General features: G+C 33.7%; 8 protein-coding genes, 2 long non-coding RNA genes and 1 pseudogene across 14 annotated transcripts; 8 read left to right on the top strand and 3 right to left on the bottom strand.

The window, feature by feature from the left end:
• The first annotated feature begins 849 nt into the window (after nt 1-849).
• Nucleotides 850-4,327, top strand: LOC124827086 (uncharacterized). Of its 3 annotated transcripts, XR_015783112.1 has the most exons (7): nt 850-1,139; nt 1,364-1,485; nt 1,595-1,641; nt 2,935-3,033; nt 3,506-3,649; nt 3,894-3,983; nt 4,281-4,327. It is a non-coding gene; the product is annotated as an uncharacterized LOC124827086 (long non-coding RNA). The 3 variants fall into 3 exon arrangements; XR_007027924.2 differs by lacking the exon at nt 3,506-3,649 and having other exon boundaries at nt 860-1,139; XR_015783111.1 differs by lacking the exons at nt 2,935-3,033; nt 3,506-3,649 and having other exon boundaries at nt 864-1,139.
• A 28-nt stretch (nt 4,328-4,355) lies between these two features.
• Nucleotides 4,356-5,579, top strand: LOC148190759 (uncharacterized). Its single transcript, XR_015783113.1, has 2 exons — nt 4,356-4,475; nt 5,115-5,579. It is a non-coding gene; the product is annotated as an uncharacterized LOC148190759 (long non-coding RNA).
• A 4,945-nt stretch (nt 5,580-10,524) lies between these two features.
• LOC148190760 (uncharacterized) lies at nt 10,525-11,545 on the top strand. Its single transcript, XM_088102604.1, has one exon. It carries the CDS (start codon nt 10,892-10,894, stop codon nt 11,288-11,290), a length of 399 nt encoding a protein of 132 aa, XP_087958730.1. The 5' UTR covers nt 10,525-10,891; the 3' UTR covers nt 11,291-11,545.
• A 25,665-nt stretch (nt 11,546-37,210) lies between these two features.
• LOC124840601 (uncharacterized) lies at nt 37,211-41,641 on the top strand. Of its 2 annotated transcripts, none has more exons than XM_088101526.1 (3): nt 37,211-37,348; nt 38,476-41,144; nt 41,228-41,641. In XM_088101526.1, the coding sequence occupies exons 2-3, from the start codon at nt 38,616-38,618 to the stop codon at nt 41,501-41,503; spliced, it is 2,805 nt and encodes a 934-aa protein (XP_087957652.1). In that variant the 5' UTR covers nt 37,211-37,348; nt 38,476-38,615; the 3' UTR covers nt 41,504-41,641. The 2 variants fall into 2 exon arrangements, with proteins under 2 accessions (XP_087957652.1, XP_047172636.2); XM_047316680.2 differs by having other exon boundaries at nt 37,224-37,473.
• Nucleotides 41,642-45,944: 4,303 nt separating this feature from the next.
• LOC124840594 (uncharacterized) lies at nt 45,945-48,798 on the top strand. 2 transcript variants are annotated; one of them, XM_047316669.2, is made up of 6 exons: nt 45,945-46,264; nt 46,661-46,733; nt 47,182-47,354; nt 47,894-47,948; nt 48,041-48,089; nt 48,520-48,798. In XM_047316669.2, exons 1-5 carry the CDS (start codon nt 46,121-46,123, stop codon nt 48,055-48,057), a joined length of 462 nt encoding a protein of 153 aa, XP_047172625.1. In that variant the 5' UTR covers nt 45,945-46,120; the 3' UTR covers nt 48,058-48,089; nt 48,520-48,798. The 2 variants fall into 2 exon arrangements, with proteins under 2 accessions (XP_047172625.1, XP_047172624.1); XM_047316668.2 differs by having other exon boundaries at nt 45,953-46,264; nt 47,885-47,948.
• A 1,858-nt stretch (nt 48,799-50,656) lies between these two features.
• On the bottom strand, nt 50,657-51,883 carry LOC124840595 (uncharacterized). The gene is made up of 2 exons (XM_047316673.2): nt 51,506-51,883; nt 50,657-50,875 (listed from the first exon to the last, which is right to left on the bottom strand). The coding sequence occupies exons 1-2, from the start codon at nt 51,846-51,848 to the stop codon at nt 50,859-50,861; spliced, it is 360 nt and encodes a 119-aa protein (XP_047172629.1). The 5' UTR covers nt 51,849-51,883; the 3' UTR covers nt 50,657-50,858.
• Nucleotides 51,884-54,050: 2,167 nt separating this feature from the next.
• Nucleotides 54,051-54,647, bottom strand: LOC124840600 (DEAD-box ATP-dependent RNA helicase 15 pseudogene; annotated as a pseudogene).
• A 2,159-nt stretch (nt 54,648-56,806) lies between these two features.
• LOC124840593 (rop guanine nucleotide exchange factor 7-like) lies at nt 56,807-62,393 on the bottom strand. The gene is made up of 7 exons (XM_047316667.2): nt 61,736-62,393; nt 61,009-61,131; nt 60,734-60,888; nt 58,638-58,712; nt 58,268-58,558; nt 57,605-57,961; nt 56,807-57,404 (listed from the first exon to the last, which is right to left on the bottom strand). Exons 1-7 carry the CDS (start codon nt 62,067-62,069, stop codon nt 56,904-56,906), a joined length of 1,836 nt encoding a protein of 611 aa, XP_047172623.2. The 5' UTR covers nt 62,070-62,393; the 3' UTR covers nt 56,807-56,903.
• A 12,891-nt stretch (nt 62,394-75,284) lies between these two features.
• Nucleotides 75,285-77,082, top strand: LOC124840599 (uncharacterized). Its single transcript, XM_047316677.2, has 4 exons — nt 75,285-75,613; nt 75,695-75,838; nt 76,069-76,212; nt 76,650-77,082. The coding sequence occupies exons 1-4, from the start codon at nt 75,285-75,287 to the stop codon at nt 77,080-77,082; spliced, it is 1,050 nt and encodes a 349-aa protein (XP_047172633.2).
• A 1,805-nt stretch (nt 77,083-78,887) lies between these two features.
• Nucleotides 78,888-82,951, top strand: LOC124840598 (serine/threonine-protein kinase BSK6-like). The gene is made up of 10 exons (XM_047316676.2): nt 78,888-79,169; nt 79,265-79,485; nt 79,956-80,091; nt 80,216-80,349; nt 80,442-80,547; nt 80,963-81,048; nt 81,382-81,570; nt 81,871-82,035; nt 82,181-82,294; nt 82,474-82,951. Exons 1-10 carry the CDS (start codon nt 79,088-79,090, stop codon nt 82,714-82,716), a joined length of 1,476 nt encoding a protein of 491 aa, XP_047172632.2. The 5' UTR covers nt 78,888-79,087; the 3' UTR covers nt 82,717-82,951.
• Nucleotides 82,952-105,597: 22,646 nt separating this feature from the next.
• On the top strand, nt 105,598-108,810 carry LOC148190761 (transcription factor MYB115-like). Its single transcript, XM_088101530.1, has 3 exons — nt 105,598-106,175; nt 106,523-106,649; nt 108,364-108,810. Exons 1-3 carry the CDS (start codon nt 105,598-105,600, stop codon nt 108,796-108,798), a joined length of 1,140 nt encoding a protein of 379 aa, XP_087957656.1. The 3' UTR covers nt 108,799-108,810.
• Nucleotides 108,811-114,784: the final 5,974 nt, after the last annotated feature.

Raw genomic sequence — 114,784 nt, forward strand, 5'->3', positions numbered from 1 at the left:
TATGACTTCCATAAGTCATAAATCATTTATGCAATGCATAAGTATATCATAGTTTCATGTATACAAGAGCAAATGCAAAAGCAACATCATAGAAAATGAAATAATATGATTAGAATCAGAGTGGATGATATGATGAATTTGTATCAGAGTAGATGATTATAAAAATTATTTCCAAAATAGATGTTCAATGTTTTGAAAAAGTAATAAGGGTGTACTCTCCCTAGCTCCCTCTGATTTGGATATATTATCAGTGTTTAGCATATTTATTTTCTCCCAATTATTTGATAAAAATGAGAAAGGGTATTGAAAGAACATCATAGCCTAGATGAAGGTGGTGGTGGTAGTGGTAGGGTGGTTGGTAGCAAGTTTTGCATTAGTATTGGCAGAGTGTTGAGCCATAAGATTATGCATGTGTTGTACTAGGGCAAAAGAAGCTGGGTCATATGGTAGTTCAGGATTTGGGGGTAGAATGGTTAAGGGTTGGGGAATGAATGTGATTGTTTGAAGAGATTGGTTGGATAAGGTACTTGTGGTGATTTGTTGGGTTGGTTTGCAAGTGTGGGGAGGAGACTGAGGTGGAATGGGGGTGGTGTGGGCAGATGTTGGATGATGTCTTCAATGATTTTTTGAAGAAGATATTCGTCAATTTTAGACTGTTATTTTCATGATAACTTATTATGACAAATGAAATTTACCATGATATATTGACCTGTGATCATTTTATAACAAAACTAAAATATATTGTGACCTACTTTAAGAAATTTATCATAATAAATATAACAGTAAAAGTTTCATAAATAAAAGTTATTATTATGGAAAAACCAGCTATCATAATACCTATCATAATAAATGAAATTGCGGTGAAAAATGAAAACATATTATAGCAGGTTGAAGAATTCATATTCTACTATGATGGTTGTTTACTTACCTGTCATAAGTTCATTTTCTCTTCGTTTCATTCCAAGCTTAGACTTCATTTTCGAATCATCCCTGTCATCTTCATTTTCACGCACAATCTTACGAGCAAACGCCTGATGCCGTCGACGTGCGCCATCGCCTCCACGCCATCGACTCCATCTCCTCCACGCCGTTGATGCCATCGTCTCCCACACACCGTGAACGAAAGACACTGTTCTAAGGTAATGTCTACTGAACTCCACGATATTTTCTATTTCTCCCTTTTAATCATAACAACAGTTTGATTAGGCACACAGTTTTCCTTTGGTCCACCAAAGGGGTTTTAAGAAACAGTAGATACCGTTTCTATTACTGCAATTTGTGGGTTATTCCATCTAGAGTTTGAGGTTATGGCTTGAAAACGGTAAAGACATATAATTTCATTGCATGGTTTGTCATGTCATAGGTGGCACTTCTTGCTGCGTGTGTACACAGGGGTTTCAAGGTTCTATCCGCCGCAGGGGCTGGTGCTAAAACAACGTTATTGCTTACAAGTTGAAACTTTCTGATAATTGAGTGTCGTAATAGGTGATGAGTTGGTTGGATCAAGTTGTTTGACTTTAGGGTAATTGAGCAAAGGGATGCTTTTTTTTACTGTACTTTGGATGCTACTGAATGTTTGTTGTGATGTTTGCAGAAGAGGTGTATCGCAGTGCAATAAGAATGTTACGGCTGATTTCAATGGTAAGTGACCTGAAAGAATGGATTTTAACAGTGAAGTGAATGGTTGTTGACCAATTTGTCTCCACTTCTTTTTTTATGATGACTCTATTTATTCTTGCTTCTGAATGATTCGCTTTCGTATTTGCCTATTTAAAATCTTTGATTGTAGAAATTGCACATTCACTTGCATACTTATCACTTATCAATAGAGGAGAGTTGAAGTTGCAATTAGGCACACACATGTCGATGCTTAGTTTCTTGTCCTATGTTTGTTTCAGCAGAAATAGAGAGGAAGGAAACGGAGATATGGGGAGATAGAATTTAAATACCAAGTTTTATAGTTTGTTTAGTAGGTAATGGGTTTTGCATTTTTTTTCTTTACTTTATAATTAGCAAAAGGGAAAAAAAACTGCATTCATAAGATAGTTCCTTAAATCTTAGTTACTGTAGAACTGGAAGTAAATGTATTAGTTTGAGGTCATCTAAGTTTCAATGTTTTTCTGGCCAAAAGTACCTTGATATTGTATTTTAGGTTTTCTAGATAGAGCATTTAGAGTTGAGTGTCTTTGCTCAGGGTGGAGGTGCTTTTTATAGACTTTGGCTAGTTTGTTCTGTTACCCATGTATCCTAAATGTTATTATCTATCCTTTAAAGCTCTTATTAACTGACCAAATTCAAGTACTACAAGTAGTTATTCCCGTGTTTTTTTTCTAAGATTTCAGGTAGTTTTATTGAATTCCTATGTTAATTATTAATAGACTATATAATTGACTCGTTAGATCATTTATATTCTCTTTTATAGGAAGTCAGGCTAACTACCGATACAAATGCACACTGTATAAACCTGTTAGAAACAAGTTTCAATGCGACTAATGCTCCTATCTGCTTAATCCTACTTTCACACCGGGAAATTAATAAGATTGCTTCTCTAAGTGTCCTTATAAGTGATAGACTTTGTGTTAGGTTCCTGAGTTAGAAACCTAACTAAGACAACCCAATCACACACACAAACAAGAATCAACACTGTAAAAAGAATGGGTATCTGTATTGATATTCAAAGAAAGTACACAGATAGCGCTAATGGAGGCCTAATCCCCCTCTTAGCCCTAGCGGAGGCCTAATCCCCCTCACAAGGCTCAAGACCTGTCTATACTCAGAAAAATGACTCCCTCCCAAGAATTACCAAAAGGCTTATTTATACTCTCTCTCTCCCCCTAACAGCCTAACAAACTTTCCCGCTCTTTACTTCTATCCTAAACCCATTATCCATTATACCCTGCCACCCCATATCTTAACACTTTGTGTATCATACAGGTGTTGAGGGATGCTCTATTTCTAGAAAGAAAAATGATAGGGTGGTTAACGAAGATCTTCTGAAAGATGAGATTGTTTGAGAACAGCTAACTTGGTATTGTAAGTGGTTGCCAATAAATTTAATTTAGCATTTTCTCTGAACTTTTTCCTGACTGTAACTCTGTTCTACATTGTTGAGTTAATTGGTAAAACATGATCTAAGAAGCACCTGCAATATTGTTTCAATTATCAACTATTATAGTTTACTTAAGAAACTGGAGTTTAGATTGGAAAAAAGATTTGGGTTACTTGGTTCTTTGCTTATTAGCTATCATGAATGGTATTTTAGTAGTTACTCTACTCACGTTAAATGTCAATCTATACGAGCCTTTATTGTTAATTACTTTAGTGCATGGCTGAAGAATCTCCGCTAAAATCCTGTGAACAATATTATTGAGCTGTATTTGGTAAAATAGAGTAAAAAAAGATAAAGTAGTTCTATCTTTTGCTGTCATATTTTCCCAACTCAAGATTTTTATTAAGCCTGTGCCTTCCATACAGTTTTGTACTTATTTATTTGTTAAATGAGAAGGTTTCTCTTTCATCACTAAATCGACATGCTGTTGCGACAAGAGCAGATGTTGGCATCTCGAGAGCTCAGTGCCTTAAGGAGTAGAAGAAATCTTACACTTTATTTAAAGACAAATTTTACAGTAGAAGAAATTACAGAAATTTGGTAAAGAAATAACTGGAATGCTAAGAAAATTTTTATACTTCTTCACACTTTCTTTTTTTAAAACTGTTGTCAATAATCTCTCAGTAAAGGGAATCAATTCATGTGTGTCTACAAATACTAGCTAGATGGCAGTTATCTCAGAGCTGATTGATTTCATCTTTCAACTATGACTTTCTCTGTCGTCACTCAGTTTCTCCTTTCTAATACTAGCTACATAACTCACAGTGGAATCATATCTATGCAGGTATTGAATCTATACATATTGGAATCATATTTATGTTGGAGAAACTGTTCTGGCTATTGAATCTATACATAAACACAATTATATACACAGGTATGAATATACTTGTTCATTTACTTCGAGAGAAGTCCGATTTCCTTTGTTATTCCACATTTAACTTTTTTATGCAGGGTTATCTTTTAATTGATTCTGGTATAACTGAGTTAATTTCCAGAATATACTGTTACAAATGCGAGACTTACATATTTGCTACTAATTTAAAAAGGATCTAATTGTAAAAACTGTTGATGTATGAAGCCACATGTATTTGTTTGTGTTTATGTTTGAAACTAAAGCAAACTTAATCATTTATATAGTATAAGTCTGTCTCTTCAATATTTTGTGCTACAGGGATATCAAGCCAGGCAATTTGTTACTTGAAAGATACGGTTACATGAAATTGTCAGATTTTTTACTTTGTAAACCATTAGATCGCAATACACTTGAAGAAAAGGATTTTTCTGTGGGTCAGAATGTGAATGGAACTCCACAAAACGAAGAGTGGACAACTCCTAAACGTTCACGACAAGAACAACTTCAACATTGGTAATTATGTATTTTAATTTAACCTGTAATTAGTGTGATAAGATTTATATTTAAATCCGTTTTATTTTTAATTCTTGTGAGATTTTAATTTTTTTAAGAATATTTTTTTATCTTAATTATTGGATTTAAAATGTTTAAAATTGCACAAAAACGGCCTTGAATTCCTGTAGAAAAAAAATGTCACGGAACTGATAAAACAACTGCATGGATAAAAAACATTCAGAATAAGAAATCATTATTTCCTAATCTTTGAAAAGAAGAGACTTCTGGTAACACATAGATATGTTAGGACTCAATGAAAAGAAAAAAAATAAATATCAAATATAAGGCAAACAGATCTCCATTATGAATTAATAAAAAACATGATTGACGAGACTATAAAAGTAATTTTTATAACACTAATAAACCTAACAAAATTATAATTAAATAACATTATAAAAATAATTAACTTTGTAATATATATAATTAGATAAAAAAAACCTTTTTTATTTCAATAAAATGCCATTTGAATCAATTAGAATTTTCAAAGTAATAGATAAATGATTTAAAATATAATTCAATTGACGTATGTATCTTTCTTTGTCAATTCTTGAACGTGATATGTATTTCAGAGTCATTATAATCTATCAAACTTAACAGGTGTTCATAGTTCTCATTTGTATTTAACTATTGTTGAGAGCATTCGAGATTTTTATGAGAGGAAATTGAACCTAGGACTTTGTTCATTCCTTAAGGGAAGGTAATTAATTTTTGTGCTAACTTTCTAGCAAAAACTAGCCCTGGAGTTTCTCAGTTGGAATATCCACCAGGTAATTAATCCTTTTGATTTGCTATTTTTTCTCTACAATTACTAAAATATTCTAAGTCAAAATAGATAAGCACAATGAAAAAATGAAAATAAATGGCTACACCAGATTATATTGCTCCAAAAGTTCTTTTGAAGAAAGGTTATGGGATGGAATGTGATTGGTGAGTTTTATGGGTGTGAATGTCGGCATGTTAAGTATTCATTTCTTTATGCTATAATGTATCTGTATCATAACAATTGACATTCAAATTTCTTACTTCGGGATGCAATATGGGACACTTCCTTTTTTTTTATTATTTCCTTTTCAAATGTTCTAAAAGCATGTTAGATTCCGTTTCATTTATGTAGAATTTGTGAACATAAGTTTTAGGTTACATATTTTATATTGATTCAATGATGGAGGTGTTTCAAAGTGATTTGTGTGGTTGGCAGTGTTAGTATTAGGCTAGTTCTAGGTAGCACTAGTAAATAAACAACTTTTTAATTCGCATATTACGCTTTGGTTTCAAACAAACAGAAACGTATAAAAACGTGGTAGCAATTTCGTAATTCTAGCAATACTATATGTCTCGGTTTAATGCGAACCAATGTCTAAAGGTGTATACTACCTCGGTTCTCTGATCAACCAAGACAAAAGAACCCTGTTGACCCATTGCAAATCAGACTTTTCACCTGACAACTTTTTCAAAATAAACCTACTGTCTCGGTTCTCTGACCAACTGAGGCAAAAAAACCCTGAGAACTTTTTTGAAATAGGCATAATGTCTCGGTTCTCTGACCAACCAAGGTAAAACACCCTGACAACTTTTTCGAAATAGGCCTACTGTCTCAGTTCTCTAACCAACCGAGACAGTATGTCTTGCTAGAAACTAACAACCTCTGATTTTGAACGTTCCAAATCCATTTTGTCAACCTCTACTATCTCGGTTCCATTTTAGCCGATGTCATAGGCCCTTTATTCCTCGATTTAACCACGAACCGAGGCCTTTAGTTAGTAGATATTTTCAAATTTTTCATTTACAATTTTATTTTGAATTTTTTCTGGAACGTTTACACATCAATTTTGTTTATAACCGAGGTAATAGCCTCTTCGATAGTTATATTCCAGAACTGTAAAACATTAAGCACATTTTTACTCTTCTTTTTCTGCCAAAGAGCAAACGCAAACTGCTTCCCATCTCGCGTGAACATCTTTTCCTTGCCGCTCCGTCACTGGTGCCTTCAACACTGGTTGTCGTCGCTGCCTCCACCATAGGCCGTCGTCGTAAGAAATTTTAACCTAATGTTCCTTCTTCTTCCCTGTGCAACCATTCTCTCTCTTAGGTGAAGTTGTTTGTTCATCATGGCCTCCATTTCTCCCGTGTTGGTGTGGTCTCCATCTTCGTTGGCTCCATTTCTTGCATAATCCCTCTATACCCGGAAAAAGAGCTTCACAATCACAACTATTGCATTGGTCACAAGAACAACGTAGAGTGGCCTAAAGCTTATCACAGTACGAGAATGGAACAACAGAGTCGGGTAACCTTCGAGGAATTGATTGCACAAGTTATATCATTCAGGGTGACGAAATGTTTCAGTTCTTTGGTGTATGGTGGCGACGACGATGGTGGCGGTGGTTGTAATTGGACTTGTTCAGGTTGGATTTCAGAAGTTGGAATAGTCAAAGTGTCTCTTTCAAGCTGGTTTTTGGTAGGTGTTTGGATTGCGGTGTTGGGAGTGTTGTCGCCGCCGTAAGGTTGAAGATTGTGCGAAATGGAATCTGAGTGATGAACTGGAAGTAAAGAAAGAAAATTAGAATCGGAGTTTCAGAAAGGGGAACTGGAATTAAAGGAGAAAAACAAAGGAACGTAGCAGAAGCGGAAATGGTGGTGTTTGGAGGGGGGATTGGGTAGATGAAGCGGCGTAATCGGGAAGCGTGGGAGGGAATTTGACTTCTTCAACATAGGTTCCAAAACAAACTCTTCTTCTCCCTTTCCCTCTCTTTGGTCCCCACATCGCTCAGTCACGGCCCCTGCTTCCCCTTCAACTTTGTCCCCGTCCAAACCCAAATAGCGAAAATCGAGAACCAGAGATCACAAAGAAGAACCTTAATATCAAAGTGAATAACCCTCACATTTGCGATTTCTAACTCTACACATGGCATGAAACGTGGCACACCGTTAGCCAAATCATTCAAAAATTAACGTCGTTGGTTTTCGAAGACTAAATATTATAGTTTCATTAAGTAGAAGGATGAAAATGAAGCAAACTTTGAAAGAGAGACTAAACCCAAAAACGCTTTATAGTTGAGGGACTAAAAACATATTTAACCCAAAAAATAAAAAAGGCATCTACCGCCTCTGTTTGAAACCAACCGAGGCAAAAGACCCCCACATATTGTCTCGGTTCAGAATCGAGGCAAAAAGGCTACCGCCTTTTGCCTCACCTGTATATACCTCGATTCATGAATTGTTGCGTATAAACAAAAATAACTGATGTCGTTTTCCTTTACTGCACTAGTGTAGGGAAGTATGGCTAAGCTCTATTGTTTAAAGTCTGTTAGATTGATAGGATCTGATATAGAATTCGAAGTTTCTTTCAGTGTTGGATCTTAATACATTGGGTATTTCTTCTATATGAGTTAGAGCATTGCAATATTGTTTTAATTATTCATTACAATATTGTTTTAATTGTTCATTACAATATTGTTTTAATTGTTCATTACAATATTGTTTTAACTCCATTATTTTATTTGTAGATCTTTAATGATTCATTCCTAAAGAAGCTTCAGATATTGAAAACATTAAAACCAAGTGAGCTTCTTTTATTTTAAGTGTTCGTAGAAACTTGACTACAATTTAGTAGTGTATGTACATTAATGTAATATTTGGGTATAATATGTAGTTTGATGTATAAATAATGTATTAAATATTATTAGACAATTTAATGTTTGAAATGAATTCCATTTTATGAGTTTTAGGCTATATTGATTATAAGTTGATTGAATAAGATGATATTACAGGAAATTGATTGGATGTCAAATCTAATAATGAGTTTTAAAAAAAACAATTTTTTATGACGTACATAAAAATCTATGTCATAATAGGTTGGTTTTGAAAATCATATATTAGGACAGGTGAAAAATTATTTGTTATAATACATTCGATATATTATGATTGGTAAAAATATCTATGTAATAAAACAACACATGTTATAACAGGTAAATCGAGATACATCATAATATATTCGTGGTATTATGATTGATAAATGAAAATTTGTTATAATATACTAGACGTATTATGTCAGGTGACATAAAGTACGTCATAATATGATTAACTTATTATGATATACTTGTCTGCTACGTCATAAAATGCACAAAACTATTATGATGTCCAGAACTATGATGGTAGTCCACCCATCATAATAGATCATTTTTACCTGTCATAAAATGTAATTTATGTATTAGTGATAAAAAATTTATTTAAATTTAACATGAAATTGTTTTACAAATTTTAAATCGACAAGCCCTTAGGATCTTTTCTATAATAAATTTCTCTAAATTTCAAAAATTTCTCTAAATTTCAAATATTAGAGTAACTAATTATTTACTAAAAAAGTTACCACTAAAACCTGTAAGAAAATAAACAGAAAAGCAAATTTCTTGCAACTTTTTATTAAAAATTTATAAAATTTGAACAAATATAACCATGAGTACCTGATTATTTAATTGAAATCTAAATTTAGTATATTGATCTTTATTATTGTACAGTTTTTCATTAAGTTCAAAATAGATAAATAAAATGTATCCAAGAGACGTGGCACAATCTGAAGCATCAGTTTAAATGAACGACTTGTGATAAATAAAAGGTCCACTGCATTTTTTCCAAACCCACCGAATTCATTACCAACTTTCTCCATTTTCCACTATTCATTTATTAGTAGTTTCGCCTCATTTACACGACATTTAATTAACACAACAAACTCAAAGCCTCGTTCAAAAGAAAAGGAATCAAAATCTCGTTCTTGACGGCAAAAACAATCAGAGGGAGAAAGGAATTTGGATACTTTCCTTACCTTTATGACAATAATGTTACTATAGAAAAAAAAAATCTACATTTGATATTCCTTAATTATGAAGTCGCATTAATCTCGTCTCAATGAAATGTTTAAATATATTTAACTTCTTCAACTGAAACTAAAAGAATTTGTCAACCAAATTTAAAATTATTTTATTAACTATGCAATTTGAAAAAAAAAAGTTTATTTTTTTTTGTTCTAAACACTATTAAAAACTGTACTTAAATAAATTTTAATTATAAATCCATTTGATGATTATCGAATTTGATTTTACAATTTTCTTAAACATTCTATTATATGTTTTATTTTTTCTTTCAGAATATTCATTTCATTGATATCTAAGCAGAATTTTTTTGATAAAAAAATAAAAAAAAACTTAAAAAGTTATAGGAATTAAAATATTCATTTTTAAAATAATATTTAAGTATTAATAAAATATAAAATTGAAACTGTGGGAACTATAATGGGACAAATTTAGCTCACATGAATGTCTCAAGCTGTGTGAAAAAACATAAAGAACCGATGAATAACCACTGTTTTTTACACTTTCTCCACGGTCAAACATGGCAGATTCCTCTCCCCCTCTTTCTCTTCTAGCAGATAATATTGGGCCCTTATATCTAGATTTCAGATTTCAGAAACAGAAGCAAAGAGGCAGTAAAAAGCATGTAGACCCTGCCATATATGCACCCTCAAAAGCAACGCTGATTAGAAGAGTATCCATCGCTTCCCTCTTCTTTATATCCATTACCACCTTTTTTTAACTTCTAACTGTTTCATTCTTGTCTCCCCTTCGTTCTTCGTTTCTCCACTACTTTTTCTTTTGACCAAAACCTCCCCTTTTTTCTTCTTGATCTCAGAGAAAAGGACACTCGATACTTTTCTCTCTTCTCATAGTTTCTTTTATAATTTCATAGTATTTTTATGATTAATATGTTTTAGTATACTCATTAACTAAATTCTTGTTTTTAGTTATATAATATTCATGATTGATTCAATACATATCCAGAGGTAAACCCAACACTCCAAATTTTAAATCAAAGACAACATAGCCTATAAAAGCAACACCTACAGATATCGTTCAATCATTGTACCCCTACCACCCACAATAAATGTGGTAATGTGTTGCTTCCCTAATAGGCCCATGTGTCATGTGTGCATGTCTCATGCACGTATATCACACATGAATGATTTCAGATGCACTTAACCTCTGGTATAAGATTGTTTGCTCTCGGGACCAACTTGAAGCTAAGAGTTTGAAACATCCCTATCTATGTCTTTAATTATATGTTCCTGAAACATCACTCTCTCTAGCCTTTATCTTTAGCTAGCTACTATGCGTTGTTTCCTTAAATTAGATTATCTATATATATATATACACTCCCATGCCATTCTTGTGTCTTACTGTCTTACATTGTCCCCTTTTACTGCTATTCCCTCTCTGTCTCTTTTCTGTTTTTCTGTCTTACATAACAAATAGGTACGAAATATTCAATTTTTTTATTGTTTTTTTTGGCAACAGTGAAGTTTCTTTTCGTTAGTATATTAGCTCATGATGTTGAGAACAACCGAAAAGGTGTGTTTTACCCCTGATTTCAATGAGAAACCGAGCATGTTTCTCAAGCAAACTGGTGATGGTAGTAGTGGAAGAGTCTTAGGAAACAAGAAGAGGGTCACCGGCAGTTGGACTTTCAGATTTGCAAGAGAATCTAAATTTTCGCCTGTGAGATTCTTGCAGCAAATAAGAGCAAAAATGGTAAGTGCGATAAGAATTGTTTCTATTAGAAGGAGATCCTCTAGGAAGGTTTCTTCATCCTCTTTGGCCAGATCACGTTCGGTGTCAGACCCCACTGATTCACACCGTGCCAAAGCTGTGGAAGATTGCATTGAGTTCTTACATTCTTCTTCGTCTAGAGAGAGACCAAGCTCAGTTTCTGAATGTTCTGTCTAGGAATGCATGCTTTTGATATTTGTTCTTCTTTGCAAAAGATGTATATTGGGGAAGATGGTATGCTTTATTGGTTTCCATTGACATGTTCCTTTGTAGGAAACAGAAGTTAGTCATTTGTACACAGTGCCACTTTGGTAATGGAGTTTGACTAGAAATTGAGATTCTGCATTGGTTTAAATTATGTTTTGTATTGTGAACCTTAATTGTTGATTCATAAGAACATTGTACGTATATTCAACTTCGTCGTGTTTCTGATATTGTTTTCAGTGTTCATCTATTTCTTACAGTTCATTGCCCGAATTTGATTAATTTGAAACATATATATCTATATATATACTTCAAGATAATCATTAATCTGAACAGCACAAATTTAAATCTGAGTTTTATTCCTTAAAAAGGAAAAAACACCCATAGAGTTTAACCACTTAATTGATCTACCTAACTTGATTTCGAATGTCCAGAATAACTTTAAGATGTCGGTGGTGCACAAAAGAAACTATTCACATACAATCTAATAATTCTTCTGAACTAAAGCAACAGCATTTGGATCTATGCAATTTCATAATGAAATGAGAATCCCTCCAGCTATAGTTCTTAGATAAGGAATTTTATTTCAGAGAATCTTGCTATAGGTGAAGGAAAACATCCTGGTCCCTTTATATATATCTAATTTATTGAAAGCAAATTGAAACACATAATTTTCAAACATCTGGATTGGCTACTTCCTTTTTGAATTCTTTTTCGCAGCCATAATTTTTTCCAAAAACTGAAATGAACTCTCCACCGGATTTACCATCTCCTCCACAAAAAATCTTGTGACTTATTAAAGTCTCCGTGAGTTTTCCTTTTATTTATGTCCTCTGATAAATTGTTTGCTATTGTGGAGTATACATGTCCAACTATAATCATTGTTGCTACATCACTTTCTTTATAGGTCGAAAATTTATTATGTAGTGTGCTTCTCTCACCATCGCGAAGGAAGAAAAATGAAACATTAAAATACAAAGGGAAGACATCCTTTTATAGCATTAAGAAAAATAACTCCCTAAATGGGATGCGGGACTCCATTTTAAACCACCAACAAGGCTTAGCTATTCTATTCCATATTAATCTTATTTTGCAAACCAAACAAGTTTTGCTTTCTACATATTAACCCGAAACTTTGCTAAAGTGTGTTTATTTTGGAATTAATTTCTTCTACATTATCAATTCAGTTTCTAAGAGTTCTCATTGTCTTCATTGTTGAGACCCTCAAGTGTTTATTCCATATAGCTCATCTAGATAGTCTAATCCCAATAAACCATTTATTGTAGTGGTAACAAACACTAAATGTGACTTGTTTAAATTTGAATTTATTATCTGAACATGTGTATTTTATCCAAGTTGAAAGATCTTTAGGCCATCCAATAGTTTTAGTCTAATGTGTATTTTTTTTTTGCAAGTTGAAAGATTTCTAGACCATCTAATAGTATTAGTTTGAATTTATCTAATAGTATTAGTTTGAATTAAAATATTAAATCAAATCTTAAAATAATATTCTTCTAAATATAGAGAAAATTGTTTTTCACCAGTTAACAAAGTGTAATAACGTAATAGATTTAATGTTTGACCATGAAGCTCTTAACATAAAAAATAAGAATGGTATTTTTGTAATTAGATACAATTATGTTTATGTTGGACGTCTTAATATCCATAGTAAAATATTATAAGAAAAAATCAATAATCTATAGAAAAAATTTGTAGGTAACTCAAATATCCGTAAGTAATATTACTTACGGATAAAAATTTGTAGGAAAAGTGGTCCTAGTGTATAACAAGAGTTCTCATGAGCATCTAGGACATTTGCAAATTGTTCTCTCCATTGAGAAACAATTATCTTTTTGCAAACAAAGAAAAATATATATTGTGTGAAGATAGTGTGGTCTTTTTAGGATTCATAATGAACAAGCAAGGTGTGCATGTTGATCCCACCAAAGCCTAAGCCATTCAAGATTGGTCAACTCCCCAAAATGTATGAGAAGTTAGGAATTTTGATGGTTTAACATCCTTCTATATAGGATATTTGTTTCAAACGTCTCAAGTACAATTAACTTCACACTCTCAATGAGTTGGTGAAAAAGGATGTGAAGTTTGTGTGGGAAGAGAGACAAGAGTTGGCTTTCAAGGAACTCAAAGCCAAACTCATCAATGCACTCATTCTAGCTCTTTCAAACTTTTCAAAAAATTTTGAGATAGAATGTGTCACAATTGAAATCGTGATGGGACGACAAATCCAAAGAAGAACGAGTTTAAGAAATAGGCTTTTGATTTCCCACTATAGTTTATTCTAAAAAAACTATGAAAAACTATAAAAATAAGACATATGGTCTACAAAAACTGAAATTTGGGTTCGAGATCAGTTAAGTGTATGCTTGCTTGAAGGAAGTATTTAATTAAATGTATAAAATTGATGTGGTTTTCAAAATGTTGATTTTCTTTGAAAATAACACTCTAAATAAACAAAAATATTTTTTGGTTTTATGAACCTAACAACTATTGACTTTACTTCCACGCATTTCATTTAAAATGAGAAATCAGGATTACATAGCTTTTTATAAAAATATTTGTTTCAAATTGTTTTTTTTTTAATTTTATATTTTTGTATATTTTTTTGAATTATTTGAAAATTGTGTCACTCGACACGGACAGGTGGACAAGCGCCAAAAGAAAAAAGAAAGAGAATATTTTTATTTTTTAAAATTTTTTTATCTTTTGTATTTTTTAATATTTTTATTATTTATTATTTTTAAAAGTAATGCATGAGTAGAATAACAAAGTTTATTTATAATGAAGGTAATATGGAATAAAAAGTGTGAGAGGCGAATGGATAATGCATGGAGTACTAATGAAAAACAAATCCAATGAATAATGAAGCACTACATAGTACAACAAGGATAAAAACATATATACACATTGAATGGAATAAAAATACATCACAAATATGATATTCAATCAACTCTAATGTATTTCCTTCAACCATGTTATTTCTAGATAAAGCAAGAACCAAGAAAAGCATACTTGGAAGCAAATATATATGTTTATTTACTCTAGAAAAACACTTCTAAGTTTTTCAATTCCTCTTCTTCTTAGCTTAGTGTGCATGTCTCTTAGCTTAGTGTGCATGTCTCTTGGTTTGGTTGGTTGAGCTAAACATAGGAGCTAAGTGTTATAAGCATTTAACAAATAGTAAACAATTTTAAATTAATTCTAAAATCAATTTCAAAATTGTTTTTGGTGCCTAAATTTGTCTTGGCCATGAGATTCTAAAAACCTCTAGGTACAAATATATTTCTTGGCCAATATCTTTATAACACTACTTGAAAAAAAATATAAATTTTCAAAACGACATGTTGCTTTGATTCTAGAGTTAAACCATTTAAGTTACATTGATGAATATGGAAAATTAGTTCCACCATTGTAGAATCCTAATCACCTTGGTAGGGGCATATTGGTTAGATTTTATTGCATGTTTAAGTGTTTCCATAGAGTCTTTTTAAAGTTTTTCTTGTGTTAGTCTTCTTGTTAGTTTTGTCACATAATTATTTCTTTCTTTACATCTTAACCTTTTGTTTTGGTACTTTTCTTGCTTGTCACTAGATTCCTTAGTTTTGTTATTTGGGGTTTTCTTTCCTTGTTTTCTTACGTGGTTTGTCGTTTTCTTTTGTGTTTGTGTTGCTAGTCTCAAAGGTTTTAAGACCTAAACGAATTTATAATCTTGGTAGAGCTTTAGTGGTAATCCCCAAACACCTTGAGAGGCTTGTGTAATGAATTAAGTGTCTTGGTTTTTTACTAACTTTTCTTGTTTCTTGTTATTTTTTTTTCAATTTTTGAGTTATTTTGGTGTAAGAATCACTGCAAGATTATTAAACACACTTACTCCAAGCAAAGGCAAGACATTGGTGACACAAACCAATCAAGAATTCTTCGTAGTGCAACTTTTTATGGATATGGAGGTGTCAAGAAGGGAAAAGATCAAGGAGATCTTACAGTCTAATAAAGAAAATGAAAGACAACTAAAGGACACCATCCAAAGACTTGAAGTACAAAGACAACAAAGAAATGCTAGAGACCACAAGCTAAAGAAGAAGTTAGGAGAAGAAGGAGAAAATTTCATAGCTCCTAAGGAGAATTAAGCTACCATATGGAGGAAGAAGGAATCTTAGACGCAACATATCACCAATGAAGCAAGATCCAAGGATTCCCAACTTATATGGAGATAGTGACCCTAAAGTCTACCTTGATTGGGAAGCAAAAGTGAAACAAATTTTTAATATAAATCATGTAGAGGATCAAGAACAAGTTGATCTAGTAGTGGTAGGATTTAAGGATTGTGCCATGACTTTGTAGCATTAAGTTTGTATGGACAATTACCAAGGACAACTCATGGCTTCTTGGATGGACATTAAGGTTTTAATGTGTGTCATTTTCTCCTTCCTACTATAAGAGGTGTCACAATCGAAATCACGACGACACAACAAACCAAAAAGAAAGAATTTAAACGTAGAATTTGAAGTCACCACCATAAGTTATTTTAAAAAACTATAAGAACCATAAAAGAAAAAGCATGATCTGCGAAACCAAATTTAGGGTCCAAAAATCGTTACAAGTAAAAAAGGTGTTAACACCCCTATAAAGCCCGCACGAGTACGATTCCTTTAATTAAATGTATGAAATGAATATGGCTTTTGAAAATATTTATTTTGTCGCTAAAAGTAATAACTATTTAGAAAATGACTTTGAAAACTTTTTTATTGTTTTGAAAGTGAACTTAACAAGGACTAACATTTGTTTTACGTATCTCCATTTACAATGAAAAATCAGGAATCATGTAGTTTATAAAAAAACTATTTCGAAATTATTTGAGCATAAACCCAATAAGGATTGACTTTGTTTCTATGTATCTCTATTCATAATGAAGAATCAAAGATCACATAGTTCTTATAAACATTTTTTTTTAATTTTGAAACTTTTCTTTTTACATATTTTATATTTTAAAAATGAGTGTCATGAGACGTGAGCTATTGAACCCACACCAAAAAGCTTTCACTATTTTTTTATATTTTTGAAAATTGGTAACATGCTACGCAAGCGATTGGACAAAAAAAAAACTCTCTTTTTACATTTTTTGATATTTTTTTTAAACTAAGTATCATACTAAAGAAACAACAAGAGAAACACCAAAAGAAAATCTATTCTTTAATTTTTTTAAGGCTTAAACCCTTACTTGGTCCCCATGTTAAGAGGTGAATTTCTGTTTAGTACCCGGTTTTAAAAATGAAGACATTGGGTTCACATGTTATAAAAATTGTATGACTTTAGTCCTATTCCTTTAACGACGTTAAAATTGAAAACGTTGAACTGACTATGGATATGAAGTGTGCAAGAAATGTGGTCGTGGCAATAAGTTGGGCTACATTAGTTGACGTGGCAGCCAAAAGAATACATTAAGTATTTTTAAATTGGGGAAATTAAATACCCTTCATCGGAAATCTTCATCAGCTTCGCCTGTTGCCGCATCGTTCCTTGCAAGCCCTCTCTCACAAGCATGACCCTCTCATCTTGTTACAGTTGGGGCATTAGGGTTATATGTGCTTAATGTGAAAATGACTGGGTATTTGTATGACAAAGAAGCAAAGAAGCAACTGGCAGCGTTGGGGCTTGAGAGAAAGGAAGGCAAGCAATTGAACTGTATCGGTGGCTAGAACAAGAAAGTTTTATAGTGGTGACATATACAAGAGATTCCAGGATGCAGCCAAGGTGTCAGAAACTGAAATGGCAGGGTTAGAGAACACCAGCAAACCAAAGAAAGATGCCAAAAATATGGTTACACCTCATCATTATACCCCTCTCAAGAAAGCTTGGGTGGATATTTATACTCACATTTTTTAACAGATGAAACAAAATCATTAGGGTTTTTAAATGCGGAAACCCTTTTTCATTTCTTCCCCTCTTTCCCCATGTCCTTCACTCCCAGATTGGGGTTCCCTTTTATCTTTTTTTTATTTTCCTTTTCGGTTTCCGAGATATTGAAATGGTGGTGGCTTAGCACTGCTCTGTCCAGCGTTAAACAACACGAGGTTGTCATTCTTGAGGAGGGAGAGCGAGGAGCATTTCCCGTTCACCGGAACATCACGGTTGGCCATCCACACCACTGTGCTTCTCTACCTGCGAGAATGCCGAAGCAGTATGCGTTCTCCCCACGCTCCTGAACTACACGTCTTCGTCTGGTCTCTCCACAGAGAGGGGAAGCGTCGTCGAAGAGTGGAAGGATATGACACATGTGGGTGATTACGACCTTCGTTGGTTGCCACGTCTACATTTCTTACAATGGTCACACCCATAGTAACTTCAACGTTATTAATTTTAACACCGTTAAACGGATATGATTGATTTGATACAATTTTAATAACATAGGAACCCAATCCATACACTTTTAAAACCAAGTATTAAACAGAAATTCACCTTTTAACATGGGGACCAAGTAAGGGTTTAAGTCTTTTTTTAATTTTATATATTTTTAGAGAAAATGGTGTGTGAAATGTGAATTTTAATTAGGAAAAAGGGTAAAACCAAATTAGAAAATATAGGGGGTATGAGTACGTGTATGGGTGCAGCAAGTAATAACGTGAAAACAAAATAAATTATTCATGGAATGTGGGGATATTGAAAGTGTTCTGTTACTGAGAAAATTGTGTGAAGTATGTGCAACAATGGTGTGGGGTGCAGCGAGTAACATATAAACATGCCCAAAATACAAAATCAAAACACAAAGGGTATGCCGTTAGTACATGTGGGAGTGCATGAAAGTAAGAATAACCCAAGCCCAGAACATAAAACACAGGTGTATGAAGTAAAAATCAAGGTGCACGAAAACATAATGGTGGATTCAGGACGGAAGTGGGAACCCCTCTTCTTCTCCTTCTGCGAGGGTCCCGTTTTCATTCCTCCAGCCTCCAAACTGAGACCATGGAGGCCGGCAAACTTCAGCCACCATCCGCCACTGCCAATCGAATCCGATATCATGGCCAGCGCAGCCGCCGGAGGTTTCATTGCCAATGCCGTTGTCTTCCCTGCCCAACTCCGATCTTCCATCTCCGTCGAACAATACACGCTACCACAGCGACAACGAGCTTCGTCGGCGCTGCCACCATCTTCCTCTCTACTGGAACGTGTGGGGCTTCCTCTTCTCCCAGCTTCATTGGCGCCTTCCACCATTTTTTTTCTGTGCAAAAATCGCCAGTCCAGCGCCGTTCAGCCACCGTCCACGCCGCTGCCAGAGGTTCTGCCAGCGCCTCCATCGTCGTTCCTCTCTTCTCCACGCGAGTCTAACCATCTTCTACGAATGCGAGACCAAACCTTTGCTTGGGTTTTTCTCTTTGCAGTGTCGCTGCCATTGGCGCCCCTAGTCACCACCCATAGCCACCACCGGGCTTGCAATTGGAAACATCACTAGGAACCACCATTGACAAAGCCGCTGAGTTTATTGTTTCATGTCCCCTTTCAATCTTGGTTTTCTTATTGGCTGTTCTTCACTGGTTTGAATTTGGTTTTGTATGGTATTGGTTGACGGATCGGTGCATGGGAGAAAGGTGGTGATGGTATGTTCCTCCTTTACTCGTTCTCTGTTTTGTTTCTTATTCTTAAAATTGTGCGTGTGTGAACGGGGGATGATGGAGGACGAGTGGTCAGGTGTTTGGGAAGAAGAGTGGTTGCTTTGATTGGGTGAAGAGGGTAGTCTGAGCCTATGTTACGGTGTTGAGCAGAAAATTAAGAAGAAAGGGGTGAAGATGTGGGGTTCTTCTGTGTAATGGTTTTCGAAGAAAAAAGATGAATAAAATGGAGGTTAAAGATGAAGTCAGCGGATGATGTTGATGCAGATGAATTTGAATGGGTGATTCTTGATGAAAACGTGATGGACGGTGATTCTGGAGGTTGAATCTGGTTTGATGAAGAATTATAAAGGCTGATGATGAAGACGCTGTGTGAAAAGAACGGAGGTGCAGCCCAAGATTATGGAGGCCTCGGATGAAGATGGTGGGTGTAGGAGGCAATGGAGAATGACTGCCTTTGGAAGGGAGAAGTTTTACCACAAAACTGTTCCTACCAAATTTTGTCAAAATCGTTTTTTTAATTTTTAAATTTGAATTAATTAATTAATAAAAAACAAGAAGAATACAACTTCTAATTAATAATAAGTTATTTTATTTTATTTTTTTATTTTTTGATTATTAATCTAAAAACATTTTTTCATTTAATTTAATTTTTTTAAAATACAAAAACAAAAAGAAACTTTGTTAATTAATTTTTAAAATCCTTTCTTAAATTATTACTACTTAAAACAAAATATTATTTTGACCAATTTTTATTTAATACTTTAATTTTGGATGTTCTTTATAACAATTTGAAATCCTGAATCAAATTGATTGTTGACCACAAATTCTCTTGACTTAATTTTTATTATATTTTCATATTGTGAAAGTAAAAGTATAAAGACTAATTTCGTCTCGATTTTAAAAAAGAAACAAAAATAGAATAGGGAAATGAATAAATCGATTAGTTTACGCAGATACAATGAACAATTCCATGAAGAAGGTTTTATTCGAAAAGAAAGATGCAAATTATTGACCATTGTCACGGAGAGAGTTCTAATGTAAAGTAAAATAAATCAATCAATTGTCTAAGAGAATTTTATCATCATTATCTAATAGAGGGTCTCAATCTAAAAGAAAAATTAAAATTTGATTACTTTTGCAAAACAAATTCAAGCGTTACCAAGTAAAAGGTCTCGATCCAAAAGAAAATTTGAACTTTGATTAATTTTGCAGGATTTACCATTCTTTCAAAGAGGGTCTCTTTATTTAAGAGGATTCAATGACCATGTCCTGATCAAAAAAGAAAAAAAAGGAGACATGGTCAATCCCAGAGAGAGAGAGAGGAACTCAATGTTGAAGAGAAACAGTAGAAACGGGTTCCGGGTGGAATAATGTTTTAAACTCTTTCATAAATCAACACTTAATAATTATTCCAGGGATCAGAAGGTCTATAATAGTTATTATTCTAGGGGTCAGAAGGTCTATAATAGTTATTATTCTAGGGGTTAGAAGGTCTATATTAGACGTATATGTTTTTAATAAAATATTTTAAACTAAAGAATAAAAAACATAAATAGTTTTATATTGGTTCGCTCAACCTAAGTTATGTTTAGTCTTCATAAGATCTTTTAAGGGGTTATACTAATATTTAAATATATTACAAACAAGTACAACCACTAACACAAAATAACTTTTAACGTATGTTATTTTAGGTTTTTGACGTCTCTTAAATGTCTAACGTTATAGCAGGAGACGTCGTCTGTTTTCTTTGAATAAACGTCAATTAACGTCTATTGCATTTATAACAGACGATAATTAACGTTTGTTGTAAGAACAACATACGTTTTATGGGTTTTTTTTAAAAAAAATTGTCAATATTTTCTTCCACTAAAACCATGAAAAATTAATACACAACACAAGAATTCACTACAAAAAATTTCAGAATTTTAGTAGTAACAACAATGAAAAGTGCAACAACCAATGAAAATGCAACAACTAATATACATAAAAAACCAAAAATCAAACTAACCGTGAAAGTGAGGGAGTAGACAAGTGCCACTGTGAAGGTGAGGAGAAAAACGTGCACAATAACGGTCCGAAAATCACCGCCGCAATTGTCCTAGAACGCACTCAAGAACTGCACCGAAAGCCAATGAAAACGAATTTTAATCGGTGCAAATGAAAGATAATGATTCCAAACATAATATAATCGGTGCTAAATGATTTTAAACAGTGCAAAGTAGAAGAAAACTTACCTGAACGTTAATGGTGAGCGAGAGAAAGTGAAGGAAGAAATTGAACGCAACGAGAGAGAAAACACGTAACTGGTGCTCGTATTCTAGAGTGGGTGAAAATGCAAGGTATTTGACGTCGGCCCCCTTCTCAGTCGATGTCTAAGTGCTCTAAGACTTCGGCTCCCCTTCCCAGCCGACGTCTAAGTGGTAAAAAAAATTAATATTGGCGCTTAAAATGAGATAATTTCACACCTTTTTGACATCTGTGAGGAGGGGGGCCGACGTTTAAGTGTAAAAAAAATAATATTGGCATCCAAATGAGGTAATTTCGCACCGTTTTGACGTCTGTGGGGAATGAGCCAACGTCTAAGTCGTAAACAAATTAATATTGACGCTTAAAATGGGATATGTTTGAACATTTTTTATGTCCGTGGAGGGGGAAGCCGACGTCTAATTACAATATTTATATCTTTCAACACATGTTTTTGGAACAATGTTTATATCTTTCAGCGTGTTTACCAAAAACATTGTTTTATACCTTATAGTAAGAACTCGTCTAGCATTGTTTAGCAAAGTATAGCAGGAGTACGTTTATCAAGACTCTCATATAGCACATTGATGCATTTTGTGATGAAATTGTTTAATTGTGCGCCTACTCATGTATTAGTGTGTGCACTAAAGCTTTTCTTAAAACATTTAGATTTAATAAAGCTTTTTCTCAAAACGCTTATCTTTCAACTATATTATTTTTCAAAGATAACACTTTGTCATATGCTCATTTTGTTTATTGTTATTTGTTAAATTTTAAAACATATGGAGACGTTTAGACAATTCAATCTTATAAAAGATTTTGTCTTAATATCTTGTGTCGTTTGTGTTTGATTGCGATGATCGTATCTTTATATGGGAGCAGATGCTAGTGCAAATGCCAATGAAGACATACAATTGTGAGGAGACATATCAAATATTTTATTGGGAATTATTTTAATGGGAGCGTTGGATAATAATGTCATGGATTGTAACATGGTAAACATTTGGATTTTATAATGGTTATATTTGGTGAAAATTTTGAGATTAAGTTTGAGAAATAAAAGGTTAGATTAAGTTCAACTTTATGCAATGTTATCATGGTAACGTTTTGGATTTTGTTTTACCATTTTGATAACATTAAGTGACATCCTTGATGAGATGTTACAACCATCAAGACGAAAGCTTAAAGTAGCCACCAGCTCGATTACCCTCACATTAGTAACGAACTCAAAGGCATAGGAGGCCATCTTGTCCAGAATCCAAGTATACTTAGAATATTCTTTTATGGAGGAAATAGGTTGTGCCTTTTGGCCGCTGGTGTAGGTGGCTCAACTTGCGTCATAGGTGGCACAACCTTCTTCCCTTTGGCTACCTTTTTCTTCTTCTTCGAAGCCACAACAGTGACTCTAAAAGAAGTTACTATCGGAGGGACAATAGAGCAATGTTCTAGTTTAGAAACCCCAATGTTAAATGAAGAAAGAGATTTTTTTAGATGAACCCTCACCTATAGGGGTAACTTCTCTCTGCAACATGGATTGACCATGACCAACATGAGAAGAGAAATCATAAGACATAGCAAAGAAGGAAGAAAGAGAGAAGTGTGAAGCGCCAACGAATAAAAGGAATTCAAAGAGGCAAAACACTCCATCAAGTGACGTTTCCCTCTAGAAACAATCACAACCCTTGGTGTTTCATCTTCTGAGCTCGAAGCACTTAGATACGGCGACGTCAGCTACAACTTGGTGCGTTTAATGTGCAAAAACGTTTCATGTGCAAGGCGATCATGATAATGCTCCAACATGCCACTAAAAGAAAAACCCCTCCTTAATGTTCCATAAAGTATCTCCTAGCTCGGCAAGATGAGCATTAAGCCTGCAACTCGAGGTCAAAGACGATCACTCACAGCCCGACCAAACAACTAGGAACTCCTTAATGGTCTAAGACAAACATATATAGTTCGACCACTTAATCAATCCATTTGCAGAACATGAAGTTGTCGACTACTTCACGGGTCAGTTATAGCCGTAACCAACATTCATCATACACTAATCAAACTTTTGAGTGGAGAGACTTTTGTACCTACCTGACTTAACAAATATACTAATTAACGTGATTAAATAACCTTTTAGTTACCTTAAAAGGTAAAAAAATATTCTAAATTAATTTTATTTATTAATATTATTTGATATTTTATTTATATTATCTATTTTTATAATATAAATCATAACAATCCAACAACCCTATTGTCGCAACCGGAATCGCGACGGGACGACGATCCAAAAAGAAATCGGTTTTGAAAAGAGATTTTGGAGTCGCCACCATAGTTTATTCTGGAAAACTACGAAAAAACCATAAAACGATAAAGCACGGTCCACGAAAACCAAAGATTTGGGTTCGGGAGTCGGTTACGCGTGGGGAAGGTGTTAGCACCCCACAACGCCTGCCCTAAGGCAGTACCTTTAACTAAATGCACGAATATGATGTGATTTTCAAAATGTTTAACTATCCCCTAAAATAAAATTCTAAAATAAACAAAACATATTTTTTAGTTTTTTGGGCCCGACAAGGATTGACCTTGCTCCTACGTATTCTCATTCAAAATGAGAAATCAGGGTTACGTAGTTCTTTTAGAAAACTGCTTGAAAATTTGTTTGAAAATTGTTTAGAAAATTTTGTTTGGAAAATGATTATGCATAAATTTGGATTTTTGGGAAAGTGAACCTGACAAGGGCTAGCCTTGCTCCTACGTATCTCCACTTTTGATGGAGAATCAAGGATCACGTAGTTCTGGCTGAGAGATTACTTGTAGCTGGGAATATTTTAGTATTTTTAATAAAGAAGGAAAAGGTTTTCTAGCACAAGGGCTACGCGAGCGGTCGCACGTGTGCTTAAACCTTTTCAAATATTTTTATTTGATTTTTAACTTTTGTAAAAGAAAAGGAAAAAGTTTTTTAGCACAAGGCCTACGCGAGCGGTCGCACGTGTGCTTAAAACCTTTTCAAAATATTTTTATTTGATTTTTAACTTTTGTAAAAGAAAAGGAAATGGTTTTTTAGCACAAGGCCTACGCGAGCGGTAGCACGTGTGCTTAAAACCTTTTCAAAATATTTTTATTTGATTTTAAACTTTTGTAAAAGAAAAGGAAAAGGTTTTTTAGCACAAGGCCTACGCGAGCGGTCGCACGTGTGCTTAAAACCTTTTCAAAATATTTTTATTTGATTTTAAACTTTTGTAAAAGAAAAGGAAAAGGTTTTTTAGCACAAGGCCTACGCGAGCGGTCGCACGTGTGCTTAAAACCTTTTCAAAATATTTTTTGTAATTTTTATGGAGAATGAAACAAACAAGTCTAACCGATATAAATAAAACAAAAGCGTGTGGACTATCATAAAGGGGTTACATGCAATAAAAAACTAACTAATAAAAAGAAAACAAAAGCATAAAAGTAAAGCAAGAGAAAAGCCCAACATGAATAGGGGTACAGAAATAAAAACCAGAGGTGTGTAGTGAAATTGAGGCTCTTTAATTTGGACCAAAACCCTTTTCTCCAACTTTGTATTTGGGTGTAAGGACGAAATTTGGGGGTGCCATTGGGTATTTGCTTGTCTGGCCCAAAGCCTCTTTTCGTTCCCACATCAGAAATCCTAAGACCTAAAGTCTCTCTCCCAAACGAGCCAGCCAAAGGAGGGACGTGCCTCGTCCTCCAACGCACATGCGCCGCCGCCTCCATAGAAATCGGCCACCGCGCCACCACCTCTTCCAGTCTTGGCGTCGGCGGCAACCCCAAACGCCACCGGAACCGTTTCCAACCGCAGCGCCACTGCCTTTCTCTCTCGTCTCTCTTCGAAAATGGCAACCCGAGAATAGAAGCAACAATTGAAAAACTTAATGCACTGGAATCATATTTTAATGCAAGAAAAATGCTTGAACCAATTAAATGCAGGGGAGGAATCAATTGCAATTATCCTATTAAAACATGCAACTATTAAACTAGAGAAATAAAGTGGGTATTGTGGTCTGGAAGCACCAATGCACATCCATCACCATGCGCTCTCCAAAACAAAAATGCTTTCTCTTCTTCCAACGTGCAGCTGCCCCTTTCTCCATCATCAATCACCGTCCTCTCCTTCTAGCAAAATGAGGCAAACCTTTTTCTCTTTCAATCCATCACCGTGCTCTCCGCACACGCTTCACTCAAGTTTCATGAAGCAAATGAAATAAAAATAAATCGGCAATGAGTAATCAGCAATATAAAACTAAAGTAGAGCTTTTCCTAACACCGTAACATCATTCACATCTTTTTCTTCAAAAATAAAAACGTTCCAGCAGGCCAAGACACCACTCAAAATGACTCATCCCCTTGTGCTCTCCGCTCCAGCTCTATGTGCGGCTGGAGTCCCCTCTCTAAAAGCTACCTTGGCAGCTTCTAAATCCAAAATATTGGAATATGCGTGACCCATTTCATGCTGAATGAAAGCAAAATATTGGAATGTGCTACAGGTGGCGGCACGGTCATCCTCCACGTCTCTCCTTCCAAAGTCCAGGACCTACTTCCATTTCCACATGCTGCTGCTGCTTCCAGCCAAAATCAAATGTGCATTCTCTCTTCAACCGTAGCCTTCCATATCTCCCTCTCCGTTCTTCCTTTTTTTCTTTCTCTACCTTACATCACTCTAAAAACCTCTTGGTTCTCTTCATTCAAAACAGCGTTTCAGCCAAAGAAAAGTTCAAAAACCAAAAGCCTAAAAACCAAAGACCGAGAGAGTGATGGGAGATGTTACAGGGATGGGTGATGAAGGTGTCCCCTTGGGTGCTCCCCCTTTTAATTCAATGCTCAATCCCTTATATATGGTGGCTGCCCCCCCACGAGACCACATCATGTGCCCTACTTAAATTCAAGAAATGAATGCCCTCTGCCTCATTTTCGGTGATCGCTGGACCTACCTCCCAAGCTGCTGGACTTGTGTGGGACTCTGGACACTCACCAAAATCCTTGTTGTTGGACCGTGTGAAGGCTGGACTTGTTTTCAAGCATCTTGCTGTATGTAGCAAGTATATGTTGCCCATGGGCTGTAACATGCTGCTGGAAGTAACTCTTTAATTTGTTGGACGTGGCAGCTTTCTCTTTGCTATTACTGGGTCGTGGGCTTCTCATTCTCTGGCTTCAAAGACATGGCAGTCACTCTTTTAAAAGCCCATAAATTCCTTCAACTCGTGACACCATGTGCTTTTTATTCCCCACGCAAAAATATCCTAATCCTACATCATGAAGCACTCTCACAGTCGTAACCTAGTGTGCCTTTAATTTCTCATGTACCATTTTTCCAAGAAATAAAATCCAATCCATCACCGTGCAGCACCTCTCCAATTTAAACACCATACTTTTTTCTTTCCCCTTTTTTTTTTACCCCCCCTTTTTTTTTGTTTTTTTTTTCATTTTTTTCTTTCTTTCTTCTTTCTTCTTTTTATTTTGCTTTTCTTCTTTTCTTCTCTTTTATATATTTTTTTTTAGAAAAGACTAAATAAAATACAGTGAAATAAACTAATATAATAATATAAAACGAAATAATGTATATAGTAAAATAAAATTAAACTAAAGAAATAAAATAATAAAATAACATAAAATAAAAATAAAAGAAAATAAAATAAGGCAAAATAAAAAGAGACTCATTATTTAGTCAATCCGGACGAAATTGGGTGTTGACAGCTGCCCCTCTTTACTTAGCTATTACTGGATAATATGAAAAGTTGATATTTTTGTATTATCAGAGTAAAAGCTAAGTAAAGAAAGAAACACTAATTTCGTCTGGATTTCCAAAAGAGAAAGATGGAAGAATAAAAAACTTATCCAAGCAGATACGATAATTGAATTCAAAGAAAAGTGTCAAAATCAGAGGGCCAAAATCAGAGAACAGAAACCTGGATTTGACCATTGCCTCGCAGAGGGCCAAACTCACAGAACAGAAATTTAAATCCGACCATTGCCATGCAGAGGGCCGATAACAGCAAACTAAAACCTGGATTTGACCATTGCCTCGCAGAGGGCCAAACTCACAGAACAAAAATTTAAATCCGACCATTGCCATGCAGAGGGCCGATAACAGCAAACTAAAACCTGGATTTGACCATTGCCTCGCAGAGGGCCAAACTCACAGAACAAAAATTTAAAACCGACCATTGCCACGCAGAGGGCCGATAACAGAAAACTAAAACCTGGATTTGATCATTGCCTCGCAGAGGGCCAAACTCACAGAACAGAAATTTAAAATCTGACCATTGCCATGCAGAGGGCCGATAACAGAAAATTAAAACCTGGATTTGACCATTGCCTCGCAGAGGGCCAAACTCACAGAACGAAAATTTAAATCCGACCATTGCCACGCAGAGGGCCGATAACAGAAAACTAAAACCTGGATTTGACCATTGCCTCGCAGAGGGCCAAACTCACAGAACAGAAATTTAAAATCTGACCATTGCCATGCAGAGGGCCGATAACAGAAAATTAAAACCTGGATTTGACCATTGCCTCGCAGAGGGCCAAACTCACAGAACGAAAATTTAAATCCGACCATTGCCACGCAGAGGGCCGATAACAGAAAACTAAAACCTGGATTTGACCATTGCCTCGCAGAGGGCCAAACTCACAGAACGAAAATTTAAATCCGACCATTGCCACGCAGAGGGCCGATAATCACAGAAAAACTAGAGGCGCCAGACAAGACTGGGCTTGAAACGCTGAACCAAAACCGTGCTTGAGGGGAACGAGGTGTACACACCTCGTGGAGGGTGTACAAACCCTGAACAAATGATGTGAGGTGTGCTAACCTCGTGGAGGGTGTACAAACCCTATGGATGAATGATATGAGGCGTACTAACCCTATGGATGAATGATATGAGGTGTACTAACCTCGTGGAGGGTGTACAAACCTTGTGGATGAATGATGTGAGGTGTACTAACCTCGTGGAGGGTGTACAAACCCTATGGATGAATGATATGAGGTGTACTAACCTCGTGGAGGGTGTACAAACCTTGTGGATGAATGATGTGAGGTGTACTAACCTCGTGGAGGGTGTACAAACCCTATGGATAAGTGAATGAGGTGTATCATTGGGTTCGACCATTGTCTTACAGAGGGCTGAAATGCAAAAAGAAAAACTCTAGGTTAGGGTGCCAGACAAAACTGGGCTTAGGGTGCTAGGCGAAACTAGGTTTGGTGGGCCGGTATGGAAATTGGGCTTGGGGCCAGTATGGAAACTGGGCTTGGGGGCCAGGCGAACTGGGCTTTCAAATTTTGAAATTCTAGTAATTTGTAATTTTGTGAAATGGTTTTTTTTTTTTTTGTAATTTTTGACAGAAATTTGATTTTTGAAAAGGCGTCAGTGACTATTCCCAAAGCGAGGGTCCAGAGGTGAATATGGGAGAAACAAGGTGTAAAGACCATTTTAGAATGCTGAAACCTAACTTAAAAGCGATGAACAAAAGTTGTGAGTGTCAAAACCCCAAAATGAGAGAAAAAACATGATCAACATGAAACAACATGACTTGAAAGAGAAAACCATAATGTTATTCTTTTTGTATTTTTGAAGAAGGATTCGACAACCATTCATATCAATGAAGAGGGTTTCGATCTGAAAGATTTTTTTTGATGGATGAATGCACACATATGGAAAACATTTGCTTCGTTTTGTGTTTCGCTTGTTTTTTTTTTTTTTGCTTGAGTCAGTCATCTTTCTTGCAATCATCATACTTATTCTTATTTTCAATATTTTGTGAAAGAGAGGAATGTCATACATCTCGAGGTCTAATGTCCAATATGATTATATGTTTGACTTTCTCTTTCTCGACATCAATGCACACATGCTTGAATCGTAGACAAGTGGAAAATGTGAGATGTTTAGAAAGGTTTGGAGAAGACTGGGAGAGTCATGCGGGCACGTCATTCCTTCTATAATCCTCAAAGGATATGTAGTATGTGTGTGCCAAAGCGAAACACGAGATACCTAAAAGTTGCCCCAGTTTGGTGTTTGGGAAAATGAGCATTAAGTTTGGATCCATGATAGTTCAGGTGAAAAATTCATGTAAGACCCGCAAAGCTGTTCCAGTCTTGGGATTATGGGTCAATGAGTTGCAAGGTGAAGAATTCGTGAGATTCACAAATCTGCCCCAGTTTTTTTTCGAGTATGGGTTCTTTCCTGGAAGAGGTAGTGGGAATGAAAAGGATAAGCTAAAAGGATCGCCCCCAATTAGTTTGACTTTTTCTCATGCTTCTGGCTAGTTGGCAGGGAGATCCCCTCTTCTTGAGACATTACTTTTTTCTCTCTTTTTTTTTCATTCATTTTCAAATTTTTTGTTCTTTTTGGTTTTTTTTTTTTTTTTTGGACACATTGCAAGTCATTTCGTCTTATCGCAAAATTAAGCTTTATGAAAATTTGAGCAAACATTATTCAATCTGTGTGGACTTTATTAGGCTTGTAATGTGGCTAGGGCTAGAAGGTATCGAAAGAAAGGGTTAAAGGCCCAAATGAATGCTCGTCGGTTATTTTTTTTTTTATTTTTTTTTTTTTGAAACAAGGGTTATCATCTGGCATTGTGTCAACTATTTGATCTTTTGAGCACTCTTCTTTTTTCTTGAACTTCGTTTTTTCATTCTTTTCATTTATCACCACTTTGTGATTTTTTTGTTTTTTTATTTTTGTTTTTCGTTTTTGTTTGTTTACCCTTTTGAAGGATTCTCTCGTTTGATCATTCAGTGCTCTTCGTATGCTTCTCAAATCGACTCATACTGATGATAACCCTTGCTTGGGAATAATTTTGAAAAAGAATTTATTTTTGGCTCAAACGGGGTAACAATGGTTATAGTTTTTGCTTTTTGGATAAAGAAAGAAGGCCACACATCATTTTGAACTCTGATTGCTTTATTTTTCAAAAGATTAATTCTACGATTAGATGACCTCAACATGAGTCATTTTTCTTTTTCCTTCTTTCAAGACCGCCCTTTCGGGTTTTCAATCTAGTGGACTTATTCTCCTTTTGAAAGTTCTTCTGTTTGTCTCAATGGATTCAGGGATCACCCAACTAGCGCAAGTGAGGAAAATTTTGGCCAGGCCAATCTGCCCCAGTGTAAAGGTTTTTGTTACTGAGGGAAGTGACAATGTTTGTTGGGGAAAATCCTTTATTTTAGAAAGGTGAAGGGTGGAGGTTTTCAAGCAACCCGTGCACAAACATCTCGAAAGAAAACTTCAAATTGTTATTTTTAAACATTTGACCTCAGAAAAACTTGACATCCCAATTTTCTTTTTGATTATTCATCATTTTTCCTTTTTTCTATTTTCGAAAAACAAGAGTTTGACGATTCACAAGAAAGACAAGTGACTCAAGACTTCCTTCATTTTTTATTTTTTCAATTTTGTTTTCCTTTTTTTTCCGTAATACCCTTTCAAGACTCGATTTCCAGCACTACTTGGAGAAACCCTGTAGTGAATGGTCGCATTGCAAGTCATGGATGAGGATGTGATACCAATGAGCATACTTCTCCATAGCAAGACACTTCACAACATTGAATTCACTTATACAATGACTTATGCTTTCTTATGTGGTTTTGAAGACAACTTCATTTCTTCATGGCATTTGTAGAGGCATTCTCAAGCCTTGCCTCAGTGTTGGGTTGACTTTCTCCACACTTTAATCATCTTGAATGAATCAAAGTTTGCCTTTGTGCTTGAACCACCAACACTTTTGGTGGAATGACCGATAGCCACTCCATTGTAATCACCTTTTATATATGATGCATCACGAGTCTTGAGGTATTCAGGCCTTAAAGGCTTCCTGTAACAAGTAGAGACCAAGCCTTTTTATGTAGAAGACTTGGAAGAAATGTTGCATAAGTCATATGGATATGAGTGAAACTCGTAGGCCTTTTCTCTTGATCAAACATTTTTCTACCTGACAGCTTGGTGGGAAGTTGAGTTTGGGTCGAGTCCAATTTTGTCTCAGAGCGGTTTCAAAGGGTAGGCCAACGGTATTTGAGTAGTGGTATGTGATTGAGCTCTTTCTTCTCTCTTTATCCCAAGCTTAGACCAGACTTGTTCACATTTGTTGTCATGGTAGGACCTTCTGCGATCTTTTCAGTCTTCACACCAATTTCAATTCTTTCTTGGATTATCACCAAGTTTGAGAAGTTTAGGGAAACACTGCTCACCATGGCCTCACAGAAGGGTGATTGCAGAGTAGTTAGGCATGTGTCAACCATCTCGTTATCACTCATAAGAGACTTTCCTTGAGCAACAATCTCTTTCCACCTTTGGGCGTATCCTTTGTATAATTCATACTCCTTCTTCACCATGCTTCGTAGTTGTAATCAATGAGATGCCACGTCCATGTGGTATTTGTACTACCTCAAGAGAGCATCCACCAAATCTCCCCAAGACCGGATGCACGAAGATTCAAGATGAGTGCCCCAGTTTGGTGTCATGCCAGCTAATCTACCTTAGAAGAAACGAATTGACCACTTTTCATCATAGGAACACACAACCATTTTCTTTCTGTACATCATGAGATGGCTCTTGGACAAGTGGTGCCTCCGGGTAATTTAAAATTTGAGAGGTATCACCGCCTCTGAGACTAAGCATAGCCCTGCAACATTTCCAGACTTAGAGCTTCCTCCCCCTTCCATGACTCTTATCCTTTTTCCAGTATTTTAAATTTAAGCTTGTCAGCATCAACATCCACTAGTGCAACGACATGAGGGAAAGATTTCAACTCGGGTTGCTTCGTCATTATCTTGCTCACAAGGCGTGGCTGAATCATTTCCTAGGGGACCATGAAAGTGGTTGCCCCAAGCTTGTTTCTTCCTTCAACTGCGTTATTTTATGCCTTTTGAGTGTGAACATGCCTCAATTCCACTCCCAAGGGTGAAGTGTAATGTAGAGGAAGACCATATGAGGAGAAAATTTAGGTCTCTCGAACTTTGTATTGTAGTCGTGGTGCACATGAATCTCCAAGGCTTTGTACCACTCCAGGTAAACTCCGAGGAAGGCTCCTCGCTTTACCCTTAAGCATGAACTCTCTCTCTCTCCAACTTCACATGGTCTACTTTTATAATTCTCGCTAGCTGCAAGACATGGGTAAACTGCCCAAGGTATTTGTATAGAGCTTTGCCCTCGAGAAGTAATTCTAAGATTTGCTCAAATTCTTCTACCATAGGCACCAATTGGAAATCCCAGAAAGTGAAACATCTCAGTGGTAGTTCATAGTATTGGGCTAAAGCAGTAATGGTCGATGTTTGAACTTCCACCTCTGACAGGCTCAACAAATTCCCATACTCCTTCCTGAATGCATCCTTTTGGGTTGTCTCCATTTTCTTCAGCAGTTCTCTCAGGCCATCCATATTACCCTCCCTTACTTCAATGGCTATCCTTTCCTTTAAAATGTCTGAACTTGAACCCCCTTAACTTCAGATCTCATGTTAATTTCCATTTTATCTCAAAGGCTTAGTCACAAATTTATAATTTCCTAACTAGAACCAGTGACAAGACCATAAAAATGCATGAGAAAAAGAAAGAAAGAAAAGAGAAAGGTGTATAAAAACGACATAAAGATATGTACAAGGTGTTGGATTTTATTAAGCAAAAATGAGGGTTATAAGACTGCACACATCTCCCTTTGTGCCCTAATGAAGGTTGAACACTTAAGATCCAAGGTCAAGTATATGCAATCTCACAAGGATGGTACCCTGAACCTAAAGATCAATGGTCACTAGAGCTATGGCCCCCTTCATAGTATCTCCACAACAGTCAGAGTAATCAACTAGGTGTGAAGACACAAATGAAGAGAACAGACTCTAGCTGGGGTTCTCACGATAGCCAAACAGGAAGTACATCCCAGAGTGACACCGCTACACAACCCCTCTAATTCTAAGTTGCGCTCAGACCCGGGTATAGGGCCTCACTCATGATATGCATAATGTGCGTGTGTGAAGGGAGAATGCAATGCATACCCAAACCCTCACCTGCAAAACAACCAGAAGATTTCCCAGGCAGATATAAACATGTTTTCTACCCTAGGTTTCAATATAGAACAATCCAAGCAACTTATGCAATTATTTAAAATATCAAACATAAAAAATGGGGAGGAAAACATAAAGCAAAACCACATCAGAATCGTGCATCTAATTAAATGGCTTGACTCTCTAAAAAAGTCCCCAGTGGAGTCGCCATCTGTCGCAACCGGAATCGCGACGGGACGACGATCCAAAAAGAAATCGGTTTTGAAAAGAGATTTTGGAGTCGCCACCATAGTTTATTCTGGAAAACTACGGAAAAACCATAAAACGATAAAGCACGGTCCACGAAAACCAAAGATTTGGGTTCGGGAGTCGGTTACGCGTGGGGAAGGTGTTAGCACCCCACAACGCCTGCCCTAAGGCAGTACCTTTAACTAAATGCACGAATATGATGTGATTTTCAAAATGTTTAACTATCCCCTAAAATAAAATTCTAAAATAAACAAAACATATTTTTTAGTTTTTTGGGCCCGACAAGGATTGACCTTGCTCCTACGTATTCTCATTCAAAATGAGAAATCAGGGTTACGTAGTTCTTTTAGAAAACTGCTTGAAAATTTGTTTGAAAATTGTTTAGAAAATTTTGTTTGGAAAATGATTATGCATAAATTTGGATTTTTGGGAAAGTGAACCTGACAAGGGCTAGCCTTGCTCCTACGTATCTCCACTTTTGATGGAGAATCAAGGATCACGTAGTTCTGGCTGAGAGATTACTTGTAGCTGGGAATATTTTAGTATTTTTAATAAAGAAGGAAAAGGTTTTCTAGCACAAGGGCTACGCGAGCGGTCGCACGTGTGCTTAAACCTTTTCAAATATTTTTATTTGATTTTTAACTTTTGTAAAAGAAAAGGAAAAAGTTTTTTAGCACAAGGCCTACGCGAGCGGTCGCACGTGTGCTTAAAACCTTTTCAAAATATTTTTATTTGATTTTTAACTTTTGTAAAAGAAAAGGAAAAGGTTTTTTAGCACAAGGCCTACGCGAGCGGTCGCACGTGTGCTTAAAACCTTTTCAAAATATTTTTATTTGATTTTAAACTTTTGTAAAAGAAAAGGAAAAGGTTTTTTAGCACAAGGCCTACGCGAGCGGTCGCACGTGTGCTTAAAACCTTTTCAAAATATTTTTATTTGATTTTAAACTTTTGTAAAAGAAAAGGAAAAGGTTTTTTAGCACAAGGCCTACGCGAGCGGTCGCACGTGTGCTTAAAACCTTTTCAAAATATTTTTTGTAATTTTTATGGAGAATGAAACAAACAAGTCTAACCGATATAAATAAAACAAAAGCGTGTGGACTATCATAAAGGGGTTACATGCAATAAAAAACTAACTAATAAAAAGAAAACAAAAGCATAAAAGTAAAGCAAGAGAAAAGCCCAACATGAATAGGGGTACAGAAATAAAAACCAGAGGTGTGTAGTGAAATTGAGGCTCTTTAATTTGGACCAAAACCCTTTTCTCCAACTTTGTATTTGGGTGTAAGGACGAAATTTGGGGGTGCCATTGGGTATTTGCTTGTCTGGCCCAAAGCCTCTTTTCGTTCCCACATCAGAAATCCTAAGACCTAAAGTCTCTCTCCCAAACGAGCCAGCCAAAGGAGGGACGTGCCTCGTCCTCCAACGCACATGCGCCGCCGCCTCCATAGAAATCGGCCACCGCGCCACCACCTCTTCCAGTCTTGGCGTCGGCGGCAACCCCAAACGCCACCGGAACCGTTTCCAACCGCAGCGCCACTGCCTTTCTCTCTCGTCTCTCTTCGAAAATGGCAACCCGAGAATAGAAGCAACAATTGAAAAACTTAATGCACTGGAATCATATTTTAATGCAAGAAAAATGCTTGAACCAATTAAATGCAGGGGAGGAATCAATTGCAATTATCCTATTAAAACATGCAACTATTAAACTAGAGAAATAAAGTGGGTATTGTGGTCTGGAAGCACCAATGCACATCCATCACCATGCGCTCTCCAAAACAAAAATGCTTTCTCTTCTTCCAACGTGCAGCTGCCCCTTTCTCCATCATCAATCACCGTCCTCTCCTTCTAGCAAAATGAGGCAAACCTTTTTCTCTTTCAATCCATCACCGTGCTCTCCGCACACGCTTCACTCAAGTTTCATGAAGCAAATGAAATAAAAATAAATCGGCAATGAGTAATCAGCAATATAAAACTAAAGTAGAGCTTTTCCTAACACCGTAACATCATTCACATCTTTTTCTTCAAAAATAAAAACGTTCCAGCAGGCCAAGACACCACTCAAAATGACTCATCCCCTTGTGCTCTCCGCTCCAGCTCTATGTGCGGCTGGAGTCCCCTCTCTAAAAGCTACCTTGGCAGCTTCTAAATCCAAAATATTGGAATATGCGTGACCCATTTCATGCTGAATGAAAGCAAAATATTGGAATGTGCTACAGGTGGCGGCAGGGTCATCCTCCACGTCTCTCCTTCCAAAGTCCAGGACCTACTTCCATTTCCACATGCTGCTGCTGCTTCCAGCCAAAATCAAATGTGCATTCTCTCTTCAACCGTAGCCTTCCATATCTCCCTCTCCGTTCTTCCTTTTTTTCTTTCTCTACCTTACATCACTCTAAAAACCTCCTGGTTCTCTTCATTCAAAACAGCGTTTCAGCCAAAGAAAAGTTCAAAAACCAAAAGCCTAAAAACCAAAGACCGAGAGAGTGATGGGAGATGTTACAGGGATGGGTGATGAAGGTGTCCCCTTGGGTGCTCCCCCTTTTAATTCAATGCTCAATCCCTTATATATGGTGGCTGCCCCCCCACGAGACCACATCATGTGCCCTACTTAAATTCAAGAAATGAATGCCCTCTGCCTCATTTTCGGTGATCGTTGGACCTACCTCCCAAGCTGCTGGACTTGTGTGGGACTCTGGACACTCACCAAAATCCTTGTTGCTGGACCGTGTGAAGGCTGGACTTGTTTTCAAGCATCTTGCTGTATGTAGCAAGTATATGTTGCCCATGGGCTGTAACATGCTGCTGGAAGTAACTCTTTAATTTGTTGGACGTGGCAGCTTTCTCTTTGCTATTACTGGGTCGTGGGCTTCTCATTCTCTGGCTTCAAAGACATGGCAGTCACTCTTTTAAAAGCCCATAAATTCCTTCAACTCGTGACACCATGTGCTTTTTATTCCCCACGCAAAAATATCCTAATCCTACATCATGAAGCACTCTCACAGTCGTAACCTAGTGTGCCTTTAATTTCTCATGTACCATTTTTCCAAGAAATAAAATCCAATCCATCACCGTGCAGCACCTCTCCAATTTAAACACCATACTTTTTTCTTTCCCCTTTTTTTTTTACCCCCCCTTTTTTTTTGTTTTTTTTTTCATTTTTTTCTTTCTTTCTTCTTTCTTCTTTTTATTTTGCTTTTCTTCTTTTCTTCTCTTTTATATATTTTTTTTTAGAAAAGACTAAATAAAATACAGTGAAATAAACTAATATAATAATATAAAACGAAATAATGTATATAGTAAAATAAAATTAAACTAAAGAAATAAAATAATAAAATAACATAAAATAAAAATAAAAGAAAATAAAATAAGGCAAAATAAAAAGAGACTCATTATTTAGTCAATCCGGACGAAATTGGGTGTTGACACCTATAACTATGTATGTCAATGTGAAATACTCATACTTTTTAAAGATCAATAACACTTTTGCTTAATTGAGTGTTGAGGATCTCTTCCTACTCCAACCATAGTTCATGAAAGATCATAAAAGCCATTCATATCTTACCTCGTTAAAAACTTGCCTCAAGTATCCAGCAAGTAATATATATATATATATATATATATATATATATATATATATATATATATATATATATATATATATATATAAATAAATTCTTTTTCTTTACGAGGTAAATCGGATAGTGCATTAAAATTTCTTTATTTATTTCTCTTTTCTCTTTACTCTTTCCCTTTTCCTGTAGTAACGTAATCGATGATTATTCTCTTTCCTAAGGATAAAAATCGCGGCACGCTAATACAAAACTGAAAATAAAGAAAGAAAAGGAGAAAAAACATATACCAAGATGAACGAAGAAGAAAGAACGAAATGATGAAAGAAACAACAATGGCCTTTTTGTAATTCTTTACTTCGCTTCTAAACTACGTTCTTATTGTTTTCTCATTGTGCGTAGGATCCCTCTCTCGATCATTGCTGCAACACCTACGTTACTTTCGGATTTTCTTTTTCACTTTTTTTTTGGGTAAGATTTGATGTTCTCGTTTCCTGAGAAGATTTCGCGTTGTGTTTGTATGGCTGAATTTTGATTGTACATTTTTCGTTTTGTGTCGCTGTCATTTTATAGGTCTGTCGCTCTTCTTTTAATGGAAAAGTACGGTGAAAATAAAAGAAAAATCGAGTTTTAGTGTTTAACAGAAACTAATTGATATCCGTTTTTTAAAATTATTTTTCTTCTCGGAACGTGGGTTTTATTGCAGTTGATTTTCTTCAAAGGATGTAAGTTTCTGCTCTTGTTAGTGTCTCTTTTTTCTATTTCAAGGCTAGCTCGGTATTGATTTTCTGATTTTTTTTTTAAATTCAATTATTTTTTCTGGATTTTGAGTTCGGTTGAGAATAGAAATCTATCGTTTTCGTTATGAATGAGTTGCAGATATCACTGTCACAGTGTCGTGTATGTCAAATTTATGTGTAATGAACGATGTCTATTTGGTTCTCGATATTTGGCTGGTGTTCCTGTTTTTGGTTACACGATGTGGGATTATGCGTCAAATTTAGAAAAACTGATATAACATTTTAGTGAGAAGTGGAATTTAGTCCCTCTGTTGTCTCTGTTTTGGAAAAGAAGTGTAGGTATCTATCTACCATCACTTTGTTCATTGAATCAGAGAATGGATGGGTTTTAATAAGTCTATGTACATTTCCTTAGTTCAATGCATTCAATTGTTTCCTTTTCACGTTACTTTATTCCTTAATCCCTTCTAGAGGACAGTGTCAAAATTTTGATCCATATTTTTTGGATTGATGTTGCTATTTTTGGTGCCATGAGGAAACGGTACCCCTTCAATGTGACCAATTTTTTTTCCTCTGTAGATCGTTTAATTATGATTTGCGTTATGGCGTGAACCATTCTTTTGACTAACCTTGTCTCATTTTTTACTGCTTGTGTTGAGTTACCATCATTTGAACCTTAATTTTCAAACCTCTTTCTGTTTCTACTGATGCAATTGTTAAAATTTACTGGCAGATAATTGAGCGAAGGAGAAACTCTTCTGCAGCATAGCATATTGGTGAAACGTCAGCGTGAAATGTGAAGTTTGAGTGTATATTTTGGTGCCAACCAATAATATACAACAAAGTAATGGATTGTTGAAAACTGCTGAGGACATGGGATTTAGTTTGGAGTTCATAAAGAGCAGCTCAAAACAGCATAGCAGTTCAAAGACAGCTAAAGAGTGTTCCGTATTGCGCCATTCAAAACGAAGTCTGAAGGAAGCTGATAAGTTGAAGTCAAAGAGTGGTGTTGGTGCACAATGTAGTGATCTCAAACATAAGACCGTGCTAGATGCAGGAGGCAGGATTCTGAATACAGAAACTGTGAGGAGAAGTGCAACCGAGAGAGATGAACTTGTCAAGCACATGTCTAACTTACCGGGTTATCTCCAGCATGCCAATAGAGTAGAAAACATTGAAGAGAAAGCTTTCAATGTTGGTGTTCTAGATTGGTCTCGACTTGAGCAGTGGAAGCAGAAGCATATCCCAGTACTTGCTAGTAACTTAATATCATTCAATAGCAGCAGATCGTCATCAAGAACAGCCATCAAACCATCAACCAGTGTTTGCAACAAGGAAAAACTCAATGACGGGAAAAGTTTGTCTACTTCGGGCATCAGGCCATCTTACACGGAATCTGGAAGTGCCAAAATTCCTTTTCATAATGTCAAACGATTTGAATCTTACAGAAGTGTATTTAAGAGCACTGGAGACGAGAAGATAATGACACCTTGGGTGTTTGAGTCCTCGGGCCAAACTCACTCAGATATTTCAATTGGAAAGGAGAAGAGGAATGACTATAGTAAAAGGACTTCACGAGTAAAAAATTTTGCATCAAACATAAGGCTTCATGGAATCTCATCGGTTCCTAATGAAAATACAAATGATAGGGTTGACGGAGATAAGCCAAACATGGAGGGTTTGCAAGAGCTTAATCACAAGAAGAAAGAAAGAAATCATAAATCTAGATCTGATATGGGAATGCCATCGATTAAATCGAAAGGAAAAGGGGTCTCATCCAGTAGTGAAACCAGTAAAAAAGTAAATCGGTTGCAGGAGTCAGATTTTGACTTTGGTCATAAACACTTTCATAGCAAACCAAGCAATACTGTGCTGCTTTGTCCCCAAGAAATTCCCCAGTCAAGTTCTTCAGAGTACTTTCAGCTTTCTAAATCTAGATTGCCATCGGATGAAAACTTTTCAGAATCAACCAAAAGTAGTTTGTCATATGTTTCCCTACCTGAGGAGGCTCATTCTGAAGATGGATGTTCCAAAATCTCACTGTCACGGGCACTACGTTCTGCAGCTGAGATTTCTTCTCCTTTGGAAACAATGCAACACAGCATTGGTACTGATCACGGTATCGACCGCTCGTCTATTACTTCTGAGACACAATCTTCCATACTGAATAGGATGTCTAGTCTGCAATCAGTAGGTGCTTTCTTTGAAAAGGATACTTTAGATGCTAAGTTGAGAGATCAGTGTGCTTTCAGTAACTTGAAGGAACCACCGGACCAAGAAACTGCTGAACTGGCAGCTCAGAAGGAAATGAATCTATCCCATAATCGAAGGTTTAGTTTCAGCCTAAGTCGAATTGGAAGAAGTTTCAGTTTCAAAGAGGGGCCAACACTTCCACAACATAGTTCCATGTATGTCAGTGCAAAGTCTGGTCCCGTGACGCCTCAATCTTCGGCACGTTGGGACAATCCAAGCAAAGGAAAGGCTAATAGTCATAACAGAAATCGATCGAGCCCCATGCGGAGGTTGCTAGACCCTATATTGAAACTCAAGCCTTCAGACAAACTCCATTTAGCTCAAAGTGGTCAAACACTAGAGGGAAGCGAGAATTCAGGCTTCAGGACTGTTGGTGTCAATGAATCACTGCTTTCTGAAAAGAGCAAAGGATCAGCAGTTCAAGGCCTCTTGCAGCTTACAATAAAAAACGGAGTGCCTTTGTTTAAATTTGTGCTTAACAATGAAAGAAAGATTTTTGCTGCTACCAAGAATAGTTTAACATCACTGGATAAGGGCGATTTAGGTTACTGTTTTACGTTCTACCTGGTTAATGAAATTAAGAAAAAGAGTACCGGGTGGATCAGTCATGGAAACAAAGAAAAAAGCTGTGGTTATGCGTACAATATTATTGCTCAAATGAAAAGCTCTAAAATCACAGAATCAGTCGATCAGCACCCTAACAAAAACGTTATGGTTAAAGAATATGTTCTAGCGGGTGTAGAAATTGGCGATACAGATCAAGGACAACCAACGTTCATCAAGAGCGCAGAGCTTGCCGCTGTTGTTATCACTGCCTCATGTGAAAATACCAATAAAGGACTGCATAATGATAATTACTTGCTGAAGAAAGGATGCTCAAAGTGCTTGGCAGATGAAAGATGCCTGTGCAATTCAGCAGAAAATGATGCCTCTGATTGCACTACAGTTATACTTCCAGGTGGTATACATGGTTCACCAAACAAAGGTGAACCTACCCCATTGATCTACCGATGGAAATCCGGGGGATTATGTGATTGTGGCGGTTGGGACATTGGTTGCAGACTGTTTGTACTCTCTAACCCGAAGCAGAATTCAAGTATTCCAAGGAGCTATCAACCTTATCATGATCGTTTTCAACTTTTTCTTCAGGTATATCTTTATAGTTCTGCACAAGGGCATTTCAAATATTGTAGACTTCCTATTAATATTGTTATCGTTATCTTTGCTTTCAGGGAGAAGCTGGGCAAGATAAACCACTCTTCACTTTGTTGCCACTGAAGGACGGTTTTTACTCAGTTGAATTCGACTCAACAATTTCTCACTTACAGGCATTTTTCATCTCAGTTGCGGTTATAAACTGCCAGAAACTACCAGGTGTCTTGGAAATAGATGACATGCATGGGGAAATCCTTAAGGAACCCAGTTCCAAAAACAACAGGAAACTTCAGAGGGAAGCACATTTAAAATATGCTCCAATGCCACCATTATCCCCTGTTGATAGAGTTTAAATTGACAAGAAGTTTTCTTTTTTATCGGTAATAGTTATTATGATTAGCTTTTAAAATCTTCAACAAGTAGCTGAGGAATAGCTAGTTAATGCAATGCAATTGTGTTATAAATGTTACATTTGCACTTGAGTTTTTACACTTTTACTTTCAACGAGAGGAGGAGGATAAAGGAAAACGTGATTCTCTTCCCCTCCTCTCCCTTTTCTACTGCAAAAAATTAAGTCTTGGTGTAACATTTGTTTCTCTATTTTTAGTTTTCGTTTCATACATGCAAAACGGTATAGCAATAGTCCCACCGGAATACCATGTACCTGTTTTGGCAGAAAACGGGATGGTCGTTGTATTTATCATAATCTTTGTACCAAAGAAACCGCTGCAGCAGCAAGACCATCTTTCTATACAACAACGTCAAAAAATAAAACTAGTAGGATTATCCGCTGCACTACTCGATTAAACATTTTAGTAAGAACTGAAACTCTAAAATCGTAACCTTAGGAACTGACTGAAAGTTCACTTGAGGGTACATGGTGAAGTAAACTCGTAAATCAGTCATTCGGTTAATACTCATTCCACTGTAAAGATAAATATTTTAAAATTATTTGATTGTGTTATTTTGTTTTTAAAGACGAGTTTTTATATTTTTCAAGTGTTTAGGGATGAAACTATTGTGTTAATAAGCTATTTAGTCCTTTTTTTTTATAGCAATAGATCAAATCCACCTTGTTATAGAGTGATATTTAACCATGTTTTAAAGTAGAAATAACAATGTGGACAGTGTAACACACTTCGAAGTATGATATTACGTAAAAGAACATATTTGATTAAGATAATTATAACTTTGATATCATCACAACAACATAGTAAAACATTTAAAAACTTCGTTACATCATCGTAAAATTAATTAAAACTTGTGAAGATAATAAATAATCTCAATACAACTCGAAATAGTGTACTAAAATTCTTCAACATAATTTATTAAAAGAAATAATGTTTGAAAACCTTGAAAATAACTATCCACTCGTCTCTTGATCTAATAGCATCAACATCATCAACAATATCCTCTATAACATTATCTGCTCCCGTATAAATATGATCATCGAAGGTGGAAACCATCACCACAAATGCAAGGGTGAGCTAACAACATCAACATCCAAAAAACATATATAATAATACAATTATTATAATACAATCATCTAATAATGGGTAAGCTCATAACATCAATCCTTTTCATAACATAAAACACATTGTTAATCCAAACTCTAATCTAGATAAATCATGTCACAACCATCAACATTATCACTATATGTCATCTTTCGTACTCCAGCACACACGACTAGTTAACCCAAATTGTGCCTACGCACTAACATAGGACTTTCTTATTCATCAAATTGGACCCACACGCCAACGCGGGTCTTGCCTGTCACCAAAACAGGCCTACACACCAACGTAGAACTTGCCTGTTCACCAAAACAAGGCCAACTCAACAAAGCAAGAACTTTCTCGCATCACGGCTAGGGAGTACATGAGACGACATATAATCCATTATCTCAAACACAATCAACACAACGACATAGTTTATTAGATAGTAAAGAAAAATAATGCAACCAACACTATAAACACTCCAAGCAACTAGACTCATACACATAAGAAATTGACAATCACATCAAACAACTCAAAAAGTAATTTAAATAGCTCTGCCTCATCTAGACCAACTCGACAAAGTGTTTAAAGAGCACGGTTAACACCATAGTCAGCTTGGTCAGGTGAAAAAACCCCAAGCCGACCTAAACCACACTAAAAAGTCATTCCCAAAACCTTGAAATCGAGGTCCCTAAATAACACGTTCATATAGCTCGTCCAAAACACAAACAATTCAAACAACACCTCAAACAACTTGATCAACCTCACCAGGAGGTCGACCAACATCAAAATCCCCCAAAATGACCTCAAGAACGTCCAAATCGAGCTCTAGAACCTCGAAAGCGAGGTTCGAACACATTACATTATATCAAATAAGTTTGTCTAAACCGTAAATTAGAAAATTCCTCAAAGTACACCCAATCATCTTACCGCTCTATATATGTAGGAACACCACATACATATGTAGACACCTTGGTTGGTCATTATTTGAAATTAGTTTTCATTAAAAGAGGATTCTCTTAGTTCTTGTTATAGAACTCTGGTTTTTATCAAATATAACAATCTTTGTGGCGAATCTTCATTAACTCATCAATCTCAAAGATTATGACGTTCCCATACTCTGGTTTTTATCAAATATGAAAATCTTTGTGGCAAATTTTCGTTAACTAATCAATTTTCTAGATTATGGCATCCTTAACTTTGTCTTAAGTCTAAGTTCTTCTATGATTTTATTTATTTAAGCATATACAGAAATCAAATTCAAAAAGATCGTATTCTTTTTTAAATAAGATTGTATCAAGCAACTTAATATTGGTCAACAACATTGATCATTTGATCTCTAAAGTCAATTTAGTCTTTTAGCTTTGATCATGTGATCTCTAATCACAAAAGTCCAATCCATTTACAATTTGTTCTGAATATAGTACAGAAGAGCCAAATCCCCATTGAGGCTTAGTGATTACTTCCCCTAAGTGTGAGTTGCTAAGTGATTATGAATGCAAATAACCACTTTTCCTTAATATTTCCTACATGGAAGTCTTTGATTTTTCTTGACTTTCAGAGACATTAATGATAATACTTTGTTGAAGTCATCAACAACCTTTGTATTGCCCTTGCTTACTTGAATGCGTTTTTGCTTGAGACTTGCTGCATGCTTCCAAACATGAGGCCTATTTAGTCAATTGATACTAACTGTCAACCGACTTATTTCACTTAACTAACGAAATTAATTGATTGTCAATGTGTCAATACATATCCTTTTATAAAAGAGTTAATTAATCTGTTAAAAACATTTTAATAGATTAACATACTTAGACACACTAACGTAATCTTAAAGTGATTTACATATATAAATTCTTTTGTTACTCACCAAGTCTTTAGAGCCACGCTTTGTATTCATCAAATCACTACAACAGTCAATTTTTCTTGATAACAAAAACTTCCATTTACATAGCTAAGTTTCAGTCTAAAGGAGAAAGAAAAAAGAACTTGAAATTCTTTAGACAATCCAATCTAAAGTTATGTTTTTAGTTAAATCCTTAGCACATTGGTTCTTTAAATCAAGAAACAACTCATGATTTCCTTATCCTCTTTGGACCAAGTTAATTTAAGACATATGTGAAGAAATTAAAATCAACCATTACACTTATAAAAGTTACATATATGCATGAAAAGTCTTCATATTTTTCTTCTACTTTAAAAATCATCCACTTATATATATACTTTTAGGACTCTGAGTAATTTTAACAAAATAATAAATACGCTAGTATGACTATTATAATTTTTTATATTAATTATATAAAAAGCCAATATTAAATGTATTTTTGAACAAGAAAAAAGAAATATGCACTTATAATAAACTATCTTATCGGTTAATTAAAAAAATTAAAATGAGATAACTTATCAATTTTTATAAGAGTTAAGATAAAATGATATATTGAACAGTCTACTTATACTGATCACCAATGTGAGATAGCTTATCAATTTTTATAACAACTATTTAAAAGTTACATTAAATACAATTCTTAAAGGAAAAATAATAATAATATATTATCATTTATTGCCCAATCCAAAAATTGAGTAATAAATTTATTACTTTTTAATATTATTTTAAAAAATACATTAAATATTATTTTACAAATTTACATAATTTTTTTTACTAATAATATATTTTTTCTTGTGTTAATAAAATTTATTTTTAAAATAATACAATAAAAGAAATTAATTTAATTGATTTTGTTGAATTTTTAAAATAATAATATCATATTTAGTCTAATTATTAATATTTTATTTTTTAATTATTGTATCAGTAAATATCCCATATTGATAATGTTAATAGAAACTAAAAATAATAATTAATATTCATAAAATTATAAAATATCTTATAAAAACTGAAAATCGCCATATTTCTTCAAGCTATAGCTTAGGTTAAATTAATAATTACATCTTATACTGTAAATTGAAAGGAAAATGGTTGAAAATATTAGATACCAAACACTCCTGGCATTAAAAGGTTGACATTTGGTTCATGGGCCACATTTTACACACGTGGCAGAGTTCTGATTCATCTTGAACTCAACACCAGGACTTCAAAGTGGAAAACAAGAAACAGAGAAGGGAAAAAAGGAAGAAAGAAAGAAGGTAGTCTCTCCCGTCTAAGTTTGCTTTCGCTTCTCTCTTTGGGAGTTAAAAGGAAAAATAGAGGAAAAGGGAAAAAACCCAAATTCCGGCCAAGAAAATTAATAGCAAAGGTTTGAAATTTTTTATATCGGTCCATCTTTTCTGCCTTATAAAAGGGTTTGAGGAACAGTTTCATTTGAAAAATGCACACTCTGTGAATAGGGTCTCATCATTAACCTGTCTATCCCTTTTCTTCTGCTTGTTCTCTTCTCTTCTATTACTTTTATGTTTGTTTCCGGAGAATAACGTAATTGGGATTTTGGTTTTCACACAAAAGGTTTTAATTTTAGAGGTAAAATGGAAGGGAATAAGCAAAAGGGTATGTCTTTGTCCTTCACTTCTGAGTTCTTTGGGTCCATCAAAGAGTCTCACCTTCCTCCTCCTTCTTCCGCTGTTGGGATTTTTGGGTCCATTTTTTCCCCTTTATCGTCCAAGACCAAGGTGTGCTTTTCATTTCAGCACCTTTCTGTTTTGACTCTTCTGCTTTTTAGTTGTTGGTCAAATCAGTCCCTTTGCTTTTCTTTTTTCTGCATTTCATGGTAAAGTTTATGATTGGTTTATGTTATGTTTTTGGCTGTAGTGTTAAAACTGAGTTTTCTCTCAGGACATATCTTTCACTGAGTTTATTTTAACTCTTGAAATTCTTTCTCAGTTTGAACAAGAAACCTGATCACTCAATGAGCCTTTCCACCTGAATGATTGAATTTAGCTTTAGAAATACTTGATTGGATCATTGAATTGGCTTGAATCATATATCATGCTCATGTTCGTTGCATATTTGAGTCATGCTGAAAAGGCTATAAGATTTCTTTTGGGATTTGTTTGGTTATATTTCAGGTGTTGGGGAGAGAATCTCTGCTGTCTGAATTGAGTCGCAAAATTGCCAATGAAACTCGGAACTCCAAAATTGGTATTCAGATCAACCCTGGTTTTTACAGATTTGGTCATTTCGTATAAATTCTTGGTGACTTTTCAAGAGACAATTTTGAAATAACGTATAATCTCATGATGGTATATTTCTTGTTAGCATTATTTTCCAATTTTCCGAAACTTTCCACATTTTCCCTGTGCTAAATTGTCTACTCCCTTAGTGGGTATTGATCCGATTCCACTAGCCAACATCCTTTTATCCTGACAGCTAATTATTTTTATATTTAGAATGATCATAAAAAAAAATCTATTTGTAGATTTATTATTAAGTTTTGTACCATTGAATTTATCTTGGTAAGATTTTGCATACATTGAATGTGATATATGGTACGTACCTAAATCTATAGCACCTACTTTTTAATGGTGTTTCTTTTCAATTTTTTTCTTTTTCCCAAAGTTGGTATGCCTTATCCTTCCAATCAATGCAGATCACTACTCCAAGGGCAGTGGTAGCGAAGCTCAGAACAGTGTGAATAATATGAGTTCCATCTATCAGGATCAGAGAGTTCAACCGTGTCACCTTAGTTCATCAATTTATTATGGGGGCCAGGACATCTGTCCTAGTCCTCAGAGTACCCATAATGAGGGGTTCAACACTTTGGTGAGTTGCAGTATACTTATTTATTATTTATTGTTATTTTTGTTCTTGTAGTAGAGGGGTGTGCCTCTCTTGGTCACAGGTTCAGATTCTGGAAATGGTCTCTCCACCTAGTTTGCATTCCCGCCCTGAACTCAGTGGGAATATTATCAATTGGGTCTGCCAATTTATAATATCTATTCATACTAATGTGTGTATGTACTTGTACACACCATTCACTGAACTTATGCTCTAATTCATGCTAATCCCTATAAAGTATAATTCTAAATTTTACAGCCAAAGTTTCTACAAACCCGAAAATGGTCTCTGTAATGAATAGGAGTGTATCTTATTTTGGCAGCTTAAGATCATGATGCAACTTATACAACCTATCTAGATTATATGATTCAAAATATTCAGATGATTATGACTGATAGATGATCATGATGTCAATATACCAATCCCGTGAGAAATATTGAATTATATACTCCTGTTCTATTTTGTAGATAATTGTTTTCTAGTACCAAGAATTTTTAATATAACCTTTTGTTTAGCCGTACCAGAATGATGCCGGAGATGATGAGTCAGAACTTGCTTCAAGAGGAAACTGGTGGCAAGGTATGTTATGACATCTTGTCTGAAAATATTCATATGAATTGTACAGGTCTATCAACACTCATTCTTTTGCTGTCTTAACTTTCTATGCACAGGGTCTCTCTATTATTAAGATCACCCTTACCAAGGCATGGGCTGCCCAAGGTATAGATTTTCTTCCGGAACCAATAGTCAAATGTCATTCTTAAATATCCGATAGTGTTTCCTCCGTTTTTATGTTTAGATTAAGTCTTTGGAAAAACAAAGAAGAGGATTGTTCTGAAGGGTTTGATATATCTTATGAATTCATGAACCACTGCATAGCCTCTTCACCAACGCACAAGTTCCCAAGAGTACAGAGGGGAATAGGGGAAGCGGACGGACAATGAAACGTAGATAATAATATCTATTAGCTGCCTAATTTCATAACAATATAAAAAATTGAAATAGACTGAGAACAGTTCATCATGTTAAGATTCTTATCTATTTCTGAAGTCATACATATAATTATGTATACATCTGTTCTTTCTTTCTAGTATTTTAGTCATATTTCCTGTTCAAGCATTTTTCATTAATCAATTAACGCATATTGCAGGTACATAGCAGCATATTTAGCAGTGTAGTCCATCATTTGTTATATGGAAGAGCTATACAGTAGTGTTACGGACAACAATTGGCTTTCTTTGGCTTTGACAGAATCATCACATGAATCTATTATCATGTATGTTTCTTTTTTCTTTTACTGTAAAGGACGTTATGCTATGTCATCCTGTTGGAAAAAGTTATATAGGAATTGTTAGCATCATCAGCTACTATTGTGTGGCTGAACCTCTACACAATTATTTGCTTCAATGGAAGAAGCTCTTTACTTGCATCACGTCTGTGTTAGTACTTCAGTTATGATTGTAGATAAATATGCCTGACACAGTTTGATCTTATTATTTGTCTAGATTAGATTTTACTAAGATTCTTATCTAACCAAAAGATAGAAACTAAAGTATGTTTGGTAGTTTATTAATCAATAGATATAATTTCAACTGAAAAATAATCTTTTTGACTTTAAATAAGATTTTAGAGTTTATAATTAAAAGCTAGCTGCTTATTTTAGCTAATTCTACTTTTCTATTTTCTTACTAAGAACTTACCCAAAATATACAACCATCTATGATTTTATATCCTGTTTTGTAGTTTTGCTATAAAGGAATAGTTCTTTATGACAGTCCAGTCTAAACATAATAAATAATTAAACTATTTTCAATTGACATGTTCTAATGAGATACTTATTTCGTGTCATGAAATATTGCAAGGATCTTTTTTCTTAAAGCTAATCCAAACGGAAACGATTCACCTTAATTGGAGATTATGTGTCAGGTTCTTAGCCTTTTCCTCATTTGTATGGTTTGGCATTGGTAAACAATTTGAGCACCTGTTACCATGTCTTCGAAATATAGTTACCATGCTGACTGCACTTGTATAGTTATTAAGCTACATGATTGGGTCAAAAAGTCTAGTAGAGTAATTACCACTAAGTACAAATGTCTATGATTTCTGTTGGGTAATAGCTCTCTAAACAAGGCTCTAAGAACAGTTACATGTTATCAGTGTCTTACTAGGTTCTTTCTGTTCTATCATTCTTGTTCAAGGAAAATAGGTTGTACATGATTTGTTGTCTTTTCATCATTGCTACAGAACATTCTTTAAAGTAATTTGATATGCAGAACAACTTTTGGAGCGAACTTGATAACCGCGTTTTGAAACTTGTTCATCATCACTCATCAATGGTTTACATCTTAAGGGTCACTATTTCTGCAGAGTGACGTGAATAGATGTTACCGTAACTGGAACAATCCAAAAATATTCCATAAATGCTTTTAGTTGCACAAGAAAAGCAACTCACATTACACATCAATCAAATGAACTCTTTACCACACATCTCCATATCCCTCTTTCCTTCTCATCCATCAATTTAAACGCCTTTCGCATGTGCATAAAACATGCATTCACGAATCACGCAAAGAACATAAGAAGGACAAACCACAGACAGGTTCGTGAACCATCTTGGAACCAAAGAAAGAAAGTCAATTGAGATTCTGTGATTCAGTGCTAACTGCTTTCAAAGATTGTGGCCTAGCAAGAATAATAATTCACAGACCTGTCAAAAACCTAGTTAACCAACTAGTCTATTGAGCTTCTTATCTTTTTAGTTCATAAAGATTCTAGTCTCAGCATATATATTCAAAATCTGACTCATCTCCTTCTTCACCTATCCTTATCCTTATCCATCAACAATGGGACAAACAAAGCCTTTGGGCTCTTTGCTGCTTTGTCTGCTCTTTTGGTCCTTTATATGTTACCTGTCTCTTGTTATTCAAGATTTTTTCTTTCCTTCTCTTTTCCTTTCTTTTTATCTATAATGTTGTTGGTTCTTGACAAAGAGTCAAACATACCACCAGTCATCCTTGTTTCACTATTAGATTTGATTGATGAGTTTTTTTACAAACATTTAAGATGAAAAAATATGAATAAAATATAATGCAAATCTTTAACAATTTTCAAAATAGAAGCAATAATCTTAAGAATAAATTTGATTGATTTGGTTCCTGATAAACTAGCTGTCAAACACTCACTTGATTTGAAGTGAATTTCATCAATAGCGTATTAAGGTTCCCTTATGATAAATATATTTTTATTCTTTCAATTTAATATCTGTTTTCTCATCTTAGAAGAGTTCCTTTAGAGGAAAAGAAATATATTAATACAGTAAACAAGTTTATAAACATTAAACGTTACAAGTGCAGATTTTATTCAGCAAGAAGACTAGAGTGCTGCTAGCCATTATTGATCAGAATGTTACATGGAGAATGAAACGTAGTTTTTCAGTCACAGTTTTTAGTTAACACCATGCTCCAGTCCCTCCCTGTTTTCAGTACAAACTTAAGGCAGAGTGTAAGCTGCAAAAATCAGAAAATATTTTTTAGAGATGGACCCTAGTTAGATAAAGAAAAGGACTATAAAAACCGTAATAAAGTATATAGACAGATATATAGAGATATAAATAGATGCGTTATTATATATATTTTGGGTGTTTTTGAAATAAAGTTCATAATTCATGAAAATCTTATTTTGACTAAAAACAATATAAATATACTTATTATTGTTCTAACCAAAAGTGCCTTTTACAAGTCCTAATTATTTGTTTTGTTATTATCTTGATTTTAATCAATATTATCTATCCCTTAAAATGTTCCTTTGATTATGAGATTTCGAATAGTTTTACTGAATCCCTTTATTAGTGATTAGTAGACCTTTAACTTACTTTATAGACTAGTTACATGCCTTTTTTAATAAAAAGATTATATTAACTATCCGTACACAAACCCTACTATGGAGCCCAAAGACAGAAACTTAAATAAACTATCAAGTTACATCTTAGTGATACAACACTTATAAAACATGCAACCAAGTTTTGTTCTAGTTTTATTCATAGTAAATTGTAAAGGTAAACGTCTTATCCTTTTACTGTTTTCCTTAAGAGTATTCAAACAAATCCGAAAACAAGAGAAGATGTGAAATATACTTACGTCCACACTTGTAACCAACAGGGCGATTAGGAAGGTTGCAGCGTTTTGGGATGGTTATGGCAACCTTAGGGTCAGCTCCAGATAACTTGGCTGTGTTGGAAAGCATAACAGCACACAGACAACTAGGGTTCTTGCCAAGTTTCTGGACCTGAGCACAGCAACTCTGAGAAACTTTAGCATTTTCATCTTGTGCTGCAGAGGCACAAGGAATAAGCTTCAGTGCTTCATTATCTGGAGTAGTAGACCTCCCACATTCCCCTGCACCCTCCACTCTATGAATCTCTGAAATGCTTACAAAGACTAGAACGCAAAGAAGGCAAAAACCCTTTTTGTAATCTTCCATTTTCCTCAATCAGTGTGACAACAACACCTTGCTCATTATGGCATTTTATAGCCCAACAAGCACCCACAGGTGCTTTGTCCAGTCACTCATGTTGTGTTAATGGTATTAGCACTAGGCAAAAGTGAGTGCCTTGTTGCGAACTTTGGTATATAAAACAACGATATCTGGAACGTACTAATCACAGATTATCATATAAACAGTTGTAAAATAATTGTCAAAAATATATTTTTCTTAGAACAGAAGGAAAAAGTGACATATCATATATATGTTAATAACTTTTTTTAATAATCTTTTGACAATAGATTATGGGTCAGCATTTTATTGGTCTATATATTTGAAACGGATTAATCATGTCACGTAAGCGGTTGTAAAAAAAATGTCAAACATTTTCCATATATTAAGGTTCCTTTTCTAGTTTTTTGTCCGATCAAGGTAGGTGGTGTGTAATTAATCCCATTTTATTGTTTGTGTGATTAGACGGTGCATCTCGCATTCTAATTTCGTTTGATAGTTTCATCTATTTATATATTATAACGTGGTTTGTATTAACTATTATATTATTATTTAACCATATCATATTTGAATAGGATGACACCTCAACAATTATTGTTACTAAATACTTTTTACTTTCATGATAACTATAATTAAGAAACATATTATTATTAATATTAACATAAAATGTCTCCATTTTATTGAAATATCAAATATTTATATATTTATAACGATGTTATTTTTGAGTGATATCTTTAATATAAAAATAATGAAGTTTTTCATATATTTTTTTAGTTTAATCAGTGTTTAAAAAATATTATTTTATTTTCTAAAATTTTTTAATATTTTTTTAATTTATTGAATGTTTAAAAAATTTTACTTTATTTTCTTAAAATGTATATATTAGATTATATTAATTTTGTTGAAGTAGACATCTATATTATTGAACTTTTTCTTCACATAAAAAATGTAAATTTCAAGAGATTTTAAGTCAATGGAAATATTTTTTATACATTTTCCAAAAAAAAAAATGTTTTGATTATAATTTTTTGTTTTAGATTTAAAAGGATTTATAACATACAAACCATATATAAAATTTGAAAGCATTTTATAAATTTACTAGATTTTAAAGGATTTCTCATATTTAGAAAAGAACGCATAAGTACCCAATACTTTCACCTTTTTGTATGAGGAAGTGCATGTGTTGGGCGTTAACACTTTTACTAGGCACCACTCCTATCCTTAATGCTACCAAGTCTTGATGTGATGGGAACTTGACATGTTTCTCCTTAGATCACATCATCTAGGGTTTCTTGGCCTATGCCCTCACCATTATAATTTTAAGCTTGATATTGAGTATTGATATGCTGACAAAATTATCATACATACCTCTTTTTTTGAGCTCACCTTATAATTGTTTTCTCTCTATCATACTCTAGTTTTCTTTCCTTGGAATTAGCCTCACCTCTCGTAGGATTTCTCAACTATAGTTGAACTAAAATAGTTCTCCTTTTCATCATTCATAGCTTCTGCAACCTCTATCCATCCATGGAGACTCCATCCCCTACGCAAGTCTTCAAGGAGCTAGAAGGAAGGTCATCAATAGAGTCTTATGAAAATTACCAGTTTTACGTGGACATAAAGATGTTCAACATAAATCGATTTATTTTATTTACTACAATGTCACTACATTTTTTTTATGTTAGCTTCCTCCCTGAAAAACATAAATTAGGTGACGTTATATGCCTATTTTTATGTTCATGCTTTGATGAATTAAATTGAAATTTTAACTAGTTTAAATAATTTAACATTCATTACAATTAATTTAAATTAATCATTTAAAATCAGTTTGAAAATAAGAGATACATAATCAAGCATTACATTACACAAACTCAAAGTCTAAGGATTACAATTTAACTAGCATAAATATGCATAAAAACCTCATAATATTTTTATCAAAACTTCAACATGGCCCATCTATTTAAAGAGTTTTAAAACATCAAATTAACTCTTCAAGTTCAATAATGCTTTTGCATTATTGAGGGTGAAAGAATGAGAAACATTACAATATTTAAAACTTGAAAAAGTAATTACCCACTAACATTTTTATCCTAATTTTAATTCACTACTCCAAATCATAATTAAAAAATTAACTAAATTCTAAAAATAAGGAACAAACTTTGACTCAATTAAATTAAAAATAAAACACTCCTAAAGCATTTTCACTCCTCCTTGCTTTAGGAGCTGCAAAAGTCCACGAAGGGTCAACTTTGCTACATCATCAATATAAACTTCCATTGATCTTGCATAAATTTTTTTCATAAATATTTTGCAGATAAAACTCATTTCTTTACTAAGTGTAGCTGAAAACATCATCACTTGTTTATTATGAGGAGTCAATTTGAAAATCTCTTGGACGTCTCTTCTCATATTAAGTGATTCAAGCATCTTGTCACACTCATCAAGTATGAAATGTCTCATGTTCTTTAAACCAAGGTCCTTATCTCTAGCCAGAGCAAGAATCCTCTTAGGTGTTCCAACAACAATATGAGGACATTCATTCTTGAGCAATTCTTTGTGAACCTTGATATTGCTACCACCATAGAAAACAACAACCTTTATATCAAGAAGATATGTGCTGAATCTCTCAAATTCATTGCAAATTTGATAAGCCAGTTCTCTTGTGTGGCAAAGAACAAAAGCTGCAACTTGACCAGGAACATGATCAACTTGATAAAGTGTAGAAAGAATAAAAGCAACAGTCTTTCCCATCCCAGATTTAGCTTGACAAATCACATCCATTCCAAGAATAGAAGGGGCAACAAATACATCACTTTGAAGGGGCATGTCCTTAGCCCTATCGACCTTCCTGATGAAAGAATTTGTTTTGCCTGCGTGGAAAACCACAACCACATTGAGAAGGATCAAAACCAATGTTGTAGCCATTACTGCAAAACAAGAGAAACTCTTTGCACCCAACATATGATGAGGATGTCTTAGCCTCTTGTGCCAGATTCCTGTCACTTTTTCCTTGAGTGAGAAAACAACTTGCTCCTCCTCCAATGGTTTTAGAGCAAAGCTTTTCCCTTTCATTTTTATCTTGAACATATCTTGATCAGTTGCATATTTAATCAAGCAATTTTTGTCTTCAAAAACAACTTTAAATTCTCTTTTAATCAATTAACCAACACTTAACAAATTTTGGTGAAATTCAAGAACGAAAAGAACATTTGGAATAGTTTTGTGCCTGCATAACTTGTAAGGGCAACTGTCCCCTTTCCTTTGATTGAGATATAATCACCATTGCCTATTTTGACTTTAGTGACATCAGTTGGCCTCATATCTCTAAAGAGTACCTTGTCAAAGGTCATGTGGTTAGTACAACCACTATCAATTAGCCAAGATTCGCTTGAAGCATTGGTTGAAAAACAAGTTGCAACAAAAGGTTGATCGTCCTCCTCTTCATTTTCAATTTGAGCATCTTTTTCCTGCTACTAAGTTTGGTTCTTACATATGACAGCTTCATGCCCAAGTTGATTGCACTTGGTGCATTTAGTGTCAGGCCTTCTCCATCACTTGAATGGAGGATGACCCATCTTGTTGCAATGCTTGTAAGGAGGATATTTTCCCTTCAAGCTTCCTGCTTTGCTTTCATTTTTGACAACACCTTCTCTATCTGGTTGTTGGTTCATTTTTTTGTTTTTCCAATTGTCTTCATGTTTAGCAAGCAAGGCTTCCTCAAGAAAGCCTTCTTCTCACATAACCCTTCGTTGTTCTTGTGCCGACAAGGAATTCAACAACTCTGCCAAGGTGATCTTGGCTAGATCCTTAGCGTTTTCTAATGTGGTTATGGTAGCTTCAAATCTTTCAGGTACGATAACCAGAATTTTTTCAACAATATGAGAGTCCTTAAATTCTGAACCAAGCAATCTTACTCTGTTTGCTATGTTTCAGAAGCATCTCATAGTACTCCTTGATAGTTTTAGATTCCTTCATCTTCTACAATTCAAAGTCTCTAATGAGATTCAAGACATGCATGCCTTTGATTCGATCATCTCCATCATATTCTTCTTTGAGATAATCCCATATGGCTTTAAGCTGACTTTAAAGACATGATTCAAGTGAAAATTGTTGGTGAAAGTGCAGCAAAGAGGCACATCTTTGCTTTAGCTTTTCTAGTTTTTCCATCCTTGTGATTCTTGATTTAAGCCATCGTTGGATTGTCAGGTAGAACAGGAATTTCATAATCCTCTTCAACTGCCTCCCATATATCCAGAGCTTCTAGGTAGGCATTCGTACCGCTCAAATTTGATAATTTTCACCATTGAAGAATTATGGTGTTACTATTGAAAAACTTGAATCCCCTTCCATGCTTTCAAATTTTTCTCTCATAGATATCTCGAGAAGAAGACTTTTGATACCAATTGTTTGTTTTTAGAATCAAAATAGTAGCATTCTTGAAGCTAAAATGCTCATGTATAATTGATTGTGAAATAATAAGAAATATTACAATCTCGAAAAAGTAATTATCTACTAACACTTTTATCTTAGTTTTAATTCACTACTCCAATCCATAATTAAAAAATTAACTAAATCCTTTTAACATACTTTAACTCAATTAAATTAAAAATAAAACATTCATTTTCTTAACATCAACATATATAGATGTATAAAAATTCACATTCTAAAATCGATTTTAATATTTGAAACCAGGAACCACATCACATGACGAGGCTACACGGAGTTCCCACTGTGTTTACGTCATCATCTGTGATGCAAACTGAATCAATGTCCCTACAAATACAGTCTGCAAATTAAAACCTTTGTAGGCCTTCTACGTTTTTTTACATATATGCAATGGACAAGAAAAGCATTGATAAGAATATTATTTGGAATACACTGATAATAGAGAAATTTTTTACTGTCTACTAATGAACTATCATATTATTAGAAAATATTACCTTTTATTTAACGACTTTAAGTCTCGTACTTAAAAATGTTATCAAATTTGTTGACAATATAAATTTTCTTGTGGTGTATCAAAACTAAACTCGCTGATATCGGTCAATTAAGATCCTTTCCCTCTAGCCATGCCCGGTCCAATTTAGCATCTTCTGTGCAATCACTTGACTCCATTTCTGTTTCAAATGCTGGCACTTCATCAAATGTTTTTAATCTTGGAACAAACATCTCCGTTGGACAGAAGACATAGTTCTTTTCTTTCATCTCAATGCTACCAAATTCAGTTAAAACTTTACTAACACCTACTCCTCTTTGGGGAAGGTTGCATCTGTTGATGAACGATGATTTGGCTCCCTTTGCAGGGCTAACACATCGTGCAGGAGAAAAGCTTTGTTTGTCAAAACATGGTTTTTGGCCTTGCCTCGAGCATGGAACTGAAATGCTCTTGTGTGCAATTACACCAACTTTTGAGAGAAGTGAGAATGAATCGGAATGTTTAGTCAAGTCATCAACATAGATCACATCATCGATGCGTGCAACAATGTTAGATGCTAAACTCTCGAGTACTCGTGAGTAGCTCTCCAGAATGGATTTCCCAACATCCTAGAAAACAGACAAATTCCACTCAACGAATAAGAAGAGACTTAAGGCATTTTTTACCACAATTTAAATCCCTGTGGAGGGACTAATAAAACAAGTCAAATACATTATTTTTATTAAATGTAGGAACTAAAAAGACTAAAAAAGAATATTCAAGACAGAAAAACTTGAAGAGGGAGAATGATAGGTAACTAGATACTAACCTTGTTGCATTGGATTTTGCTCGTATCTAAGGTTGTTTGAGGGAGACTGGGGAAACGTTGCTTCAAGGAGAGCAAAACACTTTCTGCTTTTTCTGCAAGAGTTGCGCTCTTGTCTCCCTCGACAATCAGATCCCTGAAAATTTCCCACGATGATTTTGAATTATTTCTTGTAGTGCGACCAGTAGGCCTCGGGTTGGTCTTCAAACGCCAGATATAAATGGAAGCCTCTACTCTGTTGGCAATCTCTATGGCTTGATGTTCGGATGATAAATCAAGGCAAGCTAGCAAACACTCAGGAGAAAAACTGTCGGCTGTAATATATCTGTAAATGACATCCCCCAAGCTGGTTCTTGCAGTCTGAAAAAGAGGGTTGTATCAGAAATTTTAGTAGAAAGTTTGGAAGATTCGGAAAATTTTTCTCTTATTTAAAATAACACTCTTCAGAATTACAAGTACAGAAAGAGGTGATCTTTGAACACGAACTAGAAGATTGTCAAACTACTGATATACACTCACAACACTTAACATGTTAAAATTGTGATATAAGCTCGCACGTGATAAGTTTATTCAAAGGTGATAAATCAAACTGTTTAACCAAATGCGCAGAAGTCATTAGTATCTCATGATGCTTGAATAAATAGGGAATGAAAATCCACATTATACCTTGGGAAGAGACTCCAAGTAAGCATCGGGAATCTCCATTTCAGCTAAAGCAATGCTGTTAATGGCCATTGCAGCTTTTAATATCTGGTTTGTGCAATCCCTCTTGTGTTGTAACTGCTTTCTTGAAATTTCATGGAGACCACTAGGAGGGACTTGAGGTACAGGAAGCCACCACTTCTCCTCTAGTCGCTGAAGCGCTTGGCGAAAAGAAGATGAACCATCTGTATCAGGAACCACAACTCCTTGGTCCACATACCTAAACTCTGGATTCACAAAACTATCTAGTATTTCCTTTGAAAAAGAGAAAATGTTTAGAATGTGTTATTTCTAGAAAGTGGATTAATGTGCTATAAATGCTGTAAAATCTTACAAGAAGCATGTTATCTAATTTTCGTAGTGCTGGCAGATTGACATAAAGATCTGAGCGAGGTCTACAAGTCATGACCTATTAATCACATGTGAAAATAAACAGTCTTAACATCAAGAACTATATATATTCCTTATTTGGTAGAAAGGTTAATCAATCCTACAAAAAGAAAAATGATGGATATAAATCTACTGCAAGAGCAGACTCCGGAACTATTGCATACAGCAGGCAATGCATGCTCATGATGACTATCTTAACGTTGAACATGAAGGGATTAGCACAATTTTAACACACACATGTAAATCTGATGTTAAACATTTGTAAAACAATCATGAACGTGTCCTTACTATAGATCAAGCTTATCATGTAGCAAACATTACTAAAGTTTTCAACTTCAATTTACAATGCTAAAAGTTCATGATTGTATCCAACTGACATTACAAAATTATAATTAATGACCATCGGACAATTCTTTCACTGAATTCTCTATGCTTTGTTAATATTTAAAAGTCTTGCACTTCAAATGCCGAATGAAAGTTATTTTAAAGAAGGAAAAAGAAACACATATTTATAAGTAATACATGCATCAAACAACTACATATAAATCTTAGTTTTTTGAGTTTGTGAAAGGAAAAGTTGATGGGATATAGAAAATGTGAAAATAGTAGAATATGAATGTAGTATATGGAAGAAGTGTATTTTGTAGTTGTCTTAATTGTGTTAGATGTTGTCTTACTTCCAGCGATAGTGCATATGAGTATTTATAAACTCCATTCCACATACATGATTATTCTAGAAACTTCTAGGTAGAACTTATGTAGAATGTTTAGGTTATCTACCATGTTGAATGTTTTTGATTTTTTCTTCCTATCTTAGGCTTTTCTACAATGTTCTAGAATTTTTAGGGTTAAATATGTTTTTAGTCCCTAAACTATTGGCCGTTTCTGGTTTTCGTCCCTCTTTCAAAGTAAGGTACAATTTGGTCCTCATTCTTTTTGAAACGTTCGTTTTAGTCCTCGAAAACTAAACACTGTTTAAAAATTTGGTCCTCATTTAGCAACAAATGAGGACTAAAACCAAATTTCCGAGGACTAAAACGAACGTTTTGAAAAGAATGAGGACCAAATTGTACCTTATTTTGAAAGAGGGACGAAAACCAGAAACGACCCAATAGTTTAGGGACTAAAAACATATTTAACCCGAATTTTTATTATACTTTAATACTCCTCCTTGATGCAAATTTGGTAACTCCAAGCATAACACGTAGTAGTTCAAACTTTGGTCTTAGTAACGTTTGTGAAAATATATACAATTTGAACTTCTTCCACCATTATTCTTGGGAAAACTGTCATCAACTTCTTGTTGAAGAGCAAATAAAGCCATTTAATTCTTTTGCTTGTTTTCCTTTAACTCCTTCTTTTGAGCTGCAATAAGAGTGCTGGTGTTTTTTGGAATGGTAAATCGCCCTTCTTTAATTTTCCATATATCTTGTGAGAAAAAGAATGTCTTCATTTTGACACTCTAAAAATCATAATTTTCTACTGTGAAAGTAGGTACTAGAATTGATGATGTTTGATTTGTAGTGACCATGGGTTGAGAAAATATTTTTTAAAGTAGTGTAGAATGGAGTTATGACTTTTTTTGTTGAAGTAGTTGAAAAAATTATTTACGTTCAGTAGATGACAGAATGTAACTCTGCATCATGATTAGTATTTTGAGGTTGTGAAATAAAAAGTTGATCAAATATAGAAAATGTGAAGATAGTAGAATGTGAAAGTAGTAGTTGAAAGAAGTGTATTTTGTATTGTCTTAGTTGTGTTGGATGTTATCTTACTTCAAATGAAAGTGCATGCGGTTATTTGTAGATCTCTACTCACTGATTATTCTAAAAATTCTATCAAAAACTTATATAGAATGTTCTAAGTTTTTTTATCTATACAGAATGTTCTTGATATTTTGTTCTATCTTAGACTTTATTAAAATGTTCTAAAATTTGTATTACATTTTGAATAATTCTATTTTGCACTTTTCTATATTGTTCCACAATTTGCATTAATAATAAATCAACATGAAAATTGTTTTTTAAGTATTATTTGTACCTCAACCTTTCTTCCATCAGGAAATGTTTGCCATGTAGGCTTCAATTCAACAATATGATCACTGACACAAAGAAGCCATTCCATCTCTCTTCGCCACATTGCTTTCCTTTCTGATGTCAAAGGTTCTAACTTCCAAAGTTGCCCAAAGAGGGTGGCTAGAAATTCAGAAAATGTTTGTTCTATCAGAACTTCAGATTGAAGATTGAAGCAAGAATTGCAGTTCTTAAAATTCACTTCAGCAACCTTAATCTAGAAACTGCTTCATGGATACATACCACATAGATTTGTGATGGCATTGGATATAGCCAACGCTGTAGGGACTCCATTACCCGAACCTGACATATCTTCTCCAAGTAACAGTTTTGCAAACCTCTCCTTCATCATTTCAAGCTCCAGCTCTGAGAAAAAAATCATATTAGAGAACATAATATGTTGATAACCTAAGCCAGGAGCCCCCATTGTAAAAATGAAACCTAAATTAAGAAAAGCCCAGCACTATAAAAAAAAAACACAAATGCCAATTTTCTTTTGAAAACTTTCTTAGGAAATACCTACAAATTTTGTCATCAATAATGATTTGTAAAAATTTCCTATCAATTTTTTTTTTAAAATAATTTTGCACAAAACATTTTCTGTAAAAAAAATTGTAAGAAATATTTGTAAATTTTATATTTTTGTAGGAAATAATTATCCACAAAGAATTATCTATCAATTAAAACTCTTAGAAAAAATAACAAAAAAGAAAATTCTTACAAAAATTTGTAACAAATTTGCATGAAAAATTCTAATAGTGCTAGCATTTAATGAAGTAGAACAACACAAAGTCTAGCATATGATTCCAAAGGCTTGAATTCCTGCTCTCTTTCGAGTAAGATAGATTCAATTTTTTCTCCATGGTTATTTGAGTATAAATGCTTTTCCTATGTTGACTTGCATACCACTAGTATGTTAACCAAAACAAAAGTTATGTATTATGTGCTTACATAAATTAAATTTGAATACCTGGTACTGGTAATACAGGATCCTGCTCCTCGGAAATGTCACTAGCGGTGTCCTTTATCTCTGCATCTTCACTTCCATGTGGACCGGTACAGCTGGATGCAGAGAGTTCTTGAACAGGCCACTCCATCGAAGTTGATGAAGTAGAACCATCATCACCACCTTGACTCTGACCATCAAGTTCTATCATCTCAGATGACAGCAACTCAGAGCAAGAACTGCTTTCTCCACCTTTATCTTTAACCAAATCAGCAATATTCTTATCATTGCAACTATTTTCCCATTTTGTGTATCCTTCAACACCATCACTCTTGTCAATAAAAACCTCACCTTTCATTGCTGCTTTCCCCTTTTCACAAAACAAAGGCCATACTAGAAAACAGTGCTGTTTGTTACCACACCAACGTGCAGAATACTTTTCAGACCCCTTTGAATGTTGTGAAAACTTAGAGGTGGTTGAGACACCAAGGACCTCAAAATGGATTGGGTTAGTGGGAATGATAAGGCACACCAATGGGACACATTGTTTCCGCTTCTGATAGTGCTGTTTGTTCTTGAGTTTATGCTCCTTGTTTGGTCCAAGAACCTTTCATAAGTTGTCAACAGTGTCTGATAGCGAAGGTATGGAGCATTTGTGGGATATGTCTGTTTGCTTAGTTATACTTGAGGGATGAAGGTGAAACCAATCATAATTAGTACTATATTGCTCAAATAATCATGTGAATCTCAGAGACACGTCAGAGGCTGTTCTTCACTCCATTTAATCTAAGAACCCCATGGCGTAATATTCCTGATTCAACATTATCAAGTAGTCAATAAAAAAGTTAAAACAATAAAACTCGTTTTTCATTTTGTATTGATCGCACTGTCGTTTTGTTAATTACAAAACTTTATAATTTTTAACATGCCGTGAATGGAACAATATAACAATCTTATAACCCAATTAATCAAAAAATTAAACAAAAATGATTTAATTAAAAATATAATATTTTTAAATATTTAATAGATAAAACAAAATTAATAAAGATTTCATTTATTGGAATTTGAAACTTAATATATAAAACTTATTTTATTTTTGTTCCCCTGTTTAAAATGGTTTGTCTTCGGATTTAATTGAAGAGTTGTTTTGAGTGTCATCTAGCACAAATAACCGACATTTGATCATGGCGTAAACGTTTTCTGACAGGGTTATCTAAAATAAACATATGCGTTTATTTCAGTTTTTAAATATAATACGTAGTTTAAACAATAAAGTCTTATTAAAATTAAATTATTTTAAAAAAATTTCAACAATTTCAATTAACTAATTTTACTAACGATTAGTGTGATGATCTGTTTGTAATTTTTTTAAACGTGTATTTTTAATAAAAAAAGTAAACTCCGTTTTATTTATCTAATTTGTTTTTGTTATAAGAATAAGTAATTTTCTGTTTATTTTAAGAAGTAAATCCTACATTTCTTTAAATAAGTGATATTGTCAATTGTTTGATGCAAAAAATACTGATTTTAACAAAACGAGTGCAATATCAGTCGAAAAAAACTATTGATCAAACTCATCATTCAAAACTCAAACATGAAATCTAATTTAAAATATCCAAATTCAGTTTTACTCAAACAATCATATACAATACTGGTGATTTTTCATAAGAATTAATAAATAATAATTATATTATTATATATTAGAAACTATTTTAATAAAACTAGAGAGACAAACTAAACAAACAAAACTATACGTAAAAAGACTTGCGCCATTTGTAAAAGGTCATCACTTCGAACTTAATGTTTCTCTTAATAAATGGTCGAATATTTAAATTTTAATAATATCATTTATTGCATAAAATAAATTATACTAAAAGGAAAATACAATATTGTATTGTTGATGAATATCTGCAGGAATTTTAAGATTTCATATGCATATTTTTTCAGACAAACAAAGCAAGAGAAGGTGTTTAAAAGGAAAACAGAAAGGAAGTGATTACTTTGAGATTAGAGGGTTGCAGTTGAGATCTGATAAATAAACTATAATAATTTCTGACTTACCTTAGAAGGCTGCTTATTCTCGAAATCAAAATTTTCTGCTTCATCATAATGCCGGTTGTTCCAACTTAACTTGAAGAGCCAAAAAGCTTCTACCAAAGACCAACACAACAACTAAGTTGGTATGGATTAAAAATTTGAGACACTAAAAAATTTGAGAAAAGTTTTGCTGCTCTATTCATTGTTTTGTTTCCTTATCATGCAATTAAGATAGACTCTAGTTGCTGTTGTTCTCAAATGAACTGAGATATTATCTGACGATGTTCATTTATTATCCTATTTTAAATATTTGTCTTTAATTCTATTAAATATTTAAGTTGACTTTCGTATCAACACAATTAATACGGTTAAAAAGTTAATATTAAAATTTAATACTATTTTTAATGAAAAACGTTAAACTTAATATAGGTGAAATTCATTTTAGTAAAAATAATAGTTATTATAACTAGTAAAAGGATTTTATTATAATAAGTTGAACGATGACATTTTTATATTACAAGTAACATTTATTATGGCAGGTAAAAGGAGATTTGTCATAATAATTAAAAATCAAAAAATTAACAAGACTAGTGAAATCCACGTGTATAGTAAGTTGGACGTTGTGACAAAATTGAAATTATGTTAAAAAATTATTATCACGTTTAAGAAGACCTGTCATAGTAAGACTTTATTATGATGGTTAGTTCACTGCCTGTTATAGTATGCTTAATTCTTAATTTCACTCTTATTTCAAGTTATTCCACACATCCTCTTTGATTCTCATGACGCACATTCCCCCAAGTCGTTGCCTCCCCACACCATCGCCTCCCACACACCATTGAAAAAACATGTTGTCTTCTCCCATCATTCTTTACATTATCTACGTTCATTATTCACAACGATCTCTACATTCTCTGTTTCGGTTTGGACAATCAGGTTTTGTTTGTTTTCTCCACTTAGTTGTTTGATATGTTGTGTTTGAGATTGGTTGTTTGAACTTCAAAACAACAGTAACTACAACAGCCTCTGATGTGTCAAAAGTGTGAAGCTACACTCTAGTAACCTTTTTAGGGTTGCGAATTTCAGAAGCCCATTTCCCCATTGTCTTTATTGAACTCCACAATAATGTTTATTTCTTCATTTGAATCACAAAAGTGCTTTAGTTAGGCAGATAATTTTTGTTTGGTCCACGATAAAGTTTTAAGAAAACACCAACTATAGCCACTCGAAGAAATTAAAGCACCAATGGAAAATATTGCTCATTAAAAATATTGCTCTGTTTGTCCCCACATTCAACATCATTATAACTATTTTGAGTTATAATGGAGGGTTGTTTTCTAGCAGTGTAATTGGAGCTAGTGTTTCATAAGGGTCAAAGAGAATGGTGAGCGAAGATTATTGGGTTGCACATTTGATTAGAAAACAATTGTATTCTTAACTAAATCTATAATTATTTTCAACTTCATTGGGTTTGTTGTTGGTTGAATTTCTTTTATCTTTGGGGCCTCTTAATACCATCATTGATCTATTTGCATCTGTAAAAGGAAATGATGTTAACTTTCTTCAAGCAAATTGAAGGAAACTCCATGTAGAAGGAATTATGGACGTGGAAGCAAGTGATGATGTAGGGTATGGTGTGTGGAAAGTGGTATGGAAGTGCATCTTGAAGAAGTTTGGGTCAATCATTAAGAAAAAAGGAAAGTAGAGTCAATAAGTGATGGCAAACTCTAGCCATGGCCTAACACATTCATGAAGACTTGGAGTCATCTAAGGAAGATGGGCCTAAACTCCTTCTCGTGGACCATCTTAAGCCATCATAAAGATTTAGTAGAGTGATAATAAATTTTGGGCCTTGTACTATGGGTCAAGTAGTCTAGATTTTATTTGGGTTTTGTATTATGGGTCAAGTAGTCTAGATTTTATTTGGGCTTTGTATTATGGGCCTAGTAGTGTATTTCAATATGGGCCTTGTATTTTGGGTGAAGTAGAATAGGATTTTGACTAACCAAGTCAACAAAGAGTCAAGACTTAATGCTGACTATGTTTGGACGTCCAAATGAGGGTATTGACCGGTCAACATTTTGGCTAAGGTTGGAGGACAGAGGAGCTCATTTTCGTCCAAGGCATGTGGATGCTTCCTATTGGAGAGTTTTCCTCCTATTTAGTGACCATATGTCATTCTAGGATTGAAGAGTTTTTTCATAGGTAGTGGCCACATGTCACTCTCTCATTTGAGAGGATTTTTGCCACTTGTTTTCCTCTTATTGAAGAGAATTTCTCCTTGCTCTCCAAGCTAACCAAGGTGACTCTTTTAGGTCTAAATTTTTTACCCTTTTTAAGACACCTTAGCCTATAAATAGAGGTACCTCTCCATGATGTAATCATATTTGAAATAGATTAAAGTTATGCTACCATTTTGTTCACTTATACTTTTGAAAGGTCATCCTAGGCTAAAGCAACCCAAGTGGCCTCCTCTAGCCACCTTTCTCCAAGAATTGACCCAATCTCTTTTAGAGAACCCTTGAACACTTCATCTTTCACCATATATCCATCCAAAACTATGACACCAACCACCATCCACCACACATTCGGCAATCCACACAAAAATCGTGGGCTCCATGACTATATGGCTTGGTTGCTTCGATATTTGGCTTGTCCTAGCTAGATCATCGCCATCATTTCGGATCAGAACCTTGGTTCTTCAAAGAGCTAAGTTTCTCGGTCTTGATCCTTGGTTATTTTCGTGTTGTTTATTGAATTTCCTTTTCTTGTCTTTTGTTTGTTTTTACTTGATCATATTTTTGTGCTTTATGGTTCTATGAACCATTCTATTTTCACCATTAGGTTTCCATTTTGTTCTTTGTTTATGTGTTTTAAAGATTTTTTTTGGTCTTTTCTTGATATATATTCGGTGCATCTTATGGCTTGAGTCATTTTAAGCTTTTAATCTTTAAATGTTTGTCTAGAGACATGTGTAGTTCTTTTCTTGTCATTTTTCTCTAGTAGTACTTTGAAAAATCTTAAAAAAAAAATATCTAACTCAAATTTTCCACTCTTAATCTTACCCAAATTGGCATTTCAGCCCTTTTTTTTATCTTATTTAAAATTGCATTGAGATCGATAAGTTTCCTTTAATTGCACTTTGGTCCCTCTTCTTTGACTAGCCTTGAACAGGGTTGACTATTTGACCAATTTTGTCCAAATTATTAAGCTACCCAATGAGGGATTACCACGTGTCAGTTCCCTTCCCCATCTAAATTAGAGTTTTCAAATTCGGCATGAGAGATACTTTCACCATCATGCGAGTTGGGAGAAAGGTGCTTGTTCCCGGAAGCTGCTCAAGAATGCGAGATGCTTTGGGTGCTGTCTCACTTCACGGTGGAGGCTGATTTGTAAGGGGAAAATGAACATCAGAGTGAGAGGATTTGTGATTTGGGATTGTTTGAGTGGTGCTTGAATTTGGTTTTGGGTTTTCCCTTCGCGATTGTTAGTTCACTACTTGTCATAGTATGCCTAATTCTTAATTTCACTCTTATTTCAGTTAATTCCACGCATCCTCTTTGATTTTCATTATACACTGATGAGGTTGCTCCAGCAAAGGGGTTTAGTTGAATGCAGCTGAAGATGGAAACAAAGTTGGGTAGAGGAAATGCATAATGAAATCAGTGGCAGCAGAGGAGGTGCTTGGGGTATAGCAGTAATGTGCAGAGGTGAAACAGTGGTTGTAGATGGTGGAGGACGAGCTCTATGGAAGGTGAAATCTCTAGCTCGGGCGGCCTTCACTGGAAGGAAGCTAGGTGGAGGGGGAAAGCTCAATTTAGAGTGACTTGAAATGTTCTCAATTTAGACTGGAAATGCTTCAGCATGATAAACTCTCATTTCATTCAAAAGTTTCTTGTTGGAAAATGTTCTCTAGGTCCTCTTGAAGCCTTCTAAGCATTCCTCTAGTCATGGGTCCTTGAGTGTACGACTTGATAGGTGCCAACTCTTCTTGTTTATGCTTGATTTTATTGTGATGGGTTCATGGTTGTCTATTGGGCTTGAACCCAAGTCATCATACACACTACCACAAGTCATTGTCTCCCCACGCCATCGGCCCCACACACCATTGGAAAAAACACATTGTCATCTCCAACCATTCTCTACGTTATATATGTTTTCTATTCACAACGATCTCTACATTCTCTGCTTCATTTTGGACAATTAGGTTTTGTCTATTGCCTCCACTATAGTTTTTTGATATGTTGTGTTTGAGATTGGTTGCTTGAACTTCAAAACAACAACAGCTACAATAGCCTCTGTTGTGTTAAAAGTTTGAAGCCATACTCTAGCAACCTTTTTAGGGTTGCGACTTTCAACAACCCATTTAGGTTTGGGTGTTGGCTCATTTCACGATGAAGGCTGATATGCATGGGAAAATGAACATTTGTCATATGTTTCTTATTTTTGTAGTGGTTGATAGTACTCGATTTGTAAGTTGGTGGTTTCTTGAAGGAGGATATTAGACTTTGAAGGTTCATAGGGGCGTAAAGTAGGAAGATGCGATTAGGGTAGCACGATCTTGAATCTCGCGATTCATCATGGCTTTGTAGTACTCTGATTCGGGAGGTAGCACAAAGGTATAGATGCTGGTGGTGCGATGGAGGTGATCTCGGTGGTCTAGCAAGATTCATGGGGGCTAGGTGATGGCAACGCATGGTGGCTGGCTAGATCTAGGGTTTTAGTTAATGGATGGTTGGATGAAGAAGATGATTATGTGGCACAGTCTCTTGGTTCACTGATGAGTACAAAGATCAATGACATGGAATTATTTAATTTGTGTATTTAGTGTATAGAGGATCAAATATGTGGCAACTTCGTAATGGTCAGATCCATAAGTAAAGGATTGCCACATGAGATCTGGTGGAGTCTGATTTGTTAGTGGTAAGGGACTGTGTATAGGAAAATTAGGGGGTATAGAACATATTCCCGACCCAATGTTGAGAAAGTGGTTGTATTTATAAAAGCTAGGGGTGTAGGAGAAAATGTTAACTGTAACCCATTTCATAAAAAAAGAGTGTATAAATGAAAAATCAGGTGCATTCAGCTCCTTGTGTTTTCCTTCCTGGAATAAACTAATTTTTGGCTTTATTTTGCAACTTGAACCACTTATTTTCATGCTTTGAATCAATCAAATCTTAATTTCAGTTGTATCAACAAAACATTAGATTATTCAAAATCATTTATACAACTAAAAATCACTTTTTAAGCTTCTTTAATTCTCAAACTCAGTAAATCTAATCGTCACAAATCTAGTTCAAATCAACTATTTAAATACAAGAATGGCAACAAAAATTGAATTTAAACTATAAATATAGGACACAACATATATAAAAATTAATGACTTTATTAACTTGTGTATCATAATTCATAACATAAAAAAAATAGTATTTACACTAGATTTTAATAAAACTTTACAACGAAATGCCGAAAATCATTAAGCCAACTTATTTCTATATATTTGTTTCTTTTATTAAAATAATAACTTAATTACTAGTAACCAATTAATGTTATTATATATACATGTATTGAAAACGGGTGTTACAGAAAAACATTATAAGTTGTTAATAACAAAAAAAAGAAAGAATAAAAAGTGGTTTCATGCCCCTATATATACTATAGGGAATAAGTTTTTCCTATTGTACAACTATTATTTTCCACATAAATTCACCACGAGTCACCATAACACGTTGGCGACTTCACTTACATCAAAAGCTCTGCGGCTGTTTTTAGGTGGTAAATGGACTTTTCATCCAACTCATCTTCCGCTCCCTCAATAAACTCAATGTTTCCTAAATGAAGTACTGCAGCTACTATAAAAAGAAAAAAGAAGAAACATACACACACTCTTCAATGGGAATGTTACTGAGGGGTACCTGCTCATCTGCTGATCCCAACAACAACCTCCATAGCTCTCTTAGTTGCAACTTAGAATCATCCAACCCATCCAGCTCAATGCAATTTGATTGATTAAGGTAAATGGAATTTTCTCGGATCTCCCAGTTTGTACTTACCAGAGATTCCTAGACATGGGAAAACTCAAATGTAAACAATGAGTCTTGTAAGCTAACTTAAAAAACTTCAAAAAATAGTGCAACTTTATGAATATCACTCAACTTCATATGCATGAACACCTTCCAGCTACTGATTAGGAATTTCAATTAAAGTTTGGATCTGGACGTAATTCAATCTCATAAAAACCAATTTATAACATCAGAATTATTCTACAATAAAACATAATATACTTAACACATGAAGTAGATGAACCTCAATCATTTCTAATACAGTACACCTAACACACGACAAAATGATATTAATCAGCCAAATTAATTCACCTCAGAGCAATTATTAGGCCTAACCGGTTCTCTCAGGTAATTAGAAATTGTCGTTACTGCTGCTTCTATAGATCCATCTCCCCCTTGTGTCATCAGGTGTTATGTTAAACCAATAATTAAGGTAATCAAGAATAGCTAGATTAAGAAGAGAAGAATCTACCTTTTCTTTCCAATAAAAAATTTTCCCATATTTCTCAGCGAAGCGACTCCAAAAACAACGTGGGATGTCCAAAACAAGTAAAGCACCAACGTTGAAATTCAATATATTACCTGATCAACAAAAAACTCTTCATATATTACCTCTACTGCTAGACGTATCAAGACAGAAGCAAAACAAAAAAGTAAGAAAGAAAATTGTGGGGGTATCCTTTACCATATATGGAGTGACCAAAGTAAAAAACCTGGCGTATCAGGATAGTTCTGGGCCAAAATCCTTAACTTAAATCTGGTATCTACTACAATAGCAGCATCCTCTTCTGCTAGTCTTCTCTACTGCAGAAGCATCATTGACTAAACATCGATAATATTCCTTCTACCATAAACTCACAAACACCAAAATTTAGTTCTGTTAGTATTTTGAGATTGTGAAAGGAATAATTGATAGGATAGAGAAAATGTAAAGATAGTGAAATGTAGAGAAAATGTAAAGATAGTGGAATGTGGAGATAGTGGAATGTGGAAGTAGTAGTTGGAAGAAGTGATGTAATTATCTTTAGTTATAATAGATGTTGGCTTGCATCAAATGATAGAGTACATGGGTATTTATAGACCTATAGATTATTCTAGAACATGCTAGCCACAACTTATGTAGAATGTCCTAGATTTTTACCTATGTAGAATGTTCTTGATTTTTTTCTTCCTATCTTAGGCTTTTCTATAATATTCTAGAACTTTTATTACATTTTAGTACTTCTATCTTAGAACTTTCTATATTCTTTTAGAATTTGTATTACACTTTAATACTTCTCCTTAATGCAAATTCGGTAACAAGCTTGTCAGAGAAAGTATTTTGAAGTTGTTTTACACCTGGTCAAAATTGTTGGGTCAATAACGTTGTCATTCAAAACTGCTTCTTCTCCAAGCCAAGGCACTTTTGCATCAACGTTCTCTTTGATTGTTAAATCAATTTTGATCAACTTTCTATGCGGGATTTTTTCGCAAGTTTCGATCCTAGGGGGTTGCCTCATGCTCTATAAATAGAGCACTTCATTCACTTCAAAATATATCTTCAAAAACCACTCTTCCCTTATTCTTTCTCTATTATTCAATTCCTAAAATTATTCTGGGTTTATTTTCTATTCTTTTTAGAGATCCTTGCTAGTTCTAAACTCCTTAGAAATTTTTGAGAAGTTCTTATTGTATCTTGGGGGACTTGCACAACACATCGCGGATAAATCCTTAAGAACAATGATCTACACGCCTCGGGAAATTCTTTGTTCATAATCTTTATTCTTTTATTGTCAGTTTTTCCAACAATCTTAAGCACTTATGGCTGACATTAATAACTTATTCCCGGAGAATCAAAATACTATTTTCGAATCAAAATATATATGGACTGTTTGAGATATCCAGTGAGATACCGGATGAACAAGTTGTATCTACATAATGGATTGAATAGGGAAGAAAAGATGTGTGCATTTGTGCTTTCTTGGCTGCTACTGCCAAGAAGATTTATACATGATAGGTTAACAACGAAAGATATATTTATGCTCAATGCCATAAAGATAAGAAAACCAACCAACTGGGTTATTGTCTTGAAAGATCATATGATTGAAGTTGGAGTCAATGATGGGAAAAATCTGTCTTATGGGGGTTTTATTAGTAAAGTCTTGGCACATCAACAAGTGGATCTAACTAGGGAAGTCAAAATTGAATGAAACAGATCAAATGAAATTGGAAAAGCCATATTGACTTGTATTGGGTTGAAGAAAACTGTTGATGGTTGGTTTTTCAGAGATGTTCAAACTCCAATTATGAATGTGGCTGGACCATTGAAATCTGATGAAGATACACCTTCCTTCACTCCACAAATAGAATTTGAGAGATATGTTATAGATCGCTTTATAAAGGAATCTGAAAGAATATTAAAGGTTGAAAAATCTGTGTTCAGAATTGAGAAGAAATTGGATGAACTTATCAAAAACCATATTGACAGTGCCTCGTCAACAGAGGATTCTGATGATGAAGAAGAGTCAACTGATGAGGATTCCATGGAAATGTCTGAATCAGAATAGGAGTTTAGAGTCTTAGTGATATCTGTTTTGATGATCTGTTATCTTAGGTTTGTTTTTAATACTTCATTTTGGATGAATGTATATTTGGCTATTAACCATTTAAGTCTGAACTTTGTTTTGTAATGATATTATTAATGAATGAAATAGATCTATTTTGGATTACATCTTGTGTTAATCAATAAATTGATTGATTGAATCTAGATGATTATCATGTATCTAGTTTTAAGTAGAACCGAAGCTAATGTTCTCAACCATTTAAAAGTGTCACTACGTTTTAATATGTTTTCTTTTTCTTAAATCGGGAACATATTAGGGGAAATTAAATGAGTATTTTTGCAATGGATATAATGATCTATAAAATTTCATTGAATTCAATTAATATAAATTGTGATTGGAAACTTTTTTATATAGATATTTAATAGAAATAAACATTTTACTGTTAATAAATTAAAAAGGTTTAAATTGTTGGCAAATTCTATTTCTATATACACGAGGAAAATATTTTAGCACACGACTAACTTTCAAGTAGTTCTTGAAAACATTTATATGTTATTGAGTAAAACAAGTACCTTTAATACTAGATTACCTGAGTTGACATTACCAATTAATTTTCATTAGACCGGTAACAGGATTAGTTTTCATAAATATTCCTTAATGTGTGATAGTAAAAATCCAATGGGAACATGCTTTACAAAAGAGTATTAATAAATCTCTTAACCCAAACTCTGCTACAACTTTTTAAAATAAATTTAATGCAGTTAAGTTAAAAGAACTGCATTCATTTTTTAAAACCAAAATATATAGGTTAAACTCATTCGGAGGTCTCTATTTTCGTGGGGTTGTCTCAGTTACATTTCCGTCTTTTAAGTTTTGCCAATTAGGTTCTTAATATTGAAAAGTTGAATGAATTTGGCCCCTTCCGTTAAATCAACTTAACGGGGTTAAGTTTTTGCTTACCCATGAGGTTGACGTGGATAATTTTGGATACGTGGCATGCACAGACCCTTATACCTGGGTTTTTTTATTTCTACGTGGCATTTTCTGAAACAACGAATTTAAAAATTGGGGTTTTTATTAGGGATTATATAATTAGGGTTAATTGAATATTGAATTGGGATTATAATTGGGAAGAGAAAATCTGAAGCTGAGTGTTTCGCAAGCAGAGGTGAAGTCCTTAGGGCATTGGAGCTTCGTGATTGGAGTAAGGGTTGCTATATGGATGTGAATCGCGAAGTCCTTGAACGTGTATCGCAAGCGGTTGGTGTGGATTTTCGTGGGAGGTTAGTATGTGTACTATAGATAGGTATCAATTTAATATTCGATGCTATTTGTTGTTATCTCGCCATGCTTTTTTGAATATGAGGCTGGGGTTGATTGTAGTGTGATTGTATGCATATTGCGATTGTGGTCCCGCGTGTCCCCCATAGTTAAAGTTATTTGTCTGCTGTCATTATCAGTTGTTCAATGTTTTAATATTTGGTGTTTTTTGTCGTTTTACGTTTATTTATAGGTGTAGAATATTCTTGATTTTTTTGTTTGTGATGGAGGGTGATATAGAGGTTGTTATTCACCATGGGGGGAACTTGGTGAACGAAGGGTGCCTGAAGTATGAAGGGGAAAGTGATACTATGCATTTTGACCCTGACTTGTGGAGTTACTTTGTTGTGGTGAGTGTAGTAAAAGCGCTTGGATATGATGGATTTAAGGATTTGTGGTATTTTGTTGGATGTGGTCCTGTATTAGATGGTAAGCTACAAAGCCTTGTGTGATGACGTAAGAGCTATGCATATGGTCAATTTAGCTAGGTTAAATGGTCTGGTTCATTTATATGTTGTGCACACTGTGTCAGAACTTGATGTCATTAAGATGATTGAATATAATGGTCATGAAGAAGGTGAGGAAGTTGCACTTGAGATGCATGAGGGTGGTGAGTGTGCAATGTTGGATGAAAGGACAGAACAAGATGATGGTTTATGTCTTAGGCAATCCTTGGGAGATGGTGGTGTCACAAAATAGTTGGATGAGGGGGTAGGTGGTCATGTTGGTGAGGGTGACAGAATAGAAGTTCATGTTGGTGAGGGGGACAGAATAAAAGTTGATGTTGAGGGTAAGGGAATACAAGATGATGAGGCTCATGACAATAGGACATAACCAAATAATGTTCAGGAGACAATAGAAGTTGATGTTAAGGGTGAGGGGGACAAAATAGAAGTTGATGTCAAGGATGAGGGAATACAAGATTATGAGGCTCATGATGAGAGGATAGAACCAAATAATGTTAAGGATGAGGGAATAGAAGTTGATGAAGCACATGATGAGAGTCCAAAAGCAAATGATGTTGAGGGTGAGACAGTGGAAGTTGATGAACCACATGATGAGAGGACAAAAGTAAATGATGGTAAGGCTAACAGAACAGAAGTAGAAGAAGAGTTAGAGGACATAGAAGAACAAGTCCGTGAATGGAGTACATCAGATGATGATAATGGTGAAGTGAATAGTATGGATGGTTTATTAGACATAAACATCCAGTGTGACTTCAGAGAAAATCATAGTTCTGGTAATATGGAGGTTGATTGCAGTGTTCTTTTTGAGTCGTATTTGGAAGAACATGACATTAGTGATAGCAGTTTATTCAATGATGAATGAGAATCTGAGGAGATAACTTCTCCTGATATCAGTGATGAAGAAAGTGATGTTGAAAGGGATATGGAAATTTTATTACATTCACTATGCCAAAAAAGATGGTTGATTTCAATTGGGAGGTGGGAACATTTTTTGGGCACAAAAAAGACATCTTGGATGCCATCAAAACCTACGCACTAGAGAATGGAAAAAATCTAAAATTTATTAAAAATGATAAAAAAAGAATAAGGCTTAAGTGTGTGGGAGCAAAAGGAGAATGTCCATGGATGGCTTATTTTTGGTTGCATGGAGGCAATAGATACATGGCAGTTGAGGACTGTGGTGGATCGACACACATGCAGTAGGGAGCATAAGTTGGGCCTATTCAATGCAAAATGGCTAAGTAAGAAATTGGAAAAAATAGTTAAAGAGAATCCTAATGTTAAGGGTGTTGACATTAGAGATAAAATAAGTAGGAAATGGAACATAGCAATAAGTAAAAATATGGCTTACAAGGCGAAAGCCTATGCTTCAGACGAGGTGGAAGGGTCCTTCACTATGCAATATAGTAGAATTTATGATTACGCTCATGAGCTATTAGCAAGAAACCCAGGGTCCACTATCAAGATCAAAGTGTAGGACTATGATGGAAAACAAATATTTGAAAGGTTCTACGCATGCCTCAAGGCATGCAAAGATAGCTTTGTCTCATGCAGGCCAATCATTGGCCTTGATGGAGCCTTTTTGAAAGGTAGACATCGTGGTGAGTTGTTAACTACTGTTGCTCGAGATGCAAACGATCAAATGATGCCACTAGCATATGCCATAGTAGAGGTCGAGAACAAGGAGACTTGGACATGGTTTATGGAGCTACTCATTGAAGACCTAGGTGGACCTGAGTTGTGTTCTTCACTTACATAGATATCAGATCAACATAAGGTAAATTGCATTATTGGTTTTTGTGTTTTATCTTATAAATATCATCATACTTATTGCTGACTCATTAACAAGAACTCTTACCAACTGTACAAGATCTACTTCCTGGAATTGCACACAGATTTTGTGTAAGGCATTTATATGCCAATTTCAGGAAGAAATTCCTTGGAAATAATCTTAAGAAGCTTATGTGGAGGGCAGCAACAACAACCCACCCACATAAATGGGAGAATGAGATGAGAAGTATAAGAGAGGTCAACGAAGACGCGTTTCGCCACTTGATAGCTATTCCTCCAAGGTATTCCACTGTCCATCTTTAGATTTCTTTTACTGTATGTTAGGAAGCTAAAATTATGAGTTATTTTAAATACTAATTGTATGACTTATTTCTACATTCAAGGTTTTTGTCCAGATCAAGGTTCACAAGCACAACTCAATGTCATACCTTGGTAAATAACATGTTAGAAGCCTTTAATAGTGTTTTGGTTCACACGAGGACAAAACCAATTATTACGATGTTGGAGGAAATCAGACTTTACATCATGAAGAGATGAGCCACTAATAGGTCAAGGATAAAGTCATTTAAGTCATCAATTTGTCCAAAAATAATCAGTAGACTACAAAAGGAGGCCCTACTAACACAGTACTGGATTCCCAAGTATTCACAAATTTTTTTCTTTCTTTTTTTTTTTTCAATTGTTGCTCTGCATTACTAATGTTGCCTAATGTTCACAGCTGGTCTGCACAAAAGCTATTTGAAGTCAGACATGTGTCACAAACTGGGGACAATTGTGTTCATGCATTGGCATCAATGAGGTTTCTGAACCTCAATGAAGAGGACTACATACATGTATGCTTTCTCACTTCAACGTATGAAGAAATGTACTTCTCTATTATCTATCCTATTAATGGAAACAACCTGTGGGAGGTAACACAACATCCAGATGTCATCCCTCCATCAAAAAGAAAGATGCATGGTCGTCCTAAGAAGAAAAGAAGGTTAGAGCAGTGGGAGTTGAAGAAAAATAGCACCAGGATGAGCAAAGGTGGATTGGTTAAGAGATGTAGCAAGTGTAGGGAAGTGGGTCACATCAAAACACGCTATCCCAAGAGAAACGAACAAAATGTTTTGCAGTCACAGGGAGAAGAACCCACTTCATTGGCTTAGGGTGCACTACATGGAGAAGAACCATCATCAGAGTTGAAACAATGTTTTAAGTTTTATGAAAAGAAATGTAATAGATAGATCAAACTTTGATATAATCCATTACAACACTCTTTTAGAAACAATGCTTTAGCTTTCAGTATTCTATATATTGGTATTTGTATGACTACATACTTATTTGGTATTATGAATGGCAGATTTCATTGCAACCTTTTACTTGTGAATGACACATTTCATTGGAACATATTAGTTGTGAATGGCAGATTTGATTGGAACATTTTAGTTCTCAATGGTAGGTTTGATTGGACCATTTTAGTTATGAATGGTACATTTGATTGGAACATTTTAGTGGTGAAAAATGTCATATGTGAAACCTACAGATTTGATTATAGGCAAGCCTACATTTTATGCAGAATTGAAACCTACATTTAATTTGTGTTCAATGTGAGACCTGAATAAAGTACATAAGCCCAGTTACATGTTACATTGGTTCATTATAGGCAAGCAGTACAAACAAGAATAATGTTCACTACAAATCTTGATTTCATTCAACATTGAACATCTTCATTTCATTAAACATTAAAAATCTCCAACTATTACTTCTGCAACTAACATAACAAAACTATTACATCTTCATTACATTACACCTATACATACACACAGATTATCATGCCCTTCCCATCAACATTGCAACTACAATCATGTTGATTACACATACAATACAAACAACCCCAACCAAAATTTTCGTCCACCTTTCAAGGCCCATCACGGCTTTCTGCAGACCAAGTATCTTGTTATCACTTTTATTTTGAAAACTCTTCAGACTTCTCATCATTTGCTTCCAACACCTCACAGCTAACACTTTCGTCAATTCCCCCCTCACTGGACCATCTGAAGTAGTTGCATCCAACATTTTCACTTCCACCCTTATACCTAGGGCAACCCAGAATTGTTTGCCTCGACTCTTACTGGTTTTCGTAGTCCTCAGCACAGACTTCTCTCCACAATGGCAAATCAGTGACGCGTCCTTCCTATTCCTGCCTCCATCTCCACTACAGCTGACAGAGCGGAATTTCTTTTGACACTCATTGCAAGTGGACGATGAACACGAATGCTGCATAGACATGGTTGCGTCTTGCTTTCCCACTTCCCTCTTTCCAACCTTCAATTGCTTTCCAATGTTCAACAACACAACGAACCCTAAATGAACCCTAAATCCCAATATTTATAAAATCAGTGATGGGAGCTTTTAAAATGGGTCAGAAACCCCAATTTTTAAATTCATTGTTTAAGAAAATGCCATGTAAAAATAAAAAACCCAGGTATAAGGGTCTGTGCACGCCACGTATCCAAAGAACTCCATGTCAACCTCACAAGTAAGCAAAAACTTAACCCCGTTAAGTTGAATTAACGGCAAGAGCCCAATTGATTCAATTTTTCAATAGTAATTCAAAGAAGGGAATGTAACTGGGACAACTCCACGAAAATAGGGACCTTCGAATGAGTTTAACCAAATATATATGTTTGATTCATAAACAAATTCTAAATTTTTAAAACTAAAAATATATTTAATCACTTAATAAATTAGTAAGAAAATTATGAAAAGACATAAAGGCAAAAAGCCGATGCTAAGATTGGAAAAGACCCTTTAGAAATTGAAATACAAGAGTAAAGAAAAGGCTGTTACAAAGATAGAAATATGAAAGACATAAAAAGAAAGGGATAATAAAAAAAAGTAACGATAAACAGCTTATAGTTGTGTACTCTACAACATCAAGTGAATGAAGAGTTGTTGGAGAACCTTAATAGTTGATTAGAAGGAACCTTTTGAATTGCCAACTCTATGACTTTTATTTTCCAACATTACCTGACACACACAAAGTGTCATAGACTAAATGGGCTCACGACAATGACCACTTCGTGAAAATTCTACATTTGCCATTCGATCTTAAATTGCACCATTTTGTTCTGGTTCTTTCTTCTTTCTTGTTACTCTCTAGCTCTTTACATGGGGGCTCGTTGCTCTAAATTCTCTTTCTGCTGGTTCCACTCCCACCTCAAGCCTTCTGTTCTTGAGTCCTCTGACCAAGGTTTATGTTGTTCTTTGTTTTTGTGTGTTTAGTTCACACGCACATCTTTTGTCTAGAAAGTCTTGCTTCTCTTAAAAGTGTCGTCTTTGCTGCAGAAAATGGTGAGAAGAATGAGAGAAAATTGTGGCCCAGTTTTGGTGAGTTCAGTTTGGAGCAACTGAAGACTGCCACAAATGGGTTCTCCTCCGAAAACATAGTGTCTGAGCATGGTGAGAAAGCTCCCAATGTTGTATACAAAGCAAAGCTTGATAATGGACAGTGGATCGCCATCAAACGTTTCAACAAGTTTGCCTGGCCTGATTCTCGCCAATTCCTAGTTTGTAACATGCACTTACACTACATTTTCTCTTTCACTGATTTTTTTCAAGGTTATAAATGCCATTGAAATTGACTCCAAATGCTAAGGACTACATACAATTGTGGAGCAAAGTTTTAATTTGCAGTCATCGTTGCAGTTTTGTCTCAATCCTTGATTTTGAAAGAAATTGTTGACAAATTTGACTGATGCTGCCACAATTAAGGCGCAGAGACTTCAAAATCCTTAACACCGCTCCCGAAATCACAATTGTGGACCATTTTTAAATTAGTGAAAATGCAGCTGGTATAATTGTGGCTGGGATGTAGTTGTTAGATCTACAAATGCAATAGCCACAATTGTGGTCTTGATGCAATTTTTGAGATCTCCAAAATCCTGATGTTGAGGCTGAAAATTGAGCAATTTAAAACTTTAAATTTCTTGTACATCTTTTCTTTCAGAGTTTGACATGATGTTTTCTGTGCTTTTAGGAGGAAGCCAAACAAGTGGGGAGCCTTAGAAGCGAACGCCTAGCAAATTTGATTGGTTATTGCTATGAAGGGGAAGAGAGGCTTCTAGTAGCAGAGTTTATGCCACATGAAACTCTGGCCAAGCATCTATTTCATTGTGAGTTGTTTGTGTTACGTTAAACATTTATGTTAATATTCATGGGTTTCAAATCTTCCCTTAAATTGTTTTCTTAGGACTTGTAATTTTGAACATGAAAATAATTATGGTTTATTTGGTGCAGGGGAGGCACAGCCAATGAAGTGGGCCATGAGGTTGAGGGTCGCTTTCTACTTAGCTCAAGCTCTAGAATATTGCACTAGTAAAGGAAGGGGCTTGTATCATGATCTCAATGCCTATAGGATCTTGTTTGATCAGGTAGAAAGGGTTTTAATAAATACTTCCGAGTTCCAATTAAACCTTGTTTCTTGCTATTTTTAACTTGGGACTGGCTTGTGCTGTATCAACAGGATGGTAATCCCAGGTTGTCCTGCTTTGGACTCATGAAGAACAGCAGAGATGGCAAGAGTTACAGTACAAACTTGGCTTTCACCCCTCCTGAGTACTTACGGACTGGTAAAGTTTTTAGGTTGTTTATGTGTGGTTGTTAGATGAGTGTATGTACTTGATCCGGGGCACAACTGAAAGAGATCTGACGCCACTGAATCAGCCATAAAGTTGTACTGTTCTGTTTGTAATACAGGATCTTATTGTATCAGAAAGGGGCCTGCATTCACTTTTACACCCTCTTCTGCAAATAAGTCAAAAACTAATTGCTTTATTTTTTTTTTCAGTTTTAGAAACACAAATTTATATGGAAATTTATCTGGAAAAAAAATCGAGCTTCTCTTCCTTTTTTCCTTTCTATTTTTCCCTAACCTAAGAAGATTCATCCTTTAAGATGAGGGACCCGTATTTGTAGTTAGTTTGCATATGCTTACATATTCTGGTATGTGACTCTTGTTCTTCTGTACATTTGGTTCATATGCAGGTAGAGTGACCCCAGAGAGCGTGGTTTACAGTTTTGGAACTCTGCTGCTAGATCTCTTGAGTGGTAAACATATTCCACCAAGCCACGTAAGCTTTTCCTACTATTGTTATGTCTTAAACACTCAATGATGTTAAAATTTAACTATATGTATTTTTTGATACTTGAATATTGAAACTGGATCTAATAATGTATATTTGTATTTTTCATTTTAACGAGTTTTCATTTGATAAGCTTCCTTAGTCACAGTGTCCAATATTTTTAAGTTTCAAAAATAGTGTGTCGACGTAAAAATGTGTTAAATATTTAATGTTCATGGGACCATGTCTTGTATAAGATGATTCATCGAGGTCGGTTAATAAACGTGCCAAACTTGATGAAGTTAAAAAATTGATATTCAAAGCATTCACTTCTCTCTACAGGCACTTGATCTTATTCGTGGCAAAAACTTTCTGATGTTGATGGATTCTGCCTTAGAGGGTCACTTTTCAAAGGATGATGGAACTGAGTTGGTTCGTTTGGCCTCTCGTTGTTTGCAATACGAAGCTCGTGAGAGGCCAAATGCAAAGTCTCTTGTTACGTCTCTTATGTCACTTCAGAAAGAAACAGAGGTATACATCATTCGTGTCGAGTTTTCATAATAGCTTGTGCATATGTTTAATAAGATTTGATTAGATCATCAGATCATGCCATTCGTTAATATGATGTGACGCTAAAGTAAAATCCGAATATTATGTGTGTATGTAACAATATTTTATAATAACAATGTATATAAACTAAACTCGTATGTGTTTATAATTAAGAATTATATTCAATTTTTAAGATGTTACATAATCAATGTGAAATGTGACAAACGTTATACCCGCATGTTAGGAAGACTATAATTTCTGATTTGGATAGTATATGAGCAGGTCCCGTCGTATGTTCTGATGGGTCTACGGCAAGAAACTGCATCCTCAACAAAGCAATTGTCGTTAACACCTTTCGGTGAAGCCTGTTTGAGACTTGATCTTACTGCAATCCATGAAATATTGGAGAAGACTGGTTACAAGGACGACGAAGGAATTGCGAATGAGGTTTTCTACCATTTTAAACTTTTAGAAAAAGGGTTTCATCTTACTTGAATAGAATTTACAAGAGAAGCTTTGTTTACAGACTTTTCCCTTTATATTTGTTGTTACTATGACTACAATGTTGATTCTCTCAATGCTGAAATTGCAGCTTTCCTTTCAATTGTGGACCAGCCAAATGCAGGAAACCTTGAATTTGAAGAAGCATGGCGATACAGCTTTTCGAGCTAAAGACTTTGTCACTGCCATTGACTGCTACACTCAAGTAAGAGGATTTTTGCTTAATACAATTTGTTAGTGACTGATCTTGAAAGCTATCTAGCTAATTCAATTTCTAGTATCTACTTAAACAAGACCAACCAAGGCATTACTTGATGATATGCATCACCAGCTTGCAATAATGGTGCTCACAAACATAACCATTGTTTATTTAATTTGTTTCAGTTCATAGAGGGAGGGACCATGGTGTCACCCACAGTGTATGCAAGGAGATGCTTATCATATTTGATGAATGACATGGCACAAGAAGCTCTTGGGGATGCCATGCAAGCCCAAGTTGTATCACCAGAATGGCCTACTGCTTTGTATCTTCAAGCAGCTTGTCTTTTTAGCCTTGGAATGGAGAACGATGCTCAAGAGACTCTCAAAGATGGGACTAACATGGAAGCCAGAAAAAACAAAAACTGAAAAATTGTATAGATTTTCCTATTTTCCCTTTTTCCTTTTCTTGTCTTGAGAATTATTTAATGCCCTTCTAAAGTAGTTTATAATTTGTTAGGCTTTGCTTCCCATATCCTCTACCATCATTCATTTCTTTTTTATTTTTTTGGCTTTTGGCTTTCCGTGATGCCCGGGAGTGAAAATACAGTGCCTGATTTGAAATTTAATACGCGTGCACCCTCTTTTTCCTTCTTTTGTTTCACCTGCATGTCCTTTGTTGTCTCCACTCAATAACAATGATGTCAAAGTTATATATCTATGCACTACAATTTATGATGGACCAAAAGGAACGTTCAATAATTATGATGTCACATGGAAATATGTTATTAAATACAATTATTACTTTAAAAATATATTTAAGATTTTTTTTTATTAACTCGCTGAATTTTATTTTGTGATTACATGCCTGCATATCCATGACTTTTTAGAGGCAAAACAAAAAAAATAAATAAAAATCAAAACACTAAATACTTAAATACAAATTTGAACTTCGCTGTTTAGACAAAATTAAATGCCTTACAGCAACAGTTAAATGCGATGTCTCAATCTCTGAATTCTTCTTGACTTTTCATAAAAGCCGTGGCTGATCTTGATTATTTGGAAGCCTATAGTATTCTTAAAAATTGTATATTTTTTCAATGATACAATAAAAATAATGCATAATTTAATTTAATATTATTATGATTATAAAATAAATTGTGTATATTTAATAAATAATTTTTATTTTTTTAACTATTAAACCCATCAATAATTAAATCAAAACTAAAATTTTCAGTTATACTTTTTCTGATGTAAATAATTATATTATATACAAAAGATTTGTCTTCCATTTTATTTCATAATCTTATTTTGAAATAATCATTACAAAAAGAATCTTTTTATTCAAATAAAAGGTATTTCTTATTTTTGTCATAGTTAATAAAATTCAGAGTTAAATATTTAAGAGCATTAACTATAAAATACTAAATTTTAAGTTTTATATTAATTTTTTATTGAATATGATTTGGCAACTTAGTTATAAAATTATTAGTTAATAGTAAATAAGCATGTAAAAGAATAATGATAAATATTATTACCTTTCTTCATATTTTAAATTCTATAATTGTTTAAGTTTTTTCTATAACAATTTTTTTAAAGACTCTTACTTTAAAATAATAATATTATATTATATTTTAATAAGCAATTTGTGAAAAAAACATTTGGGGATGGGGTTCAAGGCCCTCTTAGTGGTCAACCAAACTCCGCGACTGCATAGGAAAGGTTCTTTTTTTATGTGCCTATATACTACAATATTTAAGACTTTTTAGAATATTTTTTAATTATGTATTCAAAATGTTACTATAAATAAATCTCGTACAATATATGACTCAATAATCTTTGATTTATTAGGGTTAAATATGACTCTAGAAACAAAATATGGATGTTCAAAATTAAAATTACTTACATATGAGATGATTGAACCAATCAAACTGAAACAAAACTGAAAGAAATCAAAAACCCACATGGTTTATGATGTAGAACTCGTGAAGACACACATAAATGGTTTGAGCAACGTATGTGTGAATTTAATTGTGATAGTTTATTTTATATGTATGCTTATATCAAAGTTAGCTTATTTTTTCGCTTTGTGTGGTTGTATTGTTTCTACTTGCTATGATAATGTAGTCGCATGTGAGAAGATGGTGCATCATGTGCAATTAATGCTTTCAAATAGTAAAGGCATGAGAAACCCTTATAGTGTAGGAGATTTTGTATATATTTATATTCTTCAGGACAGATGATGTTAGAATTGCACAACAAAATCTATTTAAACAAAAACCATAAGGATGAATTGGTTTAGTTAATAAAATCGTGTTTTTTTACAAAATTTCTATTTTTATAATCTAACTTTACAATAAAAAATGATCTCATTAAGAAAATAACAGATAAATAAAAAGTGTAAACAAAAAGTGTAAAAAAGAATAAAGTTTGAGTTAAATAGCATTTCTCTTGAGGAGACAAGAGATGAACAACGCCTCCTTTGACACATAACGGATGAACAATTTTCCTAACAACAACAACAACACTCAATCACTTAAGACACACCCAGTGAAAGTTCTCACTCTATCCACACTAAGTTTTTCAAAGTCAATTTTCACAAACACAAAGAGTTTCTCTAAAGTTGTATGATCCAAGAAAATTAAATATTTAGATCGGTGGTAGACGTTGGCATTAATAATTAAAAATAAGAAATGATAAGTTGTATAGAAGTGAAGTGTAACAGAGATGGTTAAAACTCTTTGTTATGGATTGGTGGTCATGGGTTCAATTTTTCTTATGGCATAAAATGTGTTTACTTATTTTAATTATTGACATGCTATGTATGTGTATAATTATATGTTTTATTAAGCATGGTTATAACAAAGATAAAGTGATACTTGGATTTCTCTTCGTTCACATCTCTTTTCCTTTACCAATTTTCACTCTTTCTCTCAACTCTCAAAAACATTCTTTCTTCTTTATACTCTAAAAAAAATATCTTATTGATGAACTATCTCTTAGATAAACATTATGTAAACCTGAGTTATTTAAGGGATTTGAAAGACTTTTTTTTTTATATTTTAAGACTCAAAATGAGTTACAAATTATGTTAATTTCTTATGAACAAACATGTCCATATATTAAAACATGATCGTTTTTTAATTGCGACAAGTTGTCTCTGTTTTTTTTTTATTCATTTCCATTTTTTTATGTGCTAAAAGGATTACTTGCAATCATTTTAAGATATTGTCCCTTGTAAGTTGATTCTTTATGAAAAAAATGGAGGAGGGAAAGTGATGAAGAAGGAATTTATTTTAGCAATTTCATGTTATACAAATCAAATAAATGCTTCAAAATAATGATAAAGGTTTTATTCATTTATTCTATTAACTCATTTGACCAAATAGTGTTTATTTTGCTTTATTTATTTATTTACTTATTTTCCTTTTTTTCATTAAAATAATTCCATGAACAAATATGAATTCATTAAAGCATGACAATTTTTTTTAAAAAAATATTATGACCCATTTATTGCTATGTATAAAGAAAAGGCAAAGAGAAAATGATAAAAATGTTGTTAATGCATATAATGTATAACGAAAGATGATAAAAGGTGAAAGTGTTTGGTAATAATGAATAGTCGATATTACAGTAAAAGATGATCCAATATTTATATACAATAGCCCCTTCTATTCTAGAATTCTAATAGCAGAACAACAAAATAGCAAATGGAAGAACGGACAAAATAGCAAATGGAAGAACGGACAAAATAACAAATGGCAGAACAGACAAAATAACAGAACGAAAAATATGCAGTGGTGCAAGATTGCAAGTTTGTTACAAAAAGAATATTGTACAAATTTGTTATGATGCATGTACCAAATAACGTTGATGAAAGTTAAAGAACCACATGTTTTCCCACTTTGTGTTTTAAGGTAGGTTTAGTGTTTTATGCTCTAGGCATTGTATGCAATCTCATAGGGATGGTTTCCTAAACCTAAAATCAAGACCACCATAGTTATGTCTTTTTTACAACACTTTTCATACCAGTTGAGGTGTAACTAGATGTGAAATTACATATGAAAAGAGAATCTGGTTGAAGTTCTCACGATAGCCAAACAAGGTGTATTAAAGTTCTAAATCAACTAGATATAAGACATTTAAAGTATATATGAACATAGATCTCATTTTAATTTAAAAAAAAATATCTTCAGCTATTTTTGGATGCACCACTTGTCACACCCATTAGATCTCTAAAATGATGACATTCTATATGTTCGTTATTATGTGGTTATTGAATATTCAAAATTGAAGACATTTCCATTTGTGACTACAGCTCAGTGAAGGTATAGCCTGGTCATGCAAGTGGGATGTAGCCATTCTGTTCACTTAAAAGCAAATCAAAGTTTCTTCTTCTAGCTATAGGATGGATAATATATTTATATACTTTGAATAGAAAAAACCCAACGACTTTCTATGGATGGTGCTTGCGCAATTTAAGCTGGAAAGGTTAGTCAATGTGGAAAAGGGTGCATACATACTCACTCATCATAGGAGACAAACCATAAAACACATACCACGGAGAGGCAAGGCAATGCAGAGCACAATGATTGGGTTGACAGGTGAGTGATGCAAGACCATCATGATTGAGGCATGTCTGTGAAATCCATTTAACCACCATTTTCTTTGCCTTTACGTGCATGCTTCTGCTTTCCCTTACAGAGGGTCCTCTTGTCCCCACATACAGAGGATCAATCATCACACCACTTCTCTACACACTCTTTGTTCCGACTTTTTTTCAAATGAGTTTTTTCTACTTCGATGGACCAGTATATCAATAAGCATATTCTGATATTCAGTTCATTTGACAAGAATTTACACTCAATACCAACACGGAATACTGTGCTATAACAATCATCCCTCAGCACGTGGGACTATAGCGTATATTGTTTAAACCTTCTTAATATCGTATTCTGCTTTTGTTTCTAATCAATTACAAGTTTGGTTCATTGCTCTAGTTGCTAGCGATGGTGTCGCGTCATGCGCTCTCAAGTCTGTCTATCGTGTTGTGATTCTTATAATGATGACCCTTTTCTCATCAATGGAAATGCTTTTAGAAGGAGAGAAAAACTTTATGAATTTATCACTCCCTTAACAGAAGTGAATGTAAAAGTGTAACTATCAAAGTTACCAAAAATTATCGGTAAATTATGTAAAAAGTGACTGGAAACAAAATTGATTTTTGTTGGTGGTATTTAAAAATGTGTAATACAAAAATCGAAAAATAATTCCTAGAATTGAGCAAACCACACTTATAAAAATTAACAAATAAGTCAAACAAATATTTTAACAAATAACGGCCTCGGGTCAATATCCATGTTGTCACATTCCCTCCATGTATATTGTTTACTAGGCTTCAAATTTATCTTGGGATTTTTGTTCTTTTAACACTTGAATGATCATTCAATAGTTGGAGGCATATATTCCCCTATTGATATAGGGTTATCATTCATTTCATACATATAAAAACTTTGCTTTATTCACAACTTTTTAGTCACATTTTTTTTCTTATTTTATGAAAATTAGCAATTGTGTATACTGAAATTGACTATTATATATATATATATATATATATATATATATATATATATATAATATATATATATATATATATATTGTTATTTTTGTTATATAAATCATTACAAGAAATACAAAATATACATGATTTGTCGATAAAAATTTAATAAAGAATAGAATTCTGTCAATAATTTTATATTACTGATGAATTACAATGATAGACGTACCTAGCATTACCAAGGATTATATTGTCAATAATATACATTAGTCGTCGAAAAGTCTTCAATAAGTTCAGTCGATAAGGTATAATAGGTAGTCGTTGACAAGTTTCTTCGGTAACACTAGTGCAAAAGGAGCACTAATCGCAATGTAGTAATTGCTAAATTTTGTTTATCACTCAAAGAATTAGTCCAACACTTAGACAACTCTTGAAATTCACAACTCAATTAGACAATAATACTCACTACAACACAATAGAAACTGTGTTTGTATTTTTATCAATTAGACAATAATGAAGTTCTTAGCCTTTATATGGCATCATTGGAAGAAGAGCTGAATTGTCAAACGTTACCTCAATATTGTTATGAGAAAGCATTAAATATTCAACGTTCAAAAACAACAAAACTAATATTTTATGAGTGGATTGTACATCAAATTTAAATCAGATCAAAAATAAATAATAAAAAGACATTCACAAAATGTTCCTCCTTTAGAAAATAGTGACACGCTAACTATGTCAAAACAAATCATGAAATCAATATATAAAACACCAACCAAGAAGTCTCTTATAGACTAAACGATATTAGCTAATCTCACAAACACAAAAACATTAGAAAACACTAAATCCTAAACAACTGATAAAAATTTCAAAAGAACTAAATAGGACATACCTGCTATACATGTTTTTATCTTGTGGAGTACATTTGCTACAAAAGTTCATCAATCTTATCTCATACGTATCAAAATGAACGTTGGAGAAAGAAAGACTAAACAAGTCATTAAAAGTTGTGCAAAAAGGATAGGACAAAACTACTTTTGACAAATCATCTGAAAAATAGGTCTACTCTAACAAAAGACATCATCTTATGACTGACATCTACACCAATAGCCAGAAAAGAACGGATCTCAAGACAAGCTTCGTCAAATGGTCGTATTATCAAATCTCAAGACAAGCATTGTTATAACGGCTATATCATTAAGGTGTATAATAGAAGGCAAGAAGAAAGATAAAGATAATGATGAAGAGGAGAGAAAAGATGAAGATATGAAGATATCCCATCATCCATTGAGCAAGGAAATCTCTTGAGCTATTAAAGCTAAATTCCTAAATTCAATATAAGAGCTCAAGAAAAGAAGAATACTCTTAAGCTTCATAAGAACATCCACTTGAAGAGAGAAGAGATAGTGAAAAAGTGAAACACATAAAAAGATCTCTTAAGCCTCACTGCAATATCTACTTGTATTTGTAACAAGAGAGAAGAAAGAGAAAAAGCAAAAGAAAAGCAATGCTCTAGTGCTTCATTGTATTATTTGCTTACCTGTGTAAGGTGAGAAAAAAAGAGTGATGAGAGAAACACCTGCGAGTATTTAGACTGGTTTAGGAAATCTAGGTGAGGTCGTCTAGTACCAAGAGTGATGTGAATACTCAACTGATATAGGGTAATTGAAGGTTATTCGCTGATCAGGGATATCAGGAGTTGTGAAAAATATTGCACAACCAGGAGTGGGTGAAACTCAACTAGGCGGTATCGTGGACACTAAAATGCCTAGGGATGCCAAGAGTGATGAGAATACTCAAAGAAATCTAGGCGCGGTAGTCTAGTACCAAGAGTTGTGTGAATACTAAAGGGATATCTATGCGCGGTAGTCTAGTACCAGGACTGGTGCGAATACTTAACCCGTCAAGGGTAATTAATAACTACTTATTGACTGAGAAACCACGAGTGGTGTGAATACTCAACTGGTCTAGGGTAACTAGAGGTTATTCGCTGATCAGGGATACCAAAAGTGGTGAAAAATACTTCACAACCAGGACTGGGTGATACTCAACTAGACGGTGTATCATAATGATACTAGAAGCGTCTAGGGATACCAAGAGTAGTGAATATAACTACGCAATCAAGAGTGAATAGAACTTAACTAGTCAGAAGTAACAATGGTTACTCAATAGGACTATAGGAACACCAAAAGTGGTTTAAAACTCTCTATTGTACTTCATTGAATATTTAATGGAACCCTCTAAGTTAACTTAGAGGAGAACTGAATGTAGCCCTAACAGGTGAACCAGTATAAAACAACTTGTGTGTTTTGGCTTGTGATAAATGATCTAGTTATAGGTAACGTTTCATCACACTCTCTTTATCTATTAACAAGCGTCACTTCATTTAAGGTCAGTGCCTACATACAACATTTAGATACATCGAGTTAGTCATGTAAACGATCTTGCCAAGATAACATTTACTGAAAAGTTTCTCTAACTCGTAAGTGTTATGTACATCATGTTCAGTTTGGAAGTTGCGAAAAAGTAATGGAAACATTATTCACCCCCCGCTTCTAATGTTTACTTACACCTTCACTTACAAACTCTATAGTCTACATTCTGAATAGCACGACAAAAGCAACTATCTTTTATAATATTTTATTAGCTCGAGAATCTAAGCCTTTAAAAGAAAATTTCAAAGCTCGACAACATGCTATATCAGAAGGGTAGCTTTACGTTATATCAGCTTTTATCCAATTGTATCTCTAACTGCCAAGTGCTTTTATGCAAAAAGAACGGTAGCTTTATGCAAAAAGAGACGATATTTTTCCAAAATAATTATGTTTACTAAAATTAATGCTTTCAAAATGGGTTAGAATCCGTGAGTCAACCTAGCCCACCATAGGTTCGGAGTAGGTTGGGTTTGAAAAAACTGTAATATTTTTATACGGGTCAATTTTCAACCCAACCCACTTAGAACCTAACTCACTCAGGCTGAACTTGTGATGAGCTAGGTTGGCTCACCAACACACATAATTTAATTTAATTATTTATTACTTTGTGTTTCCATATTATTAGTTACCCCTTTTTTTATTGTATTGTAGATGGGAATAAAAAGATGTTTCAAGAGAGTAAAATATTATAGATTTATCCATTCAAAATTAGTGATAAGTGACACAAAAATTATCAATATTAGAAACTTATTTGTTTGTCTTTTGTTCTTGCTTTTTGATTATATTTGGATTGTATGATCCTTCTTTTATTTAGAATTGTGTTTAACATCATTTTAAAAATGAAATTTATTTAGATTTGAATTACAAAATAATTGCAGTTTTTTATTAAAAAAACCTTGTAATTAAGTAAGTCAATGAGTCAACCTGTTTAACCATCAACCCATGGTGGACTAAGTCGGGTTTGAATTTTTTCCGCTTACTAATAAGTGAATTGGGTTGAGTTGACTCAATAAATGACCAACCCATAATAGATTAGGCCTAATCGAGTCAGATTATCCGTTTTGACAACTAACTAAAATAGATTGATTGTTGTATAAAATGAACAAAAGAATTTAAAAAAAGAAAAAAAGTTGACCTGATCTTATATACTTTATTCACAAACGAAAATAAAATATATTGTAATTCTTAATTAAAAAGCTATTTGAAAATTTTCAAATTTTTTAAAAAGTAAACCTATTCTTACTTTTACTTATTTTTATTAACCATATATAAAATCAAGGATCACGTCACTTTAAAAAAAAAATATGTTGGTATTTTTTAATTTTAAAATTTATAGATATACCAAAAATCAAGGATCACCGTAATTTAAAAAAAAATATTTAAGTAAAAATGTTGGTATTTTTTAGGTTTAAATTCTTTGATGGTCCTCATATTTGTAGAGGAATTTTAAGTGATCCTCTTGTTGAACAAAGTTTCAATTGGATCCTAAATTTTGAAAAATCATAACAAGTAAGCTTTTTTCGTTAAGTGTTGACAGACGACGTAGTAGATGCTGAGCTGTAATTTTTTTTAGAGGTTGTTCAACCACACTTCACCTAACCCATGCGTCATCGTCAACCATGGCAACCACCAGAAAACCTACACGAAACCCACATGGAGCAAATGCGCCACCCTTGTCGTCGCGCTACAACCAACTGCCGCAAGATCACCGGAAACCTACGAAGAGGCAAACCCAAAAAATGCACAACACCCAAATCCAAATCGCGAAGCTTCTTCGTGCATCCTCTCCCTTTCTACCGCGGCCACCCAAAAAATCAAAATCTGAGAAAACCTCAAATGCACAAACTCAAATCGTGCAAATAGTTCATCTCCTCGCTGCCACCACGTTCCCCACAATCACCGGACCTGCAAATTCAATTTCCGCCATTAACGCATCTCTAGAAACCTGCAACCAGAAACACAGAAGCAACAAAGCCGAGTAAACCCCTAAATCGTGATGAACCCTAATCGCGTAAGCAAGCCTCATGCACCACCAACCATAGAATCGCACTCAACCAACGTTCATCTTCAATCGCAAACTAGGGAGGGAGAAAAGGCTTTATTCCCTCAACCCAGATTCATGACCAAATCGCGAGTTCTCCTCCATCACCAACTCAATTCGCGACGCACAGGCACCCCATTGTCGCCATCAACATCGTGCTTCATCAACTTCATCTCACAAGTTTGTTTCCTCATGACGGCATCAGCAAGAAAACCCAGAAACAACCCATAGCAGTTCATCACGCATCAAGATTACAAATTGTGAAATCCTTCTCCTTCTTCTTCGCGAATTCACGCACTTGAAAAAGGAAACCCATATTGCAAATGCAGAAGACCATCACTCCACCATGTTGGCTTGAATAGAGAAGCGACGGCGGGGGAAAGCGGTGAGGGAGGGGCAGGGTGTTAGGGTTTGAAATTTCCAAAATCTTTCTAATTTTTTTTTCTTTTACTTTACTAAATTTCATGTCATAATTTAATTATTTTCACATAATAAAATGATCCACCTTAGTATATTTAGTGTGCACCACATCATCAAATTTTAATATTGTTTCTCACCACTTAATGGAAATGATTTAATTATTATGATTTTACAAAATTTAAGACCCAATTTAGATTGTTTTCAATAAGAGGATTCACTTGAAATTCCTCTACAAATATGAGGATCGTCCAAATATTTAAACCTATTTTTTAATTTTGAAATATATATATATATATATATATATATATATATATATATATATATATATTTATTTTGAAGAAAGAGAAATATACCTAGGACTAGGATGATTATAGAGATATCATACAACCACAGAGAAAAAAACATATTCTTGAATTCATTTTAAAAATGAAAAAAATTAAATACTAAGATAACGTGAACATCACACGAATATTTGTATTTTATTTTAAAAACATTAGACGAAACAGACGGGCATACATACGTCTAAAAAGAAAGTGTATTTTTGAATAATTTTGAAAAAAAAAAGCAGGACGACGAAGGATCTTACAAATACTCAAACCTTTATTTTGGTATATGAAACTATGCAACCGTATATACATCCAAAAAGTAGAAGCGGCCATAAAAGTCCCCAGGAAAGCGACAAAAAGAAATTTAACTACTTTGTTTGACTACAGGTTTTTGTATTAAATTTATTATAGGAATTAAATTTTAGAAAAAAGTAAACATTTTTCTTTCCAAAGACTAATTTTTCTCACGCAAATAATGCTAGCAATGAACCCAAATTGTGCCATGCAAAATCCTTTTGCAAATATGGTTTTCAAAGAAAAAGAAACAGACCCATTCAGGATACAAAATTGGCACTAAAGAAATGGGCTAGCTTTATCCAAAGTATCGTGGCAAATTCTTTCTGCAGCCACCTTTATTTCTTCTTGCACCTCCATAGGCATGCTGAAATGACAATTTTGCCAATACCACTTCATCTTCATTGTTGTGTGTGTATTGTACCCTTTCACCTCCATCAATGTGTGCCCAACCCTTCTACCCAGCAGCACACACCCACCAAGACCACCACCACCATTATGTGGGTTTGCTATTCATTATCGTGCACCTCCACGACGATAGTTAGCTAGCGTAGTATACTGCAACTAGAACTGTCAAAACAGGTATTCAGTCCGACCTGACCCGACCCACCACGGGTTGGTGGGTTAAACGGGTTAGCTCATTGGCTCACTTAATTAACTTTTTTTTTTACCCTCTTCTTCTCAGATTCTTAACATGTTACTTTGATTTATCAAATTGAAACAGTAATAATTGGACCAATTGATATAAAAGAAAATAAAAGAAAAGAAATATATTGTTATATATATTATAAGCTATCAAGCATAAAATTTTGCCAATTTAGTTTAATGAGACATACACAACCGTTTGACCAAGAAACTACATATAGCCGTTAACAAAAATATATAGCACAAGATAAAACTGTCATGTTTGTAGATAGATCTAAAAACAAGATAAAACAAATGATATATTCCTGAATTATCCAATCTATAATATTATCCATCTATTAAATTGGAGTCCTGAATGGATAAATTCACAGTATTATGCTCTCTTGAAGCATATTCTTCTTTATCTCCATTTATAATATTATCCAATCTATAATCTTAGGGTTTTATTTCCATAGGGGAACTTTTGGAAAAATAGCAGCGCGAGAGGCTCTATTACTAAGTAAAGGTTGTGCATTTTGAATAATTAATTTAATTAATTTGATTTCAATAAACAAATAGGATTTGAATAATTAATTTAATTTAATTAAAAAAAATAGGTGGGTTGGCTCACCAACCCAACCCACCACGGGTTCAACCCGTGTGAACCGGGTCAAAATTGGCTCGCATAAAAAATTTTGCATTTTTTTCCAACCCAACCCGGCTCAAACCCGTGGTGAGCCGGGTTGGCTCACGGGTTTCAACCCATTTTGATGGCACTAACCACAACATAGGTAATTTTTCTAAACCCTCAATCATTTCAACATAGGGTTAAATATGTTTTTAGTCCTTCAGCTATAAAGCGTTTTTGGATTTAGTCCCTCTTTCAAAGTTTGTCTCATTTTCATCCTTCTCCTTAATGAAACTATAATTTTTAGTCCTTCATGACTAACGGCGTTAATTTTTTCTGATGTGGCTAACGGTTCTAATTTTATTTTTTACTACAATTAAAATTAAAAGAAAAAACATTAAATTGTAGGGTCAAAACTGGAATCTCATTTCTTCTTTGTTCATCGGGTTCATCTTCTGAGACACTCTTATGTTCTTCATCTTCAACCAACCATGGCCAACACCTTCTAACAGTGATTCACACACTTCTTCTATAGTTACGTTAAGTGCTCTTAAGAAGATAATAATGTTCTAGGACTTCTTAGGATCCAGCATCCTATCGTCTTGATTTTGCGGGGCAAGAACCGAGCGAGGAGTTGTGTCCTTAGGTTTTGGGTTTGGCATATTCACTACAAACAAAGTTTCGATCATCTCCTCGTTCAACTAATCCCACACCATTTCACAATCAGAGCTTGCCCTCACTTTGTCCCAATGCAAAGGCTTCAACTTAGGTTTAGATGACTATAGAGCTCTCCCCGAAATTCTAGGAACTAACAGGTGGCAACTCCACCGGAGAAACCATTGTATTTGGGGTTTGCAACACAAAAGGCTTGGAAGGAGGCGTCAGTGCAGGCGGCCTCGAAACCTGTTGACCCACTAGCGTCACGGGAGAAGGCACCGCCATCTCCCACTGCTTACGTTGCCGCAAAACTGGTGGAAGTGGTGACGACAACAGTGGTGTAGCAGGGGCTAAAACACTACTACTCGATGGAACAATTTTTCAGAGACTAATCTGAAACATCGAATATGGTCGAAGACTGATCCAACGCATGATCCAAGTTCATCCCTTTATCTGGCAACGACAGAGAAAACGCCGAGGACTTCCAAGTGAAAGAAGCATTGGACAATCTCGGCGACCCAATGTCACTTTTGGACTTGAACGAGCCAAAAGATTGCGTCTTTTCAAGTAAAACAAGTCTTGGGGATGATTCACCATCTGGATTTGGGTTTGGGTTTTTCCTCGGCGATAGAGAAAGCGGAGACAGCGATGGCGACTGACACTCCCTTTGCACGAAATTGAAGACGACGACAGCATGTGATGCCCGAAACCCGGCAAAGGCGATGACCATGTGGACAAGGACAACGATCTTCTAATCGCCGCTGGAGGTGGTGGTGGAGAATGGTGTGCTACGGTTTTTTCAGGCGATTTGGGTTGTGATCTTCTTGGGCTTATGCTCACAGGAGGAGAGAGACTAATGGAATGAGAGCGATTTGGGGAAGCATAAGAGTAAGATGAACTGGTAGACTCACTACTGCTACGACCAACTAAATTTTCTTCGGCAATGGCAGAGAAAAATCATCGAGAACTCGATTCGGTTCTGGTGGCCATGGCTGGTTGAAGGTGGAAAAGAAAAAAGTGCCCCAGAAGATGAACCCATGAACGAAGAAGAAAAAAGATTCCAATTTTGACCCTACAATTTAATGTTTTTTCTTTTAATTTTAATTCTAGTCAAAAACAAAATTAGATTCGTTAGTCACGTAAGAAAAAATTAACGTCGTTGGCCATAAAGGACTAAAAATTATAATTTCATTAAGGAAAAGGATGAAAATGAGACCAACTTTGAAAGAGAGATTAAATCCAAAAACACTTTATAGTTGAAGGATTAAAAACATGTTTAACCCTTTCAACATATATAAAAAATTTTAAATCCAAAAAGAACACCATATCCGAAATACAATTCTTCACGCCACTTCTGTTACGGAAATATTATTCCAGAAGCTTTTGACGCGGTACAACAATAAATTTGATAGGGGGTGTTGCTCCCTCCACCACCCCAAGTGCTCCTGCACCTCCCCACTATTTTTTTCATTCCAAAGATACTCTACACCTTCCCACTATTTTTTTTTATTCCAAAAATACCCTACACCTCCCCACTATATTCAACAATCTTTCTCTCTCTCCACATTAATAGAGCACTCACATGGCTCAGATTTAAACTTGTGATATATTGCAAAATTTTATTTACATTTTTCCTTAAATAAGTTTGATTCAATCTTATTTTCACTGTTCCATATATTTTTTTCTTTAAATTACTTAATAAATGGTAAAATTTTGTTCCAAATTTCTAGAAAAATGTTTATATATATGTGTGTTGTTTTTACATTTAATATCTATAATTTTTAACATTATATTATGTTTTAACTTACCGACATGTTTGACTCAAATAACTTGAATAAAATATTTAATTTATTAGATAAATAATATAAAAATATTATTAAATACTTAAAATATAAAAGAAAAGTTATTTGTTAAAGATTTGAAATTTATTTAGCTCTTTCGTCATTATAAAGTTAGTATATAATAATAATAATAATATATTATTTACTATTAATATTATTATGTTTATTATTTTATATTTGCATCTAACTTTTAAGTTTATAAAGGTATTTTTGGAATAAAAAAAATAATAGGAAGGTGTAAAGTATTTTTGGAATAAAAGAAAATAGTGGGGAGGTGCAGAAGCACTTGGAGTGGTGGAGGGAGCAACGCCCCTTTGATAGGGTGCAGGAAGTCCTCACCTTAAATTAGATATGATGTAATTACGCCTAAAACAGAATGGGTGTTTCATCTTGCACCTCCAAAATCTCAATTTACACCTTCATCTATTCCACTTTTAACCTTCATAAATATTTTTTATTTTTTTCTTTCTTTTTAAAATCATTTTACACCTCCTTTAGTACTAATTTCAAGATTCATATTTTTTATTAAATTTTATTTTTAGATTTAAAATTTTATAATATTTTACTCTAAATTTAAAATTTTAATATTATTCAATATATATTTATATATTAATAATTATTTAATATACATTTTAAATAATATTAGATTATAAATATATATTAAAGAATATTAAAATTTTAAATTAGATTAGATTATTATTAAATTTTAAATCTAAAAGTAAAATTAAAAAAAAAGTTATGAATCAAATTATAACAAGATGGTCAGGGCCCCCAAAACATGATCACAAAACCCAGCACGAGCACAGACTCCAATTACGCCAATAATGAAACTCTTCATCATTACATTACTCATTCTCATACAAAACTAAAATGTAACACACGGAGACAACCACACGAACACGACACACGGAGACATTCCAAGAAATGAAACCAAAAATCTCAAAAAAAACAAAACGAAAACAAAATTGCACAAACCCAGTTATATTACATTCATCCAGCCAAAACCAAAATCAAAGCAAAACAGCGATCCTCTATTTACCCAGAATCATGGTGGATTGGTGCTGAATGTCGGCGAACGGTGCTCGTTCTGCTCAAGCGAGGACTCGTGGTGGATGAGGCGCTGCTCCAGCGTCTGCTTGCTTTACCTACGGTGGGTGCAAGGAGTTATGGTGAGATATTGCTGGTGGCTGCCTCAAGGTGTGAACCTAGTTGGTTTTGTTGGGAGAGATGAAGTTAACACGTGGCATCCTAGCATTGGTTAGATTTTTTTAGTGAATTTTATGTCACTGTCAACATCTGATCGGGTCTGATTTTTTGTAGTGGTGGGAGAGATGAAAATAGATAAATTAGGAGTGTAGGAATAGGTTTTGTGTGACATATTTGAAAGAGTGTTTGTAAAATAGAACTTAGGATTGTGTTTAGCTCTTTTTTGATAATTCATTAATTTTTGCCTTATTAGCTTGCAACAATTTATTTTCATTTTGATGAATCAAAATTTTACTTTACTTACGTCAAAAAACATTACAATATCTAAAAATATTTTACATAACTAAAAAGTAAATTTTAATTCATTTTTATTTCACAATCTCAAAAAATCTAATTATCACAAATGATCAACCTTTAAACGTAAAATTTCAACATTAAATATTAAATTAAAACATAAATATGCACTCATCACCTTCATAATACATACAATTTTGCTAACTCCTACTCAATCATAAAAACAAATAGTCAAATCTAACATTGTACAAAAGATTAAACTAGAGTCCTGGTCATTACTTGACATACCTTAAAACCCATAATACCAACCCATAAAAACATGTACAAATATACTACCTTATAAACCATCCTCTAAAATATACCACTAGTAAAAAATGGGGTTTTTAACGCACTATATACGCCTCGGTTTTACTGAAACCGAAGCGTATAAAAACACAGTGGCGATTTCGTAGTTTTAGGAAAAGTATATGTCTCGGTTGTCTAGAACCCGATGTCTAAAGCAGCTATTGCTTCGGTTCTGAGAACACCCGAGGCAGAAAACCTCAGACATTTAATAGTGCGGTGGCAATTTTGTAATTTTAGGGAAAATATATGCCTCGGTTGTCCAATAACCGATGCCTAATGGTGATAGTGTCTCGATTCTGAGAACACCCGAGTTAATAAGATGATATTTCTGCACAACTTTCAAAATTTTGCACTCCTAAACCCTAAACATTTCTTTCCTAATCCACTAAGCCACAAACGCATCCCATTTTCTCTGCATTTTTGCCACTGCCAAGGCGATCCTCTCCACTACGGCATCGGTGGCCGCCACTGCAATGGTCATTCGTTCGGTAGCCAGCGAGATCCTTTCGCTGGAGGTCATGTCATCACCACTACAATTGTCCTCCTCTAGGCATCACCAGTCCCGAAACACACCACCACCGCAGAACCTGAATAATGTAGTCAACCGCCCAATCTCCTTTGAGGGCGCGGGTTATCGCGGGTGTTGCCCTTGACTGCGGCGTTTATCTCCAAGCCGCTCCAGATCAGCAAGCCCTCCGTCGTCGCCGCCGCGGCGTTTGAGCGAGAGCAAGAGCGAGGGGTTGGACCAGAACTTCGGCGTGAAATACGCGGTGAGGAGCGGAGGCGGGCGGTTGGTAATCTACGGCAAGGGAGGAGCGCGAATCCGCTGGAGGCGCGAGCTGGGAGGCTTGGGTTGTTGAATGGGAGGAGGCGTTGAGATGCGGTCGTGCGCAGGTTCTGCTAGGCCTACGGCTGCTGTGGGTTTGGGTTCTGAGGTTGGGCATGTGGCTGGGGTTGGAGCTAGGGCTGTGACGGTGGCGATGGCTGAGGGTGAGGATGATCAAAGGTGGGTTTTTTAATGATGGGTTTGGAGATCTTTTGAGAAAGCTTGTTGAGGTGCCTGAGATATTGATCCCTAGTGTTGGTTGTGGTGTTGCTAGCAGAGCTTGTGGTAGGAGGGACGCATTGGAGGAGCAAACAAAGGGGAAGAAAATGTTTTGCGAGCAGGAGGAGTGTTGGAGGATGGAAAGGATCGCCGCCATGGATCGCCGCCATGGATCGCCACCATCAGCATCGTCACCACCAGATCCTCATCCCCAATTTTATTACTTTCTGCATTGCTTGCAAAATGTATATTACCCATTTACAAGATTTTTTTGTTGGTCTATACTTGATTTTGAAGAGAATTTAATGTGTAAAATGTAACCGAGGTTATTTGATTATGCAGATATGTATGCAGAGAGTCGTGTGGAGAAGCCACTGCCTATATATGTGCCAAGGGATGAACGTTTTGAGGAGTCGAAGCAGAACACTTTCATAATGAAGAGGCCGAAGGCAGTGCTCCATAACTCGATTCCTGGTCTTAAGGCCAGTCTTTCTGCTAGGCCGAAATATGATAAAAAAAGTCTGATATACCTCGGTTGCATTTGAAAAAGTCTGATAAAAAAAAGTAAAAAAAGTACACTCTCTGCCTCGGTTGCATTTGAACCGAGGCAAAAACATACACATTTTTACCTCGGTTCATGACCTAAGCAAAAAGTGGTAGACTTTTTGCCTCGTCTGTATATACCTCGGTTGCAGAACCGATGCGGATAGGCGAAAATAACCGCTGTCATTTCCCTTTACTGCACTAGTGTACTCATCATCAACCACAAATCATTATGCCTACAAACACGCATGTACACAGAGTTAAAACTTCAAGATCTTTATTAAGAGATTGGTTTAAAGCATACTTCCTAGAAAAGAACCTCTTGAGGGAACTCACCCAATAAGATGCTTTGATATATGGAACAAGATGCTTTGGAGGTATAATGACTTACTCGTCATATGTTAATGATGAAGCAACTTTAAGAGTGAAAGATGCTCATTGCATCATGATAGTAGTCATACTTAGAAGATATTTGAATTTACCTCACCATGTCATATGGGTCAAGCAGCAACCCATACACATTATAGTTATGACTCCTAAGGAGTATAAATAATCAAGCAATGATGTGCATGATCTCATGGTACTAGTTTATACACCAATTCTTCGGAGGTTGAGTCTATGAAATTTTGATATATGTTTGTATAGTATGGATCAAAACTTTATATTATATTTTTTTTATTTGAAACACTAGTTTGTTCTTTTGTTTGTAAAGATGTTTTCTTTTGTCATGAACATGTATGTGTATGAGAACAAAGGATACTGTAGAGTGGAGTGAGCATGGAAAACTACACTTACTTAATAATAGTTTGTTTTATATTGCATATATTCTTTCTTTTTAGTTTTATGAACTTGATATTTTGAAAGACTTTTTATGAGAACATTAAGAAAATACTGTAATGTAATATAATGAGTAGGGTTAAATATGTCTTTAGTCCCTAAACTATTGGTCGTTTCTGGTTTTCGTCCCTCTTTCAAAGTAAGGTACAATTTGGTCCTCATTCTTTTCGAAACGTTCGTTTTAGTCCTCAGAACTTTGGTTTTAGTCCTCATTTTGTTGCTAAATGAGGACCAAATTTTTAAACGGTGTTAGTTTTCGAGGACTAAAACGAACGTTTTCGAAAAGAATGAGGACCAAATTGTACCTTACTTTGAAAGAGGGACGAAAACCAAAAACGGCCAATAGTTTAGGGATTAAAAACATATTTAACCCTAATGAGTATTATCGTGTAGTTTTATGTTTAATATTAATAGATGGAACACTTAAATTAGTAACCGATTTATTTATTAATTTGGAGTGTCTATATCACCTAATTAACTAAAAAGTTTAACTCACAACTCAATCGAAAAGCTTTAAACTTTTTACAATTCAATATATTACAAAACAATTTTAATAAAGACTCAATTAAAAGTTCACAAATTTATAAAAAAACTACTTAATAAAGCGTTAGTTTTTATTTAGTGCACTTAATTTCAAAATCAACTCGATAAATAATGTATTTTTTAAAATTAATTTTTCTTACTTATAAGCGTCGGTCCAATCAATGATTAATGTATTTATTTTCTTATATTGTCTATTTAACGTCGACTGAACTGATGCTTATATTAAAAAAATATTTTTTTTACCAATTATGTATTTAATTGTTTTTATTAGGACTTACATGGATTAGAGGATACTAAAGAATTTATTATTTATTTTAAATTATGAAATTAATTTTATTTTAATGTTAACAGAAAAGTTTTACATTCCTAACTCAATTGAAAAGTTTTAAATTTTTTAAAATTCAATAGAGTAAAAAAAATTAATAAAAAACTCAATTGGAAGTTCCTAAATTTATCTGAATTTGAAACTTAATTTAGTACGCTTAGTTTCTAAACCGTTTATAATTAATATAATTAATGTATTTTTAAAATTTAATTTTCTTACTTAACATTGGTCCAACCAACAATATGATTAATGCATTTATTTATTTTTATATTACCTACTTAGTATGGACTTGACTCATACTTATATTAAAAAAAGTTATTGGATAAGTTAGATCCACACATGAATTTAATATATTTAATTATCTTTATTAGGATTAATAGAGGATGTTAAAAAATATATTATTTATTTTAAATTAAAAATATTTTCTATTTTAATGTTACACATGATAATGTAAATAAATTTTTTTTTAATTTATATTTTCTATTCTTTACGTTTCCTGTTTATTGATATAGAATCGGCTTGATATATCTATTCTAATAGCTTCTTTTTTGATGATGTTATTTTATGAAAACTTACCCCGCATTTTTTGCAATAATAATATTATTGTGTAAGTACACATGAATATTCATTTTTCGTCTTAGTTCTCTACATGTATTAGTTCTACTAGCAAATACTTTTTGTAATTTTGTTAATCTTTACACAACCATAAAAACAAATAGGCAAACCTAACATTATAAAAAAGATTAAATTAAGGACCTGGTTATTACTTAACATACCTCAAAACCTATAACACCAACCCAGAAAAACATGTACAAATATAGTACCTTATAAACTATCCTCTAAAATATACTCATCATCAACCATAACTCATGATGCCCACAAACACACATGTACACATAGTTGAAGTTTCAAAGATCTTCATTAAGATATTGGTCTAAAGTATACTTCTTAGAAAAGAACTTCTTATGGAACAAGATGCTTTGGAGACATAATGATGATACTTTCTCGTCATATGTTAATGATGAAGCAACTTCAAGAGTGAAATATGGTCATTGCGCTATGGTAGTAGTCATACTTATAAAAGATTTGAATTTACCTCACCATGTAATATGGGTCAAGGAGCAACCCATACACATTACAGTTATGGCTTCTAAGGGGTATAAATAATCAAGCAATGGTGTGCATGATCTCATAGTACTAGTCTATACATCTATTCTTTAGAGGTTGAGTCTATGAAATTTTGATATATGTTTGTATAGTATGAATCAAATTTTTATATTATATTTCTTTTTATTTTAAACTCTACCTTATCCTTTGGCTTATAAATGCGTTTTCTTTTGTCATGATCGTGTATGTACACGAGAGCAGAGGATATTATAAGTGAAAAGGCTAGTAGTGATCGGATTCAAGAGTGGAGTAGATATGAAAAACTACATTTTCTTAAAAATAGTTTGTTTTATTACATATATTCTTTTATGAATTTGGTATTTTAAAAGACTTTTTAAGAGAATATTTGAAAAATATTATAATATAATATGATAATTATTATTGTGTAGTTTTATGTTTTATATCAATATATTGAACACTTAAATTAATAAACGATTTTCTATTAATTTGAAGTGTCTGTATCATCTAATTAACTGAAAAGTCTAAGACTTACCACTCAATTGAAAAGCCTTAAACTTTTTAGAATTCGATATTATACAAAACAAATTTAATAAGGACTCACAACTTATAAAAGAAACTACTTAATTAAGCCTTTTATTTTTTATTTAATGCACTTAACTTCAAAATCAAGTATTTTTTTAAATTTATTTTTCTTATTTGCATCGGTCCAATCAATGATTAATGTATTTTTTTTATATTGTCTAACGTCGACTAACTCATGCTAATATTAAAAAAAATATTTTTTTACCAGTTAAATCCACATAGAACTTTTAAGTATTTAATTATTTTTATTAGGACTTACATGGATTAGAGGATACTAAAGAATTTATTATTTATTTTAAATTATGAAATTATTTTTTATTTTAATGTTAACAGCAAATTTTTACACTCCTAATTCAATTGAAAAATTTAAAATCCAATAGAGTAAAAAAAAATTAATAATTAATAAGAGTTGGGAGTTTCTAAATTTATTCCGAATTTGAAACTTAATTTAGTGCACTTAGTTTTTAAACCGACTTTATAATTAATATATTTTTAAAATTTATTTTTCTTATTTAACATTGGTCCAACCAACACTATGATATAATGTATTTATTTATATTTATATTACCTACTCAGTATGGACCTGACTCATACTTATATTCATAAAAAAATATTGGATAAGTTAGATGCACACATAAATTTAATATATTTAATTATTTTTATTAGGATTAATAGATGATGTTAAAATATATATTATTTATTTTAAATTAAAAATATTTTCTATTTTAATGTTACACATGTTAATGTAAATAACCTTTTTTTAATTTATATTTTCTATTCTTTATTTGCAATAATAATATTATTATATAATTACACATGAATATTCAATTTAAGTCTTAGTTCTCTATGTGTACTAGTTATACTGACAAATACTTTTTTTTATATAATAATCAATATACGCATTAATCCAACTTCGGACTGGGTTGGTAATTGTTAACCATTAATGGAAGGTTGGTAAAATTCTCCGCTTCACTAAACATATAAGACTTGACTAATTTTTTTATTTTATTAAAGAACATTACTGGAAGGGGCAAAATCATCAAAAATATATAAATATAAAAGATAATATACATTTCAATAAACCAAATTATGACTAAGAGATAAAGAGAGAAAAATATAAATATAAAAGATAATACATTTAAATCAACCAAATTATGACTAATGAAAATTAATGAGGAATTAAGTGTTAACAACAATTAGATGATATATATATATATATATATAGTAAATCCTAGATGATTATGTACCTGTATGGTCTTAACTAATTTGAATGTACTTATTTTAATTTGTAAAAATAATTAATAAAACCTAGTTATTAGATAGAAACAAATTAAAATTATGGTTATCCTTCCATCTTAACAATGTGGTTATAAATTTTATGTTTATGATTCTTGTCAAAATTTTAAAACAAGTTGAATAAAGTCACATTTTGTTGCCAACATAGCAAAGAGTGGAACACGAACCGACACAGTGACTATGAATCACGACCGTAGAAAGCATCATACACATAAATTTCTTCACTATACAAATCTATGTCTACATATAACTGTAAGAATCCTCTACTATATATCTGCATACATACAAGTTTCTCTCTTTCAGTCTCTGTTTCGTAACCCGCTGAATTGTTGAGCATTTTTACATGGAGTTCGATCCGTGCTTTCAAGGGCCACAGTACCTATCTAGTATATGTCCCAAAATCCCCTACTTGAATCCACACGCTCAAAACATGTTTCCATCCCAAAGCTCCATTTTCATTCCTCCATCTCAACCCATCATGTTTAACCCTAACCATGTTTTCCACCATTTTCAAGACCACATCGTGAATGTCCCTCCGTTTGTGATGGACGGTTCCAACCCCATCGTAACCCCCATGTATGGGAACGGGATACCAACCCCTTCTTTCGGTGATGGCTCTTTTGCTAACATTAACAGTCACCAGCCTGTGATGTTAGTACCCAAGAACAACAGCAAAATTCAAGCTTTGTATGATGACCATAAAGGCAAAGTCATATGGGATTTTTCCCAGAAAACCATGGTTCATCCTTTTGAAGCGTCTTCTCCCAACTCACCATCTCCTTTCTGTCTCTCTGATGAGTATGGATTGGGTATGAGTGAATTTCATAGGGACACTGATCGAAGGATGGTAGAGGTGGAAAACAATACCCACAATGCTACTGATAATATAATCAAAGGACAGTGGACTCCCGAAGAAGACAGGTATATAAATAACACCTGTTTTTCCAATCTTTTCTCATTTTCTTTGATTTTTCTCATTTTTCCATCATGAATAATAGAATAATTTAGTAATGAAAACTATTTATCTAGTGGTAATAATATAATGAAAATTATTAAATCATTTAAACAATTATATGTAAAACTTGTCATTTACTTTTATTTTGTTTTTGACGTGTTTTTAATAAAAATAAAGTCAACTAACCGATTGTATTTTAAACTATTCGTGATTTGCTTATATTTTAATTATTGAGAAGTTTTCTTTTCAGTCATCTGCCAATGCTGAAAAAATTATTAATGTTTAATTAAATCGAAATTTCTGGGTTTTGTAGTGCTCTTGTGGAGTTGGTGAATCAATTTGGACCGAAGAAATGGTCAGAAATTGCAAAGTTGATGTGCGGCAGAGTTGGAAAGCAATGTCGAGAAAGATGGCACAATCATCTCCGGCCAAACATTAGGGTTTTTCTTCCTTCCATTCTTGTGAATATAGAACTTTTGGTTATGAGATTGAAGTTTAAACTTATTAAACGAATAACACATAAATTAATGTAATAAATTATACATAAACATGGTGCAGTTAATGATAATCGTTGTAAAAATAAAAATAAAAATTTACTTAATTAAAGTTGCATTTATATAATTTCTTAGTGATTTTTTTAAGAGAATTAATAATTTCTAATAAGTGTCTGTGTTCCGTACCATTTCAGTTTGTTTATAATTAATAAAGGATTTGTCCATCCTAATTTTTAATTTAATTTTTTAATTAATTAATATATATATATATATATATATATATATATATATATATATATATATATATATATATAAAAGCAGGAAATAATATTTAATTGTCCCTTTTTTTAAAGTTTTATAAAATACTTATTTTTTTGATAAATATTTTTCATTGTGAAGTTAAAGAAAATTCTTCTAACTTTAGAGAGAGATATATATTATTTCTTTTACAGACTTTCTTATAGAGATAGTTACTTTTTTCACTTTATAGACCAGATATTTGAATATAATTTATTTCTAATATTATTTTTATTTTCAGGTTTTTTCTCGTTTACTATTTTTATATTTTAAATAATAATTAGTTTTTGATAAATATTTTTCATTGTAAAATAAAGACATTTCTTTTAATTTAAGAGAGATATGTTACTTTTTACGGACTTTAATATTAAGAGAATTGTTTCTTTCTCTTTATAAATCAGATATTTGAATATAATTTATTTCTCATTCATTATTTTTATTTTAAAAAATTTACATTGCAAATTTTTGTTAGCCTGTCTTTTAAACTTGATTATAAATAATATATTATGAAATAATTATTACATTTTAAAAATGTAGTAAGCTAAATTAACAGTACACAATTTGAAATATGCTAACAAATTTACTCTAAATAATTTATATTTTTCCTGATTTTTAGACATTAGCTATAACAATTTAACATGCAGTCGATTAGGTGCATGAGTCCCAATTGGAGAAACAAATTGTATAGTTGAATTACATTAAAGATTTATTATGATTATTTAAATGCATGGAAAACATACTTTTTAATAAAAGATAAGCTTATTTTAATGACATAATTATTTAGATAAGCTAAATAGACATTGATATTTATACACGTCAAGCATTGATTTTTTTTTAATGAAAATTAAACTTATAATTATGATATATGCGAAACTGATGACCTAAATGTGTGATTTTGATTTTTTTTTTCTTAGAATATTTAGTTTATTTTGAATTTATATATAATTTCTCTTTATGATTTAAAAAGTTATTGAAGTTACAAAACCTTTTCAAATGAAATTTTATATATAACAAATCTTGGTTCCGTCATCAATAAGCAAAGTAAATTCATAGAGATCACTTTATTACTGAAACAAAAAACAAATGGTATTACATTCATTTAATTTTATGAATGTTTTCTGATTTATCAATTAATTGTCAAAATCAAATAGTTCATCCTATTTATACTTAACATAAAAATAATCCAACATTTTCTTCATAATTAAATATTACTTAATTATTGATAAATTAGACATCATCTTTAAAAACATATTAATAAATACATTGACCTGAATTTTAATTAAATAAATTGAACATTTAATAAAAAAAAAGTTAATAGGTATTTCACACAATCCATATTTTGGTGTATGAACTAATTTTGCAGAAGGAGTCGTGGAGCCTGGAAGAAGACATGATTCTGATCAAAGCCCACCAGGAATTTGGCAACAGGTGGTCAGAGATTGCTAAGAGGCTACCTGGAAGGACTGAAAATAGTATCAAGAATCATTGGAATGGAACCAAGAGACGCCAGAGTTGCAGGACCTACAACGGGAGTAAGAAAAACCCTTACGAAGGATCAATGCTCCGTGCTTACGTTAAAAGGGTCACTGCTATGGAAGAATCTACAAAAGTGTTCAAGAAAGCTACAAGCAAAAAGAATTTGCTGAGGTTTGATCCATCTACAAACGAAATGTTTATTGGAAATAGCAGCAACTACGCGCCATTGCAAGTTAAAAATAATAATATTAGGGTTTCATATGGTGCAATTGGAACGAATGCAATCAACAGGGGAATGAATCCGATAAGTACAAAATACTGATTAACAAGGGTATGCGAGCATCATTATATACTTTTGGCCTTAATTTTGTAAGACACATTGCTTAACTCCTTCTATTATGTTGTTGTGTTTTCTTAGATATTAGTTATGCAGGAATGTCATTTTATGCTGTTATCTATCTTCCGGATTTTGCGTTTCTTTTAGTTCTCATGCGGTAAGTTTTTAAATGTATTTTGACTTTATAAATTGTATTGTTTTTAAGTATAAAATTCAAGATACATACGTATTTTAGAAAAGGAAGGCATTTAAACATTGCGCGAAAATATTACTGTTTATAGAAAAAAATAACACGTTCATATTATATTGTTCACTGTCTCTCACAAAAATTCAATACATATCATTACATTTCATTCCTCATATTTTATTTTATTTTAAATAAATTTAGATGAGAGGTAATCTTCTACTCAAACATAAAATAATATATATATATATATATATATATATATATATATATATATATATATATATATATATATTATAAAAATATTCAATATTATCAATGGATACTGGTTGTCGAAAATAGTACTGTTTATAAAAAAATAACACGTTGATATTGTCCATTATCCACAAAAATTCAATACATATCATTAAATTTCATTCCTTGTATTTTAATTTTTTTAAAATAAATTTAGACGGGAGGTAATCTTCTACTCAAACATAAAATAACAAAAACAATATATATATATATATATATATATATATATATATATATATGTTTATTATATAAATATTTAATATTATTAATGGATATTGGTTGTCAGTAAAATCTCTCTGTAATTTATTAATGGATTACCGACAGTGTAAATTTTGTTGATAATATGTTCGTTTATAAAATTTACAAACAAATTTATAAAATTTCTTGATAATTATCGCAATATATTAAATATTGGTAAATTGTATTACTAATGGATATTTTCGTCAATATTATGATAACTTGATATGCGACATTACTGATAGAAAAATTAATCCGTAAGTTGAAATCTTTAACATGTGTCTATTAAAGACAAAATCGTCTATACAAGCAAACACTCTCATGTTTTGAAGTTTAATAAAATAATAGTAAAATGAGTTAAGAATCAGAAAATAACCTAAGGTGAGAACACAAGATTTAAAGCCAAAATCCCAAAACACATATAACCTAGAACCCAAACCACAAACATAAAAAAATATAGGATAACACTTAGGTCCTAAGTAGAAATAGAAAAACAATTAGGCTAAAACACCCATAAGCATGGCTAAACGATGTTCTGCCTAAAGTGTCCAAGAGAGATTGAGTTAAACACTCAATGCTTATAATACCTGGATAGGTATTTAGCTTCTCTCTAAAACAAAAGAGATTGAGACAATGTTTCTGACAAAATACATTAAAAGACTTAATTATCAAAATATGTAAGGAAGCTTAAGCAAGCTAAACGCTATCTATTTAAAAAGAGACAAAAGCTAAAGAAGTGTTTGCTTGATTAAACGATACCATGAGCTCAACAAGTACCTCATCTTTTGATAAAGTGTATATCTATGCTTGGTATCTTCAAAAGAAAGAACTTAATTGTAAAATGCTACCTAACGGTAAGAAATCAAAAGCACTTTGTTGTTCTGAGCAAGCATTAAATAACATTAAATTTCAACGTTCAAAAACAACAAAAGTGATAAGAAAAGTCATATCTATTGCATGCATAATTTACTCTAATTTTGCATATAAGTTATTCTACACGCATTCACAGTCCTATAGATCAAATATAAAAATGTGGATGTTAAAAACAAAGGAGATACTCACGGAATGTTCCTCACTTGAAGCAAAGTCTAAAAAGATCGTACAACCTACTTCAAGCAAAGGATTCAAAAAGCATGCATACTTTGACAAAGTTGACTTACACAATGGCTACTATGAAAAGAAGAAAGAGAAAACACAAGTATTCAGGCTATATACTACTAACTTAGTCTAACAGACAAATATCCACGAAGCCGAAGATCTCTCAAGAAGAAAATCAAGATGATAGCTTAAGAGAATATCTTAAGAAATAAGAGCTTACGACGAAATATCCATCCTGAAGAGAAAAAGAGAAAGAGCTCAAGAAAAAGAATACATCTTAGTTGAAGAAAAGAGAAGAGAAGAAAAAAAGAGAAAGAGATACCCTCGAGCTTCATAGCCAAATTCCTTACTACTATAAGAGAGAAGAGAGAAACACATGTAAGTGGTTACACTGCTTTGTATTGTATTCAAATCCTCTCGTTGAGAGATAATATTATTATGTAAGTACACATGAATATTCACTTTACGCCTTAGTTCTCTACATGTACTAGTTATACTAACACTATAAGAAATTCATGAATTATTGGCGGACTATTACTGACGGCCCTTAGGCCTTCGGTAAATTTTGTTTAACGAAGGATTTTTTAGCGGTCTTTAGAGTAGTATACAATTGAAGGATTTTGGCCTTTAGTACTCGACATGGGACATTACCGAAGGAACTTGACCTTCAGTAAGTGGTTGGTGTATAAGAAAGTGAGATTTTTCCCTCCCCTCATTTCGCGAAAGCTCTTCTTCCCCCAATATTCAAATTCTCCCAACTCCTTCTTCCCCTAACTCCTTCTCCCAACTTCCTCTATCGTTTCTCCAAGGTAGATTCATCATTAGTTATCCACAGATCATTGTTCAATTTATTATTGTTCAGGTTTCAAATTAATTAAAGTATATTTTTAATTAACTCGAGGGCGATCATACAATTAACCAAAATAGATTCTCAATCAAATGCAAAACCTTTCTAGATTATTCACAATGAATTCAACCAAAATACATTCTCAATCAATTGTGTTTAGTTATGTCTATTCTTAAATCTCTTAACCAAATTAAAAACTAATTAATCAAAGTAAATTCTTAATTAATTATAGTTAAAATTCTTACCACCAATCAAAGTACATTCTCAATTAGTAGCAAGAACATGTTTAATCATATGAAAGTTCCTAAATTCAATCAAAGTAAATTCTCAATCAAACCTAGAAACTCTTGAACTCATATGATCAATATGCATGTAGATTCAAACATCTTTTGATGCAAAAATCATTACTTTTAATATGACTGAGAGATGAAAAACATAGAAGAAGAGTAACTCAAATCAATAATCAAAATATTCAAATTCATTAATTCAACCTAGCTTCAGAATCCATAATGAAATTATAGTGGAATAGTTCTAGAAGCATAGCCCTCCATGAATGGAGTAGAAAACATGGTAAAATAAAAGTGAGAGGAATGTTGGATGATTGCTTCCAATGGAGGAGTCTGAGTGAATTAATGAGTTCTCATTTTTGCCTCCTCTAGGTCTCTTTATATAGGGCTTGATTGAGCTTGGACTCTTAATATTTTATTGATAAGATATTTTATCTTATATCTTCCAAATAATTAAAAGATTTAGATAATTATAAAAATATTTAGAAGATCTTTTTTGTTGATATTTCTAGATTTAATTAATTATCTTTAAAATATCAACTGAATTGTCTCTTAAATTTCATTTACGCCCTTCTTAATTTTCCAAAATTGTAGAGAAGCCCAAAAATTTCTTTTATTTACACTTTAACCCTTTCTTTCTTTTTTTCAAAATTGAAATTCAAACTTTAATTCCAACTGCATCAATAAACATTAGACTATCCAAAATAAGTTATGCAACTAAAAATCACATTTTAAGCTTCTTTAATTTCCAAATCCGATAAAGCTAATCATCACAAATCTTATTCAAATCAATCATTCAAGCATAATTATTCCACTAAAATTTTGAAATTAAATCTAAAATGTAGACATAAATATACACTCATCACCTATCCAAATCCAAAACATCCTGTTACTATGGGATCATAGCCGACCGAACGGTAAGGGTGCAGAAGAGTCGTCCGACCGATGATACCTCTCAGGTCAATGAACCGATCGGTTAAATCTACCTGACTGAGGCTACCTCTCAGGTCAATGAACCGATCAGTTAAATCAGCCCGACTGATGATACCTCTTAGGTCAATAAATCGATCGGTTAAATCTACCCGACCGATGCTACCTCTCAGGTCAATAAACCGATCGGTTAAATCTACCCGACCGATGCTACCTCTCAGGTCAATGAACCGATCGGTTAAATCAGCGCGACCGATGATACCTCTCAGGTCAATAAACCGATCGGTTAAGTCAGCCGTTAAGGTAATTAATAGTAATAACTGTCGGAGAGTTAATGAAAATAATTCACATTTATTGACCGTTAATATTGTCATTCATGGGTGGTTAATGAGTCAGACCTAACGGTAAGCTCATTATAATTTATAAATATTTGTCTCGCAAGGAAGACAGGTAACTTGAATTTGGACTGAAACTTACAGCTCTGATAACTAAATCTTGATTACAAGATTATTACGCAAAGTCACTAACTTGAGCGTCGGTGTGTCTTTTGCAGGCACCCTCCCCCGTGGCTTGGACAAGGAGAAGAGAGAAGACATTACAACTGGACATCGGAGCAGACAACTTTGAATGTTTTGGATTAGGGTTCTAAATTCTGCCGAAACACATCCTATTTTGACTCCAATGTGAAGCTCTAACCTTTCAAAGAAAACAATTTTCAATGGACATAACTTGTTATGTTACTTAGGAGGTTATATCTGTTACTTGTTTTATTACCTAAGAACATTACCTTATTTAGCCATGTCGTAACAAAACTTTTTGTGTGAAATTAAACAGATACCACCTACATTTTCAACAGAGTCTAAATACGATATTCAAATCCTTCTAAATCATCACAATCCACGACACTTCCCCAAGCTTCCATGATTTGATCTCATGGATGTCTTAGATGCACTAAAATTTACATTTTGTTTTTACATTTTGCTTTTATACTTTTGTCAATGTGAAATTGGCATAGCATAATAGAAGCTTTATGAAAAAATAACCTTTGTTACATTTGGTAATGCAATATTATGATGAATAAAAATTTAAGTCCTACTTTAACTTTTAAATTTACTTCTTAATTGGTTTTTATGCTTAGCTTTAATTATAATTTAATTATAATTAGATTTATTGAACTTATGATATAAAACATGTTAAAATAGGTTTATGTATTTTTTTTTTTACCATAAATATTATCATTTTTAGTTATTTATTATTTTTCTTAATTACATGTTTTTTCTTATTTTTTTCTTTTTCATTATTTTATATTTCAATAGATACATTATTTGAAAGGTAAATTCTTGTGTTAAGAAGTGAACTTTAAGCTTAATTCAACCCTAGAAAATAGGCTTAAAGTTCATCCATTAATGTCTAAAGATGTATATACCTCGTGTGATGGATACGTATTGGAAGTCCCGCATGGACCAAAGATAAGGTCAATTTATAATAGATAAGTGAATGCAAACCTCACCTTACAAACCGGTTTTGAGGAATTGAGTTAGACTTAAAGTCTACTTCTTAGCATCTTGTTTAACTTTAAACATTTCTTTAACTCATTGATATGTTTTAATAGCTTAAATACATCTATTGATTTTTTTTAAAAAGAAAAAAAACTACAGAAAAACTGAAAACCATCATCTCATGCATTATTATTTTTTGGTCTCCTAGTTATCATCTTAATGATACAAAATCATATAAATGTAGAAATTACTATTACAAAATTTTGAGTATAACATAGTATGTTTCCATTTTTATTTATTTTACTTACAATAAATATTATATTCAACTGCCCAAAAATAGCCATATAAATTAACAAATATGGGATAAAAGAATAGTACAAATATTACAATTTTAACTTGACAAAAACTAATATGATAAATGTCAATTATTGAATCTCATCATAAATTATTAAGTTTATCTAAATGTACGTCTTACAATATTAATATTTTCTTCTTGATCATTTAAGTTGTAAATATTATTTGTTAATTATTTATATTAAAAATCTCACATTACCAACTAAATATAATCGCACTTATTAAGATTATATTAAAATCT

Source organism: Vigna umbellata, chromosome 11, assembly GCF_029865625.1.
Source record: "Vigna umbellata cultivar VRB3 chromosome 11, Vumbellata_1.0, whole genome shotgun sequence".
Lineage (NCBI taxonomy): Eukaryota > Viridiplantae > Streptophyta > Magnoliopsida > Fabales > Fabaceae > Vigna > Vigna umbellata.

Coding starts and splice junctions, on each gene's coding strand:
- LOC148190760 (XM_088102604.1), top strand. CDS start 10,892: ATGATGTTGAGAACAACCGAAAAGGTGTGTTTTACCCCTGATTTCAAT.
- LOC124840601 (XM_088101526.1), top strand. CDS start 38,616: ATGGGATTTAGTTTGGAGTTCATAAAGAGCAGCTCAAAACAGCATAGC. Junction 41,145..41,227: donor GTTTTCAACTTTTTCTTCAG/GTATATCTTTAT, acceptor CTTTGCTTTCAG/GGAGAAGCTGGGCAAGATAA.
- LOC124840594 (XM_047316668.2), top strand. CDS start 46,121: ATGGAAGGGAATAAGCAAAAGGGTATGTCTTTGTCCTTCACTTCTGAG. Junction 46,734..47,181: donor AACTCGGAACTCCAAAATTG/GTATTCAGATCA, acceptor CAATCAATGCAG/ATCACTACTCCAAGGGCAGT. Junction 47,355..47,884: donor ATGAGGGGTTCAACACTTTG/GTGAGTTGCAGT, acceptor CCTTTTGTTTAG/CCGTACCAGAATGATGCCGG.
- LOC124840595 (XM_047316673.2), bottom strand. CDS start 51,848: ATGGAAGATTACAAAAAGGGTTTTTGCCTTCTTTGCGTTCTAGTCTTT.
- LOC124840593 (XM_047316667.2), bottom strand. CDS start 62,069: ATGAAAGGTGAGGTTTTTATTGACAAGAGTGATGGTGTTGAAGGATAC. Junction 61,132..61,735: donor TCCTGTATTACCAGTACCAG/GTATTCAAATTT, acceptor TTTTTTTCTCAG/AGCTGGAGCTTGAAATGATG. Junction 57,405..57,604: donor GCAAAATCCAATGCAACAAG/GTTAGTATCTAG, acceptor TCTGTTTTCTAG/GATGTTGGGAAATCCATTCT.
- LOC124840599 (XM_047316677.2), top strand. CDS start 75,285: ATGGAGGCAATAGATACATGGCAGTTGAGGACTGTGGTGGATCGACAC. Junction 75,614..75,694: donor TCCACTATCAAGATCAAAGT/GTAGGACTATGA, acceptor TGTCTCATGCAG/GCCAATCATTGGCCTTGATG. Junction 75,839..76,068: donor AACAAGGAGACTTGGACATG/GTTTATGGAGCT, acceptor TGCCAATTTCAG/GAAGAAATTCCTTGGAAATA.
- LOC124840598 (XM_047316676.2), top strand. CDS start 79,088: ATGGGGGCTCGTTGCTCTAAATTCTCTTTCTGCTGGTTCCACTCCCAC. Junction 79,170..79,264: donor TCTTGAGTCCTCTGACCAAG/GTTTATGTTGTT, acceptor TCTTTGCTGCAG/AAAATGGTGAGAAGAATGAG. Junction 81,571..81,870: donor CACTTCAGAAAGAAACAGAG/GTATACATCATT, acceptor GTATATGAGCAG/GTCCCGTCGTATGTTCTGAT.
- LOC148190761 (XM_088101530.1), top strand. CDS start 105,598: ATGGAGTTCGATCCGTGCTTTCAAGGGCCACAGTACCTATCTAGTATA. Junction 106,176..106,522: donor TGGACTCCCGAAGAAGACAG/GTATATAAATAA, acceptor TGGGTTTTGTAG/TGCTCTTGTGGAGTTGGTGA. Junction 106,650..108,363: donor ATCTCCGGCCAAACATTAGG/GTTTTTCTTCCT, acceptor CTAATTTTGCAG/AAGGAGTCGTGGAGCCTGGA.